Here is a 123,142-nt window from a genome sequence, read left to right as displayed (position 1 = left end):
TTATGAGTGAAAAAATATCCATTATCCTCTATATAATGTGGATATTCAAACTTGAGACAGGAAACTGTAATAGTGGTAATTACATATTAACATGACATTTCTGGGTTTCCTCCCATAAGATGAAATTAGTCTATAGGCTACAACACTGCGCTTCAATCACATTTAACTTCACTGATGCACAGTCTGAGCCTCGGCTTAGGCTTTTACATTTTTCTTCATTTACATCGCCTGAAGGGCAGACATTATATTACTCCCGGGAGAAGATGTTATGATGAAAATGGACTGTCAGGCACATTAGCCGATATATAGCTCACGCAGGACTAATTTAAACATGGAGCGTAACTCAAGCCTTTATTTCACCCAGCTATTGTATGGCCTATTTTACTTTTCCCTGATTATTTCAATGATCGTTTGATTTCAACCAGAGGATTTTTATAGTCACACATAGAAATCAGAATTATGTCAAGCCTGAATTGACAGGGAAAGGTGGCAGAGAAAACACCACATCGTATATCTGCAGTCTCTCATAGTCCTGAGCCATAATCTACTTCAGTCTCATTAATGATAAATTGTCTTTAAAGTATTGGCCTATATTAAGAGTGAGAATTTCTCAGAGCCTGATCCAAGCACACGTGTAGTACCAAGATTAATTTGCACAATAACTGATTCATTATTCTCTGCTGCATGAGTAATGGTCACTATACCTAAATGAATAGAAAAGGTGTCTCCAATAATCTGACTTATATATTGGTAACAAAAGTGTGTTTCCATAAGCATAAAGCACCCAGCAGGAATCCACAAACCTCCACCTCACATGCAGACACAAACACATTCAAATCTGCAATTGTGATGGCAGTGGAAGCAGAAGATAGCGGATATCTGCTCCGGGGCTGGGAAGACTGACTGAGCAACGGCGGTCTCGCCAGAGATCATGCTATCATCATTTCCTTTGATGTGCAGCCATAAAACATTTGGCAATGCTTCCTGTAAATGCAGCTGTGAGTTGGAAGCTGTGTCTTGCATTAATAAAGTTTTAAAAAAATGACAAAAAAAACATTTTTTTCCTACTTTACCTGCATCATAGACAACTTGGCATCATGACACAGAAGTCTAAAAGGGACTCATTTGACCTCTACAACTCATCTGCATGAAAAAGACAACTTCCTATATATGTTTGTAAGAGAATAGATCATAATGGAGACCAAGATTTTGACTGGCAAGCCTTTTTTCCCCTAGTCATTATTATAGAAAGCCATTGTTTAGAACCAAGCAGTGCTGAAAGACAATAATTTAATGGCTCAGCCTATTTTTTTGTTTTAACAAAGACTAATCACTTCAATTAGCAAGAAAATGCATTTTGAGTTATAGAGATTCACAAAATAATATCTCTAATTTCATAATAAATACTTTAATTTGTGATCTGGTGATACACTGATGCTTGAGTGTAATTGGAAGAATAAAGTGTGCTCTAAACAAGTGAAATTACAAAGAGAGTAATTGTGAATATTTTAATGGGTGTATTTCCATTCAAGCATACAGTAATGTGTGCATTCTTGCATGTTTATTCATTTACATGTGGGCCATTTTGCATGGATGCATAACTCAGTTTAATCTATTTTTTCAGTGCACAGAACTCAGGATGGAGAAACCAGTGGACTTTCTGCCTCAACCTGTGCTACACCAGATGTCTACAGTGTCATGTGAATGCAAAAGAATGGGTCCACAGCGGTTAATAGGAAGATACCAAGAATGAAAAAGATGCAACAACTCAGCCAAAAGCAGCATGTTTACAGTCCACTAATTGAAAGAAGGCTGCTGTTTGGAGGAAGGAAGCACAGAAGGGCATATGTCAAGATGACAGGTTTATTGATATGCTTAATGCATCACCTACAAGCACACACCTACACTCACAAAGACACACATCATTCATTTTGCTGTGATTCATTGTGAGTTAATATTAGCTCATTATATTTTACAATACAGTGTGGACAAAGGGAAAAAAACACAAAATAGGACACAGACAAAACCATTTTTCAGTGTGCAGACATACTAAACTCAATGACTGTGTCTTAGCTGAAAGCAGTCTACCTTAACAATGCCTCATTTCATACGTAGAAGAAAGTCCTGGGAGGATAAATGATTTATTTAGAGCTGATTAGTGGCTGTTTATTATTCTGAAACAAAGAGAAGTGTCCTTGTGGAAGGACAACAGTAAATTCCTATTAGGGCTTTCCTTTTGGAGTGGCTATCTACAGCTGTTTTGGCCAACAGATGTTCAAATAGAATTTCATTGATCCACTGAGTAAAACAAGGCTTTGAATGAGGATAGTCCAATAATTAGTCTAAGGCAGGATCTGCGACACTGTAAAAAGGAGGGGAAAACGGTGGTGGTTTTTGTGATGTGAATACTAATGCATTGACAGTTCAGGCAGTCGTGGCAAATGCACATTGCAGGTCAAAGTTAATGCTGCATTAGGCTAATTGCTATGTAAAGAAAAAGACCCCCTCCACTCCTGTCCTTAAGCAGTAATAGGATCGCCACGAGTCTGTGGGAGAAGGCTTGTTTGGCCTATGCACACATGCCATGTTACATGTCTCCTTGTAGGCATTTAGTTTTTGCTCAGTGTGGGAGAAGAATGGAAGCATGTGAATTACTCTCACTGTGGTTTGATAAGAGGTTTCTCATATTTTTTGCATTACATTTGACAGCTAACACAATCCAAAGTACAACTGATTTGTTTGCCTGATGGGTGAATAGATAAACGAGATTATTGAGTGAAGCTGTTCTCCTGCCACGTTGCCTGTTGTCTGCTCGAGACGGCGGGGTTATTTAGACACGGTGAATCGGTTCATGATGCCTTCTGTTTTCTCTGCTGCTGAATTTCTTGAGAGGAGAGGAGAAGAAATATAGTGAAAAAGACAGAAAGAGAGACCAAGACAGAGAAAGATGCAGTGTGGATTCAGCCATTTCTTAGCATTATAAAGTGTGGAATAAACCTGGATTCTCTCTGATCGTGGAGGTGTCAGGGGACCAAACACAAAAGGGTGTTTTATATATATATATAGATATATAGGGAGAGAGAGAGAGAGATTAGATAACTTTAATGTTATTTTCTTGTCTCGTCATTTAATATCACAAAATCCAACTTTGCATTGCCTTTCAGTCGTCTGCTAAAAAAAACAAAAACAAACAAACAACAACACCTGTTCCCTTGTGAGCATAATAACAGACATAGTGTTCGAGATAATACAATGATAATACAATGAGACTGGGGGATTGGTTTATTGCCCTGAAACCAGCCACTACAAGTACATGTGGGTGACAGAAAAAAGGATTAAAATGTGATTATTCTCATACACTACTCTTCTTTATCCATTGTGGTTCAATTAAAAAATATTTTAAACTATATTTATGTGTCCTCATATATTTGAAAATAATAGCAGTAGATCTAGCCATGCTACATTAACAGAAACAGGAGAAATTACTCCTCTATAATATTGGATTTGTTACCAATATCCTTACTACATATTATTAATATATAACTATTCTGAATTGGTGCAGTTCTCACCTCAGGAACACATTTCTCCACCCACATTATCTTTTCTCATTGTGTCTACACATACAGCTAAACACATTTGGTTATTGTGTCGATGCATTTCCTATTTGAATCTCACAACTTTTGTCAGTCAGACCTACATGTCTCTTACTTCTCCACAGAACACTGAGGCCACTCACACACTGTCAGTGGTAGTAGTGAAAGGTTACATGTTTCATCACTGTCTGTTTTCTCAAGCATATAGGGTCAGAGGTGGCAGCGAGTGAAAGGGATGATTTACAAGACAATAGTGAGACATAGTATGATTTACAGTTTGGGGACAGTGACAGGAAAAAGAGCTGGAGATGGTAGAGTTGGTGATGATGTTAAGATTTCACTGGGAGTTACCAGGATGGCCAGGATTAGAAACTAGAGGGACTCCTCAGTTTTAGGTTTGGAGATAGTCAGAGAGGTAAGCCTGAGCTGGTTTGGACACGTGCAGTAGCGTGATAGTGGATATATTGGACAAAGCATGAAGATGAAGCTGCCAGGAAGGAAGAAAAGGGGCAGACCACAGAGAAGATTCATGGATGTAATGAAAAAAGGTTGGTGTGACAGCAGAAGATGCTAGAGATAGGGGGAGATGGAGGTTGTTGATCAGCTGTGGTAACCCATTAAAAGACTGTCCAGAGGAAAAATAAAAAGAAGATAGTTTCACATTTATCATCTTGCTTTTCAATGAAATAACATTTTGGAAAGTATCAGATAAACCTTTCACATTTCATTTTTGTGTCAGAATGCCTTTTACTCTACATTATGGCCATAGTTCTCACAGTACTCTTACCAAAAGCAGTAAGATATGATAAAATTATAAAACCATTTGGTCTTAAAGTATTACAGTTTTTCTTGATAAATTTGGTGTAATTCTTATATCAGAAACATCATTCTCACCACTCTTAAGGCGCTGCTCAAGACAAGCATTTTTTCCAACACAGATTCACTTGTGCAAAAGACACTAAAACAATAAAAACCTTTTTGCACATATGTAAAAACATGGAAAGTCAGTCACTGAGTTCAACTTGGTGATCAACAAATAAAAACCCTTGCATTGCAAATATCTTTTCAGTCAGTCATATGTCAGCTACTCAAACCACGTAGACATATAGACATAATGAAAACAGCCTGCTCAAGTTCAAATCAAGCATCAGAAAAGGGAAGAAAATTGATTTACAGGGTTTTTTTCAATTGCTTTGGTGCAATTTTCACAGCAGAAAACTCATTCTCACTTCACTTAGCGCAGTTCTCAGTAATGTGTTTCCCCACCTATATTAGACACACACTGCTTTTGTTTCTACACATACTTCACTACTAAATATATTTGTTACCGTGTTGATGAACTTCTCACCTTCTCATCTGACAACTCATTGAAACAGTTTGTGTTTTTGTCAGTAACAACTTTAGCTCGCTCAGTTTACTGCATGCTGCCCAGCATTTTATTAGTGTTTTCTATCAAATTACTTTTGTTTTCTCATTTTTTTCCCTCATTCATGCATTTTTTTTCAAATATGCATGACTGAGGAAACACAGTAATGCACTGGAAGAGGTTTACTTGCAACAAATAGAAATACAAACTTTTAGTCTTTTGTCGCAACTGCTCATCCAAATTTCCCTTTCAAGCACATCCCAAGGATGCCCTACTGGACTGAGATCTGGTGACTGTGGAGTCAATCTTTTAATGTCTAATTTTGGGGAGTCAGTGCCAAATTTTGCCTCGGTTTCCTGTTCTTGGCTGACAGCTGTGGCCCCCAGTGTGGTCTTCTGTTGCTGTACCCACAGGTGTCGAACTCCAGGCCTCGAGGGCCGGTGTTCTGCAGATTTTAGATGTGTCCTTGATCCAACACAGCTGATTTAAATGGCTAAATTACCTCCTCAACATGGAGTTCTCCAAAAGCCTGGTAATGAACTAATCATTTGATTCAGGTGTGTTCACCCAGAGTCTTATCTAAAACCTGCAGGACACCAGCCCTCGAGGCCTGGAGTTTGACACCCCTGCTGTAGTCCATCTGCTTTTTACAGACAGATGTGTTGTGCTTTCAGAGATGTTCTTCTGCATAGCTTGTTGGTAATTAGCAATTTTTTGAGTTACTATAGTCCTCCGATCATCTCAAAGCAGTCTGGCTATTCTCGTCTGACATCAACAAGGTATTTTCACCCTGAGAACTGCAGCTCACTGGGTATTTTTTCCATTTCAGACCATTCCATGTAAACCCTGGAGATGGTTGTGCAGTAAAATCTCAGTACATCAACAATGTCTGAAATACTCACCAGCCCGTCTGATATCAACAACCATGCCACGTTCAGTCATCTTTCATCCTTATTCTGATGCTTGGGTTGAACTTCAGCAGCCTGTCCTGACCATGTCTACATGCTGAAATGCTCTGAGTTGCTGCTGATGTAAAAGGCTGATTAGATATTTGGATTAAGTGAAGTGTAGGGGAAAAGGCGTACCTAATAAAGTGACTGCTGAATGTAGGTAGCATGACTTTACTGGACTATACCTTAGTTGGTTCTATGTTCTCAGACTGTACCTATTTTCTTTGTCTGTTTTCTGATGCATAATGTTTCACGAGTATCATTTTGCTTTTCTCCATTTCATCAGTTTTTTGAAGTTTCAAAAAAATCCTTCATTTCATTTTTGTTTGTGAAAAAATGTTACTCTACATTATAGTTTTTCTCAATCGATTTGGCTCAGTTCTCACAGCAGAAAAGTCATTCCCACCGCTCTTAATGCATTCTCGAAACAGTTAGGGGATTTTTCATAACACAGACTCACCTGTGCAAAACACACTCCAACAATCAAAACCTTTTTCACATTTACCAAAACATGAATAGTTCAACTCTGTGATGAATGAAAAAAAAAATTTCACCACCTTTCAAAGAGTCATCAAAATGCTTAGTTTATTTCTCAAAACCTTACTGACTTTGGAAAGAGTCCTAAAAAATCATGTAGGCTGAATGGGGAGTGAACATTTTTCAGGCACAAAAATAAAATGTGAAGGATTTGTTTGAAAATGAAATTCGAGAAAAGCAAAATGATACTCGTGAAACAATATGCATCAGAAAACAGACAAAGAAAATAGATAGAATCTGAGAACATAGAACAGTAAAGTCATACTATAAACATTCAGCATCCACTTTATTAGGTACGCCTGTTTCATTGCTCATCACAGTAATCCAAATATCTAATCACCCTTTCACATCAGCAGCAACTCAAAGCATTTAGGCATGAAGTCATGGTCAGGACAGGCTGCTGAAGTTCAACCCAAGCTTCGGAATAAGGATGAAAGATGATTGAATGTTGCATGGTTGTTGATGTCAGACGGGCTGGTGAGTATTTCAGACATTGTTGATGTACTGGGATTTTCCTGCACAACCATCTCCAGGGTTTACATGGAATGGTCTGAAATGAGAAAATACTCAGTGAGCTGCCGTTCTCAGGGTGAAAATACCTTGTTGATGTCAGACGAGAATGGGCAGATTACTTTGAGCTGATAGAAAGGGAGCAGTAACTAAAATAACCACTCATTACAAACAAGCTATGTAGAAGAGCATCTCTGAAAGCACAACAGCAACAGAAGGTGCAACACCTGTCAGCTAAGAACAGGAAACTGAGGCTACATTTTGCACTGATTCCCCAAAATTAGACAATAAAAGATTGAAAAACACTGAACTCCAGTGGCCTCCACAGTCATCAGATCTTAGTCCAGCAAAACAGCTTAGAGGAAGGGGAAATTTGATGAGCAGCCGACAAATCTTCTGCAGCCGTGCAATGCTATCATCTAAATAGGGAGCAAAATTTCTAAGCAATGTTTAAAGCACATTGAAGAATCTATGTCACAAAGACTTGAAGTATTTCTGAAGGCAAATGACACTCCACCTTGAGGCTGGCAAGGTGTAACTAATAAAGTAGCAAATGAGTATATATGCATAGTATATGCTTGTGTGTAATTAACAGTGCCATGACATCAACCTGTGACACAAGAGTATGTATTTCTATTTGTTTCAAATGAACCTTTTCTGAGAACATGTGTTTATATTACCTTTCAGCTGAAGATGAGGTTCCTTAATGTCACTGTAAGTCTGTCACTGTCGGTGAAAAAAGTAACATGTTTGAAGTAAGTAATTTGAAGTAATTTGAAAATACTCTCCAACAATGCTGCAGAGTATTAAGGAAAGTGAGAGACACAATAGCAGTGTACAGTGTAGACAGAGACAAAATAGAAAGGCTAATGTGAGTGGGGAAATGTGTTAATTAAGAGTTAGTGAGAATGAAGTTCCTGATGTGATAACTGCACCAAAGCAATGGAGAAAAACTGTAATTAGTACAAATCTGTACACAATATCTTTAAAATCATTGTATTTAACCCATGGACACATTAATGGCATCATTGACATTCAGCCACAAGGATGACATTCTTGATTTGCTTCATATACAGTATTTAACGTAAACATAAGACAAACAAGAATAAAGCTCTTCTGTCAGACTTCAAAGACCTTTGCAGTGGTGTGGAATGAGGTCATGACCCCCACGTGGTCAGCAGAGTCAATTCAAACAGCAGAGTTCAAGAAGGTCATTAAAGAGAAAGCAGCATAGTTACACTGTGCACATTTGCATGGGTGTGGCTACCGTGAAAGCGTTTGTGGCATCTGAATTGTGTTCCATCCTTTCCTCCTTCTGCATATGTGCAAATGTATACGTACATACATGTATTGGGTGTGGAGCAAGCGAAAAGAGGTAATGATCAGGGAGTGGTAAAGGGAATATATCTCTCAAATGTGGTCTGTCATCTTTTGGTCCACATCCGGAATAAATCTAGAAAGGGGACCGAACACTTTCAAAGGAGGCCTCGCCTCAATATGCACACAGAATCGCCAAATACTCTCCCAAGTCTTTGATTAGGAAAGCAGCTCAGGGCCACAACTTAACACTATAAAGTGGATTCCTCTCTATCATCTGCACTCATCTCAGTGGAGTAAATAGCTTCCTATGGGAATTCATTAGATTGCTTTCACTTTCACCAGAAAAAAAGCATCCCCCTTTCAGATCACATTAAGTGTAGAGAGAAGACGACTCTTCTGTTTTACTGATATCCAACCTCTTTGAATCTTTTCTGTTTCTGAGCCATTTAGATGCACCCAAGGTTTATCCGGTCTTCCCTTGGCTGCCCTTCTCTATCCATTTTACTGTTGTATTTGGCACTATTATTCTTCACTGCCAACTCAGGGACAGCCACTCACCATGACACCAGCTTTGGTGAGGCTGATGCCACACTCCACTATCAATAGCTTCTCTGTGCTTCTCGAGGAGGGGCTCTCTTTCTCCCTCTCTCTTTGAAGGGAGCTCTAACACAAACCCAAGACACTCCTTTTTCATCAGCAGCTGCAATCTGGTTGTTAGCAGTACAAGCATACTGCTTGCTGCTGTTGTTTATGTTGTTGGAAAGCTCCGTCTACTTTTCAGAAAGTGCATGTTTAAGTGGCATGTGTGAATGTGTTTACGCCGCATGCATTTAGATTTTGCTAGTTTTGCACTGTCCAAAGCAAAAGAACCCAAAGAAAACAAATGGCATGGAGTTAGGGTTGATAATGCTGGTACAGCATTATCAGAGAAATATTAATGGCTTCATATATCAGTTATAGTGAATATCGTACTGTAAAATGCATGGAGGCAAACACTCTCTTAGTCACCATCACTCTAACCTTTCACTGATACTGCTTATCTCACTAAAAATGCTTTAACAAAACTCTCAGCTTGTGCTCCTGCTGCCGACTGAAGAATGAATTATAAAAAGTAATGAATGACTACAAACAATAACACTTTTCATGTCCCTTTGCTGTTGTTCACTTCTTTATCTGCACTGACATACCTCTCCCCCCTCCCCCGCAAGAGTTGCTCATACTTTAGCTGCTGTGTTGCTGTCACCTGAGACCCTGTGGTTCTTAGCAAGTTTGTCTCTCTCTTGATCTCTGTTGGACCCGTTCTATTCATTATTCAGCACACAGACCACCCTCTGAATTAAAGATGCAAGGGTTCAACCGCTCAATTTTTTACATGACAAAATGTCCTTACAGGCATAGAGAACACACTTCTAAATTAAGCTCTGACTCTGTGAGTGTGAGGGAGTGAATGCAAATGTGTGTGTGTGTGCATGTGTGTGTGTGTGTGTATTAACATTATGTATACAGTAAATCTGTGCATGTGTGTGTTGGCGTGTCTGGCAGGTTCACTCCCAATCAGCATGTATTTTGGTGAAGCCCTGATGGACCAGCTAGTCCTTTGTTCCTTGTTGTTCACCCTTTGATGATCCAGTGCAGTGCCTGAGCTTTAGGGAGGGCCCTCATCTCCTTCCGCAGACTGATGGAGTCTTTCAGGGACATATCTCTCGACTGTTCTACACACACAAAAAAAACCACTGGTGCAGAGCAATCTGCATGTATCTGAATGCCAGCAGAATCAATTAGTCGGATATGCTGTGAGATTATATTGACAAAGACACGTTCACAACTTTCTCCCATATTCTCCGCTTTGAAGTGAAGCTCGGTTGTTTGACGGGCAAATAGCAGCTGACGTGGATGTCAGGGGGATGGCTGTTTTTAGGTTTTGCTGCCAGAGGATCTCTCCACATTTCTGCTTCTTGGTTTGTGGTTTGAGACCTTCTGCTCACGTAGATGGTAGCAAAAACATGTACTTAAAATTTCTTCTGTTCTTTCCACTCGATGGAGAGGACCAGTTTTTGCACACACACAGACACACAAATAAACTAAATGAAACACTTCATTCATCAGCATACTATTGTGAAGGCAAATAAAGATCCATAATGTCTTCTCTGATTTGAGTGGCTCTAATGTAGTGATTTGCACATTTGCCTAACAAGCGAAAGATCTGGTTTGGTTCTGGGAGTAGACGCAGATCCTTTGGGAGGGGTGCGGACAGTGACAGATTTACTGATGGTTAGAAGAAGTGTGCTGATGATGGCAGGGAAACAACGAACGGATGAAAAATAACATATCTATTGTAAAGTCTTTCAGAACTTCTTCACACTATATTTGAACTACATTTAAACCTTTAACAAAATTGGTATGAGGAAAAATCTTTAATATAACAGGTAATATCAATGTCGGAGCAGTCCCAAAACAATCAGGTTAAATTTAGGCAAAACGCACTGATTATACTGCCCTACTGATGCTGTTTGGATTTTGACCGTTCTTCTTCCTCCTGTGGGACCCTTACTTAGTGGAACCACAATGCTGCAATATATGAAAACCTTTGCTTTCTGTAATGGTTCATTGTAATAATATCCTATTCAACTCTTCCACTGTGCAGAACTTAGAAACTTTAGGTTGAGAAAACTAGAAGGTTTCAATCAAACATCAGAGAAAGCTTCTATATTATTATTATTATTATTATTATTATTTTATAATGACAACAACAATAATATAGTTGGAAGACGAAAGTTTTTCTAAGCTTTTTTAAGAAAAAAGGGGGGAGAATCTCTATCGTCGCTCGCGATTTAACAAAAAAGAGGCGTGGATGTGTTTGTGCGCGGGGTGAGAGAGAAAGAGAGAGAGGGAGAGAGAGAGCGGTGTCTGTGTCCTATAACAGCTGGTGTCGGGGCGTAATGACCTTTTGTCTCCAGCCGGTCAGGTACGGAGAGAGGGGGGGCGGAGATACTGAAGGAGCAGTTTCATAGCGGACTGGTCCCGGCATCCCGGAGACCAAATGGCCGTGAACCGACAGAGAGGAAGAGTGTGATCTAGGTTTTTCTTTTCTCTCAGTACTAACAGCAGTGAGAGCTGTCTCCATGCTCACATAGGTTAGAAGGGGCAGGAAGCGCTCTTCATCTCTCACGCTCAGTAGCCTACATTTTATCCGTCTGGCAGAAGAATGAGAGAGTCCTGTTGACACCACGGAGAGATACACGCTGAGACCGACTATGGCTGTGGACGGTAAGAGCGCCTACTATTCCCTTTACTAGAGCATCTTACCCAGATCCACTGTGGGTATTCATACGGGGCATGAGCTGGTCACTAACTGGGACTTTATAAGCTACTTTGGGGTTTTCTTTGACATCATATCACATTTGCACCACATCTATTATTTTTTATAGAACATTTATGATGCTAATTTTTTTGGCAAAAGACAAATAAAAATGCGTTTAAGTAGCAGGAAATGTTTCTATGGAGATTATTTTATATATATTTTCTTTATTGTGGAATAGCCTCTAGATTTCCACTATCCTCAGGAAAAATAAATAAGTAAATCTGAAAAGTTGCTTCTGACAGGATTTCAGGTAAGAACTTTTCAAAATAAATGTGGATTTGGTCTTCTCTGTCTGGTTAGATTTACCTTTGAGAAAAAAGACTTTTAAACTTGCATGTAGGTAAAAATACCCAGCTGTAATGTGCAGTTAAGCAGCCAAAGTCTTTGTTTTACAGGAAAGAAGACTGTATTGGAGGTTCAGTGTTACCCATGGTTTCTTTGTACTTGATTGTATTTGTCCAGCGTCTGGCTCACCTGGATAAATTACCAGCTGAAGAATAACAATGATGCTGTATTCTTTGTTATTCATGCTTTTGTTTTGCTGTTACACAAGTATGAAATATGACTTCATCAGTCATGTAAGCACAATAACCCACCCCCACCCTTTCAAAGCACCACCAACCCCACCCCTCACAAAACAGAATTTGTTGCTTTTAGATCTGAATTGAAAGGGTGGCATACACTACAAAGAATAGCAATCGATAGCTCTCTCTTTTCTTTTTTGTAGAAGGCTGCGGTGGCTAATTCTGCTGATTGATCTGATGACTGTTCTTCATTCATTAATTACTGTTTGGTTTATGAAAGCTAGAAAAGAAACTGATAGTAAACTACAAAAGCTGTTTAGCAGTTGTATTTTCGCTTGGAAACATTACTGAAATTTAGATTTTGCGTATCAAAGCGGTGTCTTTATAAACCAAAATTCCTCTGAAAACATGCTGAAATAAATCCAACCCTTTTTTTCCCTTTTGTTTTTGTTGTGAGGTCACATTTTATGCAGCCTCAGCTCAAAACAAATTTCTCTTTACAGAGCTCTGATTGTCTTCCCCCCCCACCCCACTTACCCTAGCTTCAGGGGACAAAACTAATTAGACATTAATATACTGTGCAAAAAAAGCTCTTCGGTGTTTTTTTGAATTGTTTGTACCCTTGTTTTTTGTCCTGCCACTTTCTCTTTCCCGCGCTTGGCTGGTCGGTGTTAGCTCCAGGCTAACCAACTTAAGTGAAGCCTAATCAGAGCCTCTCTTTGCTCAAGGGCAATAACGTGTGTGAGAGCATTGGTGTAGTGCCAAGTGGGTTTTCCATCTGTCCTCTGTCTACTGAAGCAGGTTAGCTCTTCATTAGCATGACTGCAAGGTGGAGGCTCAGTCAGATATGCATACGTGCATACTGACACATTGGACAATCCATAATTAATCCATAGTTTACTTAAGCATCATTAATTTACTCAGACCCTTGGGCGCTGATGCTACCCTGACACTGCTGTGCCACTTAAACTTTAATGAATATGGGTCCAAAAAGACTGGATCACTGCTTGAAGACATGCATAGGGATGACTATACAGCTACGACAAGATATAAGGCTTACTAACATCTGCAATAAATTATAGGGCACAGATACTTATTTAAGAAGATTTTGTCTCTTATTTAAAACTTTTAGAAAGAAAGTTTAAGAATCTATTTGAGGAATTTAGATAATTCTTATCCGAGTTAACATCCAATTTGTGAACTGTGATTACTTTTAGTTGGGTACGTACAGAACCAAAGCGACACAGATTGATAATGCATTGCATTGATTTTCATTTGCCAGGAGACTGTAGTGTTATTGTGAGGTAGGCTGTCGGCAACCGGCCTGTGACACTATCATTTACAAGGGCTGATCTGCATTTTAAATGGTATAATAGACATTTTGCCTCATCTTCATGTAAATTACATTTTCCTCCTTGCTGCCTGCTGCACAGCAAGTCAAGCTATATAATTATATTCCCCTCTATGTTAGGCAATTCCGATTGGATGAAATTCATCAGATGTTTGCTTAAATCATCCAGGACATCTGGCTCTGTTGTCATATCTGAGATAAGCAGCCATACAAATGATCCAAGTGGGCCACTGTGTCGTCCAGTGCTCATTGTTTAGGATGAGCAGGGATTTTTTTTTCTCCAGAGGAGAGGACAGCAGGCTTCATCCCATGTTCACATTAGGAATAGACGTGGGGGCAGCCCAGTGTGTGTTCTCCAAAAGGCAAGCCTGGCCAAGCCCAGCAGCAGGATATCCAAAGATTTTGGGCCAGTATAGAGCATTCCAGCATGGTTTCCATCCATCCATAAAACAGCGAGACATAAGCACACGCACTCAGACATACAAAAAAAAAAAAAGCCAAAAGCCATGCCCACCACCAACCTGACAGGCCCACACAGAGACAAGCGCACAGCTGGATCTGAATCTATAAACAACACATTTGTTTGTGTGTCTCTCTCTGGGCATGTTGGTAGAAAGCCTGCCAAGGGAGGGTCGATAGTTGCTGTTTGCCGTGGTTCATGATGGACACCTACTGTAGGATGGGGGCTTAAACATGAGGAATGTTTGTACTGTAATTTTCTTCTAATAGACAGACATGCTGCAGCATTATTTTCTTTTAATTACTCTGAAAACGTAGTTCTGCCATAAAATAATTCATAAAAATGAACAACTATGAACAACATGCTCCTTGAATAATCTATTGTGTTGTCCTTCCTCCAGATGATGGCTAAACCTTTCTTCAAAAGCCCCAAAGCACAAATGCATAGCGTTTCTTCAGATTGGGTCACACCATTGTGTGCTCATTTGGTTTTAAATGAACTGCCCCTTTCCACTGAGACGCCAAATATGTGCACATGCTTTGGTCAATACATCCATTTGTGTTTGTATGTGTGAACATGTTGATGAAGCATAAGGGAAGCTAACACCCCTCTGAGTGGGGCGCTGCGGCAGGAGGAGTGTTAGCTGTAAACAGACAAACTTTGTTGTTTTCCTGGTGTGTGCTATACCGCCTGCTAGAGAGTGCATCCATTTGGTGCTGGAGCCAAATGTGTTAGGGGCCTCTGTAGTTGGGTAATATGGTGATGGTGTGCTAACCCTCTCAGCTACAGTGGCATGGAGGGGTTATACAGCAATTTCCTGTGTTTATGCTTGTCAGGGAGCGTGCAAGCTGTTAACCTCTTTGCCGTGTCCATCATCATCCCGTGCTTCCTCACAGCAGGAGGGTGTGCCACTCAATATAATGCATGGAGAATCCTCTTTAACACACGCATGCACTCCAGTCATCCATCATCAGCTCTCTGATCCACTGCTGCCCTGCAGCTGCACCTGGCACGAGCATGTGCATTTTAGACTCACAGAGAGTGGAATAAAGACTAAATTGACAGAGGGATAGAGGAAACGGGGGGATGTGTTTGTGTAATCTTGTACAGTAACTGGAATTCCCAGACTACATTAACAAGAGCCCTGAGAAGTTTTCATAAACTGTTTTATCAGCTGAAGGATATATTATTGTTATTAGTTTCTTCATAGCTTTGGCTACCATTTTTTCAAGTGATGATATTCTTGTAGCTCACTCAAGAGAATACTGAAATGATTATGTCTGTACATAGTAATCTATGTTTATGATAGAAAGGTTGGGCCATAATTTTGTAGTTTGTCCTTTTCCCACCTCTTCCATATATTGTAGCTAAATCTGCTGGATAATATGAAGGAAATTATTACCTCATGAAACATTTGAAAATGTATTTTAAAAGTATGATATATAAAATGAAATCATCATGGTATATGAGAAATATGAGAAAAATGAGAAAGCGAACCTTTCATGAGAAAATATTGATATGAGAGTACCAATGAAGCATTCATTATTAGAAAAATATGAAATGTGTATTTAGTTAATTTTATTTAATTTTGTCTATAAAGGAAACCTAAAATATCTTTGCATTACTTAAATTTTATTTTTGTTTTTTAAACCAATTCAGCTGCTGATAATTGGGTTAGAGGTTGTAGTGTGTTATTCGAGAAGCCTCAAGTGTCACCCACTATTATGCTCTTCAAAATAATTAGACATTTTTGTACAAAATAATTTTAATTCCTCAATAAGCTTCTTGCCCCTTTTTATATGTTCTTGTTCATAATGATATTTCTGCCTCTCTGGGTCTCATCAGTTATACTGGTGAGAATAACTTGTGGGCAAAACCACAGACTTTTTTACATACTTGATGACATCTTCATCTCTATCTTTTTTTTTTTTTAAAGAAATCCCAAATAGAAATCTACAGGAGAACTCTAAAAACAGCAACGATGGCATTGTCCCACCAATATTCCTGAACAGTCAGAACCGATAAACTAAAAATGATTTTTTTTTGTTTTGTTTTTTTGACTGCACATCCGTGATGTGAATGTCCGATTCCACCTCATCTCAAATGTGCTCTATTAGTGTGATCTGGTGGCTGCAGGGGCCATTTTCTTACTTTGAACACATTGCCATGTTCAAGAAAACAATCTGAGATGATTTGAGCTGCATTATCCTGTTGGAAACAGCCATCAGAAGATGGTACACTGTGGATCGATGTGGTTAGCAACAATACAGGTAGACTGGTGTTTTTTTTTTTGTTGTTTTTTTTGTTGTTGTTTTTTTTTAATTTAAGAATCTTGTTGTTTAATAAAGAAATTTGCAGACTTGCACAGAGAGGGTAAAATTATGATGACTGATAATGGAGATGAAGACAACGGACGATGAGGACAGGGAGGAACAGGGGTTTAAATGCACCAAAGAGACAGTCAGAGGGAACAGGGGACAACAGGAGACATTTAAGGATGCAGGGACTGACAGAGACAGGGAAGAAGTCTCATCGTGACGAGTAAAGTTTATCTTGCCTGGATGGGCAGCTCCCTGGGTGCTCAGCACCCCCAAAGCTCTGATCCTAGAATCGCCCCTGACTCTGAGACAGGATATTTCTAACTTTAGAGATGTTGCGCAAATGGAAGAAAGAAGTCTTACATATTTGTTTAATATGTGGGTTGAAGGACATGTCCTGGTCAAAAATGACTCCAAGGTTCCTCACAGCGTTACTGGAGGCCAAGGTAATGCCATCCAGAGTAAGAATCTGCTTAGATACCATATTTCTAAGATTTTCAGGGCCGAGTACAATAACCTCAGTTTTATCTGAATTAAGAAGCAGAAAGTTAGCGGCCATCCAGGTCTTTATGTCTTTAAGACATTCCTGCAGTTTAACTAATTGGTGTGTGTTACCTGGCTTCATGGACAGATAGAGCTGAGTGTCATCTGCATAGCAGTGAAAATTTATGCTATGTCTTCTAATGATGCTGCCTAAGGGAAGCATGTATAATGTAAATAGAATTGGTCCTAGCACTGAACCCTGTGGAACACCATAATTGACCTTAGTGGGTGAAGAGGACTCTCCATTTACTTGAACAAATTGGAGTCTATTAGATAGATATGATACAAACCACTGCAGTGCAGTACCTGTAATACCTACAGCATGTTCTAATCGCTCTAATAGGATATTATGGTCAACAGTATCGAATGCAGCACTGAGGTCTAGCAGGACAAGCACAGAGATGAGTCCACTGTCAGAGGCCATAAGAAGATCATTTGTAACCTTCACTAAAGCTGTTTCTGTGCTGTGATGAGCTCTGAAACCTGACTGAAACTCTTCAAATAAGCCATTCCTCTGCAGATGATCAGTTAGCTGTTTGACAACTACTCTTTCAAGGATGTTTGATATGAAAGGAAGGTTGGAGATTGGCCTATAATTAGCTAAGACAGCTGGGTCTAGAGATGGCTTTTTAAGTAAAGGTTTAACTACAGCCACCTTGAAGGCCTGTTGTACATAGTCGAGTATTAGAGATAGGTTGATCATATTTAAGATCGAAGCATTAATTGTGTTTATGACTGGTGTTTAAATGATGCTCAGTTGGTAGTAAGGGGCCCAAAGATTGCCAAGAAAATATTAAATATCCCCCACATATTTACACCATTGATACAAGGCCAGATGGAACCCTCTTTTCATGGTTTTTACGCAAAATTTTGACCCTGGCATCCAAATATTGCAGCAGTAATTGAGACTAATCAGACCAGGAAATGTTTTTTATTTCAATTTTCTGTTCTCCAGTTGTAGTGAGCCTGTGTGAACTGTACTTTTCTATTCTCAGCTGACAAACAGTGTGGTCTTCTGCTGGAATCTGCTGCAGTCTGTTCATTCTCCTTTCTGACATTAACTTGGCCTTTTCACTCAGAGAACTGCTGCTCACTAAATATATTTTCCCTTTTATGGAGCGCTCTTTGTAAGCTTTAAAGATGTCTGCACAAGAAAATCGCAGTAGATCAGCAGTTTCTGAAGCACTTACTAAAAACCTTGATACTGAAAACATGTTTCTTTCCCATTCATTTGAAACTATGTCTAAATGCACTGAATTGCAGCCACATGATTGTTGATGAGATATTTGTGTTAAAGTGCAGCTGAAGAAGTAGACCTAATAAAGTATTAGGCGAGCACTTGTACTTGTTACTTTTTAGGTAAGTGAACTTCTCTTGGCTGTTTTATAAAAAAATGTTCAAAGCCCTAAGCCTGAGCCAGGGATATATATTATCATTCAGATGCTTTCCCAACATGGCTGCAGACTGGTAAGACTTCCTTCAAGATGAACTTTGGTAAAACTAGAGAAACATGACTTAAGTTGCACAACTCACTTGGTAACTCAGGTACAACACCTCAGGGTGAAGCCACTCGTATTAGTAACACAATAGGAAGTTTAGCTCAAACTCAGGTATCCATTAGAGTGTTACTGTTGGTGGAAAACATTTTCTGAGATAATGATGTAACGTTCTTTTTAGCGGCTCCGTGAGACCAACCGCCAACTGCTTTAACCTCTGACCCGATGTGTAGGACTTAGATGGACTCAGTACGGTTCAGCGGATAAACATTTCTGCTCTAATCCTGCAGGCCTTTCACAGATTGATGAAAGAGTAAAAGAGGAGAACCTGTTTCGGGGTAAATAAGTCGCGGATTAACAAGAGCAGAGTGCGGTGGATTTCTGAAAAATTCTGTTCTGAGGCGTCACACCTCAACTGTTTTCATTGAGTCTGCCCTGTGCCCTCATTGCTACCAATGCCATGCCTGTAATGCTTTCCCAGATGACAAGGCCTCACCTTTCCCGAATTCTTGTCCTGGCTCCAACTTTTCTCCCGCCTCTCCCTCCTCACTGCTTCCTTTCTCTATCCTCTTGCTGAATTAAAGTGCGCACAGGCCCATATCCAATTTCTGTATTTTAATTAGCCTTCTGCACACAGAGAAGGATCAAGGGAGAGGAGCTGAAAGGGTGTAGGGACAGAAGAAAAAGAGAGATGTAATTTTTCTGAAGGATTGCACTAATTAGCTATAATTTCATACAGTGGTTGTATCCCCCATGCATCACTCTGTTGTTACTTACCGACTTAATACTTCTCACTGTATTTTCCCTCACTCGCATACTTGATCAATTTAATTACTGAATTTTGGCTGTTGTGATAAAGCATCTGTGTAGTTTTATTTTTGACCATTATTGCGGTAGTTCAGTTGTAATGACTCGCATTATTGTTTATTTCTGCTCTCCATCATTACCATCGGTCCCGAGAAAATGAGATAGCAGCAAACGGGAGGCCATGTTCCACTAATATCTTTGTGTCCTCAGCCTCATCCTTGGCCAGATGTCTTTCAGCCTGCAGTTTCAAGGAGAGCAGTCAACCCCTTTCCCTCAGTCGCTAACTCTCCCATTAGAGTCTGCTAAACAAACAGCCTAATTAAGTGTGGCCTTGTGTGATAGGGTATGCTTGGAGCTTTTTACTCTTTGTTAATAGGTTGGCCTGCTCCTCCTACCAAATGCTGGGGGTCAGTGAAGCTTGTGGAGCAGATTGCCCATTACACCAAATGGCTAATGGCTCCAGCTACACCCTAACAATGCATACCTCCTTGCATAGTCAGGAGCACAAGTCACATCCATTCATCCACTCGAAAAGCAATTACATTACTCCTAATAATAACCTACGAGCGTGATGTGTGGCAGGGTCCATCTGCATGTGAGATGTGTCTTCTACATCAGTTTACATGTATATATTAAGCCACTGAAGTGTGTGCTTGCGCAACTTTGAAATTGAACAAGTTTAAATCTCGTTCCTCCCGTACCTCTTCCAAAAATAGAAATCAATTTTGCGTTCCGTCTTCCCCTCTTATCAGACACTTAGCTGTTCCCTCTCTTTCTCTGCTCCAGCCTATAAATCACGCTTTTTAATCGCTCTACCTCCATACGGCCCACCTTATGTTGCGCTCCTTTTTCCTTCTGTCCATATTCCACTCTTTCCCTTCCTGCTCTGTTCCCTGATGTGCATTATTACAAAGTTCCTTTGAATATACAGCACTGGCAGGGTCTATAGCCTCCTCTGCCTGTCACGGTGCTGCTCAAATAGGCCCTCAATTTACCATGTCAATAGGCAGCCAAGTGTCAGCCGAGGTGGAGAGGAAGAGTTGTTTAAATGCAGCTCAATGCACAGTGACTCTCTTTAAGCCAAGCAGTATGCTCTCTAGTTAGCTGCATTTACCCCCACACATTTATACAGTGTTTTATTTTATAATTTTATATGTTCTCAATATATTTTTCTCAAATGCACTTAATTCCCACTTCCTGTCATCATCTTTAAAGAAATTCTTTTGAAACATTCCTGTCTGGCTCTTCTCTCTTCCCTATGGTACCTCTCTGAAGTTACATTAAAAAGAAGCCCCTCCCCAGCCACGTCAGTTCAACAATTCTTTGCATGCTCATTGAACATGTGACATTTTCACTTCACAAACTTTTTTTTTCTTTCTCTTTTTCACTCCCATGCTTACCAAACCCAAGGGAAGCTCTGGCTGATGAAAAAGCCATATGGCGCTATCGAAAAGTGCCTCAGACCATGGAAAATACACATTACAGTGATTTATAACATGCTCGAAATGCACTGATAAATGTGAGTAGTTTAATATGACATTCAGGTTCCCATTTGTGTGTATATGTGATCCGATTTCCTGCAATTAAGTCACAAATAAGAACTGACTTTAACGTCCAAGCCCAGGAGATGTCTGGAGGCTGAAAAGAAGAAATTCTGTGATTTTAGCTTGAATGTAACCCACTTCCTCATGCGGCCCTTCTTGACTTCTTAAGTGATTCATTCTCAAAAAGAGATTGGGGCTATTATGTCAAAGTCAATCTCTCATACGGCACATAAAGATCATGCGTTGCAAAAAAAATGTTTTTATCTGCTCTTGATTTTGAATCAAAATCTTCTTAGATTCTCACCTGTCTTATATTATTTCCACTTCTAGCCCTGGTTCTCTATTAATTTGTGGTCGTTTTGATCCTTTACTTTGATCACTGGCATCAAATGGTGGAAACACTGGGCTTTAGCATGGCACTCTTTGTGTACAATACTACGCTTTTAAGTGTTTGCACCCTTTTGACCTGATTTAGTTGAATCCACTGAGACATGCGGCTGTTGCAACTTATCCTTAGATTAGGATGGATTTGTCTCGTAAGAGTTATAGATAGAGGCAGCTGAAAGTGATTGCCTAAGTGCTGTATTGGTCATAATGGCTGTTAGAGTAAAAGACAAAAATCCTGCAGCTATATATATATATGTATATATAGATTTTTTTTTTTTGCAGAAGCACCTAGAACAATCTAAGACTTGCAGTTCTTTACAGTTGCTTAAGGGAATAAACGGCAATCAGTTTGTCAGAGTCCGATTATATCTCCCTCAAAACATTTCCTCTCATTCCACTTCATGTGCTTTTGTCCTCCAGTTGTAGTCTTATGCTTTTATAGAATTTTGCTCCAGAAATAGCTGTTATATCAAACTAGGAATGACAGACGTTAAAATGGAACCAAGACCAAACTATTGTCGTGGGAGGCAGCCGAGGTTACGGCGCTGTCAGTCAGAGTTAGTGGGGGCGGGCTCTAAGCTGTCATCCCAGTGTGTCGGTCTCGCCCTACATATCAGGTCACTGGTGCTCTGCAGGCTTTGGATCTTGGTAGAAGCAGACACACACAGAGATGCACATATACTACTTTTAGGGATATAGCTATAGTTATGCGGGGTGTTATATATACAGTATATTTTTCCTTCCACTTATGTGTGCACTGCACGTTTGCACTGATGGGCCGAGTCACCGAGTCTGGAACAATGCTGGAAATAAAAACTGACACAAGTCAGGAAGAATTCTTGTAAGAAATTCTCTGCCTTCAGTGGATTTTTGAAATGGATGACGAGATGAAACAGATCTTTGGAATATTTGACCAAAAAAAAACTGATTTAAATTTCTCTGCAATGACTGAGAGAAGAGAAAAGCACAGCCAGTAGATGTAGGGATATCATGTGAGATGGGCTTGAGGTGCACTAATTTGACAGAAAGTGATGTAGTTAAGGTCTGTATAATAAAACTCTTCTCTCCTAGCCTGTCTCATCTAAAGTGAAAATGGTAGACAATCAGCCAGTGCATTAACATAAATAGATGTGATGGCCCAGAGATGGGGTTGTGTGTGTATGTCTGGGAGATATAACGAGAAAGAAGCAAAATGGGTCACTCAGGCTTGTGCCATTAATGCCCTATTGTTAATGTGATGTATCTGTGGAATAATTAGTGTGTTTCCATTTGTGTGTGTGTGTGTGTGTGTGTGTGTGTGTGTGTGTGTGTGACAGGTGACAGGGTATCACTAGTTAGGTCATCATGTTTAGACTCATTCACTCCAAAATTATTTAGGCCAAATATTTAAAACAGTGTCATTGCATACACATTTTCAATTGACTTCAATCGCACAAATGCAGAAATAATTATTTGCAGTATCTTATTTATTATGAGAATGTCACGACTGATCATTTGTACCTACACCACCAAAAATGGGGGCAAAAGGGAGGAGATCATGTTTAATCGGTTAGAAGAAAAGGTTAGAAATATAAGTGCCAACATGAGCAGTGTCCACAGAAACCTCTGAATCGCAGCTCAAAGCTCATTTAAACCATTTCTACAACCACTAAACAAAGCAAAGACACCAAACAGTTAAAAGAGCAGTTACGTCACCACGAATCTGTGATCAGGTAATATCCATATTTTGATTGATGATTTTCTGGAGTTAAATGTGAACCGAAGCATATTTTCAAAGGTGTTATATGCTATAAAATACTTTTAAATAAAATAATCTCTAATAAATTAGGTGTGGGAAATAAAAAAATTGAATTTTTCTATGTTTGAGTCACAGTAACTTTTAGTTACAACACTTTCAAGCACGTTTAAGAGCCACATCTGAAATTCAAGCACTTTTCTTGTGCCCCCTTTTCCCTGTTCATGCCCTATCGGCCCCCCTGGCTGCAGTTTGCTAGATCCGCCCCTGCACAGTTACCAGCCGTCAGCTACGTAGAAAAGGATCCTGGTGTAGAAAGTAATATTAAATAAAAATTCTAACAGCAGCTTATCAAGCTTAAACGTGCTGCTGTTGTTCAGCCGCTGGTTTCCTCTTTCTGGTGCAAAGTGGGCCAAAAACAAAGAAGAGAGACGGACTCGCGACAAAAAAGCCGATCAGCTGATCGTTAAGCAGTTTCACGATTGAAGTAGCGGCAGGAGAGGGAGGGAGAGAGAGAGGCAGTCGCTCCATATATTGGTTGTTAAGCTTAATGCGGGAATGCTTTACAAACATTCAGAGATGAACTTGCACACTTGCTTTACTTCTCTCTGGGATAACTTCCTCGGAGATTAAATGCTGGTTTGGTAGCGAGGCTACAAATACACACAGCCGCTCTATCACATGACCCATACTGCTGCAACTTGCTACGGTTATGAGCCGAGTTACGCCGTGTCGCAAGTTTTGTGAGCTGCTTTTTTGATATTTAATGGATCGGATTACATTTTTTATTTCTCGCCGATATCCGATCCAGTAATTTAGGTCAGTATCGGACCGATACCGATACGTAATATCGGATCGGTCCATCTCTAGTCATAAGGAGATCTTAAAAATCTTAAGTCCTTTGATGATTTTCCTTAAATAGGGGTGAGGCACAGCAAGTTTTAGTTCGTTTTAGCAGCATCTGTGTTTGCAGCCAACAAAACGTTCACCACAGAAACATTTGGAAAGCTTTTCAAAGTCATCGTATAGAAACTCCATCATGTTTCCAAGAAAGAACCAACCAATTCAAAAAGATTACGCCGCCTCTCCTTCCTGGCGTGGCCGGCCAATTTCCCCAAATGGCGTCTTATCCTCCCAAAGGGCATTAGAGGAGAGTAGGAAGGAAAACTACCTTCTCCAGAAAAAAATGCAACAAACTGAAGAAGAGAAACTTCAACTGGAGGACAAGTGTAGAAGAATGGAAGCCCAAAATAAAGAGCTGGAAGAAAGACAACAGCGCCAGCCGGACATAAAAATTATTAATGAGGGCTGGGGAATCAAGTTTGCTCAGACCCGAGAGCAGATTGTGCACCTCATTAAAGAAAACAAGCAAAAGAGTGCAGAACTAAAAGAAATGACCAACCAGCTCCAAGACAAGAAAACGATGACTGACAAGATACAATGGGATCTCCAGTACATGGACCAAAGGTATCAGCTGCTCCAAAGACAGCTCCATGAAGCTGTGGAAGAAAAGAAAGAAATCCTCCAACAGAAGGAAGAGCAGGACAAAAAGCAAAGAGACATGCAGCATGAACTGAAGAGCATGCAGGAAAAATACCGAATGCTGAAAGAAAGCCTGGATGAAACACTGCACCAAAATAAAGACCTTCTTCAACAGAAAGAGCAACAGCAGGAAAGACTGAAAGAAGGAAAACGCATTGTCCAGGACTTTGAGTCTAAAAATCTAAAACTGCAAGAGTTTTGTAAGCAGCTGGAGGACAAAGCAACTAAAGTGGAAGAAGAAAAGGACAAACTGGAGAAACGCTGCTCACAGATGCAGAAAAGGATCGATCAGATAGCGAGAAACAACTCCGAGCTCGTTAAGGGGATTTTGGTGGAATTCAATAACTTGAAGCGTGAAAACACTGAAATGCAGGCACAAAAACAACAACAAGACAAAATACATGAAGACCTGCAGCTCACGCTCCAAGAAATCCAGAAAAGAAACGAGCAGTTAGAAGACGAGCACAAAGAAGTACAACAGAGAAATGCAGACATGCACAAGGACAAGCTGGTACAGGAGGCAACATCCAAACAACTCAAAGACAAGCTTGAAGAACAACAAGCAACATTAGAAGAGGTGGAACAAAGATGTAAGAAACTTGAAAAGCAAAACGCAGAAACAATCGATGAGTTGAGAAATCTCATCCTGGAGAAAAAAGCGCTTGTGGAAAAGTGCATGAAAAAGAAGACAAAATGGTTCCGCTTGTTCCGGAGGAGAGACGCTACTGCTTCCTCACCTGATGTAGCCTCGTCTTGCTCCACCTCTGTTCACCCGCCCAACCAGTCCCGGCAGTTGACTGTCCCCTCCTGAGCCTGGTTCTGCCGGAGGTTTCTGCCCGTTTAAAGGCAGTTTTTCCTCCCCACTGTCGCCAAGTGCTTGCTCAGAGGGGATTGTTGGGGTTTTCTTTTTTTTCTTTATTTACTTGTTTAACTTTTTTCATTATTACTTCATTTTACCTTGTTTCTTTATTTACTTGTTTAAGGTTTTTTCATTATTACTTCATTTTACCTTGTTTCTTTATTTACTTGTTTAACTTTTTCCATTATTACTTCATTTTACCTTGTTTCTTTATTTACTTGTTTAAGGTTTTTTCATTATTACTTCATTTTACCTTGTTTCTTTATTTACTTGTTTAAGGTTTTTTCATTATTACTTCATTTTACCTTGTTTCTTTATTTACTTGTTTGTTCAACTTTTTTTTCAACTTATCTAAATAATAAACCAATTGAATTTATCCTCTGAGTATTTTTCATTTCATCTTTACAGAATTCTTCCAAAACATTTTCAAACATTCAGATCTGCCTGCATTCGTATAAGTGTCTGACTGTGACATCTGAGTAGCTGGGTAATAATATGGAAATGGTTCAGTGAAGTACAAGAGAGCGTAGCGCTGGTTTGGCACTGCAGTTTTGGAACACAATTACTGAAACTACTGAGACTGTAGTAATTGTAACACTTCTGACCAAGAAGCACTGGTGTCGGCGCTTAACAAGCATGTACGCACACGCGGGGGTGATTAATTGGCTGGTTTCTGAGAGGAGCCCAGAGCAGTTTCTGCTTCTCTATGAAACATCTGGCATCATTAGAAGCCAACATTAGGGAGTTATCAATAGAGAGCTGATAGTGTTTGAAAACCTGTTATTTATGGAGCTTTGTGGTGCATTAGCCACGGAAATGGGCACACAGACAACTTACCAAGCTCGAAAAAGATATTTGTTTGAGTGAATGCTTTAAAAAATAGCCTGAAGTGTCTAATTAGTGTAACAACATGTGTTAGTGCACCTCAATTTGACCTCTTACTGGAAACTTTACTCTTAGTTCTAACCAATGCCCTTTCCCTCTCTCTGGAATTCAACATGTGTCCTTCTCACTTGGATTCACTTCATCTAGGCAGCTCTCCCATTTCTTTTTATCTCTTGTTCCCAACTTTGATGCACTGATCTAATATTTGGGTTTGCCAGCTGTCCAATTCTAGCCCAAAAATCTAGACAGGATATCTGTGACTATGAGGCAATCCACTGGCACGATCTATTCAATTCAGTTCTGTGTTATTGTGTGTTTGCTTTGCCACAGAGCTGTAGCTAGCGGCAAAGCTAATGTAGAAAGGAGCTAATGGCAGACAGACAGACAGCAGTTTGGAGGAACATCACAAAGCTACACCAATATATTTATGGTAACATAATGTGTTGTTGTCAACACCGTTAAATATTTCACTTCAGCTGTCTGCTGTCAGCTCCACACCTGTGTGTGAGGAGCAAAAAGAAGGAATACTGTGACTGTAAATAACAGCAGTTTGCAGCCTAGAGAAACTCACTTAGATCCCAGATAAGACCAGTACAAATATACTGGACAAATAACATCACTACTAGGTCTGTTTTCATTTTCATTTCTCTTTAAAAAAATACCAAAAATTCTGTAAATTTATATTCCTAGATCTATTTACTGGTGTCATTTTATTTTACAAGGTAACAAAAGCTGTTTAAAATGAGTGTGATGTTTCTTTATTCACAGAGAATTATTCGCAGCCTCTTCCTCACAGTGGGAGACAGATAATTAATTTAAAAGTTATTGAACTCAGTATCAGCAGATACCCACAGCCATTATATCAGTATCAGACTGGACTAAGAAAAAGCTGGATCAGGCAATCCCTACTTTTGTAGACGCCATCAAGTCTTAGTCTAGAAAACTTTTTTTTTCTTTTTGTTTTTTTGTGTAATTTTTTTGTAATGCTATTCATTTTTTTTCATTTCATTTTTTTAAATTTTCATTTTAAAATGCCTGCACTTATACACGCTAGGCATAATTACAACCATAAATGGATATACACAATTTGAGAAAACAGCCATGGTTATAAAAGTGCAAAAATATCCGTGTTAGACTGCAGAGGCAAAGCAGGAGACAAGCAGGAGAGACATTTTCTCTCGGTGCCGAGATGGATCAATGAACTCATCACACACTAGGACAGCTGACTGTCAGCACACAATATCCTCAACACATTTCCATTTGTTTTGCAATTTTCGAGTAGGGCCATGCTTTAGCACTCTATTTTTGAATAGACGTGAGGGGTAATTTGACCTGCATATGCCTATCCACTCGATGTCATCCTCAGTCATGCCGGTTACCATGATTGCTGCAGATTCACTAAATTACTTTGAACTGAATAATTAAACTGAGCTTGCACTTCAGTAACTCACAGGCGATGTGGGTGTTTTCCATTATCACACTGTATAAATTAGTGTAACTTATAGCTGAAGTGGAATTCAGCTTAAGGGGCACAATGACTTTATTGGATGGAGCTTAAGTTTACACGACATTCATGTAACAAAAATTCTTCAGGACTATTTTTCTCAAAATATTTAATTCTGAGTTTGAATAAATTATTGTTCAAACAGTATAAATACTTTGTGGTTCTTGCTTTAGCTCAGTATGTGTAATCACAGTTATGTTGATTTGATGATTCTCTAGATGATAATCATGACTGTCAAAAGGTGGGTAAGCCACAGAAGATCATTGCTTCGAGAACTCAGGAAATTTCACGAGCAGCGGTCTGATGCTGGTGTCAGAACATCAAAGGCCACCACACACAGACGTCTTTGGAAAAGAGGCTACGGCTTACGCATTTTTAATGTCAAACTACACCCAAATGAAAGACAATATCTTACCTGGGCTAAGGAGTAAAAGAACTCGACTGTTGATCGCTGGTCCTCTTTACAGATAAAAGTAAATTTTGCATTACAATTGGAAATCAAGGTCGTAGAGAGACACAGAAGCCAAGGTTTTTGATGTACTGTGTGTACGTGCTGCAGTGTGCTGGTGTTGCTGCAGGGCTACGGTGTTTTATCAAGTCCAAAATAACATAGCTGTCTGGAGATTTTAGAGCACTTCATGCTTCTATGCGCTGGCAAGTTTTATGGTGATGCTGACTTCCTTTTCCAGCAGGTATTAGCGCCTGCCCATAGTGCCAAAACCAAATTGTTTGTTGATCATGTGTGGTTGATTGGTTAGCCAACTCGTTTGAACTAAACACCAGTGAGAATTTACTGTATGGGGTATTGTGAAGAGGAAGAGGAGACCAGCACACCTGATCAAACAGAGGAGCTTTTCTGAAGCTAGACATTTCTAAATAGTCAGTTCTTTATTGATGGAAATATTCGAGTAAAATGAGATGCTGGATTGGTGATTTTCATTAGTGTGATTGAAGTACTCTAGTAATATTCATATTTACCTTTCTATCTCACTTTTGCATGAAGTTAATTTACAGTCACTGAAGCTATACAGCACAAGGTTTTAATCTGATTAGTTTGTTTCAATACATGACAACAGTATGGCATTATTCAAAGGATGGTGCACAATTTGGTTTGCATAGTTTGTCAGGATACTATGGGTATATGTTTGAGTTGCCTGGCTGCTGCTCCAGTCCTTCCTGGTTTAATTAAAAGAGGAAGCTGAGGGCAGAGTTGGTTTAAGTGCAGAGGCCAACAAAAGGACGTAACCATCTGGTGACCACACAGGAGAATGGGGTTTCTTCTTGCAATGTGTTTAGCTATTGTCTCTGTGGGTTTTCCCTTTGATGTTTAAAATGGTTTATTCAGTTACTATATAAGTTGCTAAATATTCTTTGAGTAGAATTCTGTTTAGTTGACCTCTTTTATGGGCCTTCTTAGTCCTTAAAATAGCTTGTTTCCATTATTGTCTTTTTTGGGGTATAATAAAACCCTTTTTTGAAGATTACACCTGTGCCTGCACATTCTTGGCTGCTTGGTCCCTTAGTAATTAGTTATATGCCATGATCAACAAAGTTAAAAAAAGAGAATATTTCACTTTATGTTACTTCACTTGAATACAGAATAATTTACTATTTTGAATGAAATTGCAAAAACATGATACATTTTTCATGTTATTCTAGCTCTTTGAGATGCACTAGGACGAGGTGGATGTTATAAGTGAAACAAACCAAAGGAAAATGCATCAAAAGGAAAGTGCATAGTGCAGGATGTGTAGGCAGGCGAAGGCACCCTCATCTATGGGGCAGGTGAAACGAAAAGAATACTGAATACTAGGCAGATGTTGTGCATTACAGCCTGTACTTGGCTCGACACTGAGGCAATTCTGCAACACTAACAACACACAGAGCACGACAGCAGAGAATTTGGTTTCTTTTCAAGATATTATTACTATTGTAGCTGTGGATTTCAGCCCATTCAATTACACTGCCTCTCTATAAAATGCAATATAAATATTATCCATGTGCTTCTGTTTCTCAGTTTCAGGGAGGGTCACGGTAAATGAGGATTTTCATCACAGGCTCGATCCTTGACAGTTTTATTTCCTCCACCAATGCATATGTGATAATTGCAGTTTGAGAGTGTGTGTGTGTGTGTGTGTGTGTGTGTGTGTGTATGTGTGTGTTTATTTGTCAGCAAGACTACATAGAACCCCTAATCCAAATGCCATAAAACAGGGACTGTTTATTATGCGTTATAATACACAGTCTGAAAATTGAAGAGCAACTCCACAACTTTGCTTTCATTTTTACTTTGGACCTTTTAGAGCTGCTAGTAGGAGATGGAGAGAGACATTTCCATCTACTGCCAATCTCTAGACATGACACTGATGTCAATTCATTCCTAGAAAGGAAACAAAGAGAATACATGCAATTTCGAACTGCTGAACAATGCCCATAAGGAGAAGGGAAGGCAAGAAATGAAATAGGTACAGAATGTGTGTTTTGGAGTAAAGGATTAAGAGGAGAAGAAGTAGAAAGGTACCCCGGGGATCTTTGGCCCCGGCAAGAAACTCCTGCTGAGACTTTATTAGTATTGGTGTGTGTATTTTTCAGCATGTGTACATAGAGGTGGTGCAGAGATTTGATTCCTTTCCCCTTTTTTATTCCAAACTACCCGCTTTGTATCAGCTGCTGCGGAAACCATGTGAGTGAGCAAGAACAAGTGTGTGTGTGTGTGTGTGTGTGTGTGTGTGTGTGTGTGTGTGTGTGTGTGTGTGTGTGTGTGTGTAGAGGAGCAGTAATTGGCATGTCCACCTGACTGAAAGGCCTGGGCGAAGTGGCAGTGCCGGAGTGGAGCTGATAACATGGCAATTAGGCTGTGAGAGACAGACCCCCAATCAGCTCAACATGGTACAGAGACTTACAAAGACATGTGGGACTACAAGGACCGACAGAGACCGGAGAATGGGCGAGTGCCCCCAGGTGTGAGCTAATTTGTCATGCTGCTATACTGAAATCAAGCAAGTTCTGCGAGGGCCTCTGCCAAGCGATCCGTACTGGATGGCGCAGGCAGACAGCTCACATTCACGCAGAAGACACCTGCTGCGGCTGCTGACGAAAACCTTGGTTTTGTTGCGTCTTTTTAAAGCTCAAACGGTACACTTTAAAAGGATGAAGAAAGCGGGCAAAGGTTTACATGCTCTGTGTCTCACTACTAAGGCACAGATGAAAAAAGAGCAGAGTAATTTCATGGCTGTGTCTGATTGTTTTTGCTAGTGGTTCTGCTGCAATTCTCCACTCACCTGCCTTAGAGGTATTACCTGAGCCTCTTTGTGTGGCCCCATGTTGGAGCCTTTGCATTCTCTACCAACCTTTCTTCCTTCTTTCTTTCTTTCTTTCTTTCTCTTTCTCTCTCTCTTTGTTCTCGTTTCCCTCCCCTCCAGGAAAGATTAGAAGAAGCCTCCTGGATCGCATCACATGAGCATTGCAACAAACTTTTAAAACTTCAAAGCGCTGAGTTATATTTCAGTTGGCAGACAGAAGTGTTAACACTATCACCACCTCTACTGCTGAGTTTCTAATCATTCATGCTGCTTGCAAACTAACTCCCTGTCTGGAGCCTTCAGTCTTGACCCGTCTATCTCAGCTCCAGATTCATTGGCACATTTTCCTTTTCGCCTCACTGTGCTCTTTTGTCTTTCTCTGTTTACCTCTTAGCTTCTGCAGAGCATTAACTTTTATCTCTTTTTTTCCCCCACACCAGCTCTCCACTCTTTTGATAAGCCGACTCCCCCCTCCTCTTTATCATCTTTTATGCCCTCATCCTGGTGTCTTTGTGTGGATTCAGGGATGGTGTAGAGCAGATTATCAACTAATGCTCACAATGGTCATTTATTCACCTCTTTGTTTGCAAATCCTCTGGTGTTCAATAACCTTTGTGTTTATTTATGCAGAATAGTGTGTGTGTGAGTGGGTGTGTGTGTATGTGTGCTTGTACATTGTGTGCTATCGACTGGTTATTATGGCCACGCTATGCTCTGATGTTTCCTCTCTAATATGTGGCGAAGGCTTCGTGAGCGCTGACATACATAAGCAAAAGCGGGGTTTGTGTGACAGTAAAGCTTTAAGGACAGTCAATAACATATTGAGTACTGAACCCAGACCACAGTGTGAGTGCACTGCATTGATTTACAGACCACATGACAATCACAAATAAGTGCGGCTCATGCTCACCACTGTAAGCCACTGTGTGTGTGGCAGCTTGTGCACAGACTCCCTTGTATCACTCCAGGAGCTTTTAACCCTTGCGGATGATCGCCACGTCCGTATGGAGTTATTGTCTAATAGTATAAAGAGGCGATTTCTCTATGATCAGCAGACAAAGTTTGGCGAATCCCTGCCGGACGGCCTTTCAGGCTATCACTGAAGGTATGTGTGAACTGGGAACTACTACCATACTGCATTTTGCTTTTTCAAATTGCTTCTTTAATTTCAATTTAGAGGAAAAAACAAAACAATAATAACGAGAAAACCTATTAGTCTCATTGCTTGAACCACTTTAGAGTTCATTAGCACACCATCTGGCTTATAGCTCTTGGTTCCAGTGATAGGCTTAAACTGCTCTTTAAATGAAAAGATAATATTTTGACATTGAAATGAATGCTGCCATTGTTTTGCGATAACCTGTTAAATGACTAATTTCCTGCTGGCTTTATCGAGGACATGGTTGTAAGTTGAGGAGGAAATTGAGTTTTTCAGTGCTTTGATATTTTGCACCCAAGCATCCGTTAATCCACTCACTGAGGATGTTTTGCCACTCAGGAGAACAGCTGTAAACAAACACTGCATGTTTAAGAAGCCAATTTTGTTCTTAGCAGAGAAGTTATGTCATTTCATTTCCATCATTATTTTGGATTATTTCCTGTGGCGTTCAGAGGTGGACGGCACGTTTGACGAACGGTCTCTCTCTCTGAAACATCTGAAAAAGCAAACTCTAAACCTGGAATTAAATCAGCAAAGTGTACAGTTCTGGATGGTTTATGTTTGAGTTATAATATTATAACATCTGCCTGGGGATACCACTGCCACTGTCATGAGTATTTGAAAATGTATACCACGCTTTGCTCGGTCTGAGCACTTCATGTAAATTTTCATGCCTTGTCTAATTTCCCTTGATTAATTTCTGAGTCCTAATGAGGCTAATTTGATTACATTTGTCAAAGCCTTTCACACATTGTGAATGATAACAGTTGAGTAGTTATGAATAGGCAGATTGATCTGTGTTACCTCTGTAGTTCTCTACAGCTTGTTAAATAATATTTCACAAACATGTACATAAACACTGATACTGGTTGCTGTGTGACACTTGAGGCTTCAACGGAAAATCACTGATTCCTTGTAATGATTACTCTATGGATTTTTTTTTATGTAAGTGGATGCCTACTGCAGACTGTCAATGTGTCATACAGTAAACGGTACATATACATAGAGCATACAGGTGAAGTAGATCTACAATGTCTTTATTTTCAGTATTTGAAATATTCACATGGTAATGTGATTTCAGTTGCTGGGTCGTGTCCTCACATGCCAGCCAGGTCTCTGTCAGCCAGTTCTGACCAATCCACACTCACACAAGCTTGATGAAGTAGATTCACAGAATGTGATAATGCTGTATACTATTAATATCACACCCTTTTGTTACTTGCTGGGTCCATCTGGCATTTGGTGCAGAGCAGTTAATGTACACTGAGTTTTTCACTGAAAATTGCTAATGACTCAGAGGATAATTTTCTGTAGTTAATTACTACAACCAACCCGTTTTGCATTCTTACCTTCATATTTCATGTGGTTTGCTACAGTCTTACTGTAGTTGCCTTTATATTAGGATCTTTTCCCTTTTATAGTGTAAAGGGAACTACATATGGTCAAATAAAGAGGTCAGGCCAGGATTCAAACTGTTTCTTATTCTTGGGTTAAGTTTATTTTTCAACTCTTGGATTTGTACGACGTCAGAGAGAGTGGATATGCTGTAGGGCCACAGCGTGGTGACCAGCTACAGGTTTGCAGAAAGGTCCAGTATCAGATAAATGAGGATTAATTTTAAAGTGATACAAAGCGACTGTACCACGGCAGAGTCAAGTGTAAAAATATGGGGCTTGAAATGAGACCCATACAACAAGCCCTCTTACCTCAACGACATAATACGTCATAATGACTCTCAAAACAATAATAAAGGTGTGTTTACAGAAACAACACATGAGTGTTTCCACATTTGAAGGTGGAGGCAGTGATGATGGCACAGCTTACAAAGATGTTTAACCAGGAACAACTAAGAGACCTGAGTTTGCAACATTGTGAAAACAGTGACTGCATAAGAATTAAAGATTCAAAATAGGCAGTTTGATGATTTTAACTACATTTCTATATACACAGAAAACAAATTCATGCACATTTGTGTTGAGTGTTGAGCTAATTTTGATGATACTCAGAATCCTTGTTTTCAGGCTGCTGTTTTTTGCTCCTTTTATCACTTTGCAATGAAAAGTACGGGTATCAGAATAGTTATGCATTGCCAAAGTCAAGTTTTAAGTTTCATTTCAGGGTTTAGTTACTATAAAATTGTTTATAACAAAGCATCTTGTCTGTTCCCTGGTTTGCTCAGCCCTGATCACGCCTCAAATTCTATTATTCAAGCTCATCTCCTCCCCCTTGTCCTTCCTCATCCTCCCTCTGCCTCTGACATTCACTCTGGATTATTGATTGTCAGTGAGATCTAATCTGTCCTCCCATGTCATCATACAGGAGCTTGGCTGTGAAGGGGAGAAAACAATAGACATGCATGATCTCCACAAACTCATCTTCTTAGCAGTTCACACCTTCATTCTTCCTCCCCCTTCGTTTCCTGGTGCAATTAATTTTAATGCTCTTCTCTAAAGCTTAATTTTCTATCTATTCTCTTTCTTTTGTGAATTGCCATTTCACCTAGTTCCCTGACGTTCTGTTTCTCCCTTTACTCTGGGTTACTTTTCGTCATCCACTTAAGAGAGCATGACCGTGTCAGACCCTTATATCCTGTCTGCTCTTCCTAGTAGTCCTTCTTTTTCTTCCTCTTGTGTGAAACATGTAGGAAGTTCCTTTGAACAGGAGTGGATATGACAGGCAGTGACCTCGATTGGAGGAGTTAGGTGGTCTGTGTCTGTGCCTGTTTTATCTAAAGTGATCTGTAATTGTATGTTCTCTGAAACAGTGATGGATAATCAATAGTTCTGTCTGTCTCTGTGAGAGTGTGGTGGTGGCTAGAGTTAGAGAATAAAAGTCATTTTGTCCTTAATGCGGGACCTTTCCAGAGCTTTTTTTTCTCTCTCACACCACTGCTTGCAAAGAGGAGACCAAGGCTGGCCTGGCATTTCCTATACCAGCTTTTGTTATTCTCTGTTAGGTGCTCTCAGGGTAGTGCAAGCTCTCACTGGCAAAATCATAACAGAAATGCCAACTCCACCTGCGTTCTTGGCTGCACTGTGCACTGTAAGCCATAACTGCCCTGCAGTTTGAATCCAGAATCCAGCCTCATATATACAGCCTCTCTGCAGCTTGACTCAGATCCTCTGGCTTAAACAAATACAGACAGGGGATTGTACAGATGTGTGAATATATGAGTATGCATCCTGGCATTGTGAGTCCCATTAATGTATGTATGAGTATGCTGGCATTTACTAACACCCACAATCAGACACACAGATTAAGTTGGCATTTCTCTCGTCTGTGCCCTGATGAGAGTTGATGACGGGCCTCGGAGCCTGTGTCATGGATGTCCATTGTTTACTACCATTTCTCTGTTTGCGTGTTCCCCTGACACTGATCGCTTGTGAAAAGTAAACCTCAGCCCCAGCCTCTGTGACAATGTCTCATGTCAGAGTGGATAATAGACTGCAGTGCATCATGGGAAAAACCCTGGGGTCCTGGGTTTTATATTTATTTTTAAAGCTGCGACCAGATTCTTCTCCCCCCCCCCTGCTCGTTCAAATGGAGTAATTTCATGGCTCATTCCTGGGGTTAAAACTGGGTCTGGTGGAATGGATGAGATGTAAATAGCCCCATGCTTTACCTCTAACATGCTATAGGACCAGCAAATTGGGATCATCGGTAAACGTGTTGGCAGCATTGGTCTGCTGAATGCTGTATTTAGGAGTCCAAGTTTAATGTGTTATACAGGCATGAAATCACTGTGTGATAGAGTTTCACCCGCTTGAAGATTACAGAGAAATGAGGGTAACTGTGATTCTTTTTTCTTTCCTCTTTTATATAAAACTTGGACTGCAAATAGAAATTTTATCTTAGAGTTGACTAAAAGGTGTTTGGTGGGGAGGTACTCGATGCCAATATCATGCTGCTCAAATACACTGTGGCACCCTCTCTGTGATGCCTGAAATAAGGTGGATAACCGGATCGCTTGCCTCATCTTCCATGCATAAGGATGAAGCAAACACACATTCAGATGCATCTTAAAGTTGAAGCCAAGGTTATGCAGAAATCAAACTTCAACAAAAAGCCCACACAGCAAAAGAGTCCACATGGACTAATTTAGATGCTCTTTTTTAGAGTCAAATGAGCAATGTTCGGTGACGCCATGTTAATCTACTGAGGGATTTGGCTTGGAACGACCTTCCTGGGTGCCATACCTAACAGCTTAATTACCTTTTCAAAAGGAAATACCTCTGAGGGTTAGCAGCCACTCTGCACAGCAGATATGCTGCTCTGTCAAGAGGAGGTGATATGAGGTTACACTTCACTGGGCTGAGTCATATTGACCTACCTGTCCTCTACACACACACACACACAACAGACGCATACACCTGTCCGACACTTTGCCCTTGATTTTGGCACCTTCACTATACACATACCTTTTTTCTCAGTATGTGAAGCTGGAGGTACAGACTTAAATTACACTCCATCACGGTGTATCTTCTTTTTCAGCTACCCGCAAGACACATATCTTGCTTTTGTCTTTCCATTCTGCCTCCCACCATCCACCCTCCATCATTAGTTGTCTTCTCAACACTCCCTCGGCTGGAAGTGAAAAAAAGTCACCAGCAAGGGCAGCGAGAGATAATGCAACACCAGATAGTGACAAATAGGACAGTGGAGATAGTGCGGTTGTCGAGCCAGATCAAATTCAAGCTGAGACAGACAAGTAAAGGTGACTGATAACACCTTTTTTTTTAATGGTAAGGGTGGTAATCACCCCAGATCATAAAGATCTGAAGGGCTTTAACACAGATAGATGATAGTGCACGTGCATGGTCTTAAAGCTTTGCGTCCCTAAATGCAAGCAGCAGAGGGATATGCTGCAATGTCATTTCAAAAGCGATGTCAGTTGAAAGGTATGGATATTTAATCATCTTTGCCTGATCTTAAATTCTCTGCAGTATCCTGTCCCAGGAGGGAGAGCCTACTAAGTCCATTAAACCACAGAATAAGCAGTTTGTCTTCATTTGTACGTAACGGAAGTGGTGAGGCCTGGCAATGTGGCAAAGGTGGGATTTCAGTGGAAGAGGGAAGTCATGATACTGTTAAAAGTGATGTCTGTAAAGTGAAAGGTCTACATCTTATACCTTGAAAGCTTGCTCTTTAACAGCATGTGAAATTAAGTTGTTCTGTGGTCTATTAATGTGTCTCCCTGCCTTCTTCTGGAGCTCTTTCACCTTTATAAAGTTTGATCGGTTTGCATGAATCTGATGCTAATTTGCAGCTTGGCTCTCCCGCCTCACTTTGTTTTCTGTCTTGCTCTTGCTTGTGCACTTTCTCTTGTCTCTTTTTGTGAGATTGGCAGGTCTTTAGGGTTGTGAGGCACTTAGCTTCCCATGTTTCTTCCTCCTGTCTCCTCCCCCTCAGTCTGACTGGCAGTAATTACATCAGGTTTGGGCCTAGTTTTTCCTGACAACCCCAAAGAGCTGACAACCAGAAAGCTGAAAGAGAGTGAGTGAGAAAAAGAAAGATGGGAAACAAGGAAGATACTGCTTAAGAAGACACAAAAGTGGCAGCATACAGAAATGGGGAAAGCAGGAGTGAAGTGCAAGACAAGAGTGCAGAGGGAGAAAACCGTACACGAAGGGAGAGAAGCAGAAAAGGCTACACATCAGTGATTCCTGACAGGTCTTTCTTCTTCTTTTTCATCTCTACCCCCTTTTCTTAGTCTTCTCATCATGGCTGTGTGAATTCTGTATTCACCACTGCTCACTTGGACCGACGTGTGGGATGAAAAAAGTGTCCCCTCCCCTCCCGATTCTGCTGAGCTGCAACCAGCTGTTTCCCACCATTTTCAGCTGTCATACAGCAGGTCTCAGCAGGCCTTTATTTAATTCTAATATGGAAATGGAAAGATTGTTATCCTTTGTTAGTTAATGAACTTCCTTTCGTTCTTTCAAGATGACCAAGTGTCAAAAGTCCCTTTAAGACAGACAAAAATGTAGAAAATTGGTAGACTGATAGATGAACACATCAGAAAGATCAGATTCAGCCCAGTTCAGTTTCTCCCTTCTCTCTTTGGAGGAATGAGGAAAAGAATTTAAGAATTCATTCACAGAAGATAGAATTTTTGTTGTTGTTCCCGCAAAGCATGTGCTGATGTTGTTCTCTTGTAAAGAGACTTTCAGATCAATAAGTAATGAATACAACATTTATTATTCCACATTCCACTTTTACTTCTATCATCAGCAAGTCTGTCTCCATCTCACTAACGGTTTTTACATTTTACATTTTTACAAGTATAAGTGCTTGTCCACCACTACTGTCTCCAGTTGAATAGCCATCACCAGTTGTGTCTGTATCTGGAAGTCCCGCAAGACCCTAGCTTGGTCATTCTTAACAACCCTATGGGTGTGTGCCACTTTGACCTTTTGTGGACTTGCAGGCCATACTCGGCACAGATGTTCCTGTATACTATGTCAGTCACTTGATTATTGTGTTCCATGCATGCCCTGCCTCCTAGCATCTTGCACATTGCTGTTATGTGCTGGATTGTCTCAGGGACATTTTTATACAGCCTGCACCTGGGGTTGTGTTTGGTGCCTCTATCGATCTTGTGCTTAGAGCTTATACTTGTGCTGCAGCCACTTCTTCCATCTGCCGGTGGTATGTACAGTGCAGGGACCTGTCTTTCCATGATGGGTCCTGTTGTTGCTCCTATTCTTTCTCAGGTATGTACTAAGCATGTGATCACTTGTGGCCATCTTTCTAATGTACTCATGGATGTTCGTTGTCTCATCCTGGACAGTGGATCTGACACACGCTAGTCCTCGGCCTCCATCCTTCCACTTGGTTTATAGTTACAGATTGCTGCATTTGTGGTGAAACTCTTGATGTAGGTGGCTTCTATCGCCTCCTTTGGCCAGCTGATTATCCCAGCAGGGTATCTGATGAGTGGTAGGATTTAGGTATTAATTGCCCAGATCTTGTCCTTCCCATTCAGCTGATTCTTCAGGACTTGCCTTATTCCCCGCAGGTATTTGGTGGTTGCAGCAAAGATGTGGTCTCTTTTCAAGTGGTTCACATTTTTCTGTGGGATTCTCAGGTACTTGTATCTGTCCTTGATGTCTGCAGTGTTGCCTTTTGGTAGTGCATTCCCCTCAGTTCAGACTACTTTCCCTCTCTTAGTTACGATCCAGCTACACTTCTCCAGTCCAAACGACATTTTGATGTCGTTGCTGATCCTAGTCCTAGAATTTATATTGTTTTTAACTTATAACATACATGATGTTATCCATGTAGAGGAGGTGGCTAATGTTTACGCCATTCTGTATTCGGTGCCTGTAGCCAGTCTTGTTGATGATCTGGCTAAGGGTGTTTTTAGGCCTTTTGCTGAACAGTTGTGACAGAACATCCTGGTATATCTCGCATTTGATGGTGACTTGTTCAAAAGACCATGTTGATCTTGTATAATTATAGACATTTTAGGATCCATGTGAGGCATTGAGTCATTGGCTTTCTTCTAGTCTATCCAAGCATCAAATTCTGACTCTACCGCCCAAATGTTGCAGCAGAAATTGAGACTCACCTGACCAGACAAGATTTATTCTATTGTTATTCAATTTTGGTGAGCGTGTGTAAATTATAGCCTGTTTCCTTTTCTTAGCTGACAGGAATGGACACATACCAGTAGACCATCTGCTTCAGAGTTTGACATATGCATTCTCTGATGCTCTTCTGCATACCCTGGTAGTAACAAGTGGTTATTTGAGTTACTGTTGCCTAGCTGTCAGCTCAGTCTGACCATTCTCCCCTGACCTCTGGCATCAACAAGGCATTTTCACTCAGAGACCTGCAGCTCACTGGATATCTTCTTTTTTATGACCAGTCATTGTAAACTCTAGAGATGGGGGGGGGGAATCCCAGTAGATCAGCAGTATGTCAAATGCTCAGACCAGACCATCTGTTACAAACAATTATGTCACGTTAAAAGTCCCTTAAATCACCTTTTCTTCCCCATTCTGACACTGCCTAAATGCACCGAGCTGCAACCATGTTACTGTCTGATTTGATGTTTGCATTCATGAGAACTTGAATAAGTGTACCACAAAGTGGAAATTAAGCAAATCTTACTCGGCTGGCAAAGAGCTTGTGGTCAAAACTTAAATATTGTTTCATTTTTGTTTGGACCAAAACAATCCAGAATGAGTGTATAAATGATTTACAGAATATTAGTTGTCGGTGGTTGCATGTTTACAAGGTTTCCCATTTACCCCTAATAAGCAGGTTTCTTATCTATCACATTTTTTAATAATTACAGCAAAATGACTATGTTAACCAGTTAACTGTCATCAATTCTCTTTCTGTTTACACACCCTCTTGACCTTTTTACCCCTCTACCGCCTCCTGCCGCCTAGCCTCTTATTATTTGCATTACATCACATTAAATCAATGCTTAGGTAAACTGAGCAATGACTGCGTGTCGACGCTTTGAAATAAATCCATGGCTACAGATGACTAACCACAGTAAAATAGCTCATTCAACTTGATGTGAACTGTAGAAGATGCCCTTTGGCCTTCACAGAACTATACTCTGACCCCGCACTGACAACTTGTCTGCTTCAGTGTCTCATAGCAAGCGTTTAGTCTTGACAGGGAACAGGGGTAAAGATAGAAAAATAAAAATAAATAAAATATTCATGAAGTAGGATTTAAATAATCAAGGACTAATCTGAAAGAGAGACACAGTTCCAGAAATCATGCAGTGCCTCTGTGAATATGCACTCAGCATAATTGGAGATCACACTGTAGTTGCACTGCTGCCCACCACCATCACCAAAACAGCCATCTGTTTGTAGCTGTACTAGAATCAGTACACAAAGCATGTAATCTGGGGTGAATGCTTCCTGTTAAGCTCCTAGAGGATTATCAATCATTTATTTTTGTTAGGTTTGGATGTTCTTGTTTCTCAGTCCATGGACCTTATGAAAACCCCTTTCGTAAAGAAAATACAAAGTGAGTGCTTATCAGTATCTATTATTTCCTCCTCTGCTTGTTTCGTTCTGTTTCATTTGCTGGTTCTTCTTCTTTGCTCTCTTGTCAGCGGCGTCCAGCTTCAGTTTTTGCCGTGCCTCCCTGGAGCACACGGTGTCTGCTGAGGAGCTGAGTTACCAGCTGCCGCGTCACGCCGGAGGCAGCAACCTGACCTGGCACGACGGCCGTGGCCAGAAGACAGCACACACACGCACCGTCAAACTATTGCAGCAGCCCGGCACAGAGGGCATCCAGGTATGAAGATGTCCACACATACAAACATACAAAGGCTGTGCGGAGGAGTGTTTTCAGTGCATGTGAACTCCGAAGTGTTTTATCCTATAAATTTTTTTTTTTTTGATTTTTCAGAAGCAAAAAAACCAGTGGGCAATTTATCATCTTAGAAAAACAAATTTAAGATTCCCCCCCTACGTCAACACACTTTGCAGTACCCTTAGGGTCAGCACAGTCAGTCAGTTATAGTTTACTCTTGTCAGTTCAGTTTAATGACATTTTTATACAGAAATTTAAAGCTTCTCTTTCTTTGGATATAAAATAGCAAATCCTCAGTCACACAGGCCTTGAGACAAGTTAACGACCAGCAGTCACTGTTCACAAGGAAACGCCTGAGTGGCTCTTAGTGGTTGCTGTAGGTAACTGGTTGACAGTTGTGACTGGTTGCAAAAAGAGTGCTGTACCGAGAGCTCTCTTGCGATTGCTTTGCTCACAGTTGTATGTGGTTTGAACGAAAGATGCTGAATTGTCTGCAAATACTCACCATTTTACTGTGAGCGAGTGAAGCATGAGAAAGGGCGACACACTCTGGAAATAGGGAATGTTTGCTTTCAAAGCAAAAGTTGTGCCTTACCACTGCAACCAATACATTTCAAGTGAAACTTTTACTTCCAGACTGCATCAGATTTTTCAATCTTTCATCGTTGCTTGATGAGTAGTTTGCTGGTGTTTGCGGCCAAGTTGATGTCTGCCATGCTAGCTACAGGCGACCCTAGCAACCTGCTAGCAACCAAAGCAATTGCAAGGATGTTTTGATGTAGCACCATATACCCTTGTGCACTCAATTTTGCGCTGGCTAAGAACTGTCACCACTCTCCAATCTGACACAGAATGCACTTACATGCAGGTCTCTGATATACTTGTATGAAGAGGGATTTGACAATCAAATTCACAGCAACTGCCAGCAACCACTCACAACCACTGGCCACGAGGAAAAATGTGTGTTCTCCAACCAGTGGTTGCTACATGATCACTAACCAGTCTCTAGACCTGTGTGATTGAGGCATTTAAACATAAAGCATTCTTACTACTTTATGTATACTATACTGTAGCCAACTGTGGTCCATTTTTGCTGTAACTAATGTTACATGTCACTTGCATGGTGTTATTTTACATTACATTATAATGAAATGTTTTAGTAAAATTATTTGGAAAAATATTTTTTCTTTGCATATAATTTTGTTGTAATTTGGAAGTAAAGGATATGTCACAAAAATGTATGTAATTTCAAAACAGTGTCTAAGCTCATACAGAAGAGTGCGGTGCAGCGAACCTATCCAGATACACAACGTATCATAAGACAAGATAAAGGAATGTGCACAAGCAATGGGGCTTCACCTAAAGCACTCTAGTCTAGGGGGAGAGAGGAAGACTAATTGTTTAATTTTGTACATAATGTTGGCTCGCCTCATCTTAGACTGTGGTGGATACCACCAGAGAAAAACTTATATAATATAGGAGTGGTGTGAGAACTGCCTTCTGATGTAACTATGCTTGTACAGTCCAAGCAAGCACATACTGCACAGGAAATAAACTCCCAGGAGCATGCAGTTTATAGTGACCTAAATGTCTCAGATCATGTTTTTTTTTCAGCCCCCCCTTTTTTTATGCTCAGCAAAGCTTTAGCGGAACTGACTGGTATAAAAACTACATATTGAAGTTGTTTCACTGCTGATTGATGGATGCAGAACGTGTGTCTGGCGGCTCTTAGCAGTATCATTTAAGCACAGCAACCGGAGCATCGTTTTCTTTCACACATCACTTTGTGCAAAATGAAATCCCATCTGTCCAGCACCAGAGACAGTCTAAACAAAGAGAGAGAAAAAAATCTATTTTAAGGCTTTCTGTCTGTGTTTACCCAAAACCAGCACATGACACAACAGCTCCTGTCCTTTCTCCTACTCCTCAAATGAAAGAGACCAGATAGGCCAGCGGAGGACATTTGCTCTGTCTCACAACGAGTTTGAAGAAAATTTGCAACCTTGAGGCCTTAAGATGTACATGTGCACGACAAAATTTGTTCAATAATTCATAAAACAGTGCCCCCTCAGCTATAACGGCTATAAAGGGCCTAATGAAAGACGAGTGGGAAGCTGTTTCCATGTGATTACACAGACACCGGATAATTAAACCTCCTCTATACCATGAGAAGCAAGGCTTATCATTTCCTTGTGGCAACAAGCCTCTTAATGCATTATTCAACAAATGGGAGAGCCGTCCAGCTCTGTCTGATACGTGTGTGTGTGTGAGAATGAGTGCCTACACATTCGGAAAATGTTTCAGAGTCCATTCGTACATCTATATATTTAAGCACTGGTGTATATTGGTGTGTTTTTACTGTCGATTGTTTTCTATGTATCCAGTTCTCTCAGGATGATTAGATTATGCTCCATTACACTGGTTGTGCACACATCAGCTGTAATGAGGAAGCCAGTTAAGTGAAACACAGCTTGTCTTCTGTATAAGGTGGGACCTGGGGAATTTTCTTGATCTGTTTAACAAAGCTTATATAACACATTATGCACTGCTATCCAAACACTCAGTCGGTGGAGACAGAAAATAGTGACAGCAGAGTGGGAGGACAGAAATCTTTGATATTTATTGGTGTTCATGCATGCACAAAATAGGCCATTATTACAAAAGATGCCCTCAGCATTAAAATATTTTCAATACAAACATATAGCAAAAATGTAAATTTTGAAAAACATTTTTACCACTGCACACTATATTCCAGATTTTTTTTTAAAAATTTTATTAAAATGAAAGCAAAGGAAAGACACCAAGAAATGATTATTAAAAAGGTTGCAAAGGGTAGACAACTGCACCGAAAACAGCTCAATTTATATTGTAAACAAGTGAGATATTGTCTGCACACAGTAGCAGCTGGCTCAACAGGAGTCAGCAAAAGTATATGTTGAAACAGAGGTTATATACTCCTTTTCCTTATTAAGCTTAGGCTTACAGAGATCAGTCTTCAGACTGGATTTTCCAAATAATTAGTTATTGCGTAGTTGACGCACCTTCTGTGCCATCCCTGAATTGGCTGTTTAGATAGACAGATGGGGTGAAGGGAGGGGTTTGTGGGTGGCTCATTTTGCTGTCTGACTCACAGCTTGTGGGTGAACCTTTAGATGAGACTGGGGAATAGGTGGAATAAAATGAATGCAATCTGGGAAGGTATAGAAGCCACTGTGTCTCCTTTCTCTAAAGCAGGACCAAGTGAGTTACTGGAAATGAGGCTTTTATTGACGCTATGCTAGGTGGGCAAATAAAAAAAAACCCACTTAGTGAAAATGTTACCTCTATCCTTATTGAAGACAGTGGCTGACCTTCTGAGCTGATACAAAAGAGTATGTTCCCTATTCTCACATATATAATAGTGTGAACTATTGCACCAAAACCACCAATGTCTGTTGTTTCATATGTTTCTGTATTACGCACTCACTTCTATCATGTATAAACATGTATGAGACTGCTTAGATTATCATGGTCTTCTGTAATAAGTTAAGGCACATGCAAACTACTTGTACAAAGTGTATCATAGGCTCCTTTTAAAGTGCTAGGTTTTTAGACAGGATAATGGCATGGTTCTACAGATTCCAAAGTTGGTCTGTCAGTCAGTTCACAGCTTGATCCAGATGGATTTCCATGAAACTTTTTTCAGATATTCATGGTCTAAGGGTATGAATCCTGATGAGGTTTGTGAAATATCGATATTCCGGTGAACCACAGCTGTACTTTCTTTTCAGTGGTAATTAGTTCATGTCACTGTGGTAACAGAGTAAGCCAGGATGAAAGACATGGCAATCAATTTGCCATCCTATCACCAGCATGTTAGTATTTTCATTGGGAGTTTCATCCATCTATCTATTAAGTCCACTAAAGCTCATCTCTTCCTATATGGAAACACTGTGGCGTTCCCAAGCCAACAAAGAAACATGTTCTGGGCATGCCAGAGGATCTCCTCCCAGTTGGACATGATTAAAACAGCTCACCTGGGAGGTGGGCAGAAGGCATTCTGGACAGATGCCTGAACCTAAATTGGCTTCTTTCAGTGTGAAGGAGGATCATCTCTGCTCTGAGCACCTTCTGAGCACCTGCTGTACCGGCAAAGGAGACGCTAGGCACTCTTAAGAGGAACCTAATCTCTGCTGCTTGTAATTGAAGTCTTATACTTTCGGTCACTACCCACAGCATGTGGCTATGGATGAGGGCAGGGATGTAGATCAGCCAGTAAACCAGACCACATTGTGAGTTTCCCCATGTAAAGCATAACTTTGGAGCCCGTCGGGTACACTGGCGTAGTGCTGATGGTCAAGGCTAGTGGTTCACACCGAAACACACAGAGATAAGTACGAGTGGCTTTGCATCGAGGCAGAAATACTGTAGTCTACATTGTCTTTGTCCTGCCACTCGGTGATGTGTTGCCCTGCCTAAGACACATGTTTGACTCATGCTAAATAGAAAGCTTTGTGAAAATCCCATCTGGCTCTTTGTCCACCCACTGAGAGACTGTTCATATTTGCATGAGTGCAAGCCATTTACGCACTCAGTGTCCTGAGGACAACCAAAGGCAGTTTCACAAAGCTGACAGAGGTTGACAGTTCGCACACTCACACAAAGTTACTTGCACAGGAACAATCAAGTAGACACTCACAAAAGCTTCTGAAACATTTTCAGAATCACAGTGACACACTCAAACACACAAATGCACAGAGCTAGACATAGCAGTGGGAGACACGGGGGTGCTAAATGATGCAACAGAAACTGCTCTGGAAAGGGGATGGGGTTCACTGTTACTAAGAGGAGAAGAATGAAAGATAAGAAGTGTGAAGAGACATGAAGGAATCAGGGATAGGATCTGTCAGGGTCTTTGGGATTGGAAAGAGAGAATAAATATGCAATTATATGATTATATTACAGCAAGTTTTAGATTTGTATAGTAGATGGAAGAGAAACAGAGCTGTTCGGTCAGAGGGGAGAGCATACAGGACAGAGGTTGAGTGTTTGCTGTCCAGCGATGAGATAAAGTGACGGTAGGAAATGCTGCAGAGCAGAGAGGGGCAGCAGGTGATATATTTATAGTATGCATGTCATGTACAGATTATACAGTACATGACATGCATCCTATAAAAAGTCGATTCACTCATTCACTTACACCCACCTCCAGAGTTTTACTGCTAATTGGCGTACCGTCATTGATCAATCTCAGGCAGGGTCTGGCTGCGCAGAGACACAGGCAGTGATCGGAAGAGAGGCGTTATCGGTCACAAAGAGTGATTTTTAAGGATTCCCCACGCTCCCTTGACTTTAAGCTAATCCCCCGATTCGGCTTCACAGAGAGGCAGGGCATGCACATACGCGCACGGATACTTGCAAACCCACGCACACCAAAACCCAGGGACTAATATGGACAAAAAGTAGCTCAGTGCACAGAAGTCAAAGCAGAAAAAAGATAGAAGGGAGTGAACATGTGAGAAGGAGGGGGAAGGGAGGGTGGATAAAATTTGTGAGAAGCAAGTAGAAGGGGGGAGATCAGAGACATGATAGAACAAAGTACGCTGGGAGGACAAATGCTGTGCGAGGATACAAACAGAATGATCAATAGAGAAATGGAGAGAGAAAGTCAGAGTATGGGGTGGGTAACAAAAAATTATGCAAAAAATGATGAACAGATAGAGACAGAACTTGTGTTGCTGAATATATTAATGCACCTAATAGCATACTCAGTTATTAGAATTTATTATGTGCCCTTGCGGCAGTTTCTGAAAGATGAAGTCATAAAAATAAATTATAGATTAAAAGAACAGTAGTACATTTTAGGCTACTAAGACAGTTACATTAAAAGGCTGATACAACTTGAAAAAAAGGTGAACACATCCCATATTTGGATGAACAACATTTCTTTGAAACAACGGCTGTTTGTTAAAAGCAATGATCTGAAACAAGTGATGCATTAAATTTACACTTTGTTTCATAATTCAAGCAAATCTTAAAGAACAGATGAGTTAAATGGAAGAAACTGAGGGCACTCTTATATTTGTTATACTTTCAAATTCATAAAATTTACATCAGATCCCAGGTGCCAATGATTAGAGATTCTCTTGGGAGTCATCATATCAATATGTAAACAGAATTCCTATGAGTCTGGTAAGGAATGTTCAAATTATTCAGTAGTTAATTAACATACAAGACTTCAAATAACTATCCAAGATTGGTCACCCAGGAAACTTTGTCCCAAGAGCAAAACATGTCCAATTTTCATAGCAAGATCTGAGCCTGATTAGCGCTGTTTCCTCACAGGAAGAAGGTTCTGGTGTGAATCTACCAGCAGGCTTGGCTCCTCCCCTACGCTGAGTCTGTGTGGAGTCTGCTTTCCCTGTGCATTCTCTCCGGGTATCCCAGCCTCCTCCCACAGTTCAAACATATGCTTGTTAGACTAATTGGTGATTCTAAATTGGCCGTAGGTGTGAATGGTTGTCTGTCTCACTGTGTTAGCCCTTTCCAACTTGCACCCCCTGCATGACAGCCAGGATAAGCTCCGGCCCCACTGCAATCCTGATTTGGATAAGTGGAGGAAAAGGTATAAATCTGCCACTAGACATAGCTTTTGTTGTCAAAGTACAGGTGTCTAACAAAGAGACGGCACAAATTTGATCTGCATGGACACTGTGCCAGGAAAAAGTTTGTGTGTTAAAAAACCCCATTAGAGCAACACTAAATACTAACAATAAACAAGTTCACCAAAGACTTGCTCGAACAGAAGCAATGGAGGGTTATGTAATGATTCAGTGAAAAAAGGGCAAAGTCTGAATCCCAATGATATGTTATAGAGGGATTTTAAATGCACAGTACATGCAAGATATCTGAAGTAGTTTTGCATGAAAGAATGGTCGGAAGTTTAAATAAATGCCATGGACAAGTAGCCGTCTGCGCAGTTCTTAGTTTTTCCTCAGAGGGAAGCCACATGTATTAATTTGTTTTTTTAATGGATGAGGTGTTTCAAAAATCCATTTTTTTCTGGGTGCTGTAAAAAAGAGAACCAAATATGTCCAAAAAAGTCACGAGACAACTGTTTTACTGTTTCACATGGTCTGTAGCTATACATCTGTTAGCTGGGTTTACCACACTTAGGGATTTAAATACTCTTCTTGCTAACTGCAGTGTATGATTGCATTTACAGTATAATATTTTCCGCCTTTCTGTCTCTTTCTTCCTCCTCTCCATCCTGAATTTCTCCTTACACTTCCGCTCTATATACAGCCTCCACTTTGCATATGCCTCCTCGCCAACTCCAGCTCCCTGTCTCCCCCCTCCTCTTCTATATGTAACAAATGAGGGACCTCCTCCAGCTGGACAGAAGTAGGTCTCGGGAGGAGGAGGGAGGTCGTAAAAGGGGGGAACGGGGACGAGAGAGAACTGGCCAGAGGAGATACAGTCTGGATGGCCAACAAACAGAGCGAGAAGAGCAAGGGAGGAAAAGGAGAGCAAGCAGGGATGATGGGAGCGATCATTCCATTTCCCTTCTGTCTGGCTCCTTGATAATGAAGGCCATTACTCATAAGCATTGCACTCTCCTGGCTCACGGTCTTCTCTTTCTTTTCATCATTTTATTTTCCTCTTTGTTCACCCTCTCCATCTGCCTATCATCTGTCCTTGCATCTATGCCTTTCGCTGCCAGTTTCAGTACCTATAATGAACAGTTAAATAAATGTCAACAAATGTGAGTCATGAAATATTCAATAACTAATTATTACAGCTGAGGCATTTATAAGCAAACAGAGACCTGTATCTGTTTCCCAGATTTGTTATTGTGCAAAACGATCCTTCATTGCAACTTAAGGGCTTATGATTTCATCTCTAATGTGCCAGCACTCCTGTGGCTTAGCTAATCATTATTACAGATGGTGGGGTCATCCTTTCTGGGAACGTGGATATTCTAGTTATTAAAATGTATATTATCATATTTAATAAATATGAACTCATCAAGATTTTTGCTGTTGAAATGAAAATGGTGTAATAAGCTGTTAGACTCAGAAACCACAGTGCTATTTGTATTACCTTTACCCATTTAGCATCTCTTTATTAATGTAGTACTCTTTATGTAGGCTACGTTAAAGCCCTGTTAGTAAAGAATAGTGTTGCATTTTGAAATTTGATCCAGAATTCATGTGGCTGTGGCATCTGTAGTCCAAGAGTTAGAGTAAGTTGTCTATTACTAAGAAGGGTGGTGGTTCGAACCCATTCTCCACCTGTCCCAAAGCATCCTTAAGAAAGACACTGAAACTAGAGTGTGAGTGTTTGAATGCTAGGTTAAAAGTGCTTACCATAGAAAAAAGGCACTTGTGTGAATGGGTGAATGAGTCTTTTTGTACTAAGAAAGCACTTTGAGTGTTGCATAAAGACTTGGATAAGGGAAATAACGGAAATTTCAACCAGTCTACAGTTACATTACTTTAATGTCACTAATTAGCATGTGTAAAAAGGTACACATCTTTGGTCTTTACTGAGTTTATTTGTTATGCTGTGTCTTTACAATACGCAACATCTAAGAAAAAAGGGGAACAGGAGTTAATAATTCTTTGAACTTGTAACAAGTGGCTTTTGAACTTCCCTCAAAAATCAAACCCCTCGCTTTTTGTGAAGACTATCAGCCCTCCAGGTCACGTGATTATGTCCTTTTTTCATCCTGAGAGAGCAAATCGTAGACCACTGACTTAATCTTGGCAAACAATCTATTGGTCTTGTTAAATTCACAGGAGTGATTGATAGTCCAAGCATTCGCATCCCCCAGCGACTTCGATATTTACTCAACTATGTCAACACAAGATAGTAAAAAATGATAGACTACTTCTGCGGGGATTTCCGCTGCAGCTTTTACTCTCTTTTGGCCACACTCAATCGTCTACAAGAGAGGCTATTTCTACACGTCTCCTAACTTTATCTCAATTAATGATTGGGTCGGAGTTGTAAATTTAGGTTATTAAAATGGCTTTGGCGCTCCACTGAGTCAGAGTTGAAGTATGTGTGTGATTAGGAAACAACCAAACACACTGGAGCGGAGAAATTGAGTTGTTTTCAATTAAGGCCTACAAAGCAGAACGCACTTAGCTAGTGGACCAGCCAGAAGTTGATAGGCCTCGTTGGTGTTTAAATTGATTGAAGGAAATCTCATTACAGCGGCTGGCGAAGATGTAAATTTAGTAAGTTGTGGACAAACTCGTGTGTGTCACCTTTTTTGTGCGCGAAGGCATTCTGTGAGTTGCTCTTCGTATCATTAATAAGAAAGGGGTGGGGAAAACATTAGATATGAAGCTACAAGAGCGAGCGAGTGTAAGTTGCATTTGTGCGTGTGACATTTCAGCATACATAATCCCATTTAATACGGTCAGTTATGGAGTGGAACATTTGGCAGCACTTCTGTGTTTTTCTGTTGAAAATCAGCCAGAGCTTTTGTCATAGAGTTGGCTCAGACAGAGCATGAATGAATGGATTAGATATGAGAGTAAGTCACACAACAGAGAGAGAGAGAGTTGATGGGACGAGGAAACGGTTGGGTTTTTTTGCTTGTGAGAACTGGCTGTGACTTTATTAATGTTCCTATTAATTCCCCGCACATGGCAATGGCCTATGAAAAAAAAATTATATATATATATGTATATACTTTCTGACAACTACAAGGATCATAGGAAGGTGTGTGAAGAAGAAGAGGAAAAAAATGGAGAATGAAACAAAACGAGACATGCTTTCATGTAACTGAAAGACAACGTTGACAGAATCATATTAATGCTGCACTGACTGTATAATGAAGCGCTGCTGTCAGGGAAAATTACCTTTGGAAAAAGATCCTACCAGTCACAAAAAGACACATCAACACCCATAGAAAATGGGGAATGTAATTACTCTATCAATATGTGTTGCTGACAGATGGTTAAAATGCCACATTGTACAAAATTAGAATAATAAAATCTGTTTGAAGCTATGTGCCAACAGCACATTTAGATGGATGGATGGATGGATGGATATATTTATTGATTTCACAAGGGAAATTATTAAATATCTAAATTTCAGTCGAGGTGAGGTTTATTTATCCAGAAGAGCATCTGCTTACCCTTCTATGCCTGCAAGCTTTTAAACTGCTGATTTTTCTTTTGCCATTTGCGCTCATGTGGACTTGATTTGTTTCGTACAATACTAAGTCATAACCCTGCTAAATTTTAAATGAGGTGCATTTTTTTTTTGGCTTGCATGAGAGAAGTATCACTGCAGGCTAAATAATAATGTATGGACACTTAATAAGCTTCTTTCCATTACATGATTTTATTTGCACTCGCTGGGTGGTTTACTACCAGAACTGATTTTGTAGCAGTTGTTGGCATTAGAATGCGTCATCCCAGCTGAGTTCACATTAATGAGAACATCGTGCATGCTGCATATTTAAGTAAGCTAGAGCAATTACAGAGTGTTTATTTGAAAAAGCAATAAAAAAAAAACAATGTTTAAAATTGCATAATATAGTAACTCAACAAATTAAAGTGCAAACATAGACTCACTGGTGTTGTCTTACTGTCTGCTCACATACATGTGTGAAAGTCTCAAGCCACAGCTGGTTTTTAAATATTTTGCTGGGAAAATGGAAAATTGGTGCAGCAATTTACATATAAACATAGGAAATGCAGCATATTTTTGCACAATTCAACTGAGCTGTGTTTTACAGATGGCTGTAGATGCTCACTGTTAAATGGCTCTTCTGATATTGTTCATACAATATGAACTACAAACTAGAAATTTTGATTTGTCACACTATAAGCTATTGTCGCTGATTTTTGTGTAATTTCACATACCCCAGCCTTTTCTCCCTGTTTCCCTTCCCTTCACTCTTCCGCTGAGACTGAGGCTTCAGTGAAAAGTAGATGGATCAGCTGAAGGGCCAGATGTGTCCTGTGTCAGATCTTTAAAGGATTGTTTTCCTATTTCTTAAGGACATGACTGTCAGATACTGCTCATCTGCTGTAGTTTTTTTTAGGCCTGCCACTTATTCTTTTGTCCTCCAGCTGTTCAGTTTTAAGGACACACTGCACATCATGTAGATTCATAGATTCAATTAAAGAAATAGAAACAAATTTTATGTTTGGCTGTCTGGTTTCTATATACATAACACTGGTCCATCCCTGGATTTTGTTGTGTTTTTGTGCTTGAATGATTCATAGGTTAGTGTTAAGTGTCATGCTGAAGAGTGATGTAGTGAGGACCTAAAGGCAAAGACGGAAAGAGAGAGACCACAAACAAAAAGCGAACTGTTTAGGTAGACTGGTAACTTCATACCAATCTGAAACAAGAAAATAAAACAAACAACCGACATAAATAGAAATTATGAGGAAAAAATTACAAAACACAAAATGCAAGATTCACAAAATAAATACCAAATCACAGGCAAAAACCTCATGTTCATGGCAGCTTAACATACAAACACAAATAACATTCCTCTAAAAATGGTCAAGCGCAAGGACTTGACTGAAAACGGGTGAAAAAGCAGCCAATGTACATACAGTAGGCAAACTTGGAAAAAGCTTCAGAAATCCTGAGAACTACTTCTCAAAACCAGCAAAGTATAAAGAAAGCCAAGACTTTTGCACAATATTGTACATTATGCACATAATGACAAACTGCTTCCTGTGTGTTCTTCAGTTACGTCCGGGTGAAGCATTCACTGTGTACCACACCAGTCCTACGCTGTCCAGTCTGTCCAAACCAGTGGTGCTGTGGACTCAGCAGGATGTCTGCAAGTGGCTTAAAAAACACTGTCCACACAACTACCTGACCTATGTAGAGGCCTTCTCCCACCACGCCATCACAGGTACAGTGCACAACATGTGAATATGTAGCATCAGTTGTTACGGAAACTATGCTGACTTTGATTGTTGTCTTTTATTTGCAGATAACGTCAATCACTATGCCTGCTAATAGTGTAAAATGCGCAAGATCTAGTCTTCTAGAGGGTGCTGTTTGTGTTAAACTTCTCATTGACCTCTGTTCCGTTCAATAAGCATACTAGTGATGCTCATTTGGACTAAGGCATTGCAAACCAGAGCCATAAAAGGCTTAGTAAATCTCACACAAAGTTTTATTTTTAGGTTTGTGGTTCCACAGCTTAGCTTTCTCAACTGGAAACAGGTTTACACCCAAATCTCTGCAAAGGAGATTTAAAAGGCATTCATGTGAGGTAACGAAAGGAGTGCAGCCTATTTTTGCAGAAGAAAGGCAAATCTGTGGAAAAAGTGCTGTGTTATCGTGTTTGAGTTCAAACAACACGCTCTCACACATTTATTTGTTAGTAAGCCCACACAAATGCATGCGAGTGCTTAGATACACAAACCAAGGTAGTAACAGACACATATGAGCATGTAGGTGTTGACACATCCCCGTCCTTGACAGACCAGACGGTAGAGCAGTTTCTTTTTCAGTGTCTCATAGAGAACAGATTGCTGGTCTGTGCTGCAGGGTCAGCCACCACTCACTTACATTTCCATATACACACACACACACACACACACACAGGCACGTACAGTGCATTGCATACACAGGCTTCAGGGTTAACAACGCTGCCACCGTCATAGCTGCAGCAGCTCTGATCTGATCATTTCTATTTATGTATTCTCTAACAGAGAGCGTGAGATAGAGGCTTCAGCTCAATTATCCCTATGTATTCACTTGCAGATGTCCAGCTGGATTTTATTTTGGCTCTGTTATTAGCTGCTGTATTTTTCTTGTGCAAATGAGAGTTGAATATGTGTTTGTGTTGTGGATGCATATGGTCAGCATAAAAAATAACATTAGAAAAGACTACATACAAATTCTTTGCCTTTTTTGAAGGATGCTGGTTCTCATCAGCAGCCATGAAATGGATTCTGTTTGTATGTTAGCTGAAGCAACAAAAGGAAAATATTTCTCTAAGCTGCTCTCAGCCAGGATGCCATTGCACTGGAAAAAGCCACCTGAGAAAAATCAGTGTAGCTTTCATAGTTTCTCCTGCAGTTTGAGTTATCGTGCATTTATCAGTGCGTTTAGTCTGTTTCTACTGTTTTTAGCAAAAGTGAGTACATAGCATTTTGTCAGTTTTCTATATAATCTATATTCTGTAGACTGCATGAGCAATTTGATTACCACATAGAAATGAGAGTCAAACTTATGATCCCATTAATGAACAGTTTCTGGAACAGTTTGAATGGAGTACTTGAGTAGTTACAGGACAACAATAAATGCTAAAATGTGCTATAGATGTGTAGATAAGCTAATGCTAGCACTAGCTAGCTTGGATAGCTTTTTTGGAGAAAATAGTGGTTAGAGACCTCAGCAGAATCCAAATTATTGTGAAGGTGTGCAATAAACTTCAAATCTTTTTGCCTTTGAAACTGCTGTTTCAAAGACAGGGACCAGGTCTGCAACTGCTGGCAGTCAACTGACATCTTCAAAGCAGATTTAGTGCATCAAGATCGCAATAAAATGGTATTAAGATGGAATCAGTCTGCTATCAGTTTACAGTTAAAGTTGGAAATTACATGCAATCTGTTTGTGATAATGCTTTGTTTAGCTGTGATAAATGATCAAAAACTGTGGCGTCTATTGCAGAAATTCACATTAATTGCTTATAAAACAGAAAATAAAGACTTTCCCCCACAAATAGTGATATAGTTGCTACAGTACAGCAATTTAGCTGCAAAATAACATAGGCAACCTTGCTTTCATGTATGAATAACACCCGTCAACCATTGAGGTAAGTCTCCTATTGCAAAGAGAAGCATCGCAAACAAGTTGCACTTATAGGTGCAGGCTGACTCTGATTGATTGCAATGTGTTGGTAAATTAGACAGCAATTATTTGCAAAGCTTTGCCAATCTGTCTGAGAGTGATTATAGTAAGTCTGAGCCAGACTTTTGTTTGGAGTTTGCCTCTCTCCAGGTGACCTCTGCAATCACCTTGCAATTGAAAGTGGTCGCCCAGAGCCTGAGGGTGTTCCATGTTAAAATATAGGTGCGTGGTGGGGTACTTCCAATCAATTGTCGAATGCAAAAAATATCAAGGCAAATTTTCATGGTCACAAGGAGGCTGTAGTCATATTTTTATTCTAGTGTGCCTGAGCCATTAATAATGTGGACATGTAGATACCAAAAATGCTGAACAGTAGCTTACATCTGAATGTTAAACAAGCACTTGATGCACAGAATAGCCACACTCTAAAGCACACACAACTTAATTATCTGATTTACTCTTAATGGGAGTATAATTTGCAACGTGAATACTTTTCTACATTCAATTAGAATTAAAACTCCAATCTGAGAACATAAACTTTGCAAAATATTTATCAAGATCATAAATCAAATGAGAAGTGGAGTCATTTTCTCAAAGTTTTCCGCACAGCAATTTTGCAACTAGAGGAGTCAGCCCCTGCAGGACAGTAGAAATACTGCATGTTTAAGTCATGTCCTTCATGACTTAAATGGCTTCATCAAGCGGCAACTATACTATACTGCATGTTGCACCGCAATTTAGAACTATGCTACAGTTCATATTAGACTAAAATAACCTCAACTCTTTTGCAAATGAGAGGAAAACAGGGCAAATAAAACTCAAACAAGCAAAGTGTGAACGCAAGTAAATTCCTTACTTACGTTACATGATGTCTCTTTAAGTCAAGGATCTGAATACTTCCTCCATTAGACAACTCTTGTTTGGAGAAGTAAATAATAGATGTGATTACACTCGATTCTAGCAGATGTGCATGTGAGTTAGTGACAGAAAGCCATTTTTGCATTGCATTAAAAAGTTGATATGACGATAGATGAGATGAGTCAGACTGAGTCACAGATGAGTCACACATTCAGACCAGTTCTTTTAGTTGTGCGCACTCTCTCCTCAACATTTTGATAAGTTTTTCGTATGTACTGTACAATAGGCCAAGAGGTGTGAAGCCAATAAATTGATACTTTCTATCCAAAGCTCATGTACTTTTACTTTCTCATAACATGGCTGTATAATTCACAGACTGTATTTTCAGACTGAAGTTTGACCACACAGACCACCTCTATATGTGGTTTTAACTAGATTGCCCCTGAAGTTGCTCCTATATTTATTCCTATATTTATATCTTATGTTAATATTCTTGGTATTTTATACCAAGTATGATTAACAGATACATTCAATAGATTAGTAATATAGAGAGACCAAAAAGTATGTAGTCAATAAAGCACAAAGTTAAAGCAAAAGTTAAATAATAAATATAAGTACACAAAAGCTTACAGAAATGTAATAGTTTAAGTTGGGCCTCGGGGCTTGTATGAACTCAGTTGGTCAGTTTGATCACAGATTTAAACTAAAGGTTGCTCTTTTATAAGGAAGTCCCCCCCCCATGCACACACACACCTTGGATTGCTTTTCCGACTGTTTTAAGAGTCATTATTGTCCCAGCCAAGGCAGAACTGCTTCCCATTTGCCCAGAGACATTGTTAATAAGCAATTTATTTTGAAGCCAAATTGAGAGAAGCGATCTCTATTGAAACAGCTTTTGTTTTTGTGTCTCTTTTCTGCCTTTGACAGCATACTTTCCCTATCTGCAGGCAATTATTAGGAGCTGTATTAAGTCTGTCTGAGGGGAATTGATTTGAGCTCCATTCATCTGCTTTGTCTCATTTGTACACATGCACACACAGACATTCACAGAGGAAGGGCAGTAGTGTTTTTTTTTTCTAGGACACACTGGTCCTGCTTTTGGCAAGCGCACATGAGAGGGCTTTTGTGGGGATTGGGTAAAGAGGCCGACGAATGTGTACGAGCAGACAGAATTGTGTGTATGTGTGTGTGTGTGTGTGTGTGTGTGTGTGTAAAAGAAAAAAATACTGATATACCGCACAAAATAAATGGAAAATTATTGTTGTATCCTCGAGGTAGTTGTTCTCATACAAATTGGGTAATTCTACTCTGCGTGCTCGAAACAGGGAGCACCTGGACTCGGAGGAGAAGCAAATAATCTCCCTTTAAACAAAAAGTGCATAGACACACATGCACAGCAAACACACACGATCCATTCAACCATTATAAAAGCTAACTGGTTTGTCATGGCCTTTCCTCCAAGGGAGAGCAGCCATACCCACAGAAGAAGCAACTATTGTCTATATTGTTGGAGCCCATCTGGTAGTAAGGAAAAGACAGGCTGACAGTTCTGTCCTCATTTGGCTTGGCTAGTTCCATTGAGAGCAGTATATCGTATATCAGAGAGCTGGGAAGTGTAAAAAACACACATTGCTGCTTTCTTATGTCATATTCAGCTGTCTGTTATATAAAGTATCAATCAGCTTTAACAGAGCATTTTTGCTGAGATATTTCCTCACTGTTTTGCATTGTTCTAGTCTGAAATTGTATTTCAGTTTACCTCAAGAGGAAACATACCACACTCACACACGCATACATCCATAGTAGAGTATAAAAATAAGACTGGAATCAAAAGAGTAGCAGCTTGTATTTGCGAGAGTGTACTAAACGGCAAATGAGTCAGCTGAGTCATGCAGCCAAAAACATGGAAATCTGTCAAGATGCCCATGCTACACGAGCTGATGGAAACAAAAGGTTTCCTTTAGCTAAATATAGAGCTGTTGGACTCATTTGGAAAAATTGCACAATCCCAGATCAGTGTTTTTATACTGGTTTTAGGTTAGATGAAGGGTTTTTGCTGTATAACTTACCTGAATTGCTGTGATTAAGATGTTAAAGAAGAATATGGGTTGATGCACGTTACATTTTTCTTAACAGGTGGTTTTAGAGGCACTCAGGCCGGGCCTGGGTCACAACAGACCTACTTCAGTGTAATGTAGCACACCATCAAATCTCTTCTCCAACGTAGAGTCTGTGTTATAAAATATGACTACAGAGTCCTTTAAGGGTATTTATATTTTATGGGCTAAGAAAAAAGACAGAGGGCATGTGGGTCTAATTCTCTATCCATGTTCCCTCTTTTGATTTTACTTGCTTTCATTGTGTTCTCTTCTTTCTCCTCTGCTTTTGCACTCGTCCTACAGATTTGCTCACTGATTACTGTGGGTACATAAAGGAAAAAAAATGGGGCTCAGTGTAAGTGTGACAGCAAAAGAAATAGAAAGGAAGTGTGAAAGGAAAGAAGTGTTTACAAGCTATGAAATACACACTGGTTGTACATGCAATATATAACCTGTGTGACTTTTCTTCTTCAGAACATACTTATGATGCAGGTATAGAAAAATGAAAAAAAACAAAGGTACAGAGGATATGCTGATGTGCAGGGCAATGAAATGGAAATGAATAGAGTGATATAGAGAGCTGCATGAGTAATGAGTCTAATTATGATTTGGGCGTCGTACAGAGCTGCTGCAGGTATGATGGATTCCTCTTCTTTCTGCGCCTGTGAAGGACGTAGCTCTCCTACTCTCAGTAAGCTCTCTGTGTGCTGCACCTCCACACATACAAGTGTTTGATATTGTGTCTGTGTTCATGGGAGTGCGGCTTGGTTGTAAAAGCTGTTTACTGTGGGTAATGGTATGTTAAATGTGAGTGTCCCCAGGGTTAACTGCCAAACTCTGTAGTAAAACTTAACCATAGAAAGAGTCTGCCTGTGTGAGCCACCAGGTGGCTGAAGTGCTGACCAGGAAAAGAAAAAACATTTCTAATTTATGTACATAAAAATGTGCATTTCATTTGCCTTTTTCTTTTTTGAGATTGAGATTTTTCGTATTTTATTTATGTCAGCGATAACACTGCAACATTTAATAGATGCTTTATAACACTCACACACACAAACAGATATGTTCTTGCAGCTACATTACTGTTACATTTTATCAAATGTATATGTAGTCGTTAAATGTGTCAGTATTTTCCCATAGGGTTATATGTAACAATATTTCATTTACAAGGGCTAAATGAAAACTTTAAGCTAATAACACTGAAATATCTATTTTATGGCTACTTTCTGAATTAGTGGAGAAATCTATCCTGACATTTCACTTCTGTTCCTTGCAGGACGGGCATTGCTGCGTTTAAATGGGGAGAAGCTGGAGAGGATGGGCATTGTCCAGGAGACACTGAGGCAGGAGGTCCTCCAACAAGTCCTCCAGCTGCAGGTCAGAGAAGAGGTCCGCAACCTGCAGCTCCTTAGTAGAAGTAAGTCCCAAGATTTTGTGAGCGAATAACCACGCTGCTGTGCACTTCTGTTTTGTGCCTGTAATTGTGCGCTGGTGTATTGATGTGAGAGAGGGAACAATCACGAGAGACGGGGGAAGAGCAGTTGGGCTTGGTTAAATTGGGAGGAGGCAGTGTGAGACCATTGATGCCTGCTGTGACATACGTGGAGTTGGACATTCAAGTGCAATTGTTTGTGGCTGTGTGGTTTTATTGAAGGGAGCCCTTGATTTGCTGCACTGCCTCTGAATGGTGACTTCGGTAAACTCTTTTATTTTCCAGCCATCAATAAACTTGCTCAGGCAGGCACTGCTGACCTGGATTCAGCCGTTGATGTGGTTTGTGTCTTAAAAGGAGTGTTTTTCTTTTTATCTGCTGCGGTGATTGTTTTCTGTGCGCATTGATGACTGGGAGGCATCAAAGGGAAACACGTGCACAGTCTCCTTTCTCTGTATTAACACGATTATAAGGTTATTTAAAGCTTCCAACATTTTCAATACATTTTATTTTCCAACTTTAGCAGAATTACCTCATCCAAAAAGCCAAATATAATGATGATAAGATAGTTTTTCTTGGTTTAAGAGTTTGTATTCAGAGCCAAATGCGGGGCACCTTCACTCAGTTTAAACACTATAATCTTCAAGATCATGACCTATATCAAGAGGCAGCAACATCCTGGCTGCGCACATACCTTGAATAAAAGGGATTCTGCAACATTTAAGGGGAATTGCAAGAAGCTTACAGCCTTAGTCATTTCTAGATTGTTCAAGCTTAAAACAAAAAATGTCTCGAGGTTTGAGCTTATCCTGAAGAACAAAGCTTTTTCTGCAAAATTCAAGAAAAAAAATGCCCAGTCTCCCTTAACATGAGTGTTTTTGTCTAAAATTGATTATTTTGTTAAATCAGGCTGAGCAGTGAAGTTGTTTTTGTCATCAAGTGATCATCGTGAACTGATGGCACAAGGGCTCTTATAATCACCAGTTAGATACAAACAAGTAAATGAAACACCCCTTGTAGTTTGACAAGCTCTCCACTTTCAGTATCTGATCATGCATGCTGCTGAAGTTACTGTTTGGTTTTCTACATATTCCTACTTGCTGCAGACCACTTTGAGGTAAGTGCGGGAAAAATATGTTTTTGTGAATTTTAATCTTTCAGTGGCCCATACATAAAACTGTGTACAGAGCCAGGGAGACGGAAGAGCTACACATCTGGGGTTACAACACGAAGCTGTACAAAAATCATGCATGGTTGTGCACTGTTGTCAAGGCATGGACAGGTTTGCCAGTTGAACATCTACAACAAACTAACAACAACGAAGATGAGACGTATATCATCTTCAGTTTGAGATACAGTGAAGCAGTGAAGAGTTTATGTGGTTTAATATATTATCATGTGATAGTTTGAATTTACATTCAGTAATGAAAAACATTGGAGTTGTAGTTCTCTATTAATAAAAATGAATTCTTTAGAGCTTAGAAGCAAAGGTTGTGCCTGAAAGAGCACTAATGTAGATATATTTGGGGTGAGAGGTTGAGGTTGCAGAAAATGCTTGAGAGTTGCTGAATTAAGAATTGTAAGTGGTATAAAACCCCTACAGTCATTACTGAATAAGAAGAAACAGCACACAGGACTGAAATGGGTGGCTACTAAAGACTAAAATTCTAATTTGTTTCAGTAAAAGGTGCTGCATATGTGATTCAAAACACTATGAAACAAACAGCTCTTTCTTTGAAGTGGTAATTATACAAAATCAGTCTCAGGTTAGCACTCCTCAATACTGTTTGACACAGATGGACCACATTACCAGAACTCCCTCTGTTTCGTTCTTCCTCTCATCTTTTTGCCTCATTCACTTCACTTACAGATATAGAATGGAAAAGTGCATTTGATGGCATTCGTGCCAACCAAGCATGCTGTATTAAATTAAGCTGAATTAAACTGAGACATGTGATGCAACTTACTGGTAGGCAGAATTGCTTTTGGAAACTTCTATTAACTGGAAAATGCATTGCAATGCAAATGTAATTTCCCAGTTCAGCAGCCTCTGACTTTAAGCTATAAGGCCAAGCTAATTTGGTGCTCTCATAAAACACCTGAGTTTCACAGGGTTGCAGGGTATTCAAAGGTGATAAAGGCAGGTCGAGGTGGGAACCCCTGGAAGAAGCGATAATGGGGATGTTTCAGTGGCTGAAATGAAATGAGAAGTGTTATGAGGTGGTGTGGTGTGATGAGGTGCTGATGAGGTGCTGATCTCAGGCAAAGGTGAAGGTCTGGACTGAAACTGGTTTAGTGTAAGATAACAATCTTGTCATTTTCTAAAGAACAAGTTAATGTTGCAGTCAACTTCATGTAACCAGTGTCAAAGTCATCCACAATTTCATTGTCAAAACTTCTCAGAAGTAGAGGAGAAAGAGGCACAGCTGTTTTCTAGACTAAAGTCAAACATTGCAGTTTATTGTCAGCGCCTCAGCCAATTTGTATCTTAACCATTTCAGTAACATGGCTGTAGAAATAAGACACCAATGGCTGTCACTTAACTGACCATTTTGATCCAAACCGCTGATCCCACTGCTTTTGTATGATTTTGGTGTGGCTGTAGCTCACGTGGTAGAGCAGGTCACCTACAAATCAGAAGATTGGTCATTTGATCATTGGCTGCTCCAGTCTGCATGCCAAAAATCCTAACCAAGACACTAACCCCAGGTTGCTCTCCAATGCATCCATCAGAGTGTGAATGTTAGACACAAAGCACAAAGTGCTTGTATGAATGAGTGTGACTAGGTGAAAAAGCATTTTGAGTGTTCAGGTAGAGTAGAAAAGCGCTACACAAGAACCAGTCCATTTACCATTTGCCATAAAGCTTCACAGAGACACTTATGGCCTGCAGATTATCCTCTTATTTCCAAAAGTCCCATAACTCTTCCTTTCGCCCTACCAAAAAATATATATTTAAAGCTTTTAGTAAAATATATTTTTGATGGAATTAAGTTTCTGTGGATCAGTCACCAGGTGGGGCTGGATTAAGAAGGAAAAAATATGCTGATGTGAGGAGAAAAGGGAACAAGGCTGACGTTTCAGCTTGTGAGTCAGATGTGGAGAAGGATGCTGATGGTGAAACAGAAGGTAGAGGCAGGAGGCAAGAAAGAAAGAAGCAGACTCACTCAGTGGTTAATGCATATTAGGATTTAGACTTGTTCATCTTTGCTCACTCCGCACACACTTCTAACTATTCTCCCTGAATGATTCGCCCAATACACTTTCAATTCTGGGGTGATTTAGCAGAGCCGTCATACCAGCTGTCAGGTCTGATTCATCTCCAGTGGATTTACCAAAAATTAAATATTGATCTCACAATAACTTTAAAAAAGGGGGGGGGGGGGGTGAAAATACAGATGCAGCAGTAAAGCTGAATCTGATGGGAGCTTGTCTCTGATCTGAGCCACGATAGCACACTTTAACGCAACCCTTACAAGGCTCTCACATCATTGATGTCAGGATTGTAAAAGGCTCTCTTCAGTAATTCTTAAGCTTTTACAAGCAGTGCGGACTTTCTCTGTCTCTCTCCAATTCATTAAAAAATAACTTACAGATACAAAGATGTGATACAAAATTAAAGGGACAAATTATAGAAAAGAGCACCTAAACACCTGGAGGGTACGATTTAAATATGGAGAGGTGAAAAAGACAAGACTAGTGTGCCATAAAAAGGAGGACAGAGAGCTGAGACTGGAGGTGAAGTGTTTAACAGAGAAAAATACTGGAACTGAAATGAACAGATCACAGAGATTAAGAAATGAGACAGGTGAAGAGGTTAATAAAGGGACATTGATACTTGATCTGATTTCACTTTCATTCTCTGACTACGGGGCCCTACTTTTCTGCTTCTTGTTAATCTGCATAAAGCAGGCTCAGTTGCTTAAAGCAATGTAATAACATTTCACACTCAGCATAGAATGAGATTACTTTGGCTGCAAATTATGGTTGAAAATGCTCTTCTGCATGCGATACCCAGTGAAAAACAAAACTCTTGTCTGTGGATGAAAGGGAATTTTGTCTGTTATTTGATGTCCATAAAAATTGTGGAAAGATGTTTTTTGATTATTAACTTAAAACATTTCATGATATTTCCTTGCCCTGAGAAAATAGCAAAATAAAACTGGAGGTGCAGAAATGCAAAAATAGACTAAAACACTAGATGGGATGGTTGGAGGGGGATGTTTTGGCCTCCACTGCACCAGCTGCGAATGTTCATTTTTAAGGTGTCTTTCACAAGTCACCCAACTTCATGAAAGCCTGTGACTAAACTGCTACTCTGCCCTTTAAAGGTTGGCTGTGGTGATTTCGATGGTTAGGTATTTTTGGTTTCTGTAATAGCAGCCCTTCCTGTGAGCCTCGGAAGAACACATAATCTCTTAAAGTCCTCACAAGCCTTTTCTTTCCTCCCTAAACTCCTGATATTCACTAGATTTTTCTCATTGACTTCTTTTCTCTTTCCTTCTACCATATAAAACATGAATGGAAACAAAATAAATAAAACTGATGTTTTAGAAAACACAGCTCATTTTCAGTCATTACTGCAGATCCATGTAATGTACTCTGATTCAAACAGACCTTTTCTAGTCTTACTTACTAACCACTCAAAGCGCTTTACAACTCACTTGCCTCGCAGCCATAGCCAATTAAGAATCACCAATTAACCTATAATTCGGGTCTTTGGATTCTAGGGTGAAGGTGGTGTACCTTGAAGAAATCCATCTGAATCAGAGAGAAGGCAAGGAAGTCCACAAAGTAAGTCCCAAGTCAGGCGATTCAAACTAGGAACCTTCTTTCTGTGAGGTGACAGTGCTAAGCAGCCTATCATTGTGCTTTAAAAATACATAACTTGTTTGAGACACTGAAAAGCGCAAGGTAAACTCTTAAGGCACACATACATATTCATGTTTGAGAAAAAAAGAAACCTACATCAATTGGCATGTTTTCAGCATGTTTTCAGTTATTCTTTTGACTGTATTGTTATATATGGGCATTTTGACAACAAGTCACTTGCAAATTTTTTGCTTTGCAATAGCTCAACTTGCCTCCTTCACCTAATAAGATGTGTTCATGCAGTCCAAGAGTCTTGTTGCTTCTGGTTCCCCTCCAGTGCTCTTTTGAAATTGGCCAAGTTTCTCTCCGAGGGGATGTTTGGTTTCCAAGTGCCTCCTTGCCTTATTTGGCACCATGTTCATATTAGACAACTTCTCCTGACAGATGACACGCTGAGGCTGAGGGCTGCTGACATCCGCAGTCTAGCAGAAGTCATAAGAAAGGGGGATTTTAAGATCATTCCTGATAGCTTCTTCTCCCTGTTTTCAGGGGGTCTGCGGTCATATTGTTGGTAGATGTGTTTGGTTCATGCAAGAAAATGATTCATGTTCCCCTATCTGAAATCTTGTTGCGCTCTTTGCTATAAACCAGGCCCTTTAATGTGTTACACTATGATAATTCCTACCCTCCAGAAACAACATGCAGTGACTTAGTTCAGTTTCACAGAAACCTCTTAAAAAACAGGGAATAGAATTTGCATCTGTATTGGAAAAAAGGGGGCCTACAGCTATTAGATATTGGATATGCTTTATTTAGTTTTACGGCATGTAAATAATAGTCAAGTAATTGTCAGTGATGAGTAATGATCAGGCAAATGAACAATAAGGGAATTATGTCTATCTAACCCATCCAACCATAGAGAGGCTGATTCCAGTGAGATAAAATGTGTTCTGATAGTCAGGGTCCATTTCATGGTTAAAAACAAAGTCCAGCTCACAATGATATGACTCTTGCAGCATAATCCACCTCACTCCTTCACATATTCTTTAATATTAGACTGAAAAACTTTTGGAATCCACTATTATAAACTTTTTATCCACTTTTTAAGTTTGCAGACAGTAAGCGTTTGAAATGCAAAACATTTGAAAGAATGTAGATTTACATCCCAGCATCAAAGCTAGATGCAAATTTATACATGAGCACATCCATCCTGGCAGTACTATGCAGTATACAATACTGCTCTTCATGTATATAACCCTGCTACTGTTGGGAAAGGTGCGGTGCCTTATCTTTTTTTGTGTGTGTGGATCTTTTATTTGTACTTTTACACACTCCATTTCAAGTGTTCTCGGTAGGATTGGTTGCTTTATTTTAGTCAGCAAGTGAAAGGTAAGGTTGATGTCTTTCAAAGCCCAGAGCCACAGCTCTCTTAGGGCAACGTAAACCATGCAGGGGTTGTAACATCTTGAATGCTTTGGGAGAGAGGATTCACATCAGAGCCCAGTGGGAGATCCACCTTCCTTCTTCCTCTTAGCCACTGGTTGTGAATAATATCTTTATAACATACTGTCAGAAAACCCCCCTTCTTCTTCAACATATCAATTTTTCATCAGTCATTCTGTGCATTTGTATGCAGCCATCTGCCATCTTTTAGACTCTTCTCAGTAATTATCTAAAACTGATGAAGTTGCAATTAACCTTTACAAAACACCTGACACCCACCCACCCTCCCACCCCCAAATGCAAAAAGAAACCCTGTCAATAGCACTTTGGCTGCCTTAGAAGACTGCCTTGGTAACCTTTTTGCTCTGAATCGATTCTGTGATGTTGCCCATCCTTGCACAGCTTTACTCGGAGCTCCCTATGGTGCCTGCCAGCTGAATTAGAATATGAATGAAACTCTGAGCGTGACAGAGAAGAAGGAGGAACATGTCATTTCTCCTCAGAACAAATTTTGCCCAGTTGCGTTTCACCCCCATCCCCCCTTCTTCCCACCCACCTCCCCTCCTCTGCTTCATCTAGGCTCTGACGACTCCATAGGGAGCTCATTTAAAAGAATTTCTATCACAGAAACTGTTTTCTCTTTGTCTGTGCAAGCCTCAAGTCATATCAGCGCCTCTTTGTCCTGTCTGCTTTTCCATTTTGCCCCTCTGTTGTTTCCTGGTCGAGGTTTACTACCGTTCTACGTTACATCTGTCTGTGTTGGCTGCAAATCCACAGACAGGTATTGTCTCTTCCTTGGCAATCAGAAGAGGAGGGCTTGGAGCTGAAATGCCAGCAGTCTGGGAAAGAAAAGTCCGCCGTTCTGCTGACACTTGTGTCGTTTTAGGATGCAACAAACTGGCTAGTTGTCAGGGAAACCACCTGGTTGAATCTGTTGTTTGAAAAGACCCAAGAATAGATAATTAGAGTAGAAAAAAAGGTTTGCTAATTAAATCACTTTTTTGTAAAGATTTTTAGCCTTTTCTGCCTCTAATTATTAATAATTTATTCATCTTCATTTTATTGTCCTTTTCACTGCTTAGTACCGTTATTCTACTTCTTATTCAGTCTGCCAGTGCTTGTCCAAATTACTGTTTGTTTTGGAGACTGTTGCTCTGTGACTGAGTACAGCATATTACATCAACAGAGTTGAATCACAAAAGTTTCACAGTAGTGTAAATGTGGTTGTATATTGTACTCAGAACAACAAGCATGAATTTTATTCTGTTGTTCATTGGTTGTCTTTTTCCCCCCACTTCTTTAGTTGAACCTATGAAAAATGCAAACGATAACACAGTTTGACAGCCATGAAATAGCAGTTTTACACCAACATGGTGATTCCCAAAGAGGTATTAGTCAAGTTTAGAGTATGCTGTATGTATATACATTGTGCAGTTTCCCCCCCGAAAAAATCTGAGGAGACTGAACCAGGCCTAAATACTATCCACTGCAGATGAATAATATCTGGGGGAAAAAAACATCTGACACAGCATTTGAGAGACGTGTCTGGTCCTTCCATTTATCCATCTACAGTTCACCAAAACCACAATGAAAGGGTGGCTGACAATAAGGCATCCTTAATGAAGGAAAACAGTGAGAAAAAAAGCCTGAGGATTCCAAATTACACGAGAACTGGTCTGGAAATCTCTGGCAGCACGTCTTTCAGGGTGACGAATGAGCCAAATATTTGGATATTAGAAAGACTCTTAGATGCGTCTGTGCTCTCAGGACAGCACAGACTTGCACTGAGTGCATACAGAACAAGCATACCAACAGAGGGAAATGTGTATTAACTATTTACTGAGGTCACAAAGGAGTATGATGTAAGAACAAACTAGTGCTGCACTTTCAACCTCTGATTTTGCATGTGAATCCTATTTATGTATTCCCCTCTCTCTTCTCTCCCCTCTCTGCAGCCTCCTTTGGAAATTTCTCTTAGCTCATCCCTGGATCCATTTAGTGGCCCTTTCCCTCATCCCTTGTCACAATACGTCTCTAGGAGCCATGGAAGAGCTGCTGTCTTCAAATATGTGAGCGGAGAATCAACGAGTGAAAGGGGAGAGGACGAGCCTATAGACTACATGCCAACCAGTCTGGAGGATTCTCATTCAACACGGCCAATCGGGTTTACAGACACTGAGACAGAGACAAAACCCCGCTCTAGGCAGGGTTACCCCCTGTAACATACGATAAGATGATAAGATGAAAAGATGAAAGATTAACAATCTTTGTGATGATGTTTGCCTGGCGCGGGTATATCTTCGGTCATAGCAAATCTCCTTTTGGTTTCCTTTCTCAGCTGGAATGCACTGATTGAGTAATTTCAGCAGAAGCTGTTGAAATTATACGTATTTGACATAAGTAGCGGTTATTGAATGAATTATTTTACTGACATGGTTTCACTTAGTTTGTAATAAGCATTTGGCCCAGTGGCAATGGAAATGTGGATGTAACCATAGATTTATAGGCAGAGCTACAATTTAGACAATGGAACCTTACATTTAATCTCTATCTCACTGTAAAGTAACAACCATGAGCCTATTCAAAGGTAATTAGAGCTTTTGTTAAAAGCATTTGACTAATGCCAGTTTAATCAACTCCTCACCCACGTGTCACACTGCATTTTCCTCTCAGGACATCGGTTTCAGAATTTGCAGGCTTGGAAGATGAACATTAACACTTCAGGCTGAATGTCATTCCCACAATAAAGTTTTTTGTATTGTGACTAATCTGCAGTATTTCAGTGAGAATTTAGAAATATATATTATACGGTGTGAGCATTGTAGAGTAACATACACTTTAATGTAACAGTTCTTTGGTCTTTTATTAATGAAATGGATGCAAGGGGCTCACAGAGTTAATGAGATTATAATTGCTTGATAAAGCAATAATGCAAGTGCTAAAAGGTGAAAAAGACATGAGTGTCTGCTGACGGAAATATACACCTTGCCCTCTACAGTGGCAGTATTTGCAAGCCTTGTAGTTTCAGTCTTTTGTCTGTGATCCTGTATACTGTATGTCACCTCTTACACACAGATACAACAAGAAGGACGAGCCTCTGTTTGTGTTCCGTCTTGTTTCTGTCCCTGATGTGACGCTGTACTGTCAAATGGTCAGAAAACAAGATACGGTTGAGATTCCCACTGTGAACGAAACCAGCACCTTTGATGTCCTTCTAGGCAACAGCAGACAACGACGATGACAGTGATGCTCAAGACAGATGACTAAATCAGTGAAATGAAACGTTAAAAAAAAACACAACTTCCAAAACATCTGCACCCACCATCTTCCAACTGTCCTTTTACAAGGACGCTTTGAGTAATGTGAGATATCGACTGTTAAATGGGAAGAAAACACACTTTTATTTTTAGATGAAACAATGTACTGTAAATACTGGTTTACATTGACTGATGATTTATGACCTGCAAAAAGAGAAAACGTTTCTCTGTTTTACAGATTCAAAAGTGGATGGAATGGAAAATGATGAAAGCTGTCATCATGTTTTTTGAATAAACTAACTGATATGAATTGTTGGTTGAGTTTTTAATCGGCAGCCATTGAAATGCATGTATTTGACAGTAAAATTACAATGGGGGGGAAAAGGCACAACAAATGAAGCTAAAAACAGGAGACAAGACAAAGGAAGGCATAAAAGAAAGAATGGAAAAGAAACAAAAAAACAAGCCCCAGAATAAGATAATCACACTTCAGCCTAATATACACTGCCAAAAACTATGATTTAACCCTTTATTTAGTCAATCTTACAATATAACGTCCAATATTTTTCCAAGATAGAGAGATATTTTAAGTTAAAATAATTTTCAAAACTACAATTGGTTCCTCTAACCTTCTTTAAACGCAGCACCTGATCGATTGGAACAGTTTTTGGCAAGCAGTGCTCCCATTATCAAATTTGACTACAGAGGCAAATGATAGATTGTCCTCTCTGTTTCAACAAATCAACCCGAGTCTCTCTTGGAAATGATAAATGGTTTGGGTATTTTGGAATAAACACAGCAGACACATCCAAAAATAAATGCAACATGGTTCCATTTTTAGTTTTGAAGCTTTTAAAAAGGTTGATATGATGGTCAAATAATGTTTAAGACTTCTAAAAAATGAATATGTAGCTTAAACTGTGAAATAACATTTTTATTTTCTTGCTAAACATAGAGAAATGCAACTTGTGGGTTTCTACATTCATTACACATAAGCAAAGATGAAAATGCATAGAAACATTGCATTTCATTATTTTGTTTCACACATGGTACAACAGTAATTAATTTCCTACACACAAACCTTTGTTTCAATTAAAATAACACTGTATCCATGCATGAAAAGAAGCAGGAAGAAGAATAAATTCTTATTAACACCTATCTATAACAGTGCAAGTAGGCACTGACAACCAAAATACACTCTGACACTATTCTACACACAACAAAACAAAACAATATAATCAACAATGAGCAATACCACTAAATAGCAAATTAAAAAGGATAATTCTTTCTACAATTAACTCCTGTTATTTGAATCTTCTTCATATTGGTTTAACATTTTATTCTTATAGCACCTTTTAAATTGATAAACATTTGTACAACTCTTAAGATGATCATGGAGACAATTCCACATTCTTATACCTATAACTGTTGGACTCATTTGCCTTTGTGTGGTCTGAGCAAACTGATGCTTAAAATAAAACTTCTTTCAACTATCCCCATTTTATGAACACAATACAAATAATCTTTGTAACTTAAGAGGCAATGTTTTATTTTTTGCCCTAAACATAATTAATGATGTCTGTAATTTCACTATATCTTCTAGTTTTAACAAACTATTTGTGTGTTCTCTATATTTAACATTATGCATAATTCGTAGCGCTCTCTTCTGTAATAGGTATAATGGTTTTATACTAGTCACAAACACAAACGCTTGGTTTTAAAAGGTCACAAAACTCACTCACCTTAGCAGTTTTCCCCTCAGAATCAAAAAGTGCTTCTAGACATTATACTTTGGCGTTATTACCTTAAACGGAGTGTGTTTATAATTTCAAGTGTGTAAGAATGTTCAGAAATAATTTTTTTTTAAGAAAAATAAACTCAATTTGAATTACAGTTACTGAATATTTGTTGCAGAAGTTGCATGTGCTTCCTGAACTGTGGGTCCATCTGTGACAACTCTGACTCTGTGAATGCAAAACAGTGCTACACACGATTATTTTGTCTGTGTCTTGCATGCGCATTTACGCACGCACACTCACAAGCACACACACACACTGGCATCCAATTACTGAGAGACATGAAGCATCTCACCTGTTAATAACAGGGCACATGTATGATAAACAGAGTCGGTGAACAGTAGCTTTCTCAAGCTTGACAGGAAAAAAAAAAATCTGGCGCAGATGGTTGGATGGTGCAGTTAATTGGATACTGTTTACTGTTAAGTGTCTTTTCTTTCTCTGTATGGCATTTGTAGATGAATGAATTCCTTTCAGAAAGCTGCTCTTTTATGATTATTCGCTAAAATACCCCAAAGCTGACACCCTTCTACCAGATTGTTTATCGTTATCTGCTAGTGACTTTGATCAGATGGATCTTAGTCATATGACAGCACTGAAATTGAATGAAAAACACTCTGTCCTCTCTCATCAGCTATATCTGTTGACAAGCCCTTTAACGGTTGCTTGAGTGAATTTCCTCTATGGAATAAACTTAAACAGCTAGAGAATTTAATTTTTACTGGCATCCGCCAGATGTTAATACAGAAAACTAGTACAAAACACATTAGCATGAAATAGTGCATGTCTGCTCCCCCGACTTTCCCTGGAAAGGTCAATAACAGTAAGCTGCTGGTTCAACTTTTCAAGAGCCTTTAAGTGCACAGACCACTCCACCTGGCCAATTTTATAAACTATTAAGTAGCCTTTTGCTCACTCAGCAGAGCAGGAGCGGGAACATAAATCACTGCCATAGTTGGAAGTCTTAATCAGGGGTCAGACTAGGCTCTGTATGAACTATTCATTAACAGCCATTAAGGAAAGCAGATTTCAGGATCAGCTGCATATTCTTTGTAGAATGGCAGCTGCCAATTGCACAGTGTCTTGGTTTGTCAGCTGAGTGCCCCCTCTGGCCTAACAGATCAGAGAAACCCCAACAATGTCTGTACCAACACGTGCCACTGCATAAAGTCCAGTCACACATTAAATACTGACAACGATGCTGCAGGAACCCAAATATTTCTATCCAGTAATCAACAAGAACTGTTTCTAACCCACAGGACTGCACTGCCCCCTTGTGGAAGAATACAGATGACCCTTGACTGAAAAGAATAATGAAACCCTATGAAAGCTTTTCAGTGGTAATAACTTAATGTTATATAGTCTAATCGTGTGAAATGAGTATCTACGACTACTCCCCACATGGGTTTATCTTGTCATCTTTTTATTGCACATGCACAAACATGAAGCCACATAGAAACCTAACCACTTTGTGTTAAATACCACAAAAGTGACTACAACTACTGAAATATATATATCTATATATATGTGTATCAGTAGTTGTATTTCTTGTTCCACTAGCCCACTTCTCACGGGTTTGTCTTGGTTTCCCAGCATCTGATGTGGATTTTAGTAAACCAGGTCACATCCAAGTTGGTATGCTTTTAGCTATAAGTGTCACGTTCCGCATATGTGTCATGCTCCAGATCTAGCCTGGGGACCCTTCCTGGATACATGCCCTGATAGGGACATATATACACTCACTGATCACCTTATTAGGTACACCTTGACAGTGACTGGACTGGCTGGACTGTCTTGGACCTCATTGCTTTGAGAACTGTCTTATTTTTTCCTCACAGAGGTTCATTATTATTGTAGGACCTCTGTGTTACAATATAAAGCCTTGAATAATTTTAGCCATTCTCCTCTGACCCCTGGCATCAGCTAAGCATATTTGCATGGGCGACTGCTGCTCACTGGATATTTTCTCTTTTTTGGATCATTCTTTGTAAACCCTAGAGACGGTTGTGTAGGAAAATCCCAGTAAGAGTTTTTGAAATACTCATAAAATCCCGTCTGGCAACAATGCCACATTCAAAGTCACTTAAATCACATTTCCTCCCTAGTCTGATGCTCAGTTTTAACTCCAGGAGTCCATCTTGATTAGAAGGATGTATATATGGACATACTGAGAAACAGCAAAGGAGTTGGCAAAAATGCTGGAGACTGTGATGAGGTTAATTTTACTTTGTATTTATTATTGCTTTTTATCTTAATTCTTTTTCATTCATTTTGTTTTGAAAAGTGTCCCATTGTGTACTAATGTTCCTTTTCTCATGCTCAAGCGCATTGAGGTCATTTTATTTTTAATCAAGAAAAAACTTTTTAATCGCTAATCTCTCCCCTTCTCAGAAATATTTATTAGGCATTATTGAAATACCAGTAATACTTTCACATTAGTCAAACCTGCTATAAAAATGAGGATCTACCGCCCTCCTCTGGCAATAACGATCCCACATAAATTACATCATGGTTCCTGATGATTTCCACTAATAGGAAATATCGGGTCATGATGACTGGCACCAATCAAAGACTAGCAGGGACCCTCTGTTGTTTTACTGGAAGTGAGTGACGTGGCAGTGATGCCGTGAATGATTAATTTAGAAAGAGAGAAGAAGAAGAAAAAAGATGTGGGCTCACACCATATGTGAAGCATTTATTATTCTGTGTTAAATGGGGAAATGCCAGTCTGTTCATATAGCCCGTAACCAGCTTGCAGCTATACAGCAATTAAAGACTCAGCAGTGTTATTGACTGCAGGCCTGTGTGCTGTTAAGCTTCCATTAACATAAAAAAGGACTAATGGCTTATGTCTAAATACTGACCTTGAATTGAAAACACAGCATCAAAGACTTGTATTCTTTACTAAAGTCTGGTTTTAAATGCAAAATATTGAGCCAATTAATAATTCACTTTTTTATGTGGAGCCTTTTGCTCTTATGTATAGCTTTACCAAATTATAGGCATAGTTGATATTTCAGAGGCTTTTTTGGAGGGAGCTACTTGCAGTGACTACAGCACCGGCCTGGTGTGACAGCTAGAACAGCCTGCCACAGACTGGACAAGAAGCCGTTATCGGCTGCGCAGGAGGACGCATGGGAAGAACATTTTGGCTGCAGCTAGATTAAAATAATTCGCTAAGGGTTTGTATACGGAATTTAAGCCCTGACCCTTTTTTTTTTGTCGTCAGGAGCGAGCGCCGTTACGTCGGAAGAGTAGCACGAACCGGTATTGCAGCGAGTTTATTAGCCAGAAAGCCCACTATTATTCAGCTCGAAAATTGATAATAATAACGCGAGAGTTTGCAAGTTGCCTCAAGACTGTAGTTGCAACTGTCAAAGGTGGAGTGGATACGCGCATGACCCAACACACATTACTGTAATACTGTACACGGCCGCCGAGATAATATCCGTATAAAAAAAACGAATAATCCCGAGGTAAGGACCCGAGGAGTGAACCAAACCCGACCGAGATTTGGCGCTTCTGCAGATTTTCCTTCGCTTCGTTTTCTTTTACTCTAACCAACAGACTCACAGCCGTCGAAATTACTGCACTAAACATATTTTTGTGCCTCCCTTTAGCTCCAGCCAGCGCAAGGATTTTTTTTTTTTTACTCCTCCTTCGTAATAAAGTCGCCATTTTGCTTCACTGCCTATATAAACCATCCCGTATTCTAATATTTTTTCTCAAGGAGTCGAGGACCTGTCTGTCTTTCCTGGCTATTTCTATTAATTTGGAGAGTTTAACGAGAAGACAGGGGTTGGAGAAGTGCCTCGTGGTATACATATTAATGCACGAAAGGAGAGGGAGAGGGGGGGCAAGGCAATTGGAAGCTGGAAATAAGGTGAAAGTATCCTGGATTTCTTTTCATGTTCAGACGAATTTGTAATTTCTCATCTCCTGCACTGCTCTTTTTTACCGTCCACCTGGTCGTCGTCTGCAGACTGGGGGGGACAGGACGACGGTGACGACTGTCCGCTTCCTTTCAGGCCCCCCAAGCTCACCCTGACCGCTCCTTGACGCACAGCAGGTGTGATTGCCATGTAACATAACGTTGGTGGGAAAAAAAAAAAACGCCTACTTTGGTGCCTGTCTCCTGCCCCTGACCTCCTCCTACCTCACGTGGATGACCCGGGGCCACCCGGGCTCTGGTGCTGGGTGACTGCTCGACAGTTAAGGTAGGTGTGGCCGGGGAGGAGGAAGAAAGTAGAGCACTATTTTAGTTAACCACATAAATAGGCAACTCAGACCTTGTTGTAGTTGTCAAACACAGCGTGGCAGTGTGCCACGTGCGGTGTTAAAATACTTATCTCTAGGTTGGTCTCTCAGCAGATTGTGAGAGGAGATGTGAGTGGGTGTCACGGGGTTTTGTTGTGTCTAGCTAAGTGTATGGTAATAAAGTTTCTGTAGCAGGCTTGTGTTTACATGTAGAATTAATCGTTTATGAAAACCCCAGCTGCAATGTATTTATTCATTTATTTATTTAATAGGAGGATGCTGTTGAAACACTGTGGCAAATCTAAAAGGGGGTTATCCTACGTAATTATTATAGGGTTGCACAGCAAGACTCACCATCAATCAGCCATATCTTTCTCACCACATCTGTTTATTTTAAGTAGTTATGAGCTGATCTGTAGCGCATCTCTTCATGCTCTGATACATCATACCGGAAAAGGAAGATGCCTAGTGTTAATGTGTGAAAGATTTCATCAAGTTGCACCCTGCAGCAAGTTCACTGTGCATAGTCAAAATCATCAAAACTTTACAACTACTGTGAACGTTTTATCTCTGTGGTATTCACGCAGTGAATTGCACAGCATGTAAACGGACACTGAGTGGCCCCCATTGAGTGACCCTTTGTGTGCGTTGTAATTCATTAGGAGAGTGACATGAATGTGTGCTAAGAGAAACCATGTTGGATTGTAATCAGTACCACTCACCATAATTAGCAATTGTCAGCCTCTATTCAGAAGGCTGTTCCTTCCTGATGGGGAATGATGTTTAAGCACAGAGAGTCTGAACTTGACATGTACTATATAGCCATGGGGATTGATGGATGTAATGTATCTCACTTGACCTGAACGAGAGATCGCTGGTTTTCATAGTAAAGAAAGCTTGCACAGCTGCTCAGGAGAGTAGCTTTGTATCCCCACCCTCTCTTTGACTCACCTTTTGTCTAATGGGCAGAGCATGAAGTTAGTGTGCGAGTGAGAGTATTGATTTTGAAATGAAAACATGGAAGGTCACACCCTCATTACCACACGTGTGCCTCCGCTCAGATAACCTTCAGGCCAATAGCACTGATGGCCAACATAAAGAAGCTGCATTATTGAACAAGGAGACAGCATCATCACACGCTATTGATGCAGCAGACTTTGCTAATAATGTTTTGACAAACAATGGTTTCGGATTAATGAGCAGCAGAAGCATTTCCGATATTACCTTTAGCTATGTCTCCTGTGTGTTTGTACCCCCTCGTTTGTACATTGCAGGCATGGAGAGCCCAAGTGGGCCCAAGCTTGGGAAGCTGTCCTCATCAGGGCTGTCGAGGGGCCGAACGCCCAAGCATGGACATCCCCAGGAGCAAGTTAGAACCATGTCAAGCCCTGAAAACCACAGCAAACATAGTGAGTGACGAGCCGCTACATTTTGTTGAATGAATAGAGTGTGTGAGTTCAGGTTTTGTTGGTATGACCCAAGTTTGCTCCTGGACTGATTCTAGGATGAAGTTCATGAAGCGATACAGTGTGAAGAGTAGGTACTGGGTGCATACAGCATGACATACTAACACATATATGACGACTGAATTTTTCGTTTTTGCATATTTGTTTCTTAGATCCAGCGGGTTTGCATTGGCTAAAGTTTTGTAATTCCAGCTAGTGCACTTTAGTGTGCTTTCTCAAGGATTTGATTAGCATACCATGCACGCAGGGGTCTCTGTAGCTGCTTTTTTTTTTTTTTTGAATGGATTATATTTTATTAGAAATCAATGGTTTCAGGTTCAGTGTAATTCTACCCCTCTCACCACAGTAGAGCCTGGAAACTCCAGCAATTTTCCTGAGACTGCTTTACAGTGAGAAAAGCAAACAAACAAGAATTGCCAAGCACTGACACAAGTGAAACCCCAGGCCATCTGGATGGAAATGGAAGATTTTGGAAAGAGAGAGCCAGACTGGGGAATTATTTTTCAATCCAGTAACCAGTAGATCATCATGACTTTGTTAATAGCGTTGGGCAGGCTTGGAAAACTGGGGTTGTTCTAATATGACCCAGTTGTTTTGGTTGCTACAAAATATCCTCTCATTCCCAGACACACAGAGCACAAACACTAGACTAGGTGCTTCGGTTTATTTTCTTTTCATGTTATTATTCAGCCCTGTAGGCCAGAGTTTCATACCGTTGTGCATGCATGTGTTTCTGTGTATGTTTGCTTGTTGTGGTTATTAATGCAAAGCTTATGTTGCAAGAAATGAGAGTTCAGCGACACATGGTACAAAAAAAAAACGGTGGAATCCCTTTACTAAAATCTTTCTTGTATGATCTTTCATGTATTTATGACTGTCTGCAAGATCTTCCCATAGTTAGAAATAAAACACTCCTCAACTTCTCATTGTGTAGAGTCTGGCAGCTGATTGGCTGTTTTTGCTGTTGAAGTACATTTGTTTTTTGAATGAAATGGTTTTTTCTGCAGCCTCTTAAAGCTTTGTGTTTTATGGGCATTTTTTACACTTTATTACTCAGTAAATAAGAGGAGTTTATAAATCAATCAGCAGAAAGTTTGTGCTGGGCTCTGCTCTGATCGATGTGAGACTAAAGACAAGAGATTAGAGACACACTTTTGGCTTAGCTTCACTAATGAATAACTCTGATGACTGCGCGTTTTACTGTGTGCGCGCGTCTTAAAGTAATACTATAACAGGTGATGGATTGGTCCTGGTTTTTATGGGGCTTTTTCAGGTTACTTAAGATTCTGCTATTTCTGTGTGTCTATTTCATTTTCTCTTTTTACACTTGATCTGTTTGGACTTGCAATTATGTTGAGCTTCTAAGTGATCATTTTTGATACTGCAAGTCTGTGCTATTGTCTGTTTTAAGAATAGCTTCTGGCACAAAAGATAAGAATCTATGTTCCACTATGTCTAAGGAAGCTTAGCTGGTAACATTGCCAGCTGGTTGAGATTTATGTTCTCTAAGAACCTCAAGGAGAGAGACAGATCTTCTCCTGGAGCGCATGTAGATTGTACTGACCAATAAAAAGATGAATATAGACATAATATACAACACGGGAAATGTATAAGAAATTCTACATTTCCATTTTAGGAATATAGTTAAATTTTGCACAGTAACCGGTTTGGTATATGATTCATAAACCAGTAAGATATTCATTGACTGACTGACTGTGCCAAATTATGTTTCAAACACCAAGCAATCTTTTACGATTTTCAGTCTCCTTAACTTATTATTTAGAAATTTTATAGATGTTATGATGAGGAGAAATGCTACAGTGGTGATATAATGAACCTGGCACTGGCTTGTCTGTCCCAGGGGGGATATGAACCTCAGTTTGGGGAAACAAAGGCATCAATATCTAAGGCTCCCTATGAAGGTTTTTCAGTCCATGCTCATTGCACACAGTGTGCTCTTCTGATAACCTCATTATCTGCCCTCATCCCACTGGTTACTTCTTCATTTTTCATTTTATGTCCATGGAGAGTTTGGCCTGTTATGTTGCGTTATCAGTTCTCATGTTGGCCCATAAATCTCCAGCTGGAAACTTTGCATGATGTAATAGCGGAGAAATCCCGTCTGGCTGTTGTACTGGTGGTTTCCTGAAATCACTATGTGCCTTCATATGTGACAACAAAACCTGGGTTTGTGTGCTTTCCTAGAGTGTTGTGGTTGAGCTGTCACCTTGCCACACCAGAGAAGTCACAGGAAAGAATGTGGTCCTTGAGGGTGATTTGCGCTCTGTTTCTCTCTTTTGTGCTTCAAGATTTTTCCTATTAATGTGTTGTTTGATTCTAAGGCTAAGTCATTTTTCTATTTAGATAGAACTAATTCTGTTTTGCCAAGTGCTGTAGGCCCTGAAAATAGTTACCTTTCAGCAAACATTAACGTAAGTCTAAATGAGTGAAACTTGGATATGTGTGAAAGGCCACCCCCCTTCTTTGATGAAGAGTTGCAGCATACCCTCTCTGACCCCAGAACACACTATCCAGTCGGCATGTTCTGTGTAAGAGGAGATGAGCGCTCCAGATTTGTTGTTATATGGTAACATAAGTAGGTTAGGAGGGGAGCTGAGAGCATGATAAGTTTTATGCTTGTGGCTGTGTGTGAATGATAATGTGCTATTTGGTGCCATTTGTTTGTGTTTATGTTTATGCATCTGTTAGTGCCTGTGTTTGCCCTAGCATGTGTGTTCTCATGCCACACTTGTCTACTCTGGCTGTGGGGACCTTCTTTTCAGGTCCACAGTTGCTCTCTATTGACCCGGTATATCTGCATCAGTATCCGTCCATCAGTCTCTTGCTTTTCCTCTAAATGTGCTGCTTTTTCAAGCTTTCTCTCACTTACTTGTTGTCCAGACATGACTGTCATTGCTCACTGTTCTGTCCTTCCTCAGCCTCGTCAACTATTTCTTGTTTACCTATTAGCAGTGACTTAACCTCACTATTCCTGCCACTTTCCATTCCTTCTCCAACCTGTTCCCAACCATTAGCCTCACTTCTGGTCTTCACTCTAATCACATTTCATATTTGTTACATTTTCTAGGGACTTCCTCATAATGACCTGAGTCCATCAAATCAGTAAAATAACAAAATATAAAATCAATAAAAAGCTATAGATTGAGACTGTTTGTTTTTGGGTAGAAATTGAATTCTGGTGCTATTCTCAGCCTGATGCTATACCTCGTTTTGAGGAGAGTCCTTTGTCATCTTTGTCACACCTTCACTTGGCAGGCTTGTGGATGGTTGATGAGAAGGAGTACAGGGAAATGGGAGAGGAGAGAGATTGAGTTGGTGAGTCACTGTCCATAAGGAGGGTATTGCAAACAGTCTGGAGCAGGCATTGTCTCTCTGGCTCACATATAAAGTGCTGGATGCCCTGTTGCATAAGCTTATTTTGTTGATGTTATTTTTCTTCCAAGTTTGTCTGTATATGCTGTGCATCAATTGTAAACTCTCCAATGGTTGGTGAGTTCTCTATTATCCCTTAGGTTTTATCTAAAACTGTTGCGATTTGATGTCACTAAACATGGCATTGGCTGTGGGCCAAATAAGTATCAAGTAATTCATTGAGTTTCCAATAATATGAAGCATGCTGTTGATGTGGAAGGCTGTAAAATCAATACAGGCCTGAAGAAGCTGTTGAGGTACAATGAGTCACCAGATTATGTAGCAGAAATCTCAAGCCTGAGCTCTATTCTTGGCTGCTTTACGTGTGGTTTAGTGGTGGAAGTAAACTGATATTCTACCACATGTCTGTGTAGTGATCCCTGGCCTCTCAAACAAAGTGATTCCCCATACAGTAAGTCTGCGGGCAATAAAAATTGGCATTCATTAGGACACTTGCTCACTCACACTAGGTGTTCTAATTTTAAGAGTTATGTCACTGAAGAATCTCCCAGTCTAACTGTTTTCACTAAGACCGAGTGACTAGTGCAAGTATAGAAATAAATGTAATTATTTTATATATCAATTTTCTTCCACTTGCACAATTCAGGGTCATAGTTGGAACCTATTCCAGCTGTCCACCCCAGACAGGTCCCCAGTCTATTACAGAGCTAACACAGAGAGGCAGATTTCCATTCAAGCTCACAATCGCAACAATGGACAATTTAGAATCACCAGTTAACCAAACGTGTGTTTGGGTGGTGGGAGGAAAACATAGTGCTCCGAGAGAACCCTTGCAAGCAAAGGGAGATGATGCAAATGTCACACAGAAAGACCTCCAGAGGTGTCAAACCAGGAGCTTTTTGCTGTGAGGCAACAGTGTTAACCACTGGACCAACAACTCTCCCTGAATAATGTAAGTGATAGCAAATGCCACAGTGTATGCGGGCACTCAGAATGGGTTAATATTAGGAAATGGGTGAAACAATTAGGAAGGTGGTGCCACTGGACAAAAATCCAAAGTAACTTTTCAGCATATAATAAATCGAGTTGTCTAAGAGGAGTTTTTACTCCTGCAACTGCTTTCGGCTCTGTTCTGCCCCATGATAGGGAAACGTTGCCAATCTGATCTTTTTTGGAAAAGAACAGTCAAATAGTGTGGTGTAGTATGAAGAAAAAGTTCAGGTATAAAGCACCCCACTGTGTTGCAGTGGGCTAAGGAGAGGGCATTCTTAGAGGAAAGCTGGATTTGATTTCTTTGTAAAGCCATAAGTCAACATTGGCATTATTTTAATACATACCAACACATACATATCAAACTGGCAGGGTGGAATAGGTCTCAGAAGAGAGAAGGAAAGGCTGTGGAAGGCGGGACATCTACTTTCAAATTCTGGTCCTTTCCTAGATTGCTGCCAACTGGAACTCTAATTTATTTTGCAAATAAACCAGTGGAGCTCCACCAGATTCTTTTATTTGTGGTTGTGTCCACTTTTCAGTTAAGGCAGGCCAGAGCAAAGGTATGTTTTCTTGCAATGCTCTATAAATTATACAGACTTATAAACATTGCTACTGATGAATTGCTGTTTCCTTTCCATTAAAAAAATAATGAATTTCGACAAATTAGTTAAAAAATGTTTGTGTGTTTCAACAAGTGGATGTATGTAAAAGCTTAAGCTTAGATGGTTACACAAAGCAAGAGAGAGAAAGGAGGGAGGGGAGAAAAAGACAGAGAGAGAGCGAGAGAGAGATAGAGAGAGGAAAGACTAAGACGGAAAGTGAGAGCCAGACTCACTGAGACTCTGGGGTTTTTTTCAGTTAGCTGTATCAGGGTAGTAAGACTTGTCTGGTGTTGCTCCACCTCACTCCTTACTCACTGTCTGGAATCAGGCCTGACTGTGAGGGAATATAGGAACGTCTTCAAAAGGAGGTGTGTATATAAATGGAACAACTGGTGTGTGTGTGTGTGTGTGTGTGTGTGTGTGTGTGGGTGTGTGTGTGTGTGTGTGTGAGAGAGAGAGAGAGAGAGAGAGAGAGAGACAGAAAGAAGGAGGGAGGAAATGAGAGAACATAATGTAAAATAGCATATAAATATGTGCGTGTGCTTGTATAAAAGCGGTGAACTGTTGCTAAATCAAATGTGTGAAGGAAGGAAACAGTAAGCAAGAAGAAGTTAAAGCACAATAGACAAAAATTTATAGCAGAAACAGAAATGTTAGTAAGGTCCTGTGGTTGCATTCACTATAAAAGCTGCACAGCTTGCACATGCTGTACAGTCATCTGCTAGTGCGTTTGCTGTGCAATGAGTCCAGGTATATTCGTTTATACATCTAGCGTCTGTTGAGATTGAGGAAGTACTGTGTCTTGTCTTTTTTTCATGAAGTAGCATGAGTGGTGAGTGATGTTGTTTGTGTGTTGTCTTTCTAAACTACAGTATGTCTAAAACCAACTGTGAAGACACAGACAAAGGCTCCTGTGTGACTGTTTGTCAAGGAAAACAAATGACTGTTCTGTGTGTGTGTGTATGTGTGTGTGTACATTTGTGGGTAATGTGTGAACCCTTGCACTCAGGGAGAGCAGTTGCAGGCGTAGCTAGGAGAACTCAGAGGTTATTTGAGATCATTAGACAGCTGCCAACACTCCTGGTTCTCTTCTCTTCTCTTCTCTTCTCTTCTCTTCTCTTCTCTTCTCTTCTCTTCTCTTCTCTTCTCTTCTGTCAGTGTTAACCATTCTCTTCACTTCTGTGAGTGTTAACCAGTCTGCAGCAACAGTTGCAGACAGCTGGGAGCGAGTCACACTCTGACATTAGTTGAACAGCTGTTTTATCCCTATGGTCTGCGCCTGAGAACTGGGGTTTAGATTTGCCACAATAGACCTGCTTTGTTTCCTACCAAGACAATGGTTGCGATTGCCTGAATGTTTGAGCACAAGTGTGCTAGCCATAGTCATACAAACAAAGTAAAATGTATAAAAACATTTTATTGTGTGTGCACAGTTCACCCAGAAAATCAAGCTTTTTTTAAAAAATTCTTTTTGCTCTAACTTTTGCCAGCATGTGCACTGCTGTGGCTTTGCAGTGTGATTTTTGCCTGTTTGCACTGTAGCCTGCTGCATGTGGGCCTAATTGTTCTGCTTGCTGTAAAGAGGCCTCTGATAATGGTAACTAAGACAAGTGGATCTTATTCCCATAGCAACAAGAACATATCTTTCCCAAGAGCAGAATTCATTAATTATGCCTTTCTTTTACAAGACCTTTATTTTCTAAGACAGGAATTAGAATGCATGCTCAATTTCCTCCTCAGCATAAGAGCTGCACCGCCGACTGCATCACCTCTCCAGCTGCTACCCAGACAGCTAATAGAGAAATGCTCTGTCGCCTGGAGAATATTAATACACTCATATCCATGCAACCACATCTCGCTCACACTCGGTAGTAATGGTTTTGTGTACTTGTTTGCGTGTCAGTGTGCCCTGACGTGTGTGTTTACACCTTGTGTCATCAACTATTCCAAAACACAGTCAGTATTGCTTTGCTACTTCTTATTACATTTTATTCAGTCTTGCTTTATTTCAATCTACCTTATTATTGTGAGTGTGAAGTAAAATATTACATATAATCTGCCTGCATAAGTTTGTATCTGTGTTTCCCGACTGAGAGAGGAAAAAGAAGACAAATGAGGGAAAAGGGAGAGAGCTGATACTGTGTAATAAAACATGAAGGGAAATGAGCAGGGGAGGCCATAGTAGGTTAGTTCTCGTGTGTTTCTTATACACATTAACATCCCTGATATAGAGAGTTGTTTTTGAGGGGGTCAAAGGGTGGCTTTTGCTAACACAAGCTGTTTTTTGTAAGAGAAATGATGGCATTAAGTCAATTCATTTATCTGATGAAAAATTATCCAACCATTTTGTAATCCTGGTAGGCACACGGTGTGCTCTGATCCAGTTTGGGACCTGCTGCAAATGGGCAGCACTAGGCATGTGCATGCTGCCTTGGCTTGTCAATTTGCAGGAGAAGAAAATAGTTAGCAGAAAAAAAAATGTTATGGTGATGTGAAAGAGATCTAAAAAAAAAAAGTGCATTCCACTTCACAACACAATACCATCTTCTCTACTGTAAATAGATTTTATGTCACTGAAGTATCTCTTGAAGCATCTTTGTTTCCTTCTTGTTTCTACTGTTGCTGTTGGGTCTTGTCAGATTAATGCAGAGTAAGTTGAGAGAACATGTAAAGCCATATCATTCTGTAGAGCAAAGTACAGCTACCTGGAGCACTATGATTCAGTGTTATGCTTGATCAGAGTTATCCACCTCTGCAATTCTCTTCTCTTCCTCAACATCCTGTGCTCTCCTCTTCTTCCTTTGTCAACCCCCTCCCCTTCTTCCACATGCATACACTCATCTTCAGCTCTTTCCGCCTTCCCTCTCTCCTTCTTCAAGGAGCAGTGTATAGAGGGAATAGAGTGCAGGGCTGATAGTGTGGAGGTCTAATTGCACCGAGAAGAGAGCAATGATGAGCCAGTGGAACTGTAGAGAGCGATTGGAAAGGGTGTGAGCAAAGAAAGGGAAGAAAAGTGAGAAAAGTAGACATGGGGTGAGAAAGAAGTAAAGCAGCAGTATGAGAGATGGAGGGAATGAGCAATAGAGAGCACATAGAGAGCTGAGGCAGTCGGTCTGCAGTCTGCTGTGTCAGAGGTCCACACAGGCACTAGCGATTTATAGCTGATCTGTTTGGCTCTACATAAGGCCTTTGCCCAGGCTGCCTCATTTTTCCCTCACTTACACACACAATCGTGGACATCTATTCTGTGTCGCTCCACAGAAGAGGCTAACATTTGAACAATGGTCACAGTTAAACCTAAACACTGTATAACTTTGCATTTGTTTGTTTGTTTTTCTTCATAAGTGTTAGCGTTCATACTTATTTTGCAGTTTTGGTGAATAAAAGTCTATTCTTCTAAATCTCTTTGTGATATCTCAAGAGCATATCTAGACGTGGCAAGTCAAATATAACTAGGCTCGTTGGGTCAATAACAAAGAAGGTCCAAATGAAACTTCAGGATTTTAGGTATTACAGAAATTTTTATTTCATGGATATGAAATGCATGAAGTGCTGGCAGTAGATTGTTTTTAGCTCTGATGTGGCTTTCTTTCTCTCTTTGCCAGGTCCAGTGTGTGATGAGCCAGCAGAGGGGAAGCGGAAAGGTCGTCCTAAAGCAGAAATGCAGGAACTGAGAAGCATCCCTGTGAGTATTTCTCTTTGAAATGAGTGGGTACTTGAAGTGGGCTTCATTTTTCTTGCACAGTAGGCAGCTCCCCATGAATATTCACAATATACAGCGCTATATAGCAATAAATCTGGCGTGCATTCAACTCTCTCTTCCTCACCCCTGATCAGGCCCATATGATAGTACAATGGAAGGAAGAGTTTAAGCGGCGCTCCAGGGTAAAATGTCCATGTTCAGGCTGCTGGTTAGAGTTTCCCAGCATCTGTGGCGTCAAGTACCACTATCAGCGCTGCCAGGGGGTGAGTCACTAGCCTCTGCTCTTTCCTGCCACAAGGCTGTTTATACCTTTATGCTTCAGAGTAGGCTTGTAGCACTGGACCACTTTATAGGAGAAAGCCATCCGATAGGGGACCGTTTAATAATTCCAGAGAATATATAATGGCCTTATTACAAACCTGAGCAATTATTAAGGCTTTTCCAAAAAACTAAGATTAGTCAGCTGGAGGGTTTTTTTTTTTTTTTCGGTTTTTTTTTTGTAACAGCTACCCACTGTCATTAGATTTTGGATAGGGAGAGAACTCACTTTGAATCTCCTCTTCGTATGTCTGCATCCAGGCCACTGTAGCTGAAAAGCTGAGTCATGGCTGTCCCTACTGTGAGGCCGTGTTTGCCACAAAAGTGCGTCTGCAGAAACACAAACTGTGGAATCACCCAGACAGAGTCAGCATGGAAACCAAGGACGAGCAGCCTAAGCTTCAAAAGACTTTTGTGAAGTCCAACACTAAGAAAAGGTGACTGAGATATAGCTCAAATTTCTAACCAGATTGAGTCACTTAAAGATAACTGCCTAAACTGTCCTGTCTCATTCTGTGAATTCAGGCCCATGGAGATCAGTCCCCCCTCTCCAGTGTTCTTCAAAGTGAAAAAGACCCATGAAGTGTCCACACCCTCTCAGAATGGGGAGCTGGCCTACCAGAAAAATGAGAGGAAACAGCACAGCCACAGCCAGCCTTCACAACAAATTCACCAGACCCTGCCAGTCCAGCCTCACTCCCAGCAATCTCATTCCCAAAGCACGTCATCTGATGCAGGGGGAAGTGAAAGCGAGGGGGGCAGCCTTCCCCCTTCTTTTCCTGACGAAGACCCAGAGCGAATGAAGCACAGTAAGATTTCAACATGCCTTTTGAAATGTTCTCAATTATATGCTTCCAGTATATTTGTATAACCATTATGCACTCTGTTTTTCCTCCTGCACTAGGACGAAAGCAGAAAACACCTAAGAAATTCACTGGAGAACAGCCCTCAATATCTGGAACATTTGGATTGAAAGGTAGATACCTTTTTATTAAAAGGAAAACATGTTTTTTTGAGTGAAAACTTGAGCATGACAAAGAATTTTGTGATGTAATTTCACATGGCACTGATATAATAAAAATATGAGACAGAATAGTTTTTTTGTGTATGCTGGTTGATTTACAACAGACGTTAGGAGCCCTTTGCTAATTTACTTAAATATTGAGTTCCAGAGTGGACAAATGTGCTACTGCTGGGAGTAGGGACTCCAAAGAACTTTATTACATTATTAGTTATGTAAGTGACTGAGATTGCTCCCTGCTGCCACTGATCAATGGTGCTGGTTTTTTATACAGTGCTAATGTAGCAACTGTAGAGATGTCTCATATCTGGCTATATTAATCAGTGACTCACACACCAAGCACACATTACATACGCATATTTTTTCCAGCCTTTCGTTGTCTCATTCACATATATGCTGAAAATGCTCAGTGACTCATATAGCATACAGAGGGCTGTAAACTACTTACTATCACTTGTCAGACAATTCATCTGCAGCTTGCAGGTGCTCTCTTTTGCTGTCTTTTAGTCTGCTTGTCATTGATTTGGTATAGCTCAAAACAACTTCCATTTTCAGCCTCCTTTTTTCAATTTATAGTCAGTATCAACTTTCTGTTTTTAGTATCGTGTTCTTGTTTGGTTTGCCCTACATCTGTCCCACTCGCATTTCTCACTTTATCTTCTATACTTTCAGTTTGAATTTTAATCAGTAGCGTGACTGTCTGTGTATATGTGTGTGTCTGCGTGTGCACATGTGTGTTGTAGGTATGACTAAGGTAGAGGAGAAGCTGAAGGCAGGCCGTGTGAAGAGACCAGAGGGGAGTGGGTTCACTGAGGAGGCTCAGAGAAGACCTTCGTCAGTCCAGCCCTCCAGAAAAGACTCGGCCACAACAAGCTCTGGTGAACACCAAGATCACATTTTTTTAAATTAATCATCCATCTATCTAGCCATCCACACATCCATCCGTCCATCTATACATTTTCGTATCTACCTGTCCAAGTCAGGGTTTTGGGGGGACTGTTGTAAGGCTAACACAGAAGCTAACACATTCATGCTCACTTCACACCTACAGCCAACCAAGTTTATTATGGTAAACCAAAACTAAAAACTAAAATTAGGTGTGAAAAAAATTATTTGACTAAAATATAAAAAAATTAAGACTATCTTAAAAAATGTGAACTTGAAAGACTAATTAAAATAAAAATACAGAGGAAGTAGCCTTAGTTTTAGGATCTGTTAGCTTGGTATAAATGTTATTATAGCTTCCTTGAATGGGCATTGATGGGCATGTTTGAACATTTAAACTAACTAAAAGAAAACCAAAACTATACATTTTCAAACAGTAAATACTAAACTGAAATGAGAAACCCATTCTGGAAAATAACTGAAACTAGAATTAGAACTAGAAAATACACTGATATCTCTGCCACCAAGGTAGAATTACCAGTTAACCTAACATGCATGTCTTTGGACTACTTGAGGAAGCCAGAGTACCTGGAGAAACCCCACGCAGGCAGAAGAACATACATAGTTATTAATCAGTTACATATAATTATTACTTTTATAAGTTGCATCATGTTTTCTTCAAAGAGCATTTCTTAAATCTTAATGAGATATGCATGCATATGATAAAAACGACAAAATATTTATCTTCAAACTATCAAAACCCCATGGATATTCATTTCAGTCATATGAAACTGAGAAAAGCAGCTATCTTTCACTTTTGGGAAGCTAAAAACTTAAGTGCTTACTGATCATCTAGATTACTGACACATAAGGACATCCTACCAGTGTAATTTCATTGGCAGTACTGTGTTCTGAATGCTTCTCAGGAGCTGTTCCTGACACTCAGTGGCAGCGAGCAATCTCAGAGAGAGGTGAAGTGGTGTGTCCCACTTGCTCCATCGTCACCAGGAAAACAATCCATGGCCTCAAGAAACACATGGAGATTTGTCAGAAGGTCAGTAGTCAATGCATCTGTTCATCAGACTAGGAGCGGGGTGGCTGCTCTGTCAAAACAGCTGTTAGAGCAAACTGTGAAACCAGTAAAACTGTTTTGCTGGTAGTAGCAAAGCTTGAAGAAGCCTTGAATTGTGGTTATTGTGCACTGAATACGTTAAAACTGGGGAGCCTGGGAACCTTTTCTAGTAAAGATAATGAAAATAAAGCTATCGGATCGCCCGTGAGCCTGTTGCTGATTCACCACTGTTCTTTCCTTAGACCACTTGTGATAGATACTGACTGCTGCAGTCCAGAAACACCCCGTAGGAGCTGCAGTTTTTGAAGATACTCTGACAGTTGTCTAGTCATCATAATCTGGTCCTTCTCAGGCTCATTTAAATCCTTACACTTAACACATCAACTTTGAGGACAAAATGTTCACTTGCCCCCACCAATATATCCCACCCACTAACAGGTGCCATGATAAAGAGATAATCAGTTTTATTTGCTTCACCTGCCAGTGGTCATAATGTTATGTATTATCATAAAAGGGGAAGGGAAGGGCCCTGTAAGCTACTGAAAATATAGTGTGTAATGCACTCAGTTGTGGTTATTAGCAGTAATAAATGAAGTGGGGCTAAAGCGTGGGGAAAAAAGGTTATTTCAGTTGTATTATATCAAGCTTGTCTAGTCTATGAATGAGGTTGAGTGGTGCAGTAGCCTCAGCCCTCAAGACAGTGTTCCTGCAGCCTGTTTTAATGGCTCCTTAGCCCAGTGGCCTGTGTGACTCTATTAAAGTGACAGTCTGCTGTTAAGCAATGACAGAATCATCACATTACCACTGGGTCACTCACCATCAAGACACCTCTGTCTCCAAATCAATACTGAGGCGAGGAGAGAAGCTACAACAAAGAACACTATGTGATAAATTGTGGGGGGGGGGTTAAGGTTCCTAATGTGTCCCTTGCCCTTTACTTTGACCAGAACGTGCACTAGTAACACACTTTATTAGGTTACAGATGAAATGTTGCTATACTGATGGATTCAATAAAGAGCAAAGCCAGCAGGAGTGGGTTAGTTTGCTCTCATAGAAAAATGTTATCTGAGCTTCTTCTTTGGCCTTCAACCCCTGCAGCTCCAGGATGCCCTGAAGTGCCAGCAGTGCCACAAGCAGTTCAGGTCCAAGGCCGGCCTCAACTACCACACCATGGCTGAGCACAACAGCAAGGTACATCGCTGATATTGTACTTAGTAAACCGGCTTAAAAACTTTAAACATAAAAATGACACCCTGTGACGGATCTTTGCTCCTTTCTCTGTGACTCATTATGAGTCCAGATGGTTTGGGTGATCAGATCATCACTGAACATGGTAATTAGTTTCAAACAACACCAAAGAACTGAAAAATGATGCTAATAGTTTGATTTGTCGTGACAGTATGCATGGAAATCCTACATTTACTTCTGCTTGTATCGGTTTACACAGGGCCTTGTAAGAAAAGGCAGTTTTTCACTACATGTAGATGCTCATCTATTTATATGCATCAACATATAGAGTCAAAAATATATTCTATCCTCTATGTTTAATCTGTTGCAAAAGTATTGTTGGATGCTATGATAATCTCTCAAACTTTGATCTTGGGGTCTCTAAAAAATCATGATTGTACATTTGAACTAGCTATTGGTATTCCTGTCAGTGAAGTGCTCACATTTCTTTCTGCAGCTGTCTTAAGTCTGACAGCAGAGAGCTTCATTAAGATATTATCATGACACTCCTGCATTAGAGCAGTGGTGCCACTATGAAGTTTGCTGAATAATTTAAAGCTACCCGTTTCAAAAAGTATTATAAAAGATTAATGAATCTACACTCAGCAAACCTTGTGGCATGTGTGTTTGTGTTTTTGTGTGAATGTGTATGGTTATAGTATATGAAATATATGGTAATCCATGTGTATGTGTTTAACAGGCTTTGGGTGTGTAATGTTTGCTAGATTAAGGGCTCTGATAGATGACCGTGCCATCTGTGTCAGCCAAGTTAAGCTGTTTGATGCTGCCATTTGTCTTCAGAGGGGACCTGTTGTGTCCTGACCTTATTGGCAGGATTCCAGTCCAGCAGAGCAAAAGGCATTAGTGCATTATTTGTGTGTGTGTGTGTGTGTGTGTGTGTGTGTGTGTGTGTGTGTGTGTGCGTGTTAAGAATAAAATGCTTAAAGGTTGCACAAGGTAGTCTTCCTACACATCTAAACTTCTGCTGTTTCTGTTCTTCTGATTAGATAATTACAACTTTTGTGACAGAATGAAAGCCGTTATTGTGTTAATCTCTGTTTGTGTGTTGGTGTGCTCTAGACTTGAAGTAGTTCCTTATTAAAGAAGGCTTTTTTAGCTTGTGGGTTTGACTTGTGTCACACTCTTTTTACTTGTCTTTCCAATGAAATTTTAATAGGCAGGAAATTGAAAGATCAGGAGGAGATAACACATTTCTTAAAATCACAGTCTTTAGAAGTATGACGTGTCCTTAGCCCTCTTTCTGTTTAGGTGCAAACGTTTCCTTTGTGCTACAGTAAGACATGCACTTTTCTACAGTATCAATCATGTTATTTATTAATGCTTGTGTTATACATTGTAGCGTTTTTAGAGTCATGTTTTTAAGGAAGTAGGCACTACTACTACTGTGCTTTTAGATACACTGTATATTAAGGCATTTATTCATTCAAAAGTATCAACAAGGCCAGTGTTTTGTGCCTTTGAATTGCAAGGTAGTTTTTTTCATCACTCATGTGTTCCACCGACAAATCTGCAGAACTTTTGTTCATGCAAATATGTTGAACTAATGTATTTTCCAGTACCAATCACTTGGTACAGTGTCCTTAGAATAGAAAAATGAGCATATAATGGAAAAAAAGCTTTTGCTCCTACATTTTATTAGAGGTGTTAAGTTTACATATGTTAATTTGTCCAGCACTATTGCAATAAGTTGAATTTCTTATTAATATTCCTATATTAAACCGATTTGCACTTCAGTCTCATGTAAGCTGTGTTACTGTGTTTGGTTTCTGTACGACTTGGAGACTTCACTGACCATTGCTCTGCTATTGTAAGTGTTGTCATGTGGCTTTACCCAAATGCAGTGTGGGAAAGGCAGCAGGCTGACAGAAGGACAGGGGTCACCCACTGAGATTGACCTTGGCATTGCTACTGTGACAGTGCTGCCTCATTCTCTTATGGTTGCTCTTTTGCTCCTTCCCTGATAGAAGCATTAAGAATACAAGCTGATGTCGTTTCATTGTTGCTGGCCCTGTCATTGTATATCAAAGGCTTGCTGGTGCCTGTCCTGCTACCCTCAGGCTCTTGCAGTAGCTTTATTGAAGTACTCAAGTGGTATCTCCCTCCTACCTTTACAAAAAGCTACTGTAGTGTTGTGTGTCAGTCATCTCTGTGTGTTAACACATGAGAAAGCACATGAAATGTGTTCCACTGGGATCCCTCAGTTAGTCTACTCTCTCTCCAGTCCCCTGCATTTCTTTCCCATCTCTGGCAGCCCTACCATCTGTTGTTCTGGTCTTGGCTGGTGTTTGGCACCAGCCAACATGCGAGCGAAAACACGAGTTTGACAGTTGTCATAAACATGCCTTGAGTAACAGCCTCACCAGGAAACCATTTAATGATCCTGGCATCGTGTGAACATTAGAGATAGAAAACACATTTTGATTGCTTTTTTTTTTTAAGTCATGAGGAAGCGGGGTGTGTGGTGGTGTGATAGTGTATTTGTTCCCCCTCAGCCCTCAGGGAGTGAAGGCCAGACGGGCAACGAGCACGAGGAGAGGGAAAGGCTGCGCCGAGTGCTCAAACAGATGGGACGAATCAAGTGTCCCAGTGAGGTATGCACTTCTTCTTTTTCCCTGGTCCTTTCCTCTTTTACTGTCTCTCATTCTATACTACTCTTGCTTTCCTGTGTCTTTCATTTCCATTTGTCTCAACCTTTGTCTTTTATGTCACATTTATGTCCCTCGTCATCTGCCAGTTTTGATTTCATTTCTCTCTTGTCCTCAGGATCTTCTTTTGTGCCTTTCTCCTTTTACATCTTTCTCTCTCTCTCTCTCTCTCTCTCTTGTTATCTTTCTCGCTTCCTTCCCTTTTCCCTCTCTTTTTCCTTTATGCCTTGTTCTTGACATGTTGCCCAAAATCACATCAACACCCTGCTTCGCATTACTCACACTAGAGTGCAAAAGGCAGAGAGAGTAAGAATAAAAAGAGCTGTGAAGAATAAACTCTACAGTGACGTGTCTTCACATTGAAAAATGAGCATCTTTCTCCAGTTTTCTCTGTCTTTTTAACATTAACCACAAAGTATTGACCAAATGCAGCGTTCCATTAAACCTACACTTTGTTCCGCTTACCCAGTCTCTTGCTTAATGTTTGTTTTCATTCTGTCTCATTTTTGTCACTGGCGTCACTCAATCACACAAACATTTTGTGTACAAACACACACGCACACACGTACACAAATACAGGGCTGTTCAGCCCACTTTTCCAGTCTGATGGGCTACCAGTATCACCAGCAGCGTTGTGGAAGAGAGTGTTCTGACGATGCGAAGCCTGTGTTTCTGTGCCAGCACTGTGGAAAAAGCTACCGCTCCAAGGCTGGCAGAGACTACCATGTACGCACCGAACACTCCCCGGCCATCACCACCACAATGACAGCCGCAGCCACCACCAACCTCATGGATAGTATCACTGACACCAACAACAACACTGGCAAGGAGAGGGTGAGATCATCATAGACGAGGGTTGTAGTAGCAGTTATAAGAGATAAACCTTTTTTTCTTTCCTTTTTATGCTGATTATAAGCACATTTTACTGGATTTTAATGAGTAAAGTTTTCCTATATTTTCACTCAAAGGTCTTACTGTTCCTTCAGGTGATCTCTGAAGAATCTCCAACAGGAGGCAAGAAGGAGCAAAGCCAAACTGAAAGGAAAGGGTGGCAAGAGAAAGCCCCATCTAGCCACCCTAAGGAGAAGGACAGAGACGCTAGAGAGAAGGACAGGGAAAAGGAAAGGGAGCGGGAACAAGATCAACAAAAAGCAGCACAGATTGAGAGCCAGGGGGAGGACTTTGAAAGGACCCCCAGTGGCAGGGTGAGACGGCGGTCAGCTCAGGTGGCGGTGTTCCACCTGCAAGAAATAGCTGAGGATGAGCTGGCTAAAGACTGGGGCACAAAACGGCGCATCAAGGATGACCTGGTTCCTGACAGCAAGAGGGTGAGGAATAAAAAGTGGATGCATTAAGTACACATGGTGACCACAGTAAATACAGTACATTAGCAGTCCATGTCAAAGGCCATGCAAAGGCTCCACACAAACTCCTTCAGCTGAATAAAAAAAAAAATCCTTCAATAGACTTAATGTTACATACACTTTTTTACACTGTAGAATTATATTAATAACTTGAATACTGATAGATTAAAAAAATGTCTTCTGCATAGTTAAACTACACCCGCCCTGGCCTCCCCAACTTCAGCCCGGAGCTTCTAGAGGCTTGGAAAAACCAAGTCAAGGAGAAGGGCTTCATCTGCTGCACAAATGAAGTAAGAATATTCAAGTACACCATGTACAGAAAATAACTTACAATATCTGAGCAAAACAAAAGGGATTTGCTTAACGTTGAATGTAACATAAATGCGAAGTCAGTGTGTTTAATCCTTGTTTGTTTCTGCTTTGTCCTAGAACTGTGAAGCTGTCTATTCCAGCGTGTCAGGACTAAAGGCCCATCTCGCCAACTGCAGCAAGGTACAAATCCACACTGCTGCAAAACTCCATGTCTAAGAAGCAATTTTTTTACCTCCATGTGCATATACAGTAATATTGCAACAGACAACAAAGCAAAACAGACATCACAAAAATACAATCAAACTGAAAAAATTAACTTTGTCCAAAAGGAAGCGAGAGGTGGAATCTGATGGTACAGTTCAAACAAAATTAAGACAAATAAAGATACAAAATGAAGAGAAAGCAGGAAGTATTAGAATCACAGCATGATCTTGTGTAACTTGATGATCCTGTTGTAAAACAGGATCTATTATGCTCATTTCCATCTCAACTACTTTTCAGTCTCTACTAGAGTACCTTTGTCTTATTAACAATTTACTATCATTCTTGAGGGGTGGGGTGCAGCGGATGAACTGTCTCTCAGTTCATCCGCTGTATACTGCAAGCCTTTTTAGATTAGCTGTGCTCTGGAAAGAAAAGGTTTGAACATCAGGTGGGAGGGGCTGCTGCGCTCATATTAAGGATATCCCTTCTCACTGACATCATACAGAGTGAAGCATAGTAAATACTTTCCGAATATTCTGAAACCTGAGTTTTTGGTTGATAGGCGTTCATGGCATGCAAGTTCACCTCAGCATTTGAAATTATGGCCTTGATCACTATCAGAATCCACCAAGATTTTGTTTTTGATCTGTATGTTCTTAAAATACGTTTTTAAGCTTATTTAAATAAAAACTTACCTTGGAATATGTTTTTAACATCCTCCCGCTGTAAAAGGCTGACAGGGTATGGTTTTTGATGGGTTCTTAAGTTGCACCTGCTGCAGCAACTTTAAACTGGTAATCAAAGCAAATGTCTTATCAGTCATGTGGCAGAAAATCGGTATATGAACAGGTGGACATGGTAAAGATGATTTGTTAAATTTCAAAACAAGAACATTTCTGTCCACATGGCAGTCAAGAATGGGCAAATGAGGCTACGGTAAAGTTAGAATTTGGCGTAAACAACATAGAAACATGCATCTATTCTCTTTTGTGTCAACAAATCAGGGTGTTCAGGTAGTGTAATGATGTGAGGGATAATTTCTTTGTGCATTTTAGTACCAGTTGAGTGTCATAAATGCCAAAGACTGAGTATTGTTGCTGACCATCTCGATCACTTTATGACCATCCCTTTGTGTACCCATCATCTAATGACTACAGCTGGTATGATAATTGACCAAGTAACAAAGGTCATATCATCTCATACTGGTTTGTTGAACCAAACAGTGACTTTAGTGTGCTCAGGTGTCTTCCACAACTATCAGATCCAACAGAGTACCTTTGGAATGTGGTGGAACAGGAGATTCACCAGATGATGCCGTTACCCACAAATCAGGAACAAACGTGTGATGATATCATGTTAACACAGACCAAAATCTCAGAGGAAAGTTTAAGTGTGTCCAACCAGGTACTAGCAACATTTCTTGTGTGTGTTTGTTACAGGGTGGTGGCGAAATGGGGAAGTACACCTGTCTGATCTGTCAGAAGGAGTTCAGCTCGGAGAGTGGCGTCAAATACCATATTAGCAAGACACACTCACAGGTGAGTCACTGTCAGTATAAACTTAGAGGTTGCCATTAACAAGACCCACTTAGTAAATTTCATTTCTGGTAATACGTCATAAAATAATAAACACCATTGAGGATAGGTTAATCTTAGATCCTGTTTATTTTATCAGACTGTTGTTGCCAGAATGACAGAAAAGAGCACTAAGAGGCTGGTCACTGGTATTCACTGGGAATTGTTGTGGAAAAGTGTATGAAGGAGAATGTGCAGACCACCTTTGGCAATAGTAGTCAACCAGTCTATAATAATTTGGTTGAGTGCACTGTAGGACAGATCTTATCTTCCTGCTGCCATGAAATGTTATAATGTTGTTATTAACACAAAAGATTCATGGCCAGGTTACCAACATGGTAACAGTAATGAACCCATTTGTACTGTTTTACTAGTTACATATTGTATTTTTGTTTGTTTTTGAGAAACATTCAAATGTCTCTGATTGGTTGAATAAAGTTTTTTTAGTTTTTATCTAAAAGGCAAAGCAAATCCAAAAGTATGTCTACTGCTCCAAAAAGTTCCTGCAGTTTTATACAAGTCTATGGGGAAATAGCCTCAGAGGAGGACTTTCTAACGACATGTCAATCATGTCATGTCCAGTTTCAAAACACCAAGACAGTGAAGCCACACACTTTAGGCTTCATAATGAGACTTTCTAAACTAACAAGTGACATCATGGTGGCTACATCCACCTATTATGCTGTCTGTGGGTAAAACCGGCTAGGTTGTATATTAACCTTGTCATAATACTCTTGCACTCAACAAGTCTATACATATCTTCCTTGAACTAATCCTTTCTCTTCAACAACAACTACTTTAGTTACAAGATAACACATACAGTTTGTTTTCCCTATAAAAAAAGCCTCTTTGTTTTTCAGTTTTAACATCCCCATCCTGTCCCCAGTTAACATTAACCTTTGGTATTCAGACATGGTGGTTTATACAGTTATTTAGAGAGGAAAATGTATACAAATGCAGTTGTATTCTGCTTGTTTGCCTCCTTTGGATTTTGACTGGTTTACTGTTTTTTTTTGTTTGTTTGTTTGTTTTTGTCTTAGAACTGGTTCCGTGCAGCTGCCAGTCAAGTTGTGTCCAGTAGCAAAACTAAAGTCCCAGAGAACAATGGGATAAAGGCCGAAGTGAGGAACGGCGCCACGACTGGTAAAAAGAGGGGCCGTAAACCAAAAGAGCGCCCCCCTGTGAATGCACCTCTCGAAACAAAAACTGAGGCACTTACCACTCAAAACTCAACCCCTGCCGCGACTCTGTTCTCTGGCACAGCACAGCCCCCAACTCTGTTCCCTGACCCAACGGACAGTGATAATTCAGGCCAAAACAGACAGCCAATTCCCTCCGCCACCAGAAGAAACAAACCCAAGAGGCTGTTACTGTCCGACTAGCTCTGCTTTTGTTGACCTAGGAGCCAGAGAGGATTCTTTCTTTAAATATCTGCCAGGAAGCTTAAAGACATTTCTAGCGCTACAAGAACTTGGCACTGAGAAGAAAGCCAAAAATCAACCAATATGAAGTAAAACCCAGTCTTCAAATCTTGGTTTTGAAACCCCCGAGATAATGTGTATACTGTTGTACTCAGAACAGTAGTGTTTTATTTCCCCATTCCACTTTTGTCTCCCATTTAAGGCACATTTTTCAATTTCTGTACTCACAGCAGGGGTGTCAGTAGTAATCAAAGTCAAAGTCCTGACCTTTACATAGATTTTTTTTTATCAGAGTTAGTATTCTAAATACCAATGGAGAGTCATTTTCTCTGCAAGATTTGTGTTGTGTTTGAGAGGTTTTAAAAAGGATATTCTATTAGCATGGTGAAGTCATTTAATAATAGCTAGTGTTTTCACATTTTTTCACAGATATACTGTACTGTGTACATGAACAATATCTATATCTATATCTATATACTCAAAGCAATGATGCCATCCGTCATTTCCAAGCCTGACACATCCAATTGGATCATAAGCAGTCAGAATTTTTTGCAGTGTGTGCTTTAGTGCAATGTTGTTTCAATATAGTTTTTTTTCTAGTTTGACTTTTATTGTTTCTTGCTTTTCATGTTTTACATAAGCAAATGTCATATAAGCTAAAATGTTTGTCAGTTGTTCATGTTTCACAATATTTTTTACAGTTGTTACTTCCAAGGATTTTTTTTTTTCACATGACTGTGAACAGTATCTGCTTTGACAACCATAATTAAGTGTGAAAAGATTATTTCCAGACTTGTTTTACACGGAAGTTGAGAAGCAGAATACCCAGAAAAGTGACTGATATTTTCATCTGTAAGGCATACTGCAACTTAGTTGCGATTATAAATAGCAAGACACGTTTAATTGATTTAAAGAGACAAACAGAAAAAAAAATCAATGTTGAAACACTCTAAAATCGGTCTAGCAAAGCTAAATGTTTGACAGAAGGAAGAATTCTGTGTGAAGCTTGTTGCACCATTGCAGCACAATCAAATGATGAGGCCACGTTTTGGCTACTGCTTTAGCTTGAATCAAAGCTGAGGAGGGAATTTAAAAAATATACTATCTTTTATAGAGAGGTTGAGGATAATAATCTTTTATTAAACAGAAAAACTGCTAATTAAGATTCACATATAATAATGTAAATGAATGAATTCTTGAACGTTCAGAGTTATTGCCTTGCACTTTAACCTTTAACCCTTCCTGCTCCCCTCTTGTAGTTTTGCACTCCAGAACTATTCACCCTAACCTAGTGGCTGTCTGGTGCAGGAGTGGGATTTTTGTTTGTTATTTTTTTTAACTCTGGTGGTAAACTAGAGAAAGAGACTAAGTTTGTCTTCATGTGGGTAATGAGCAACATGACTGACACTTTCTATATTGTATCTGAAATCCAACGCAATGGTATAATTATGATTCACCTCACAAAGCCATAACTGGTCTTATTGAAGTTTAGGGCTGCTTAGCCACTTAATGTTAGATTAGCTTAAAATATATAAATATATATACAAAATATTAAATGACTTTTCAAAATCTAAAAGATTAGAGAATATTTTCACTTTAACATGTTGAAAGTAGATACTTGAATCCACAGTTGTATTAACAATTTGAGCAAATTAAAACTCCACGAATATTTGATTTATATTTGAAGTTTATGTCCATGAAAATAACGACTTGCTTGCGTAAAAAAATACAGATCATAAATCTATTTTATATTCTATGGTGTGTGTTACTTAGATAGCAATCTGATAGCTTTGGATAAAATTATGTGAGGATATTCTGGTGAGATAATAAGGGTGCTTTACTTGCCACTCTACCTTAAGGGCCTGATACAACTCACTCAAGTCCATATTATCCTTACTGGCAAGTCCTCTGAATTTTGCACCGAAATGTCAATGTCATCATTAAAATCAAGCACTGATGTCAGCAGAACATTTTCAAGAAACATTGAATTTGAAATGTGTGTTTTTCCAGGTGGTGTCATTCCTACGCTGTGACTTTTTATAACGTAACGCAAAGATTAAATCTGAATTCCTCCATTGCTAATCAACTGATGGAGTTTTTTTCAGGTGGGGATGATTATGCACGTGTCTCTGTCAGTGGGATGAACCTTTATCTTCTACCCAGGTTCAGATGACAGAGAGGATAAGATGAACAAGCACTGAGTGGTCCTCGGACCTTTTCAATATGAGTTGTCCAGACTTTGTGTGTGTGCGTGTGTATTAAACAGTTAGCACCTTTTTTTGTAATGACTGGATGTCAGAAATAGTAACACTTTTGTTGAGTGTTATGCTGTGGCACAGAATCAGTTCATCAGCTGCTTGTTACTCGTTTCATTAATGACGTCACATTGACTGTGTTTACCTGACGAGCTTTGGTGTTGCAATATGATAGTTTAGCACTGCTTTTAACAGTGGGTATTTTATATTTTATCACACCCTTTACTATCTGTCTTCCTACGATGTGGAAAACACATATCTATCCCGCAGTGTGAGCTAACTGCAACATGTTTAGAGAGTACAGCAATACACCATATTTAGCTGATTTTGTTGGCTTGCTGATATTTTGATATCGATGTGTCTTCTCGAAATTGTATGGCTTTTTTTCCCACTCCCCTCCTTTTATTAATTTGCTTTAAAAAAATGCTTTTTACATATTATGAAATCTACACAAAAAAGGTTGAGAAACTTTGTAGACCACAAACAACATTGTGGGCCTGTGTGTTGGCATACACTGTTATTTTATCCATTTTGACGATGCACATAAATTGAGCTTTTTCAGTACATGATGGCAAACAGATTGAGAGAGTCCTTTTATTATTATCTATTCAGTATGGGACAACAAGGCATATGTATGTGTGTTTGTTTCTGTATTTAGTGCACTTACTATACCATGAAATAGGCTTGAAATAGGAGTGTTGTTGGAGCTTTCTAGTTACCTGGACTGTGTGTGGTGTGACTTTTGTACCTGGGGGAACAGCAGGCTCAAGTGTCTTCCCTTTGTCAGCAATGTTATTTCCAAAACCAAGATTATTCCTTAGAAATTCCCCTAGACAGCTGAAGAAGTTTACCCTTTTTATTTGGACAACAGTGGTTTGTTTTGTATGCTACCTAGTTCAAAAGCAGGAAATGGCATCCAGCTCTGTTGTTGGGGTCATTTTGATGAGTTTTAAGAGATGATGTTGTAGCTCATAACTGTTTATGGTATATAGGTAACAAATTAAATGAGACTAATGATGTATTAAAGATTTCCATATCTGAAATTAAGCTGTATAGTACCTAACATTGGAGGATTCAACACCTCCTTTGAGTCTGAACTGTTACAATTTTTTCTCCCAAACTTGTTGTATTACCTGTGCATTAGTATCCCTTAACTAATTAATAAAAGTTTGTTGACTAAACATGTGTCATCTCTGTCACCTTTTAGTTAGTTTTTGTACCTTTTGCAATGTATGATGTAGTTGATGGGATTGTAGATTGTGTAAAGATGATGAAGATGGTTATATACAGACAATGGGTGGAATATAATAGACTTATTGGGGTGAATATTTTGACAAACACAAGGCTGTGAAATAAGATTAATGGCCCTTTTAGCCAAGTACAGACAATAGACTATATATTCAAACCCACATCGCTTTTATCATGCTTGTGCATAGTTAATTAAAGCTACACTTAGTAGCCACTAAGTGTGCTCATGAAAAAAGGAAATATATATTTGTACAAGCCTGGAGCCAGCCCTCACTTCTTTATTTTGCTAGGAAAGTGGGAATTTGGGGCAGAGATTTATTGAAACATGTACAAACATTCCTGGAAATAAACTGCAGAAGGTGAAAACAATTCTAAAGAGCTTGAAATGTCCACCTTCATTCACCAACACAGCCTGAGCTCTGTTAGGAAAGCTTTCTTTTAATTTCTCAAATAAGTCAAGCCAAGCCAGTTTCTTTATACTGTACACTGGAACACAACAGACGTTGAACAAAGGGCAGCACAGCAAGTAAAAGATGAAAAATAATTTAAGAACAATTTTATGCCAGTCAAACTGTGTCACCTTTGGCATTTTTGTAGATTCAACAAAGAAATGTAAACACATTTTTCGGTTACATGTAGACACAACACTGGTTCATTCCTTGAGTTAGGTGACTTTTTTGTTGTTGTTTGTTTGTTTTCCATTAGTGGGTCAGTGTTAAGTGGTTTAACAAGCAAATAACATTCTTCTGAAAATGTTAAGGTACAAGGACTGGACTGAAAATCATTTATAAGGTAGCCAGTGTCCAAAGGAAAACACTGAATGACCTTAAGAGAACTATTGCTCAAGACTGCTTTAAAAATAACCGGAAAGTCTGGTTCCTTGAAAGCAAAATGTAAGGAAATAGGGGTGGCTCAAGACTTTTCCACAGCACTGTAAAGTCATATAGAAATATACATCTACTACATATATATATATATATGAGGTAAAACTACAATTTCAAAACTAACTAGCTAACTAAAAAATTCATCTCCACTCCCATCTACACGTGGCCTGTAAAAGGCCCTGTAAGCTTAAAATAAAAGTACATGCTGCTTATTGTGAATAAAAAAAAACGGATCACGTGCATTCTGGGGCTTGAAGTCCAAGTGCAGGCGCGAAGCTGAAATAGAGTCCACTGAAGAAATACAAGTCCCATGATGCCTCAGCTGTGACTGCGCTCTTAACACCTGATTGTCAACAGGGCAGAAATGTCTGTGGTTAGCGTGGAAGACAGGCGCTCAACGATGGACAGCGAAGCGAAAACTTCCTCTGTATCGAACAGGTATAGAGTTTGTGGATTGCTTCGGAAACCTTTGGTATTATAGTAAATTATTATGAGTTTACTGAATGCATTATTATTATTTCTTTTTCTTTTTTTCATTTTACCCTGGCAGTTGGGTTAAGCATCTTTACGGAAACATGACCTGTTACACTGTACACTGTATGCCCCAGTGGTACAGTAACTAATACATAATACGTCTAATATCTATAATAGCAGTCTATTAGTTACGGTATAATTATTAGTTTATATAAATATAAATAAACCCGAGGCCTGCTTTTTGAGTCTCTCCTTCTGTCCACTCTCTCTCTCCCTCTCTTTGGCTTTACGATCTGTCATCTTATTTTACACGAGGTTGCCTCGTAGCTTTACTTCATTGTAATCTTCTGAAACGAAGAAATCACATCAAACACGTCTTTACAAAAGCAGTCACTGTTAACTGAAACATGCTCACCTATTTTAACGTGTAACGGGAATCGCTAGAGCGAATTAGAGAGCTAGCTTAAAGCAGAGAAAGTGGAGTAAGAGAGCTCTCTTTTAGCAGAGGTGGAAAGCACGCGCCTTGGTGTTTTCTGGAGGTACTGCGGCGTGAGTAAAGCGGGTATTTCTGGCAAATGTCATCTTCCTATGGGATATATAAGGTAACGGAACAGAATAACATTTGGGTTAGGTGACCAAGACTCAAGCTGAAGCAGTTGGACCAGTTGTTGGTCAGCTGCTGGTCTGCCTTAGAAGTATAATACCTCGTTGTTCCACAAGAGGGCGGTATTGTATTGGTGTGTCCGCTGAGATAAGTTCCTGCTTTTTAGACATCAACCTTAGTGACTCACAGGCTTTAAAGTTATAGTCACATTATTAAATGTATGACCGCTGATATTAATATAGCTGTATGACAGGACTCAGTTGGTAACTAAAATATAACCTAACACAGAGGCACCATAAACTGTTAATTGAGGCAGTAGCAGACCAATCAAGAGCTCGGCAAGGCAAAGGTTTCTGGAAAAGGCCCTTCTGCACTGCAACCTCCCTTTATCACTGAATGTATTTGAATTTTTTTTTAAATTATCAAAGTTTAAATATTTTATAAGTAAAGTCAGCATTACATGCTGTTACTAATATGTTTAGCTCTTATTATAGTGTGCTTACAGTATTAGTTTTAGGTTAAGTGTTATTGCAGACTTTGTAAGCCTGCTGTGCATCACTGTCGCCATAGTGAGATGGCTGAATGTTTGGCATAGAAACCAATTCAGGCTTCTTGTTTCGATGTGGCTTTCTTGCTCTGCAGCTGTCCTCTCGGTGAAGATTAAAGCAACAGCGACACTACCAAAGCATTACAGTTCAGATTAGAGGAGACAACTAAATTCTCTTTGCCCTGTTGGTCCCCTGTATGATAATAATAATAATAAGTGAATAAAGAGAAATGAAGTCTGGTCAGAATCCATGTTCCAAAATATTTGGAACATGGATTCTTTCATATTGGTTTGTATTATATCTAGTAGCTTCTCTAAGCTGTTTGGCTTGTTTTTCTGTGCACTGGAAAACAATTAGTCCATCTCCTCTGAACTCTGAGCATAATGATTTGTTTGTCTGTATAAGTTGTGGCTCGGGAGGAGTGGAATGGCGTGCATGTGTGTGTTTCCCAGGGCTGTTCCCCAGACCGTCAGCTGATAGAGCAACAGAGGTAGTGTTGGGTTTCATCATGCTGTTTATTCCCCAGTCTTCACTGTGAGTGAAAATAGGGAGGGGACTTTGCTCTTCGGGCGTGTGTGTGTGTGTGTGTGTGTGTTTGCTGTGGTGCTGACATCTCTAGACTTGGTATAAGGCACACAGAGGCACTGCGTGTCCCCACAGGGTAAAAGCACATCAGCTCCCCTCTACCCTTCCCCTCTGTCATCCTCGCCCCCCCTTCAATTTCTCCTTCTCTTCACCTCCCCAACACAGCCTGAGGCGTCTCTGTTGTGAATTCAGCCAACTGCGTCAACATCAGAGGAGAATAATCGCTGGCTGTGTGACTGTGCTGCACTCCTGTTATTTATTTCTTTGTTTTGTCTTGTTTTGGGTTGTTTTTTCCACCCTCTAGTTTGTTTCTTCTTTTGTCGCTCTCTTCTGGTTCCTCTTTCTCCTCCAGCCACATACTGCGACACTGACTGCCAAAGACAGATGACCCAAGCTTGGCATGTGTCTGTGTGTGTTTATATATATGTGGGTGTGTGCATGTGTGTACCAGGAGTGGTGAGGTCTGGTTCTAACCCGGTGCTATTAATATACCCTAATGAACATAATCTGGAGGGCAGGTTATCCTCTTACGTTTGTTGGCTGGGCGACTAATGGGAGGAGCAGCGAGTTAGTGAAAGAGGAGGGAAAAGCTGTGCTGTAGTTTCACACTGAGTGCGCCTCCTCTACCAAGCTGCAGTGCCTTCTCTCTCGCTCTGTTGAGAGAATGGAAGAAATAGAAAGCTAAGCAAATGTTTAAAGTTTCGTTTCTCATCCAAGCCGATTCCCATGTATATTAACCACCTTCTGTCGCCACCTCTCTGGATGTGATGCTCCAGAGAGGAGCACTGTTAAGTGTGTGTTTGAGTGCATATGAATATATACACTGAGTATACCGGCTGACAATAGTATAGGATTAAAACACAACTTTTGGAGTACAAACACTGGAAGCTTCCCAGTTATGAACACTCTACCAGCTTACTCAGGAGCTAGAATATCTGGCTGTTGGACGCTAAGATCTGATGGCAGGTAAGTGCATTTTATTTCCTTTAATATACTCCTTAGGTGACCTGGGCAACTGTATTTCTGTCTGTAGTTTAAATGTCTTTAAAATGTCTATAGTTAATGCTTTTAAAAGTCTGGATAAACAGGAAAGACAACCCCAAGTTGAAGCTCACTTGTTTATACCTTCTAGGTTTTTGTCTACATACTTTAGGAAATGTAGCACCTTTTAAGTGCAAATGTGATGTGAGGAACCATAAAGTTTTTTTTAAACTGAATTTCCTGCTGACATTACAGTAGTGTTACATACTTGTTATCGTTTTTTTATGAAATCTTGTTGGACAAATTAACAAGCTGATGTCAAACAGTAGTCACTTTATGCGGCTAGGTTGTGTTAATTTACTCTTTGTGTGAGCCATTGTGGAGAAAGTAAAGAAAAACATGTCGCTTTACTGAAGTTAGATGTGACGTTGTGTCTTCATTTGCTGCTAATATTATCCTTCAATCTGCTGCCCACAGGGCTTAGATGTCTGCTTCATAAGGGCCTTCTGAGGTACCCCACACTATGACTTCTTATCACAAAGGTGCATTCATGTAATGTTTTGAAGCACTGGGTACTGTAAGTTTAACCACAGAACAAGGGCATGATTCAGCACAGTCAGCTAAGCTAATCTTTTATTGCACACTAGTTGGGTTTTAACTGATAACCATACTTCAGTGAGCTATGTCCCGCGCACGCTCTCAGCAGTCTCCCACTCTGCTCCCTGGCTCCGTCTAACCAGCTGACCCTGGTGAGATAAGATAAATCTTTGTTCTCTCTTGTTTGCTCCTCTTCTGAGCTCCTGGCAGTCCACCTGGGCAGGTATATGACCTATATAAAGGTGTGGAGCCTGACAGTTGACTGGAAAACAGAGGAAGATCTAAGACTTGTTTATTACACAGGCCGCTATAGTTATGGCTGCTGGCTTTTTACAGTCTTCACTGGGTGAAGTGTGGATGTCTCGGATAATGCAGTAAGTGTTGCAACTGTTACTTGGTTAGGCATATCGCACACAGATGTTATGTTGTATTTGTTAAACAATGAACGCAGCAGTTGTTTTGATGATGATTGTGGGCGGTAATCGTTGAGCGACTTTAGATTGCTCAGCTAATGATTTTCGAGTGGCATTTTCCTAAAAAAGCAATATTTTGTTTCTCAAACGTCAGAGGCACAGCAGATTCTTGAGACGCTGACAAACTAGAGTTATGTAAGAGAAGTGAGGCTGTTGTTTTAGAGGAAGTAATAGAGAGGTTGCTCACCAATCTGCTCGACCAGTTCTTTGTACCAAGTTTGTTCTCTGCTCTGAATTCCAATTACTCACAACTGCCGAATGAATGCCAATGCTCAGTCCTTTTTGCTTTCTATTTGTAAAGGCACAACATCAAACTTAGTCAGTATAGGTTAAGTAACTTACAATAGTAAAAGAGTAGCCCATATGTGCAGCTGTTTGCAGTTTAGACACAAATCTCTTGCAATGGGTATTACATAAATTTCTTTCTAAATTTCTTCTATCTTACAGAACAGATGAGAGACCATCAGGTGTAGTTTGAATAAGTCAATGCAAATTCACTCCATGCCTTGCTCGCCGAAGCACCTTGTACCTGTTTTGAATTGGCGTGTTGTCATTTGTTTATGAGGGCCTTTTTATCTTGCTGGTTGTGATGGCACATTATTGCAGCAACCTTTTCGGTCGTAAAACTGATCACAGGACTCTATTCGATTAGCTGAATCAACATTTCTCCACTTCTAACATGTTCTGTAGGTGTTTTTAGGTACTGTAACCACCTGCTTTTCTAGCATGCTGTCTTTTCAGTGGCGGATACCTGATCCTTTCAAATGGTAAAATACAATGGACTATGAAAACACAATCAATCACTTTGACTCTATAATTCTCATATGGTTATGGGGAGCTTAAGATGTAATATATTATACCATCTGTACATTAGTACCTGCAGCAGTTGCACTGGACAAGACTGGACAAAGTTGACAGGTTGAAACATTAACCAGTGACAGGAGGGAAAATGCTGCACTACTGTTTTATTGTTAACTAACTGGGACGCCTTTCTCTAGTTAATCTGTTCATCCATTGCATGGTTACACGCCACAAACAATGTCTGTCTCTTTGTGTCTAATGTGTCACCGGGCATTAGATACAAGGGGCACAATGACACCATTTAACAGGCTATACCAAATAAGAGATTGCCATTTCAGTGGGACTGATCCTTTATATTACATTGGTATGTTATTGCTGTGATTCTGTTGTTTTACCTCATTACCTTTCCATGAACGCTCGCCGATGTTAGAAGTTGAAATCATGACACAGCACATTCGGGTTCGGTGTGTCTTACTATATACAGTTGGAGAAGATGTAATGATGGAGAGTGTTGGCGTTATACTGCTACGCAAAGGTTTTTATGAAACCCAGAAAAATGCAGTGAAAAAAAGGAAAGTTCCTTCCTGTGTACCAGAGAGTAATGTCATGTTTCTCGATCTGCAGTGGAGGTGGTGAGGGATCACTTGACCGTCTCCTCCCCTCGGTAAGCACAGGCCTCTCGCCCAGGAAAAGGACAACCAGCCAGTGTAAGTCAGAGCCTCCTCTGCTACGCACCTCCAAACGAACAATCTACACTGCTGGTCGCCCACCCTGGTACAACGAGCATGGCACACAGTCCAAAGAGGCATTTGTCATTGGTAAGAAGAATAACTTTCTGTGTTTGACATTTAGATATCACAAACTTTGAACTTTCAGAGCCCAAGAGTAGATTAAGTGGTGAGTTTTCATCTAAAGTATTATAAATATGTTAGTATTATACCTTTTAATTTAGGAAACTAATGAATAGTTGTTTATAAACTAACCTTATACTTTGTATAAGTTAAAATATTTAATGTTTAGAAAACTCAGGGAATGCACACATTAGCATAATTTCTTCCTATATAGTTGTGGCACAAAGTTGTCATCACCTTATTTAAGGTAAGGTAAGGCATTTTCTTGGCGTATTTGACCATTTTATGAGCAAAAAAGCTTGAGAAACCTAAACCCAGATAGAGATGCACTGGTTAAAATTCGTTATTTTTCACAAACTGGAGAGTTTCCTCTTTGGCAGAGTGTTTTTAAATACAGGAAACTCCTGCTATACTAGTGATAAAGGGCGTTAACTCATAATTTCTCACTGAATGGAGCAAAGCAGACCCATCTTTAAGTATGTTAAAGCTGGGTCTGGCCTGCTATCAGGAAGTGCTGAACTATTGCGTGAGAGACTTTGTGAAAAATAGGTTAACTGGTTAAAGAGAATGTTTATGTTGAAGAATGTTGTTGTCGCTGTTTCTGCATGCCTTTTTAAATTAGCCTAAAGCAACCTCAGAATGCACTGAAACAAGTCTTGTCAAACTAGTGATAGCATGTTTGCACCAAACACTTTATTAGGTACACCTTGCTGATACCGGGTTGGATCTCCTTTGGCCTTCAGAACAGCCTTAATTCTTCGTGGCATAGATTGAAAAAAGTACTGGAAACATTGCTCAGAGATTTCTGTCCACATTGACATGGACTGGTAAATAGACTGATTCTTATATAGCGCTTTTTTACCTCAGCACTCAAAGTGCTTGTTTTTGTCATTGACATGACAGCATCACACAGTTGCTGCAGATTTGTTGGCTGCACATCTCAAAGGTGTTCTCTCTCTTGCATTGATCTGTGACTGTGGAGGCAATTTAAGTAAGGTCAACTCCTTGTTTAAGGATCTGCTTTGAGATGAGTTGAGATGTGTAACATGGCACATTTTCCTGCTGGAAAATGTGACCACATGAACATGGTGAGTAACAATACTTAGACTGTGGCATTTAAACATTGCTCAAGTCGGTACTAAGGAGTCCAAAGTTTGTCAAGAAAATATCACCACCACCTCCGGCCTGAAGGCAGGATGGTTAGATTAGATTAGCCTCTATTGTCCTCCCGGGGAGAAATTTACCTTGGACAAGCGAGGAAAACACATCATGTAAAATAACACACATATGCAAACACTCACAGAGAAAATGTAACTCTATTTAACTCACAGTTTTGTACCCTGTACCTTTTTCCTGAAGACGTCAACTCATAATCATTATAAAGGATGTCATTTTTGTCCGTAGTAATTTTAACTATCTTTCCAGCCCTTCTAATCAGATTTTGAATTTGGGATCTGAGCTTGACAGAAAGGTTGCCAAACCATGTAGTGATACCACAACAGATAATAGATTCAACAGTTGCCCTAACATGACACATATATTCACTCCAAGATAGCCTTAAGCTCTGAAAACATCTGACTCTGCCATCTGAACGTCACAGCAGACATTTTTCCAATTTCCTTTTTTCCGGTTTTGTTGAACCCCTGGAAACTGTAGCGTCAGATATTTTCTGTTTTTGGATCATCCTCTGTAAAGTCTAGAGATTGTTGTGTGGGAAAATCCCAGTAGATAAGCAGTTTGTGAAATAATTACAGTAAAACCACACCTATTAGTCATTTCAACTTTCTTCCCAATTCTGATGAACTTTTTGAACTTCTGCAGGTCATCTTGACCATGTCAACTTGCCTAAAGTCTTTGTTTTTTGTAATTTAACTTGAAGGAAGTTATTACTCAATGGCTGTTTGTCAATTTTTAAATTTCAGGCCTGTGTGGTGGCAGCGCTTCAGGAAAGACAACTGTAGCAAGGAAAATCATAGAAGCTTTAGATGTACCCTGGGTTGTACTACTCTCAATGGACTCTTTTTACAAGGTATGTCTATGGTATCTATAACACCATGTGTGTCTTTTTGCATGCAGTGATACATTTGTCACTGCATCTGTGAAGTTGTTAAAAGTTATCTGAATATTCAAATGTTGCTGCATGTCTAAATAAGTGTTTAGAGTTATAATTAAGACATGTGATAGGTCCGAGAAACTCTTTTCTTATCACTTTATATTTATTTGTCTTGTGTGGCTGTTAACCACTCAGGGGCCTAAAGGAAGGCTAAAGAAAAGTGACACTGAGCGCAGGAAACAGGGCGAAAGAGAAAAGAAAAGGTTTCCTTTGGATCCCAGAAAATGAGTAAAAGAGGTTTGGCTAGAGAGAGAGAAGAAACAGAGTAGATAAAATATAAGGAGGCAGTGCTGAAAACAAGGATGAAAACACAGTGATGGGTGTTATCGGGAGAGAAAAAGAGATGTAGTGAACAGTATAGCAAGAGCCATCATTCTTGCCCCTCTACACCTCCACCCACTCTCTAGTTGTGTAATCCTGTCAAAATCTGACAGCGGCAGATCAGACTGTGCAGAGTAGGAGGGATTTACCAGTGACCAGTGCCGCTGTAGCCCTCAGCAAGTGGTGGTCTGCTCACCACATTTTACAAAAGATTGTCATTTATTTTCATTTAATCTATGCATTTTTGTATTTTGCTTTTTTCCAGTATAACATTGGTTTATTACATAAGTATGTTACCAGTTCATTTGAGAAGGGGGTGTTGCTGTTCATTAACTGCCAAATACCAGAACTGTGTTTTTAATGTTCAACAACCCTAAGGACAGATACGTGCGTGCACATACCACCTCGTACGGACGTCACTGTGGCACATGATGTCCTCCTAAATTTAGGTCCCCTAACTTCTCTGCTCTCGATCAGCGATCTGTGCCAAAGTGTTTTTGCATTATTATTTGAGCATGTGTCATTTGTTTTACTGCAAAACACGTGTGTAATGTTAGTTGACTGAGAGATTTTTCTTTTGATATGCAAATATTAATATGTGTTCCTGCCATTTTCTCAGGAAATCTTGTAGCATTGAAAAGCAGCATGCAGTGGTGAGATACTCTAACTTCAGTATCATGGCAATCCTCAGGTCCTGTCCCCAGAGCAGCAGGCAATGGCTGCCAGTAACGACTATAACTTTGACCACCCAGATGCCTTTGACTTTGATTTGCTGACACACACCTTGCGCAAACTCAAACAGGGCAAGAGCGTGAAAATCCCTGTGTATGACTTTACAACTCACGGGAGACAAAAGGACTGGGTAAGGATGAATGCACAAACCCAAACATTTGGCTTTGTATATTTAAGTTATTAAGTAGCATGTTACTTTTGCATATAATCCCTCCTTTTTGTTTACCGAAGAGGGTTTTAATCCTCTTTTCTATAGATTTAGCTGCATTGTAAAGCTGTACATCTCCAGATGGTCTCCAACAGACCACTATTGTGATATCTGTCTACTTCTATTTATCCTATCACACACAGACATTCACACATTAGTGAAGCAAGTCACTTTGAGAGCTTACGATGATTGTTGGAATATTCATGCACACTTAATGTGTAGTGCTTTAATGCCCTCGTTCTCATTTTTGGTATGTAAATTTTATTGTGTTATTACATGCGCATGTCTCTGCCCCAGAAAACAGTTTATGGAGCCAGTGTTATCATCTTTGAGGGAATCATGGCCTTTGCAGATAAAGAACTGTTGCAGGTAAGGTCATTAGCCCTGAACAAACCAATACAAGGTCCTACTCTCAGCTTTGTTGTCAAAAATATGTATTACCTAATGAAAACACTCTGAAGTGGTGTAAGAGGTCTTTATTAAATCAAAGGTAGTTTTTTCTCTTTCCCATATTGTGTCTATACATAGACAAGATTTGCAGTTTTTTAAAATATATTCAGTATATGCATGATAGCCCAAGATAAGTAAATAGATTGAAAAGCCTAATATGTTTGTATGCACTGTGTGTCAGCTAATACGTGCAAAGAAGTGAATATTGATTTAAAGATAAGAAAAAAATATCTGCATTACATAGTTTGTCCACTTGAGGGCGCTGACAGGTTTGTTTTTCAACTGTTAGTCATTGACTTAAAAGACTTAATGATTCTGAATAACTGCAGTACCAACTGCAACACAGTAAAGTTAATGGATTTTTCCTTTAAATGTATGTTAAAATCAGAAGTCATTATAAGCAAAAGGGAAGCAAACATTTTCATTAGTTACCTAATATTCATTAATTTTTCATCTATATTTACATTGACATTATCAGAGATATTTTTTGCTATCAGATCTTTCATTCATTCATTCATTCATTCATGCATTAAATTTTTTTCTAGAATTTCTTGCAGGCTTTCACAATAACCCTTAAAAAATACAAAATTTGAATAAAGTGTGGTATTTTAAGCTCGCTATTTTCATGTCATCTGTATGTGAATGTGTGTTTTATTACTTTGTGTTGATCAAATCAACTTGTTTTTCCAGTTGCTGGACATGAAGATCTTTGTGGACACAGACTCTGACATCCGCCTGGTGCGCCGATTGAGGAGGGACATTACAGAAAGGGGCCGAGATATCGAAGGGGTCATCAAGCAGTATAACAAGTTTGTTAAGCCAGCTTTTGAACAATACATTGAGCCTACCATGCGGCTGGCTGATATCGTGGTGCCACGTGGTGAGTATATACCAACATACTCTCATGTACATGTTCAGTATAGCAGCAGCAGTCCTAAAAAGATTTAAACTTAAAGCATCATTTTTATGCTTTTTTTTTCCGGTCAGGTGGTGGCAACATGGTGGCAATCGATTTGATCGTACAGCATGTTCACAGTCAGTTGGAGGAGGTAAGTGAGGTCATGCTTAAAGACATAAATATAAACACACACGCAGAAAATCTGTCATGCCACTTAAATAGTTAATTTTGGGGGAGAATTATAACCTTTCATTTGTCCTTTTTCTTAATGGCCTCCGGCTCAGTACATTTAGTTATGTTATTGCATTCATAAGAGGGTGTAGGCGGAGGCTAACCTTCAGTATGTGCCTGTAATTTCAAGGCAGATCACACCCTCTAGTGGATAGAAAATTTACTGAGGCTGAATGTCTGTAAGTGCTTTGGGGAAAGGTTTAATCATTAACACTCAATGGAAAAAACTGTTCTAAACTGGTTTTGGTTTTGCTAACTTTCCTAGTAACAGTAACAAACTGTAGTTATTTCGTTCAGAGAACATAAATTTTAAGTTGCTTTGTTTTTTTATCGTCTACTTTTTTCTTCTCTTATGTGCTTATTTGCACACTCAAACAACTTGACATGATTTTAAAAAGTGTGTAATTATTAGACATTTTCTGAATTTACTGCCAAAGCACTTACAGCAAGAAGGCTAAATGATGTTTTTTGAAATGTGCTCTATGAAAACAAGGTTTCTGTTTCTCTTTTGCTTATCATTTCATACTTAAGAAGAAGAATGAATATGAATATAGCTCTTTAAATATGGCATATATGTGTCGTTCCGTAGTTTAGTTATTTACACAAACAAACAATCCCTGGTTCAACCCTGGGAGGAGACTCAAATCCCTTTGGGGAAGGACATCCGGCTAATGCAGAGCTCCCCACTGTGGTGACCCCTTGTGAATAAGGGAGCAGCTGAAAGTAGCTTCCTCAAACAAAGAAAATATGTCAAGAGGAGCTTGCTGACAGAAATAGGTTTCAGTGTTTTAACCATATTAACCTCTTGCTGTGGTTATTTGTCCTGCATTAATTCAAACCAAACTAATCTCCAGGCATTTAGTTTGGGAATAAATGTGATCACAGTGGAAACATTACATCCTAATACATAATTATGCAGCATTAGTCACACAGCCTTAAAAGACACCCTATCTTCATACTTCATAATGTCGATTGATGGCCTGTTAGACGCACTTTGCGATTAGTTGTGCAACATGCACTAATCACTGGCCACCAAAGGCACGCTCTTGCCTGTCGGAGCACTTTGTCCTACAGTGCAGTTTGCTTTGTTCCCTCACAATATACACCCACTGTAACCCATATGCTGCTGATGGACTGCTCTCTCACTCTCTCCCCCTCATCACCAAATCCCTCCATTGCTTGCAGCGGGAACTCAGCGTCAGGTAGAGTGGCCTTTATCCTTTATATCATTCTCTCCTCAACATCTGCCCAGTTCCCCTGCTGCGCCAGCTTTTTTACTGGAAGACTGAGAATAAATGTCAAATCAGAAGAGAGCAAAACCAACCTCTACCTTCCACCGACGTGCTGGCTGCCATGACACGTCACCAGGCGGCATTCTTGTATCTTGTACCTAACCAAATATGGCTAATTAGTACTCTGTCAGTGGGGACATAATACACGGTTAAGACTCGGTCCACACCAGCTCAGAATAAGAACAAGTGGATCAAAATATGCGAAAACTGCTGTCAACGTTTAAAAGCTGCACTCTGATCAGAAGTTTGAAAGTGGTGTGGTGCAGCCAGCATTCAGTGTAAAGGTGTTGGTTTTCCTTCTCTCTACCTTTTAAAGAAATGACAACTCACACTCTTCCTGCCTTCTGTGTCTAAAAATACACCAATGAGTCAAGTCACTGACCCCTCCTTTCAGCAGCAGCAAGAATAAGAGAGAGAGTGACTACAACTGAAAACGAGAGAGAGGAAGCTCTTGCTACAGCTATTGTTGACTATCGCATACCTCAGCCACAGAGAAAGTTTCCAATACCCTACTACAAAGCGCTGAGTTTTTCCATTGAATGTCGGCCACAGTATCTGAGACAGAGAGAGAGAGGAAGTGAGCTTGGTGTCTGTCTTTAGACACAGGATGTGCTGGGGCCTGTGAGCTGAAATACCAACCTCTACTGTTCTACACAGTGTAAGAGTGACAGCCACACGATAGTTTGTGCACCTCCCACGCGTACACGCAAAGGGATGCATGGGTACAGATATCAAAATCGGAGCTAACACTTGGTTGGTTTCTTTTTCTCATTGCATTATTATTATTATTATTATTATTGTTATTATTACTATTCAATTTTGATGTCCTTTAGCTCAAGGACTTTTGACATTTGCAATTCTGGCTGTCACACTTTTCACTGTTCCCGGTAATCTCTTCATCCACCTGATTTTGTGTCTTTTCTCATTTTTCTTCCTCTTATCTGTTGTTTTTTTTTTTTTTTGGTTTGTTTTTTTTTTGTTTATCTGTGTCCGCTCTGTTGTGAAAAAACCCCTCCCCATAGAGGAAACTTCGCTGGGATATGTGAGCAGACATGCTATGATTTCTCTTTTCTTTGCATCTGGCTAATGTGTATCTCAGTGGCATTGCAGTTAGTCTAGTGTGAACAACACTGCATCACTGAGAGTTTGTAACAGCGTGTCTATTCCCCTGAAGTCCAAGGTAGAGCGAGGCTAACAAGGCATTCAGAACTAATATTTATTCATGCAAACATGGGGAAATATTAGAAGTACAGCCCTACCATGGGAAACTAATTATGCATGTGTTTATATTGCACATTTAAATCTTTTATTTGTATCTGTATAATTATAATTTTCAAATTAATCTATTTTTCCATTATCACGGTCTCTGTGGTGTTGTTATTTTCCACTGAAATACTCAAAACTGGCCCTGTGTGCGCTGCAATTTTGTGTGTGTGTTTCTTCCCAAGCACTCCCATTACAGTGGGTACACTACCATTATCAACTTTGCTCTAACTGCTATTGAAAAATTATTTGTGTGGGTTTTTTTGCGCAATTATTTGTTTATCTGTTTTTGCATGCACACACAGGTCTGTGTGTGTTACAGTGTGTATGTGCACGTGTGTGTGTGAGACCTTGCACATACTGTACACATGCGTGCAGAGCAGTCTTAATTGCACTGGTTTTCACGTGTTGCACTCATGCGTCTGTCCATCTTTTCTCTTTTCCGCTGCTCTCGGCGTGTACCACCCCCGCGCTACTATTTGTTGCCGTGGTTACAGGGCAGCCCTGGCTTCTGCACACCAGGCCCAACCCTTCCCCCAGACCCTCAGCGTTCTGGAGAGCACACCTCAAGTCAGGGGCATGCACACCATCATCAGGTAAAAGCTAAGAAACCACATTTTTGTTCCGTTAATAGCTGGATTTGTTTTCATGGAAACCTGCACGGTGGAAAGCTGCCGAATAAATCTTCAATCCTTCTTTTCTCGACCATCACATCTAGAAACAAGGAGACCAGTCGCGATGAGTTCATCTTTTACTCTAAGAGGTTGATGCGGCTGTTGATTGAACGAGCCCTCTCCTTCCTCCCCTCACAGGTCACAAACACAAACACAAAAACATTCAAGTATTGTATTACACTCTTTCTTAATTAAGTTACGTTCTTTATACCAAGGAGGGCATTAAACAATTGGAAAACTACCACAGACAGAGAGGTGTAGGAGAATGAAAGCATGAGATAACCGCTCAATAGAAAGATGCTGACAAGTCACACACAGAGAGCGTGCTACAGTATGTGGCCCCGAAATGGGGAAAAATCTGAAAAGGCACTGATAAATGGAAAAAAAAATCTCCCCATCTATTTTCTACAAAGAAAATCAGATAGACATACTGTATTGGCCTGCCACATGAGTATGGAAACTTATCAAGTCACCACAGTGGAAAGTTTCCATATCTTTATCGTAACATTCAGTGTGCATTTCACAAATACACGTGACCGACAATTCAGCATTCACTGTAGCTTGTCACAGTATATTTTCCTTACTGTGGTAGACTATAGCATCGTGCTAAAGCTCTTATGATTTTTAATATTATCTCAGGTCCACATAGTGCAGACCCCCCAGGGAGAGGATTACGAAGGCAAGACTTTCCACGGAAAGAGGGTGAGTGAACTCCATTTACTTCCTGCTATATTCTCTGTGCGTTATTTTTAATTGAGAAAAAAAGAAAAACATTCTGAAGACTTTTGTCTCGAAACTAAATTTATGCAATTAACCTCTGCTTAATTTTTGTATCCCTCTTTGTTTTGCTTTAGATCACAGGGGTGTCCATCCTGAGAGCCGGGGAGACCATGGAGCCGGCTCTGAGGGCCGTCTGCAAAGACGTCCGCATCGGCAAGATCCTCATCCAGACCAACCAGGACACGGGAGAGCCAGAGGTACTTAACCACATTAATGTCACATGCTGTCTAAAACGTATAACCAAAAACAATTTTGGTTATATGAGTTTTTACATTTACACATTTTCACAGTAACCTCCTTTGGCCTAGTTTGCCATGAAGCAGTTGTTTGTAATATTAGAGGTTTTCTATATGTATATATATAGCAGTAGGTCATGTGTGTCACATTTTAGCGTGAACCCACATCCTGTCTGTGCACAATTTTAGCTCCATTATCTTCGTCTACCGAAAGACATCAGTGAGGACCACGTGATTCTAATGGACTGCACCGTGTCCACTGGAGCTGCTGCCATGATGGCCGTGCGAGTCCTGCTGGTGGGTGCACCCAGTTGTTCACAACAATACCAATGCCTCCTGTGCAAATGAATTGCATTGCACATGTAGATCATTTTTCACAGTTGTGTTTTCAATTTCAGGATCATGATGTTCAAGAGGACAAGATCCTGCTGGTTTCTTTGCTCATGGCTGAAATGGGAGTCCATTCTGTGGCTTACGCGTTCCCGCAGGTCAAAATCATCACCACGGCTGTCGACAAGAAAGTCAACGATCTCTTTCACATCATACCTGGAATAGGTGAGCAATGCTGAGGAAGCAGGAATGACAGGACAATTTTAAAGTCATTAAAATGTAAAAAAAAAAAAAGAAGCATTTTAGCACTGTATTTATATTTTTTATTGATTTCATTTGTTGTTGTTTTTTAGGAAACTTTGGAGATCGTTATTTTGGAACAGACGCACCGCCTGACTGGAGTGATGAAGACATGGATGAGCCCAGTTACTAAATCAATTGCTGTCAGTTGAGTTACTTTTTGAGCGAGTCGGGGCTGTGCTCCTGGACGATATGAAGACAAACCATTTGCCTCGTATGGCTGCTGTTGAAAAAAAAAGACTAAAGAGAAGAAAAATATTGCTTATTTGAAGTAACTTTGTATCAGTTTGGTTTTTTTAAATAATATTATTTAATTTTGTGTTAAATATATTTTTATTTGTACAGAATGTAATAAGGTCGAAGTGTTTTAGCGCTTAAATTGTGACAATCTCTATCGACTTCTGCAGAAATGTTCTGAAAAGATTATTCTAGCCTTAAACCATGTACTGTGGACGACACAACTGAATGTGAAATTGCATGTGACATAAAAGGAAAAGAAAGAAAAAAAGAAGCAAACTTTTTAAGGTTATTTTTTACCACGCACCTTCCTCACAACTTTCACAAAAGTAAAATCAGAACATGAACTCATGTTGCTCAACTTCCATCGCCATGAGCACTTTCTGAAGGACCATTCAATCGGAAAATGTGTAGGTGTATGGGTTTTTTTTTGTCTCTTTTTTTTTTTTTAGCTCACTGGTTCACTCTTTTCCTTCTCTGTGGATGCTGACCTAACCAGTTGAAAAGGATGTTGAAAAGCATTTTTCATTATACGGCTTTAAGTGCGTACTTGTGGTGCGTATTTATGCAGAATGTCGCTCATTTGCATATTTTTTTACTATGGATAGTCCTGACCAGTCAGCGGGCAACTCGTACGTCTTTTTGTTGCAGTGAAAATGGGTCACCTTCATTTATGTGAAGTGTTTATTTTAGTCTCTCAGATCCCAATTTATCCCTCCATATTTTTTTTTCTGCAGCACATCAGATTGTTTGTTCAAAAACGGCTTTTGTGGACATATGAAATCAAAATATCCAAAGGTCACAAAGAGTCCTGATAGTGCCTGATCTTTAAACTGTCACGCTAATAATGAATGAGATCTGTTAATGCCGTTGCCTGTTTAACATTTCCTTACTGTTTGCTGAATATGATTTAGTTTGCCAAACTCGAGGCGCTTAGCTTCATCCTTGCGGGTATACGAGTCCGGGATATTTGAGGAAAGTTGTCTATAAACTTCTGATATTATAAACCGGGCCATAATTACCATTACACAGTGTTCAATTTAACAACATTTTCTATTTTTTCACAGTGAGTTATTTGCTTTTTTGAGGAAAGGAATCATAAAACAACAATGGAAAAAACAAAAACATTGCACTGAAACTGTAAATCTGTTCTGTCACGTACGCAGCAAGTTCACTTTTAAATATTAATTGTGTGTTACTGTATTTTAAATGTGTGCTGCTGAATTCAGCTGCTCTGTACAGGAATGAACCGATTGTGTTATGTAGCCTCATTGGTTGAGTGCTCTTTTGGGTTCTCATCTGCATGTTTTGATTTTATTTCTTTTTGGGGCTTTGTTTTGTTTTGTTTTGCTTTTTTTACATATTGAATAAAAGTGCAATACAACTTTTAAACTGCTCACAGTTTATTTATGCGAAATGTGAATTTCATAATCTAGCATTCTGCCAGCTCCCACGACTTATCTGAAAATATTCTCCACTCTGATTAAAATACACCTGCAAAAAACATAAAGTAGGGTGAATATTTCTACCTTTATCAACACATTTCGAGAACGAGAGACACATTACCTACACTCAATGAACAGGAAGGATATTGTGGTTGTCCTCTTCTCATGGAAAGTAACCTTGATATCTTCCATCACTTTCCATAATTATCACTCTGACAGCTGTCAAGATGTCAGCCGCAGTAAAGTATGATTGACGTGCATTTCATGAGGCTGATGGACAATTACAAATCAGCAGGCTCTTGGGCAGATATCAACACACATGAAGCATCGTGTTTTCTTTCTTTCTTTCTTTTTTTTAGAAGGCAGGAGGACAGTCAAAAGACATGCAAGAGATACAAATATCAAGAAGCTGAGCAGCAACATTTATATTCTTGTTCGGCTCTGCAAAATATCAGCCGATTTTAAAGGTTTTCAGCAAGGTTAAGGAGGCTCTGAAATAAGCTAATGTGCTAAACTGGCTTAAATTTGTAACAATCTGGTCCTTTCTGCTGCTTGATTATGATGATGACAAGTGTATTTTTAAAAATCAGCACAGATGTGTTTTATTCCACATGACTAAATGCTTGAAAACTTCAGATTGGTCCTCTGAATGAAGATGTCAGTGGAAAGTTTACCACTAGCACTGACAAACAGGAAGGTAGTGTGTCTATGTGTGCGTCTGTGTGTGTGAGTTGCATCCCCATTGGTAGTACAGAGCATGATGAGGTCACAGCTTGGTAAAGACAGCAGGGGTGGCCGTTAAAACTCAGCGACCTGTGTTTCTTTTTCATCCTCATGTCACCAGCTTCTAACTCCAGGTTGCTGTGCTCTCTTCCTGTGTGCCTTCTTTTGGTCTTGACTTTGAATGAAGATGAAGCTTGCCTCCCTGTCTTGCTTGACTGGGTCTGAGGAGTCTGCCATGTGGGTAAGGACTGCACAGAGGAGACTATGAAAGCTCTTCCACACAATGAGACTTTCCAAACTTGTTGTAATTACGCTTGAGAAATCGTGAACCGTATTTTTTCATGGTTGTTATTTGTTTGGTTAAAGTGTTATCTGGCAGTGAGTGCGCCTGGGTTGTAAATGTTGAAGAGATGGTGTGAGTAGGCCAGCACAGAGCAGTAGCTTAATGCGGAGAGTAGAGGATGAATAATTCAGACGATGAAGTATTTCTGAATCATGTGAAGAGGGTTTAGATTAGTCTGTTGAAGAGGGTAAAGTATTGTCTTTCCCTTTCGCTCCCTCCTTCTCCTTTCACTCTCTCGCTCTATGTGTGTGTATGTGTGTGTGTGTGTCTTCCCCTCCACTCTCCATCTGCATAGTTTATCATGAGAGTAAAAATTCTAAGAGACTGGACTGTCCTCATAAAGTCAGGCCAGGGTGATTTAGTTGTTTTTAGTATGAGTTTTAGTTTGTGCATTAAGCTCCGTTGGCTGAGTGTTTAATTGCTCTCTGAGTGGTTTTAGTGCAAGTTAGCTAACAACAGGGGGCCAGATGTGGTGTTAATCTATGGCTGGAGTTTCTGACTGAGAAAATTGGCACAAATGTGAGGCAGATATGTTGTTTGAATGCTTTTCACTGTGGCAGTGTTTGCCATCAGGTTAAAAACTTCTATTCTACAGAAATGAGCTACGATGAATCGCTGGATGCGTCGCTGCTATAAACACAATAACATATATAGATCACAAGAACAGGAATTAAATTTTGTAACCACAATAAACTTAATGTGACGTTGTTTCCATTAATAGCTTTTCAAGCTTTTTTTTGAATTCTGTTTTATCCTCGCTGGGTGGTTGCCTGTGGCGCCAAAATCACACCCTTTAACTATACAGGTGGCTAACAAATGATTTACTTTTTAGATTTTCAATTAGATCTTTGTTTGGTTTTGCTTTTGGAATTGCTTCTTGATTTTATTTCATATGTATTTAATAATCCTGCAGGAAATGCTACAAACAACACCACAAAATGGAATCCAATCAATAAACCTGCTGTACTGAAATTCTTATGTTTAGCTTTAGAAAAAAAAAATCTACCTTTGAGTGATATTTAGTTCAGAGCAATTAGAAATGTTGGTGGCCAAAATATTATTACTACAAAATATAATTTCAGCTCTCCACCACGAGGTCATAAAGCAGATATTTGTGCCTCCGAATTATGGAAAAACCGCTCACTAGATTATCCATCAGCAGGTGTATATTTCCAGATGTGTAATCACATGTGGAGTGGTATCATAGACACATTCTCATCTTTTCTTTGTCAAGTAATTTTATTTTTGTACACGTTTGCCTTCAGTGTGGACTCTGCGTGTGGCGGCTCGCAGAGCGGCCTGAACAACACATCCGGTCCCGCTTTAAATCTTGAGTAGTCCTTTCAAGGACTGTCCAACCTGAGAATGGTGATTTTAGGCTCAATCTCAGGTTCGTCAGCCCATGAAATGCTAACTCGCCTCAGCAAAGTATGAGAAGGAACACCAAAAAAAGCCCAAACCTTCCTGGACTGTGCTGGAATTTGGTTCCCGCACCAAGATTTTGAATTACCTGCTGAGGACGCTGACAATCAGAAGCTTTTTGTCTTATTATTGGATGGCTAAAAACTGAAAAACACAAAGACCCTTTGTGTTTTCTTAACTCAAACAATCTAACAGCAAAGAAACCCCTTACTAAGTTCATTATAAGCTATATTAAAGATGGTTTGACAGGTCACTTTTCCTCAAACAGAAATATATTGTCATAATATTTAATGGTGAGTTACAGAATTCAACAGCTTCTTTCAGTAATTATTAACCAGTAGAGGGAGCAATGCACACAGTAACCAAAAACCAGAGGCTATTGCTGCTTGTGGATATTGCATTAAGAATGTTAATTTTCATCAAATCTAAATTGTCCTATTCAGTAATTCTGTTTTCATGAAGTAGTCGTTGCTCTTTAAATGTTGCGGACAAACATTTTTTTCAAATATGGTCTAATAGCATTAGACCCAAAGTAGAATATTCTCTCAGCATGTTTTATTATTAATAATGTAAGCGCATGTGCTTTCTCTTCTAAAATAGTGAAGAAAAATCCACCTCTGATGGTCCAGAATCATCCAGAATCTTGTTTGCTCCGATAAAGCAAAAAATCTTCTTCTTGTTTGACGACTTGACATCTCTGTTAACGTTCGAGTTGTCTCAGATTTTTTTAAAGAGAATGCATGGCTGAGAAATGTAAAAGATGCTTTAAAAAACTTTAGGATTATATTCAAAGTGTAAGTGATGCCTGCATATTGTAAATGGGATGCATAAGCTCATAAAAATATTGGGCCGCACTTACCTTTTTTGCATTATTACCAATTTTTTGTCATCAATTCTGTAGAAAAACATTAAAAACACTCTGAATCTATAACTAAAGTACAATTATATTTATTACTGTTTTTACAAAAAACATCTAACTGTTCCTTTTCTTTGATTTTGACCTACAAGATTTATATAATCGATACAGTGAGTAAAGTGGCTAATATCCCTGAAGACAAATCAGTGCACCAACTTTCAATAGTTTATTTGCCTGTCTGGCTCACAAATGTAGTTCAGCACGTTCTGAATCATCTTGCTTAAAGCAGAATCTTAACCGAAACGGTAATCGATCAAGAATATAAAAAAATATTGTAATATTTTAAACTAAATATGCCCAAATAAAATGAATTAATTGTAACTGGACTTGGAAACTGTCAGTGAAATATGTAAGTCTTTAAAAAGGATTCATTTCTCTTAAATTAGTTAAGATATTTACTCACTGTATCATTTCCAGCGTGTTTAATTATGTACTACAGATGCAGTACCCCAATTTAATAGACTAATCTATAATTTAATAAACCCCCCAATTTTTTAGATCGTTCTCCACTCAGCTTGTAAGATTCCTCCCTTGATATGTCTCATTTTGTTTTTTGCACATTTCTAAAACTTTGAATAAAA

At 39.8% G+C, this 123,142-nt stretch overlaps 3 protein-coding genes across 19 annotated transcripts; all 3 read left to right on the top strand.

The window, feature by feature from the left end:
- The first annotated feature begins 11,148 nt into the window (after positions 1–11,148).
- On the top strand, positions 11,149–69,382 carry samd10b (sterile alpha motif domain containing 10b). 2 transcript variants are annotated; one of them, XM_025901587.1, is made up of 6 exons: positions 11,149–11,543; positions 40,985–41,050; positions 41,139–41,323; positions 53,051–53,219; positions 59,405–59,545; positions 67,771–69,382. In XM_025901587.1, exons 1-6 carry the CDS (start codon positions 11,531–11,533, stop codon positions 67,791–67,793), a joined length of 597 nt encoding a protein of 198 aa, XP_025757372.1. In that variant the 5' UTR covers positions 11,149–11,530; the 3' UTR covers positions 67,794–69,382. The 2 variants fall into 2 exon arrangements, with proteins under 2 accessions (XP_025757372.1, XP_013129698.1); XM_013274244.2 differs by lacking the exon at positions 40,985–41,050 and having other exon boundaries at positions 11,153–11,543.
- A 4,272-nt stretch (positions 69,383–73,654) lies between these two features.
- Positions 73,655–100,782, top strand: znf512b (zinc finger protein 512B). Of its 11 annotated transcripts, none has more exons than XM_025901578.1 (18): positions 73,662–74,751; positions 74,897–75,085; positions 76,400–76,534; positions 85,185–85,264; positions 85,417–85,545; positions 85,862–86,037; positions 86,126–86,409; positions 86,505–86,576; positions 87,332–87,499; positions 88,433–88,560; positions 89,677–89,769; positions 92,319–92,417; positions 93,051–93,305; positions 93,458–93,799; positions 94,024–94,125; positions 94,265–94,327; positions 95,791–95,889; positions 96,966–100,782. In XM_025901578.1, the coding sequence occupies exons 3-18, from the start codon at positions 76,402–76,404 to the stop codon at positions 97,305–97,307; spliced, it is 2,565 nt and encodes an 854-aa protein (XP_025757363.1). In that variant the 5' UTR covers positions 73,662–74,751; positions 74,897–75,085; positions 76,400–76,401; the 3' UTR covers positions 97,308–100,782. The 11 variants fall into 11 exon arrangements, with proteins under 11 accessions (XP_025757369.1, XP_025757363.1, XP_025757362.1 ...); XM_025901577.1 differs by having other exon boundaries at positions 74,851–75,085; XM_025901576.1 differs by having other exon boundaries at positions 73,662–75,085.
- A 1,253-nt stretch (positions 100,783–102,035) lies between these two features.
- On the top strand, positions 102,036–119,104 carry uckl1b (uridine-cytidine kinase 1-like 1b). 6 transcript variants are annotated; one of them, XM_025901707.1, is made up of 16 exons: positions 105,605–105,674; positions 105,826–105,896; positions 107,421–107,614; positions 109,570–109,676; positions 110,773–110,943; positions 111,319–111,390; positions 112,162–112,351; positions 112,459–112,520; positions 114,915–114,934; positions 115,653–115,751; positions 115,874–115,967; positions 116,469–116,531; positions 116,684–116,806; positions 117,035–117,142; positions 117,244–117,400; positions 117,529–119,104. In XM_025901707.1, exons 2-16 carry the CDS (start codon positions 105,838–105,840, stop codon positions 117,606–117,608), a joined length of 1,599 nt encoding a protein of 532 aa, XP_025757492.1. In that variant the 5' UTR covers positions 105,605–105,674; positions 105,826–105,837; the 3' UTR covers positions 117,609–119,104. The 6 variants fall into 6 exon arrangements, with proteins under 6 accessions (XP_005448858.2, XP_005448859.2, XP_005448860.2 ...); XM_013275787.3 differs by lacking the exon at positions 105,605–105,674 and adding an exon at positions 105,728–105,745; XM_005448801.4 differs by lacking the exons at positions 105,605–105,674; positions 105,826–105,896 and adding an exon at positions 102,036–102,171.
- Positions 119,105–123,142: the final 4,038 nt, after the last annotated feature.

This window comes from Oreochromis niloticus, linkage group LG20 (assembly GCF_001858045.2).
Source record: "Oreochromis niloticus isolate F11D_XX linkage group LG20, O_niloticus_UMD_NMBU, whole genome shotgun sequence".
NCBI classification, from domain to species: domain Eukaryota; kingdom Metazoa; phylum Chordata; class Actinopteri; order Cichliformes; family Cichlidae; genus Oreochromis; species Oreochromis niloticus.
This window is presented reverse-complemented; position numbering and strand designations above follow the sequence as displayed.

Coding starts and splice junctions, on each gene's coding strand:
- samd10b (XM_025901587.1), top strand. Junction 41,051..41,138: donor TTTCGTAAAGAAAATACAAA/GTGAGTGCTTAT, acceptor CTCTCTTGTCAG/CGGCGTCCAGCTTCAGTTTT. Junction 41,324..53,050: donor CCGGCACAGAGGGCATCCAG/GTATGAAGATGT, acceptor TGTGTTCTTCAG/TTACGTCCGGGTGAAGCATT.
- znf512b (XM_025901578.1), top strand. CDS start 76,402: ATGGAGAGCCCAAGTGGGCCCAAGCTTGGGAAGCTGTCCTCATCAGGG. Junction 88,561..89,676: donor ACATGGAGATTTGTCAGAAG/GTCAGTAGTCAA, acceptor CAACCCCTGCAG/CTCCAGGATGCCCTGAAGTG. Junction 93,306..93,457: donor ACAACACTGGCAAGGAGAGG/GTGAGATCATCA, acceptor CTGTTCCTTCAG/GTGATCTCTGAAGAATCTCC.
- uckl1b (XM_005448801.4), top strand. CDS start 102,098: ATGTCTGTGGTTAGCGTGGAAGACAGGCGCTCAACGATGGACAGCGAA. Junction 112,521..114,914: donor TTCACAGTCAGTTGGAGGAG/GTAAGTGAGGTC, acceptor CCCTCCCCATAG/AGGAAACTTCGCTGGGATAT. Junction 117,401..117,528: donor TCACATCATACCTGGAATAG/GTGAGCAATGCT, acceptor GTTGTTTTTTAG/GAAACTTTGGAGATCGTTAT.